The following is a 144,179-nucleotide window of genomic DNA, read 5'->3' on the forward strand; positions in this document are numbered from 1 at the left end:
TCGGGCTGTACCCTGTAGAAGTCTCAAAAATGAAGTTCAAGTGTTTGAGCCAGGCTTTTAATGACATGGACCACCCCACTTTAAGAACCCCTCTCCCACACACACATACACACACAACACCCACACACACTTGTTTCCTACCACGGAAAACCCTGAGCGCGGTGGGCCCCTCAGCTGCGTCTTCATAAAGAGCCCCTCACGACTATGACAAGTGGATGGTGTTTTCACGCCCTGACCCCCACCCTCCAGCACCCCGGCATTGCACAACCGCCTCTCCCGGGCCCCCTGCAGCCGGCCGTGTTCCTCGAATGTTTTCCTGTGAACGGAGTTACTCAATCGCGAGAGGGAAGTGCCCGTGCGGCGCGGCGGAGGGAGAGCTCGAGCGCTAAAGGCGCGGGGGTAGCGCGCGAGCACTCGGAGCGCGGAGGGAGAGCGAGAGCACTCTCAGTCGCGGAGGAAGAGCGCGAGCACTTCCAGGCGCGGAGGGAGAGCGCGCGAGCGTGCCCTCAGTCACACTCACCTGGTACACTCACCCGGCAGAGCCGGGCATCGCAGGCACCTGCCAGAGGCTGCTCGGGGCTCTGTGGGCACTGGGCAGTGACCCCCGGCCCAGGGGGCCCGGACCCCGCTCGCCTGTTCCTTTATTCTGGGGTGTCAGCCGCAGATTATGGTGGCGCCCGAGGGAGGCTTTGGGAAGCATGCGGGCTGTGCTGACGTGCCTCGTCGTCTCCTCCTTGCTGTCGACGTCCAGGGGCCTGCAGGAGTGGCTGTGCCCCAAGCCAGGTACGCTCTGCTTCACTGCTCCCTTAGGGTTAGGTGTGTGCTAAGTGTTAGCTTACGGTTTTTTGGTTAGGTTTGGGGTTTGGGGTCTGTCGAGGTTTGTCCTTACCGTGGGAGTCATGTTATGGTTATTGTTGGTGCTGTGACTGTAGCTATTGTTAGGGTTAAAGGTGACTAAACCTGTAACATTACTTGTGATTGTATATGGTACATACAAATAATAATACAACAATAAAAAAGTTAGGCTGTGTTCATTATTGGGGCAAAGTTGTTTTATGGTTAGGTTTGAAGTTACGGCATTAGGTTGTTAGGTAGGTTTGTATTAATAGCATAGGTTTGTCGTTATGGTCAGAGTCATGTTATGGTTGGGGTTGCCGTTATGAGTGTGGTGATTGACAGAATTTGAGGTTAGGCTGCTGGCTATGGATAAGTTTGAGTTCATGGTCATGTTATGTTATTTTATGATGACGTTTGATGATAAAACATTGTGTTATTAGGTTGGCGTAAACTAAGGGATTATGGCTGGGTTTGCCATCACGATTGAGTAGTGTTAGGTTTAGGTTTGGGGTTTATAACCATGGCTACTGTTATGGTTGGGTTTGAACGTTGTAGTTCGTGATTGTAAAGGTTGTGGGTGTGTTATAAGGTCAATATTAGGTATGTGGTAGTGTTATCGTTAGGTAGGAGGTCATGTCTGTGGTTTAGTCATATATGTGGTTAAGTTATTGTTAGGTTTACGATTATAATTACGTTTTGTTATGGACTTCTGTTGCTATTTAGGTTAAATTGTAGATTTTTGATAGAGATGAGTTGGTATGTGGCTGTTGTAAGATCTATGGCTGTGTTTTAGGCTTATTGATATCTTTGGGGTTATATTAATAGTTATAGGTAGGGTTGAAGCTATAACTCTCGTTCTGTTATTGTATGGCTCGACCTGGGGTTAAAGGTAGGTGGTTGTTGGGTGTGGTTAAATGAATGACTTATTGTTAGGTTTGCGACATGCTACAGTTAAGCTTAGGGTTCATGACTGTGATGATTTTTTGGGGGGATTGTAATAGGACAATGTTGGTATTCTTAAATTAGGGTTATTGAATATGAACAGCAACAAGTTATATTTATGAATTGTGATTTGTCGGAGAATGATCTTCAATGCAATTATGTATATATAATTTCTTGTAAGAGATTATTTTGCTAAAATATCTTACAACAGCCACATACCAACTCAGCTCTATTGATTTTGATAGGTTTGTGGTTGATTGTGGGTTTTGTTGTAAGGTGTGGAGTTGTACTAATGGTTCTACAATACGATTGTGGCTGGCTAGCTCCAAGTCTGGGTTGTACCGGGTTGTGTTATAGCGTCTTTAACGTTCCAGAGCCGCTTCGAGGTGCCTCAGAGCGCTATTTTTTGTTCTCTCTTCCCACATCCTCCTCCTCAGCTCCCGGCTCTCCCCGTGTTCTCTGGAGCTCCTTCCAGGCATTGAGCCCTGTAGACTGAACATTCAATAAAGATGATACTCCCATAATAATAACATTTGGGAAGCAAATATATTGCATTCGAGCGCGTACTGTTTTATGTTGTGGATTCGTTATCGCAATACTCTTCACGGTTGTGATGTAAACCCAAGAAGAGGTATTGTAAAACTGGAACACGTTTCGCGACATAACATAAGCTTTCTCATGTTATCGAACTTGGAAGGTGGGAAGCCTGAGCGGCCCGACGCATGATTTGAACTTGTGACCTAGGACTCGCCCAGTCATATCTGAACTTATGCAGCCATCGGAGGGAGCTTTTAGCCCCCCTCTTCTTACTTTCAGCTGCAGCAGATACATCAACTACTGAGCTTTATGAGTGAGTTTCACCCTTCTTTCCTTCTCACTTTCTGAGGCTGCTGAAACATCACCCACTGAGCCATCTGAGCGACCCTTTTGTCTTCTTACTTTCTGCTCGGATGTAGCGAGTAGTCTAGCGCTCTTTCCCTAACTTAAGACCTTTCACTCTCACTCTGATAACATCTGAGCAGAATAAGTAACTCTAAGCAAACGCCCTCTCCACCTTGAGGTACCATCGATCTCCGCCTCCGTGTGGAATCTTGCCGAGAACCAACAGACATGAAACGTTTCTCTCTTGAAGTGTTCCTTCGGCCCGTCCTCTCTTTTGTTTCCCTTCGCCTCTGCCTTTTCATGCCTCTTTACACCGGGCCCAGCCCTGTGCTGCCTCAGTTAATGGGCGGCGAAGGGGAGGGGACACTTTGTTCTGATAATGATAGGTGGGGTGTTATCCCTCTGCAAACGCTAGAGGCCCACGGGTCAGCCTGTAAACTTTAGTGCCCCCTGCATCCATCTATTAGTTCTTAAACTGTAGGGACCTCTGCCTTCTCCTGTCAGCCTGTAAACAATGGAGGATCCCTGCATCCATCTATTAGTTCTTAAACTGCAGGGACTCTGCGTCCTCCTGTCAGCCTGTAAACATTGGAGGATCCCTGCATTCATCTATAAGTTCTTAAACTGTAGGGACCTCTGCGTCCTCCTGTCAGCATGTAAATATTGGAGGGTCCCTGCATCCTTATATAAGTGTGTAAACTGCAGGGACATCAGCGTCCTCCTGTGAGCCTGTAAAGATTGGAGGATCCCCCCATCCATCTATAAGTTCTTAAACTGTAGGGACCTCTGCATCCTGCTGTCAGCCTGTAAACATTGGAGGGTCCCTGCATCTTTCTCTAAGTGCGTAAACCTCAGGGACTCTGCATCCTCCTGTCAGCCTGTAAACAATGGAGGATCCCTGCATCCATCTATAAGTTCTTAAACTGTAGGGACCTCTTCGTCCTCCTGTCAGCCTGTAAACATGGAGGGTCCCTGCATCCTTCTATAAGTGTGTAAACTGCAGAGACTCTGCGTCCTCCTGTGAGCCTGTAAACATCGGAGGATCCCTCCATCCTTCTATATGTGTAAACTGTAGGGACTCTGTGTCGTTCTGTCAAACTGTAAACATTGGAGGGTCCCTGCATCCTTCTATAAGTGTGTAAACTGTAGGGACTGAATTCTGCTGTCAGCCTGTAAACATTGGAGGGTCCCTGCATCCATCTATTAGTTCTTAAACTGTAGGGACCTTTGCGTCCTCCTTTCAGCCTGTAAACATTGGAGGGTCCCTGCATCCTTCTATAAGTGTGTAAACTGCAGGGACTCTGCGCCCTCCTGTCAGCCTGTAAACATTGGAGGGTCCCTGCATCCGTCTATAAGTTCTTAAACTGTAGGGACCTCTGCACCATCCTGTCAGCCTGTAAACATTGGAGGGTCCCTGCATCCTTCTATAAGTGTGTAAACTGCAGGGACTCTGCATCCTCCTGTCAGCCTGTAAACATTGGAGGATCCCTGCATCCATCTATAAGTTCTTAAACTGTAGGGACCTCTGCGTCCTGCTGTCAGACTGTAAACATTGGAGGGTCCCTACATCCTTCTATAAGTGTGTAAACTGTAGGGACTGCGTTATGCTGTCAGCCTGTAAACATTGGAGGGTCCCTGCATCCATCTATTAGTTCTTAAACTGTAGGGACCTCTGCGTCCTCCTTTCAGCCTGTAAACATTGGAGGGTCCCTGCATCCTTCTATAAGTGAGTAAACTGTAGGGACTCTGCGTCCTCCTGTCAGCATGTAAACATTGGAGGGTCCCTGCATCCATCTATTAGTTCTTAAACTGTATGGACCTCTGCGTCCTGCTGTCAGCCTGTAAACATTGGAGGGTCCCTGCATCCTTCTATAAGTGTGTAAACTGTAGGGACTCTTCGTCCTCCTGTCAGCCTGTAAACATTGGAGGGTCCCTGCATCCTTCTATAAGTCCTTAAACTGTAGGGACTCGGCGTCCTCCTGTCAGCCTGTAAACATTGAATAGTCCCTGCATCCTTCTATAAGTTCTTAAACTGTAGGGACTCTGCATCCTCCTGCTAGCCTGTAAACATCGGAGGGTCCCTGAATCCATCTATTAGTTCTTAAACTGTAGGGACTCTGCATCCTCCTGCCAGCCTGTAAACATTGAAGAGTCCCTGCATCCTTCTATAAGTTCTTAAACTGTAGGGACTTTGCGTCCTCCTGTCAGCCTGTAAACATTGGAGGATCCCTGCATCCATCTATAAGTGTGTAAACTGCAGAGACTCTGCTTCCTCCTGTCAGCCTGTAAACAATGGACGGTCCCTGTATCCTTCTATAAGTTCTTAAACTGTTGGGACTCTGCGTCCTGCTGTCAGTCTGTAAAAATTTGAGGGTTCGTGCATCCATCTATTAGTTCTTAAACTGTAGGGACCTCTGCGTCCTGCTGTCAGCTGTAAACATTGGAGGGTCCCTGCAACCATCGATTAGTTCTTAAACTGTAGGTACTCTGCATCCTATGATCATCCTGTAAACATTGGTTCATCCTGGCATCCTCATATGAGTTGGGTTAACACTATGGGGTCTCTGCATCCTCATGTCTGTTCATAAACTGTAGTGACCCTTGATTACTCATATCAGTCTATCAGCATTGGGGGTCCCTGCATGCTTCTTTCGCTTCATCAACGGTAGGAACCGTCCTTAAGCAGTGCGGGGCCCTGCATCCTCCTGTCAGTCTGTTAATATAGACGTCCATCCATCTTCCTACGAGGCTTTAAACAGTGTGGGACCCTGCATCTGCCCATCAGTGTGTTAAAATGGGCTCCCGTCCATCCTCCTATGAGTCATTAAACAGCTTGGGACCCTGTATCCTCCCATCAATCTGTTAATATGGGCTCCCATCCATCCTCCTATTAATCTTTAAACAGTGTGGGACCCTGCATCTGCCCGTCAGTGTGTTAATATGGGCTCCCGTCCATCCTCCTATGAGTCATTAAACAGCTTGGGACCCTGTATCCTCCCATCATTCTGTTAATATGGGCTCCCATCCATCCTCCTATGAATCTTTAAGCAGTGTGTGACCCTGCATCCTCTCGTCAGTCTGTAAATATGGGCTCCCCTCCATCCTCCTCTGAGTCTTTAAGCTGTGTGGGACCCTGCATCCTCTCATTAGTCTGTTAATAGTGGACATACATTAATCCCTCTATTAGTCTTTATGCACGACTCTGCATCATCCTATTAGTCTGTTAATATAGACACCCATCCATCCTCCCATGAGTCTCAAAAGCGTGGGACCCTGCATCCTGCCGTCAGTCTGTTAATATGGGCTCCCATCTATCCTCCTATGAGGCTTTAAGCAGTTTTGGGACCCTGCATCCTCCCGTTAGTATGTTAATAGTGGACACACATGCATTCTCCTTTGAGTCTTTAAGCAGTGTGGGACCCTGCATCCGCTCGTCAGTCTGTTAATATGGGCTCTTATCCATCTTCCTATGAGCCTTTAAGCAGTGTGGAACCCTGCATCCTCTTGTCAGTCTGTTAATATGGGCTCCTATTCAACCTCCTATGAGCCTTTAAGCAGTGTGGGACCCTGCATCCTCCGGTCAGTCTGTTAATATGGGCTCCAGTCCATCCTCCTGTGAATCTTTAAGCAGTGTGGGACCCTGCATCCGCTCGTCAGTCTGTTAATATGGGCTCTTATCCATCCTCCTATGAGTCTTTAAGCAGTGTGGGACCCTGCATCCGCTCGTCAGTCTGTTAATATGGGCTCTTATCCATCCTCCTATGAGTCTTTAAACAGTGTGGGACCCTGCATCCTCCGGTCATTCTGTTAATATGGGCTCCCATCCATCCTCCTATGAGGCTTTAAGCAGTGTGGGACCCTGCATCCGCTCGTCAGTCTGTTAATATGGGCTCCCGTCCATCCTCCTATGAGGCTTTAAGCAGTGCGGGACCCTGCATCTTCTCGTCAGTCTGTTAATATGGGCTCCCGTCCATCCTCCTATGAGTCTTTAAGCAGTGTGTGACCCTGCATCCTCTTGTCAGTCTGTTAATATGGGCTCGTATCCATCCTCCTATGAGCCTTTAAGCAGTGTGGGACCCTGCATCTTCCGGTCAGTCTGTTAATATGAAATGAAATGAAATGAAATGAAAAATTGCATTTGTATAGCGCATAACCGCCCTGGGGCCTCGCAGCGCTTGAAGATAAAATGGTTTTAGCGCAGGCTCGGGGCAGATCAGAGAGATTTAGCAAACAAATGCGTTTTTAGGGCCTTTCTGAACGAGAGGAGGTTGCTGTTACCCCGGATGGCAAAGGGGAGGGCATTCCAGAAACTGGTCGCCGAATGAGAAAAAGAGCGGCCACCCCAACGGGCTTTGTTAATTTTAGAGGAGGTGGCCAGCTGCAGGGTACCAGACCGAAGGGGGCGTGTTGGAACATAAGGCATAACCAGAGGGTGCAGAATCGCTGGGCCTACACGGTGGAAGGATTTGTGCATAATGCACAGAGCTTTGAACTGCACTCTGGCAGCCATTGGGAGCCAATGAAGGTCCTTCAGAGCCTTCCTCGCCGACTGCCGACGGGACAGATTGAACAATAGGCGGGCCGCACTGTTTTGTGTGACCTGGAGCCTCTGAAGGACCGAAGCTGGTGCTCCCAGGTAGAGAGCGTTCCCGTAATCCAGGCGAGAGAGAATGAGGGCCTGGACCATGATCCTCCTCGCCTGGAAAGGGAGCAAAGGGAGCACCCGCCGGAGCATCCTCATTAGTCCGAAGCAAGTGGCAGCAGTCTTAGTAGCCTGGACAGAGAAATCAAGGGCAGTGTCAAGCCAGATCCCGAGGCTCTTTATCTGGGACTTGGGCGCAGGAGGAGCGCCAAGACATGGTGGCCAGACGGGTGCAAGAGCAGACGGGGAGGGATTTCCAAGGAGAATGATGTCTGTCTTCTCCCCGTTAAGCTTGAGACAGGAAGCTTGCATCCAACTGGCAACAGCCTCTAGACAGGGGCCTAAGGTGTTGGATGATCCATCTGCGTGGTCTAACGAGACCACCAGCTGCGTATCATCCGTGTAGGTGACTATACGCACACCAAATGGATGGACTATCCTGTCCAGAGGTTCCATGTAGGCGTTAAAGAGGGTCGGGCTCAGGGAGGAGCCCTGAGGGACCCCATACCTGAGAGGATGTTTAGGCGAGACTGTCTCACCCTCAAAGACCCGGAAAAAGCGCTCACTCAAAAAGGAGGTGAGCCAGTCCAGAGCTCCGCCCGACACGCCCATGCCCGCCAGTTGGTATACTAGCGTGGCATGGTTCACCGTGTCGAACGCGGCACTAAGGTCTAACAGGATAATGGCCACCTTTCCTCCCCGATCCAAAGTCGTTCTTGCTTCCTCTGTGACCGCCAACATGGCAGTTTCTGTGCCATGTTGAGGGCGAAAACCTGTCTGGGAGGCACGCAATAGACAGTTGGACTCCAGATAGTCTGTTAAGATATTGTTGGTGTGCCTCTCCAGCAGTTTACTCAACCAGGGAAGCAACGAAATGGGGCGGTAGTTGGACAGGTTGTTCTGGTCCAGGGAGGGTTTGAGAAGCGCCCTCACCATGGCACACTTCCAAGCGAGTGGGACCGACCTGGACACAATGGAGGTGTTTAAAGCTTCCAGGATCACAGGACGAATAACGTCCAGTGCCTTGACAAGGATCTGGGGGGGTGCCGGGTCATTGGGGGAGCCAGAAGAAACTTTGGAGATTAATCTATCCAGGCTGGCGGCGTCAAGAAGCGGAATTGTGTCCAGTTTGCAGGGAACCGAGGAGTCAGCTGGCCTAGGAGGGACGGAGGGGGTATTGACTGTAGGATTACTAAAAGATGAATATATGTTCGAGATTTTCTTGGAAAAAAAAGGCAGCTAGCTCATTACAGCGGTCTTGTGCCCCTTCAACAGAAGGACGCTCAGCCGGAGCTGAAATGAGGGACTTAGCTATCCTAAAGATTTCTCTAGGCGCATTTGCTGCAGCACTAATTTTACCTTCATAGAAGGAGGTTTGCGCCATTTTAATCTCTGATTTATAGAGCCTCATTGCGGACCTGTATTCGTCTTTCCTAGACTGAGAATGGTCCTTCCTCCACGCTCTCTCTAGTTTGCGGCAGTCAAGCTTTAATAACCTCAGAGCAGGAGTATACCAGGGTGCAACTTTAGGTCTTCTGATGAGATTACAAGGGCGTTTGGGAAGAACTTGGTCTAAAGTGCTGGAGATCCAGTGATCAAAGTTGCTAGAAGCTGAGGCAGGGTTCAAGGCCTTTCTCGGGGGTCTTGAGTAAGGGCCGTTGTCCAATCGGTGAGGGGAAGTGAGGACCATTTCCTGCCCATGTACTGTATAGAGGCTTCAGGAGGGGGGCAAGAGTTAGAAAGCCAGGTGAACGGTATCAAAAAATGATCAGTCCAAGGCAGAGGAACAGGGGACTCTACATTAAGGTTGATATTACTGTATATGTGATCGAGAAGATGTCCCTTCTTATGGGTCGCCTGATAGCCTCTCTGGCAGAGGTCTAACGCTTGCATGTTGGCCCGCAAGTTATTAGCTGCCGTATCCTGGGGGTCATCTGAATGGATATTAAAATCCCCAAGCAGAGTGAGGTTAGATGAGGTCACGGCTGCGTTAGCGGTGAGATCAGTAATTTGAGTGATAAAATTGTTGAGGGAGCCTGGTGGTCGATAGAGTAGAATACCAGAAAAAGTGGTGGTAGGGGAGAGATCAAGTGCAAAGTGTAAACTCTCACAGGTCAGCAAGGAATTAGAAGTGACCCGACACTTAAAGGTGTCCCTATATATAATAGCTAAGCCCCCGCCTCTCCCCAATTGGCGGTCGAGGTGCTTAAGGGTGTAGCCTGGAGGAGTGGCCCATATTAAGGACGGGTCGTTGTCAATCTGAAGCCAAGTTTCCGTTAAAAATAGGGCATCAGGATTAAGCTCATCAATCAACAGATGCAACTCTGTGGAGTGTTTAGGTAGCGACCGGCAATTAAGGAGATACAATCCACAAAACTCTCCCAACGGGAGGGAGCCGCTACATGGGCGGGAGGTGCTCGATGTACAGTTCTTGCAGTGATGGTCGGTGTTAGCTGGAGAGACGGAATGGCAGCAGGAGGGACTGACAGGGGGGCGTAAGGAGTGTAACCACAAAGAGGTGTAGACAACTTGATTACCGACCATGATGCCGGTCACCACCCCAGACCAGGACCAGCGAGAAGCGTCTGGACGCGGACTGGCGCAGACTGGCTTCTCTTTGGCGCCTCTTCGGCGCGTATACGGCGCTACCGCAGCGCGTCACCGCTACGCGGGATAGGAAGAGGTCATATAGATTAGGCCAGGGTGGAGACTAGCCCGTCAACCTCCCCAAGATGGCTGCCCAGAATGGGACAACCAGGAAGTGGTGTCGCTTAAGCCTCCCTCCACACAATCAGCACAAGCTGTGGTGGACCGGGGAGTAGCGACCAGAAAACAGGTAAGAGGCACAGCAATGTAATTTAAAAACACATATTCTTCAATCAATAGGTTTTTAAATTGTTAAAACGAAGTAGCAGCAATCTAATTTTAAAAACACATATTCTTAGTCAATAGGTCTTTAAAATTATTAAAAACGAAAGTAGCAGCTTGGAGTATGGGCTCCAATCCATCCTCCTATGTATCTTTAAGCAGTGTTGGACCCTGCATCCTCCTGTCAGTCTATTAATATGGGCTCCCATCCATCCTCCTATGTATCTTTAAGCAGTGTGGGACCCTGCATCCTCTCGTCAGTCTGTTAATATGGGCTCCCATCCATCCTCCTCTGAGCCTTTAAGCAGCGTGAGACCCTGCATCCTCCCGTCAGTCTGTAAATATTGAGGTTACCTCTGCACCCCATCAGTCTGGAAATAGTATGATTCATGCACCCGCTTATCTGGGAACCTCATTTGTTCTGTGCAGCACTGATGGCGAGGACATTTGACCTGGTAGTGGTTAGAGATGTCACTGACAGCGAGCAGAGATGTCATGGTAGTGGTCAAAGAATATGACATCTTAAAGATCTCACTGATAGTGGCTAGAGGTGTGACAATAGCGTTTACAGTTGTCACTGATAGTGGTTGGAATGTCACTGATAGTAGAGATGTCACTGATAGAGGACGGAGATGTCACTGATAGTAGAGATGTTACCGATCGAGGTTAGACATGTCACTGACAGCAGTATAGATGTCACTGATAGTGGTTAGAGATGTCACTGACAGCAGCATAGATGTCACTGATAGTGGTTAGATATGTCACTGATAGTAGTAGGAATGTCACTGATAGTAGAGATGTCACTGTTAGAGGATGGAGATGTCACTGATAGTGGTAGAGATGTCACTGATAGTAGTAGGAATGTCGCTGATAGTAGAGATGTCACTGATAGAGGATGGAGATGTCACTGATAGTAGTAGGAATGTCACTGATAGTAGAGATGTTACCGATCGAGGTTAGACATGTCACTGACAGCAGTATAGATGTCACTGATAGTGGTTAGAGATGTCACTGACAGCAGCATAGATGTCACTGATAGTGGTAGAGATGTCACTGATAGTAGTAGGAATGTCACTGATAGTAGAGATGTCACTGATAGAGGATGGAGATGTCACTGGTAGTAGAGATGTCACTGGTAGTAGGAGGAATGTCACTGATAGTAGAGATGTCGCTGATAGAGGATGGAGATGTCACTGATAGTAGTATAGATGTCACTGATGGTCGAGATGGTGAACGCCCAAAATATAAAATTCAAAATATAGGCAGGCCAGAATATCGCCTCCAAAATATAGATAGGACAGAATATCGAATCACCAAAATACAGTTAGTCAGAATATCGAAATTGGGGTAAGAAATATCGATTTCCATAATATTGAGTATGAAATATTGATTTCTATAATATCGAGAAAAAAATAGTATTATGTATGGTAGTATATGTGTTAAAATGATGTATTATTTTTGTAATGTATGTTTAATTTTTTTAAGTAATGAATGTTATGTAATTTCATTTTTGGGTAATTTAATTCCGTAGCGGGTTGTGGGTTTATAGGCGAATAGGGTAGAAAGTAATTTAATTATAGTAAATTAAATATTATTTTTTATTTATATGTATTGATAATAATTGATTGATAATTAATTATTGATTGGTAATTAATTTTGATTAATTGGTCATTAATTGTTATTAATTGATTAGTTTATAATTATGTTAATTGTATTTTTTATTATTTGTAGCGGGTTGGTTTATAGGGGAATAAGGTGGGAAGTAATTTAATTGTAATAAAGTAAATATTTATTTTTATTTATATATATTGATAATTGATAACTAATTATTAATTGGTAAATAATTTATATCAATTGTAATTGTTTATTAATTGGTTAATTGATAGTTATGTTAATTGTATTTTTTATCATTTGGAGCGGGTTGTGGGTTCATAGGGGAATAGGGTGGGAAGTAATTTAATTGTAATAAAGTAAATATTTATTTTCATTTATATGTATTGATAATTAATTGATAAATATTTAATAATTGGTCATTAACTTTTAATAATTGGTATTTAATTGTTTTTTTAACTGGTAATTAATTTTTATTAATTGGTAATTTTTTTTAATACATTTTTTATTGGTATTGATAATTAATTTGATCTTATTTTATCAATAAATCATTACTTTCCCTACTGTTGCACTCTCAGGAGTGGAAATACAAATGTTTACCCCTATGCTATCCAATGCTTTCCCTACTGTTGCACTCTTTGGAGTGGGGATAGTAATTTTTACCCCTACTCTATCCAACGTTTTCCCTTCTGTTGCACTCACTGGAGTGGGAATAGTAATATTTACCCCAACGCTATCCAACGCTTTCCCTACTGTTGCACTCAATGGAGTGGGAATAGTAATTTTTACTCTCCCGCTATCCAACGCTTTCCCTACTGTTGCACTCTTTGGAGTGAGAATAGTAATGTTTACCCCTTTGCTATCCAACTTTTTCCCTACAGTTGCATCTCTACTTTTTTTTACAGTACATTTATTATTTTTACATGTTAAGCTTTTTTACATAATTTTAAGTACGTTTTATTTAATTGTTTTTAATATTTAATTACTTTTATATTATTTTTAATACATTAAAAAAATTCTATATTTTAGTTAACTATGTTTTAACAATCTATATTTTGGATTCGATATTTTAGTACTTACCTGTTTGTAGATAGGGATTCTATATTCTGTACATCGATATTTTGGAGTCGATATTTTGGGCATTTTATATTATGTCTCTCGATATTTAGTCACTGAACCGGTAGAGATGTCACTGATAGTAGTAGGAATATCACTGACAGTAGAGATGTTAGTGATCGAGGTTAGAGATGTCACCGATAGTAGTAGGAATGTCACTAGAGATGTCACTGATAGTAGTAGGAATGTCACTGATAGTAGAGATGTTAGTGATCGAGGTTAGAGATGTCACTGATAGCAGTATAGATGTCACTGATAGCAGTAGAGATGTCACTGATAGCGGTAGAGATGTCACTGATAGCGGTAGAGATGTCACTGATAGCAGTAGAGATGTCACTGATAGTAGTGGAGATGTCACTGATAGTAGAGATGTCACTGAAAGAGGATGGAGATGTCATAAATAGTGGTTAGAGATGTCACTGATAGAGGATGGAGATGTCATGAATAGTTGTTAAAGAAGTCACCATAGAGGTCAGAAATGTCACTGATGGTATTAGTGATGTCACTGATTGTGGGTAGAGATGTCCGCGATAGAGCTTAGAGATGTCACTGATAGAGCTTAGAGATGCCACTGATAGAGCTTAGAGATGCCACTGATAGAGGATGGAGATGTCACTGATAATATTTCGAGATGTCACTGATAGTGGTTAGACATATAACACAGGGGAATGATTTGGTTAAGGAGTGCGGAGGCCAGAATCAATATACTTACATTTCAAAAACAGAATACCTCTGGCACCATTGATCATAATATTTCTTATGCCACAAGAGACCTTTTTTTTACTCTGGGCTTCAATTCTTAATTTTTCTTTTTTCAATTTTTCTTTTTTCAAACCTTATTTTCATTTAAGAATCCCTTCATCAAGTAGATTTCAACATGTCCTCAATATTTAAAAAAAAACATGAAATATTTATATGCAAAACATATACACATTATGTGACTCACTAGAAAACTCAAAACTTGTTACTCAAAAATAGACTCATATATTAACAAATCCTATAAATGTGATATTTCATTTGATTCACACACTGAAATACATGTTCACAATACTTTTGTGTCACTGAAGTACATATTATCAACACTTTGATGACACTTTTTTATCTTGCATGTCCTACTCTTTTATGTACAGGTTGTACTGGGACCTTATTTTTCTTTGTCCTCAGAACACTCTATTTATATGGTCCTGTAAGAGGTAAGAGACTATTCTCAAACTAATGTAGAACAGCAAGACCGCTACAGCTCAACTAGCTGAAGAGAATCAGCGTCTTGTTTTCCTTGTTTGCTCTGAACCTCTGTGTAGTCAAAGCCGACGCGTTTCGACCTTATGTTGGTGGGACCAGAACGCTATATTTATGTAAAGGTCTTCATCAGGGCTAGGCTTGGTTCGGGTAGGACATCTTTTACCTGTGCGAAAAACAATATTGCTAATTTTAGTGTGTGCTTAACTCATTATGGCTGTGAAGATGCTTGAATTAAGTTGCCATACATACTGTTTTTCTGTTACTGCGTTGTAGTGCAGTGGCTTTCTGCCTGTTTGAATAAATTCAAGTTAACATCTCAATTATATAGTGCCTTTTCATATATTTTATATATACATATATATAGTCCGAAATCAAATGAAAGAAGTTCAAACACCTACCAGGACCGTTGTTGTCTATGGCAAAGGATTTCAGAATATTACCACCTCTTGTGCTGTATTTCTTCGTAGGTTATTCAAGTTCTAGTGAAAATAAATGGGCACAGCTTTGTAATATTGCGCTAATATGCCTTAAAGACCCTTCTTCCAGTGCATGCTGGATAAAGCAGGTTATTTCCAACTTGCTTATTGCTGAAAATAGGAGCAGGATGTTCTCATGCTCACATTTTATTGGCGTGTGACGTTCTATACGCTACGCGAAAGTGATTTGGCACATGTTCACCTGTGTCGGCAAGTGATGGTGATTTCGGGTATTTACGGGCTCTAAGTGCATATTAGTACATGGGCGCGCTTCTGCTCATTTCAAAGCATCGTACCTCTTTACAGGGTGACGGGTCCTCGTGTTCGGTTACTTGCTGTGTTATTCCTTCTCTCAGGCATCCATCTGGGAGTCACCAGCGCTCTCGCTTGGCTATCTCCATGCCTAATCATGAGATCCAGGAAATTCCTTTCTGATTTACTAGCATTCAATATATTGGGAAAACCATCCAGCCCATAAAAAACGGATTACACAACATCGGTCTCGCATTCGATGTAAGACCCCAAATGCACCAATTCTCCCATTGCCTAGAAAAGGGACATGGCCCGAATGAAATAAACTGGACAGTGCTAAGACATGTGACTGGAAACAATATTGAGAATCTTCTATCCAAAATAGAAGCAAAAACCATAATGTTTCTGGGTACGACTGAAAATGACATTAATAAAATCTCTGAGCTAACGAACTGTTGATAACCAAAAGGTTTTTCCTATATTAAAAATATTATAGTTCACTTGAGATTTCTCCCATTCATGACTTGTGGTATTCCCCATTTATTTGTCATTTGGAAATCTCTGTATGAAAAACATAGAGTTTTTTAATTCTAGCTTTCTCGATCCCCATGACAACGAGTACCAGGGAAGACCTACAAGCTCAATAAACACATTTTAAAAACACGTAGTAAACAAGGAATGCGTAACCAGGAAGTATCGGAACAGCACTAATTCCGATTCCTGCTTCCCTAATCTTCAAGGTAACGAACACGCATGCAATGCAAACGCAAGTACGTCACATGCAAAACAAGGAAATAAGGAACTCCACATACGCCGCGCCAGGCGAGAGAGCGCTGGTGACCAGATGGACACCTGAGAGGAGGAAGAACACCGCAAGTAACCGAACAAGAAGACCGGTCACCCTGTAAAGAGGTACGATGCTTTGAAATAAGAAAAAGAGCGCCCATGTACTAATAAGCACTTAGAGCCTGTAAATACCCAAAATCACCATCACGTGCCGACACGGGTGAACATATGCCACACCACTTTCGCGTAGCGTATAGAACGTCACACGCCAATAAAATGTGAGCATGAGAACATCCCGCTCCTATTTTTGGCAATAAGCAAGTTGTAAATAACCCGCTTTATCCAGCATGCACTGGAAGAAGGCTTGTTAAGGCATATTAGCGCAATATTACAAAGCTGTACCCATTTATTTTCACTAGAACTTGAATAACCTACCAAGAAATACAGCACAAGAGGCGGCAATATTCTGAAATCCTTTCCCATAGACAACAACTGTCCTGGTAGGTGCTTGGATTTCTTTTATCTGATTTCGGAATATATATATATATATATATATATATATATATATATATATATATATATATATATATATAAAAATATATGAGAAGGCACCATATAATTAAGATGTCAACATGACTTTATTCAAACAGGCAGAAAACCACTGCACTACAACGCAGTAACAGAAAAACGGTACGTACGGCAACTTAATTCAAGTATCTTCACAGCCATAATGAGTTGTAGCACACGCTAAAGTTAGCCATATTGTTATTCGCACCGGTAAAAGATGCCCTACCCGAACCAAGCCCAGCCCTGATGAAGACCGTTACATAAATATAGTGTTCTGGTTCCACCAACATATGGTCGAAACGCGTCGGCTTTGCCTATACAGAGATTCAGAGCAAACAAGGAAAACAAGACGCCGATTCTTTTCGGCTAGTTGAGCTGTAGTGGTCTTGCTCTTCTACATAAGTTTGAGAATAGCCTCTGACCTCCGACAAGACCATATAAATAGAGTGTTCTGAGGACAAAGAGAAATAAGGTCCCAGTACAACCTGTATATAAAAGAGTAGGACATGGAAGACAAAAAAAGGGATACAAAAGTATTGTGAACATGTATTTTAGTGTGTGAATCAAATGAAATATCACATTTATAGGATTTGTTAATTATGAGTCTATTTTTGAGTAACACGTTTTGAGTTTGTCTAGTGAGTAACATAATGTGTATATGTTTTGTATATAAATGTTTCATTTTTTTTACAAATATTGAGGAAATGTGGAAATCTACATGATGAAGGGATTCTTAAATGAAAATAGGTTTAAAAAAAAGAAAAATTAAGAATTGAAGCCCAGAGTCAATAAAAATGACTATTGTGGCAAAATAAATATTGTGATCAATGGTGTCAGAGGTATTCTGTTTATTGAAATGTTACTGATAGTGGTTAGACTAGAGCATTGGCCAATAGACTCCTTAGCCCCTGTGGAGCAGGGGGGAGGGGGGGGGAGCGAGCTCCAGGGGGCCCCTCCGCACTGGGCACGGGCGCCTAACCTGAGAGCAGCTGATTGGTCTGGAGCATGGAGGGGGGTGGGGCTCCATGTACTTTGCAGGGACGGCCGCTCACGTTTTGTTACACCATTGGGTTAGAGATGTCACAACTGTGGTTAGAGATGTCACAACCGTGGTTAAAAGTGTCACTGAAAAAGGTTGTCGTTATCGCTAGTAGAGGCTGGAGATGTTGTGACAAGAGATGCCATTAATAATGATTAGTGCGCAGATGCCTCTGATAGCGATGACGGATGTCACTTATCACCTTCACGGGAGTCCCTGACAGGGTTTAGAGATGCTGCTCTGGCAGTGTAGGGGAATCTTGCCCTGGCAGAGCTGGTGTTCGGGCTCCGCCCCTTTCTCAGCCTCACCCAGGCTGCATTTAGGAGAACCCACCCCATGGGAAAATATCCTGTAGATGTTTATCTCGATGTCTCTGCTATGCCTGCTTGTGCCGGGCCTCTATTAATAAGTATTACCACGCCACTTTACCTCATATGCTCATCTGAGGTTCTCAATGTGTATTTCATAGATGACATTTTGCTATAATGCTAGCATGCATTTGCGCCCGCGCTGCATAGGATGAACCTTGCTAATAGCGCAGATCATGACGAAAGATACGCTGTCTGCTGTCTAAGCAGCCGAACTTTGAACCTGAACGCGTGTTGTAATCCTGGTATCGGCGCTTGACATAACAGACCGCGTAATTCTAGGCAAACTACTTAATCTCCCTGCTTGATAGATTTAATTTTATAGATGTAAAATAAATATTTAAAAAAATGTTTTTGGCAGTACTGCGCCTATTTCGTATTCAGTCCTCTCACGGCACAAGTTCGAGATGCGTCCTACAATAAGTTGTACGCTCTAACATTTTTGCTACCTGAAACGAATAATGGAGCGGAATGAACAACTGCTTTGTTTTTATAGCGCTCTATGCCAAATGTAGGCACTGGTGAGAGTTTAGGAGGCTGCGGATTTTGTTGGGTGCTTATTTCTGGCCTTGGGACGGCCACAACATTTCACCCTTCCTCACTTCAGTGGCGTAGCAAGGCCAGGTGGTACCCGGTGCGGAAAATGTCTTGTCCTCCGGCTTGACAAAATGGCAGAAATATGTGTTTAAAACACATATTTTTGCCACACCCCCTCAGTGATGACACCTGGGGCATCCTGCACCCACCGCAACCCCCTTCCTACGCCACTGCCTCACTTCCTGCCAAATGCATCAAACTTTCGTACAGGTGGTGAGATGGCAAACATGATTTCCTAAAACAAGCATTGACATAGCCAGTGGGTCTGGCCTATTCGAGCTCTATTGGCTTTGTGATGTCACTGGTTTTTCAGCCATGTTGCACAGCAGTGCAACTGTGCAACATGGCTGAAAGTAAAGAAAATAAAAGCACTTGGACTCAGTCGTTGCTGGCTTTGTCATAAAAACAATTTTTCAGCTATGCTGCACAATAGCTGTGCTGATGTGCAACAAGAATAAAAAAACTTCGATAAAGCCCAATAGCTCTTTCATATGCAAGAGTTATTTGGATTTGTCAATGCTTTTTGGTGTGGTGGGGTTAGAGGGGGCAATCAGCAACGCGGCAAGGTGTTGCAGTGCTATTAAAAAAAATAGTAAAGTTAGAAAAACAAAAAAAAGCACTATGATCCAGTCAGGCTGGCGCGTCATGCTGCTTTTCTCTAACTTATTTTGTTTTATTAATGCTGCAGCAGACTGATGTGTTGTTACTTGCCTGTTCCCACCATGTTCTGTGTTATTTGCTCTTCCCGTCACACCACAAAGAAAAACATTGAGAAAGCCAAATAGTTCTCACATATGCGACAGATATTTCGCTTTATCAGTGTTTTTAGCAATGTTGCACAGTAGCGTGGACGCTGTGCAACAAGGTTGCAAGTAAAGACAATCATTTGCAATGCAATAGGTCTCGCATTTACGTGAGTTTAAGCTATTGGCATTGTAAATGGCAATGCCTTTTATTTATGTTTCAAAAACAAAAATAAAAAGCATTGTTATTTGCAATGTCAAAAACTCAAACTCACATAAATGCGAAACCTACTGCATTGCAAATGCTTGTTAGATTAGTGAGTAGAAACGCTCCCTTTCGGCCTTCATGGCAAAATGATTAAACAAACAAGCGCAGCCGCTAAAGTGAAAGCGTACTGCGCTGAAAAAAACATATATATAGTGCTTACTGATTTATGAAGGAGACCGTGTAACGCCACAAGTAAAAGATGCAGTCCAAATTGGAGGTAACAAATGGTGACAGGGCGGTAACAAGGAGGGACTAACATGCCTCTTTATCAATCTGAAGCCAGCATTTACCAAGGACAGTGACACCAGGCAATCGAAAATATGGGCGGAGAGACGGCTAGGCTTCCACAGCATACTGGACTACTGCATGCCTCGCAGAGCGAACAGTGAATGCGCGCTGCCGCTAGGCTCGACCTAAAAAAAGTGATTCAACGCGGACTGCATTGAACGAGTTATAGTGCTTTTAATCTTTTTAGTTTTGTCCATGTAGCACAGAAGCTATACTGTTGTGCAAGATGGCTAAAAACATTGACAAAGCCAATCGAGCTTGCATAGGCGAGATATTTTGGCTTTGCCAATACCTGTTGTCCTTACAGGACGCTCCGCGCCACATCAATGGTACACCAGGCATATCTACTACGTAAAAGCCTTAGAAAAGCAAAGAGCTGACAGGCCTTACGGGCAGGTGGACCAAAAAGGACATTCTCGCGAAATAGCTGAACAAATTCAAGATTCCGTGCACTTTTGTCTTACATGGTCCACAACCCACTAGTATTTAATATAGTGATTTATTGTATTACACAGCACTCAGCACATTGTCCAGTACTGACTGCTTAGAATTATCTCTAGTGAAAGTGAGTGATATTTCTAAGGCAATACAGGTTATGAGGTTTCTAGCATTAAAAAACAAGCAATGGGACGGGAGGGAAGAAAAACAGAACACCTGAATCCGAGCAGTGGAAGGACACTAATAAAGCAATTAATCAGTTCTAGGTCTATGCTGCATGGAATGGACAAACACATGAAGAAGAAGGTTAAACTGGCATGCGCTGACCAATGAAAAGCAAGGAAATGAGAGTGTTGACGAAGCCAACCAATGTTAATTAATGTGCGGGCTCTAAGCTGTGTTTCGATGTTTTTAATGTTTAACCAAAGATCTTCCAAGCGACTGCGCATGCGTTGTTGCAGGCAAGACAAAAAACAAACAGTGCCACTTCTGCAGAAATTCCTGATAGCAGCCTCGATGACCACCACAAGGTGAATAGAAATGTGTTTTTGTTTGAGCTGGACGTCACACTATTTTCAAGAGACTGGCAGAGTTAACCTTAGTCTGTGGCATAACAGGCCCACCCTGAAATCACTCTGACTTGTGAAAGCTGCAGAGCAATAGGCAGTGCTTTAAATGGAAAAATAGAAGTGCAGGTACTCTGTAGCAGAGTACCTGCTTGTTTTTGAGAAGTGCCGGTACTCTCCAATTAAAAGTATAGCATTTCTCTTGAGAAGTGCCGGTACTCCTCCACTTAAAATAAAAAAAGTGCTGGTACTCCGTACCGGAAAGTACCGGCCCATTGAAAGCACTAGCAATAGGTGTGACTCCTAAGTAGGCTGTAGCACAGCAGGAATGACTGCCATCTAAGTAAGCTCATAAGCAGGTATTGCTTCTCCCAAAGCTGATAGGAGGCTATGATATAACTGACATAGCAGTGCTTAATTTGTGCATGTGGTGGGCAACAGCACTCGTTTCTGGGGACCAGGACTTAGTGTTCATCTTTAAGCTTTAACCCAGAGCAAAAGACAGTGATGTAACATAAGCCCCCGCAGCCCGTGAAGGCACAGGGGGGCAAACTCCAGGCGATCCCCCTCAGCAGAAATAATAGGTGGTGGGCTGGGGAGGGGGCCCCTCCGTGTGCTTTGCAGGGGGGGGGGGGGGGGGGGGGGTTCAAGTTTCAGTACAATGGCAAAATAACGACGGGCTGAAATTTTTAAAAGGAGAAGGTAGAGAAATAAAGGAAAACAGCAACAAAGTGAAAAACAACGATGAAAAAAGAATAAGACAGAGAGACAAGAAATACAAAGTGGTGGAAGAAAGAGGTGTGCAGTGAGATCAAGACTAGGCAAACTTAGTATTCGGCAACCCCAGCGCTTGCGGCCATCTCCTAAGAAAAATCTTGGGGCACTGGACTTTTTAATAAAACTATTTCTGCAAAGACTCCTTTAAAAAATACAAGACAAGGTGAATATCCCATTATTCATAAGTAACATACGTTTTATATGGATGCACTCTGAAACGGAGAGCCCAGACCAAACACCGAGCAATAACTAGTTATAACGATCTGGTTGCTTCGTGACACTGCCTTATCTAAGTTCACAATGCATTTACTTGACTGGGAGCCAGATGTACAAAGCATTTTTACGGCCACAAACACTTTGATTTTAATATACTTATCCCAATTTAGTAGTCAGTACTATTTACCGACTCCATTTCTAAGAGCGGGGGAGTGCCCGCCCCACGACTGCAGGCAAGAGCAGTGGGAGGCCGCCCCCCCATGCTACACCACTGTGTAGGGCTCCTTCAAAATACTGAATCGATGTGGCATGTATCTATCTTTTGCCGCTGAAATTCAGTCACAAAATATTGAAAAATGACTGACTCCCTAGTTGTGGTGGTAATCTGTTCACAAAATGGAAGGGTCTCTTAGGACCATTTTCCCTCTGTGAACGTTAAAAATAAAAAATAAAGTTTTCGCGGAAGCAAGTAGTGGTTGTACTACTGCCAATTCTTACACATACACTTAAAAAGTAAACTTTTTTTGATTAAATGCAGCATCACTTGTGTTAAGGAAAATGGGCTGCATTTAAAATTGAAGGGCAATCGCAGACGTGGCGGTTCGTGACACTAGCAGGCCACCATCCTCTTGATGGCCATCAACTGGAGCGGGGCCCAATTTGTGCTCTGTCTTCCTGATAATCATGAGACAGGTCGGATTGCAACCCACTCTGAATTGGAATTTTGGAAACCGGCCTATCAATACATTGATCAAATCATCAAATCTGTCCTGTCATTGTACACGTCACAGACCGCAGAAAAATGAAAGGCTCAAACCTGTCACCGGCAGGCCATACTCGGTTAACCAACTGAGTCCAGTGTGATGTTGGTTAAATCCAAGAGGGAATAAGAGACCCAAGGGGTCGATTGGGCAAATAACCCTGAACAATAATGTTAGTTTCGTGTCTTTGGTGTTTTCTTCTATTGTGTATGTGGCTCTCTCCATCCCCCCCCCCCCCCCTCCCTCCCTCTCATGCGCCCCTCCAGGTTGGGATATGGTCTAGAGTAGATTCAGTTTCCGACCCATCTCCCCCTTCACTGCATTTATGTTTTTTAAACCCAGATTTAAACTCATCACCCTAGTTTTTGTTTGGACAGCGCAGAAACCATAGCAAGGTAACAGACCTTCACTGGTTCTCAGCTGCAGGAAGCAGAGGCCCTTGTACAGGGAAGGGGAAACATGGCGTGAGCTGTCACTCATTCTGTGTGCAGACACTGGGGGGGGGCGGACATAAGGTAGTGATATCAGACATGCTGGCAGCATTCAGTGATCTCAAACACTGCAGCAGTTGGACTGATACACCGACTTGCTGTCATGCAGGTGTCAGTGATATTCGAAAGTCAGAAATGTGCAAACACAGCAGTGGCATGCAGACACTGAGAGATAGCTGTCAGTCTTAAACAGACCAGGTGTGGGAAAGCTGGTGGTGGTAGGTGTACACAGTGAGAGGCAGGTGACAGTTACTCTGCAGACACTGAAAGCTGCAGGTGGTAGGTGTGCACTGCGAGAGACAGGTGGCAGTTACTCTGCAGACACTGAAAGCTGCAGGTGGTAGGTGTGCACTGCGAGAGACAGGTGGCAGTTACTCTGCAGACACTGAAAGCTGCAGCTGGTAGGTGTGCACTGCGAGTAACAGGTGGCAGTTACTCTGCAGACACTGAGGGACAGCTGTCAGTCTTAAACAGACCAGGTGTGGGAAAGCTGCAGCTGGTAGGTGTGCACTGCGAGAGACAGGTGGCAGTTACTCTGCAGACACTGAGGGACAGCTGTCAGTCTTAAACAGACCAGGTGTGGGAAAGCTGCAGCTGGTAGGTGTACACAGTGAGAGGCAGGTGACAGTTACTCTGCAGACACTGAAAGCTGCAGGTGGTAGGTGTGCACTGCGAGAGACAGGTGGCAGTTACTCTGCAGACACTGAAAGCTGCAGGTGGTAGGTGTGCACTGCGAGAGACAGGTGGCAGTTACTCTGCAGACACTGAAAGCTGCAGCTGGTAGGTGTGCACTGCGAGTAACAGGTGGCAGTTACTCTGCAGACACTGAGGGACAGCTGTCAGTCTTAAACAGACCAGGTGTGGGAAAGCTGCAGCTGGTAGGTGTACACAGTGAGAGGCAGGTGACAGTTACTCTGCAGACACTGAAAGCTGCAGGTGGTAGGTGTGCACTGCGAGAGACAGGTGGCAGTTACTCTGCAGACACTGAAAGCTGCAGGTGGTAGGTGTGCACTGCGAGAGACAGGTGGCAGTTACTCTGCAGACACTGAAAGCTGCAGCTGGTAGGTGTGCACTGCGAGTAACAGGTGGCAGTTACTCTGCAGACACTGAGGGACAGCTGTCAGTCTTAAACAGACCAGGTGTGGGAAAGCTGCAGCTGGTAGGTGTGCACTGCGAGAGACAGGTGGCAGTTACTCTGCAGACACTGAAAGCTGCAGGTGGTAGGTGTGCACTGCGAGAGACAGGTGGCAGTTACTCTGCAGACACTGAAAGCTGCAGCTGGTAGGTGTGCACTGCGAGTAACAGGTGGCAGTTACTCTGCAGACACTGAGGGACAGCTGTCAGTCTTAAACAGACCAGGTGTGGGAAAGCTGCAGCTGGTAGGTGTGCACTGCGAGAGACCGGTGGCAGTTACTCTGCAGACACTGAAAGCTGCAGGTGGTAGGTGTGCACTGCGAGAGACAGGTGGCAGTTACTCTGCAGACACTGAAAGCTGCAGGTGGTAGGTGTGCACTGCGAGAGACAGGTGGCAGTTACTCTGCAGACACTGAAAGCTGCAGCTGGTAGGTGTGCACTGCGAGTAACAGGTGGCAGTTACTCTGCAGACACTGAGGGACAGCTGTCAGTCTTAAACAGACCAGGTGTGGGAAAGCTGCAGCTGGTAGGTGTGCACTGCGAGAGACAGGTGGCAGTTACTCTGCAGACACTGAAAGCTGCAGCTGGTAGGTGTGCACTGCGAGAGACAGGTGGCGGTTACTCTGCAGACACTGAGGGACAGCTGTCAGTCTTAAACAGACCAGGTGTGGGAAAGCTGCAGGTTGTAGGTGTGCACTGCGAGAGACAGGGAGCGGTTACTCTGCAGGCACTCGGACAGCTGTCAGTCATGTGCAGGTATTGTGAGACCTCCCGCAGTGGTAGCGGTTTGCAGACACTGGGGGAGCAGTTTTGGGAATTCCTCAATGATGTGGGATAGCTGTCAGTGATCAGTGGGTCTGCGTGGCCAGCTGCCATTGATATGCATAGATTGTGGGACAAGGGTCAGTGATATCGGAAAACAGAGAGACAGACACTGTTGGTATGCAGACACTATGTTTATACTTTGTACGGTTCATTAGTCAGCAATATACAGACTTCTGTGGGATAGCTGTGAGTGACAGACTCTGCGGCCCCTGAAAACTTGCAAACCATATGTGAGACAGTGGCCAGGAAATTCAAGCACCGTGTCATTGCGATGGAGTTCCCTCTCTGCCAAGATATAAATCAGGCCCTTAGTGCCCTTGTTCCAAGGTCATGCTGCATGTTATTGTACCACGGTCGATGCTCAGAATGTGTATTGCTAGAAGGTCACATGGAGAAGTGTGGCTCACTCGTTAGGAGCGGCAGACCCTGAAGCAGAGATCAGGCCCGGGACCAGTGTTCAATTCCCGATGTGGCAGAGTCTTGGGCTTAATGTCCGTGGACTTGATAATTCTCTCGCCTCGGCGCCTACTCTAGTTTAGTTAGTTTAGTTTATGGCATTTGTTAAGCGCTTGGTTGCACAGAGAACAGTGCGTCCCCGCGCTGGCAACCCTACCTACAACTCTTCAGCCGAGCTCAAGAGGCTGGACACAGGGGCAAGGGTACACTATGCTGAGTTTAACCTGGGAAAAAGATGGGTTTTCAGCCTCTGTCTGAACCTGGTTTCACAAGGCTCCATCCTCAGTTCGATAGGAAGGTTATTCCAGTTGTTGCTGGCATGGTGTCTGAAAGAGCGTCCTCCCATCCTTGCTCTATGTATCCGAGGCACCACTAATTGCATGCTACCCATCGACCTCAAAGGACGTGTAGGGCGATATACTGGAAGCAAGTCCTGGAGATATGGAGGTGCTTTTTTGTGAGCTATACGGTGGGTGATGCACATGGTTTTGAAATTGATTCTTTCCTTTATTGGGAGCCAATGAAGGGTGCGTAATGCATGTTTCCCAGAGGCTCTCCTAGGGAGGTTAAGGACCAGCCTCGCTGCAGCGTTCTGGACGCGTTGAAGCTGTGTTAGGCCCTTTTTACTAAGTCCACATAGGAGGGAGTTCCCATAATCTAACTGGGAGGTGACCAAGGCGTGTACCAAGGTTTTTCTGGAGCTAGGGGGCAATAGGTCCAGGATTTTCCTTAGGACCTTCAGAAGTCCGTAGCATTTTCCCGCGACCTTACCCACATGATTGGTGTAGGCAAGATTAGAGTCCAGAAGAAAGCCAAGGTTCTTAACTGTGTCCACTGGGACCGGGACAGAGCCCAGTTCAGTGGGCCACCAGGCAGAGGTCCAAATGGAAGGACGTGGACCTACAATAAGAACTTCCGTCTTATTACCATTAAGGCGGAGACAGTTTTGTTTCATCCAGCCGTCAAGAGCCACAAGGCAAGCCGAGAAATTCTCAGCCTCCACAACTGGATCACGGGACAAATTGATCACCAGTTGTGTGTCATCTGCATAGGAGACTATGGCCACACCATATGACTCCACCAGTTTGGCAAGGGGCTCCATGTACAGATTGAATAATGTAGGGCTCAAAATAGAGCCCTGGGGAACCCCTTGCCTGAGACACCTTACACTGGATTTGCATGGTTGGCAATGCACTTGAAATCTTCTGTTTTTGAGAAAGGATACCAGCCACTCATGAGCAGGTCCGGTTATTCCCTTTTCCCTCAGTCGGTCCAGTAGTACGGGATGTGATACGGTATCAAAAGCCGCACTTAAGTCTAATAGGACTAGTGCGGCCGTGTGACCTTCATCCGCCTTGCTCCGCAGCAATTCTGTTGATAGGAGGAGGGCAGTCTCAGTCGAGTGTTTCGCTCTGAAACCCGATTGAGACGTGTGCAGGAGCAAGTTTTCCTCCATAAAACTTACCAGCTGTCGATTGGCCAGTTTTTCTACTACCTTCGCACAGTAGGGGAGAAGGGAGATAGGCCTTAGGTTGTCGAGTTGTGCTATGCTTAAGTGGGCTTTCTTTTTTATTGGGACGACTTGGGCCAGTTTCCAGCTGTCCGGAACTAGACATTCATTAAAGGAAAGCGCGGCCATATTGCCTATCTGCTTCGCCACCTGGGGAAGATGATTTCGGAGAATTCTCGCTGGTACCGCATCTAGGGGAGAGCCCGAGTGGATGTCCGATAGGATGTTGATAAACTCCTCAGTTTGGGGAACCGCAAATTTCCTGAATTCTTTTTTGACCATATTACCGAGGTTAGGGTCGGGTAAGTTAGTAGCCTCTAAGTTAGTCTGAAATGAAGCATAGATCTTTTCTACCTTCCCTATAAAAAAGTCTGCGATCTCGTTGCATGACTCGGTCGTGGGTGGGACTTCCCCTGAGCTCGCGGGAGTAGTGGAGAGTTCCTTTAGAATCATAAAGAGCTCTTTCGATGTATTCTCTGCACAGCCTATCCTGTTGTTATAGTACTCTCTTTTAGATTTCCGGATCTGGCTGTGGTAGACTCTGAGTTCGCTCTTATAGGCTTCGCGTAGTGAGGGGGCGTAATCCACTCTCCATCTACGCTCCAAGGTTTTGCATTTGGTTTTAGCGGCGCGTAGCTCAGCGGTGAACCACGGAGCGGATTTCGTGCTCCTTGCCATGGGTTTGTGAGTCCAAGGGGCTACATTGTCCAGCGCACCTTGAACCCATTCTTCATACATCTTGTATGCCTCCACCAAATTGTCGCTAAGCTTTGGGGGGTCCTGTTCTAGGACTTGACGGAAGGCCTCATGACTAAATTTCCTCCAATCCCTGCGTCTAATAGCGGGAGGTTTCTGTAAGGGCCCCCTGTTTGGCAGTTTTCTGAATTGAAATGGTAACAGATAATGATCTGACCATAGGATCTTAATCGGAGCAGAGACCCCTATATCGTCCCAGTTAGTAAAAATAGGGTCTAATAGATGTCCTGCTTGATGGGTGGCTCTATTGTCAGCTAACTCAAACATAAGAGCTCTGAGTTCATTGATTAAGAAAACGGCCTCTCTACAGTAGACATCCTCTAAGTGCACGTTGAGGTCTCCTACAATCATGAATTTATTATGGCGTAAGGCCGATTGCGTTAGAACATCCAGGAGGCTTTCAATGAACGCAGTTGCCACACCCGGGGGGCGATATATAAGGTAGCCCTTTATGGTACAGTTGGGGCTGACCGTGATAGAGAAGAGTCCTGATTCACATTTACTAATGGGAGTTGGTTCAAGAGAGACTGGTAGGTCGCTTTTGTGAATGATAGCTATCCCCCCCCCCTCTTTGGTCCCCTCTATTGATGTGAAGAATATCGAAGCCGGGAGGAAGGGCCTCTACTATATCAGGGATGGATTGTTCATCCAGCCATGTCTCGGTCAAGAAGACCAAGTCGGGTTTGTCGTCAGTCAGTAGGTCATAGATATTCAGGCTATGTTTTTTCATTGAGCGGCAGTTCAGTAATACGGCAGATAGTTCCTTACCCTCATTACTCGTTGCTTGGTCTCTGCGGATAGTATGGCCGCAGCCCACACATTTCAGGGGCCATTGTTCCACCTGCAGCTTGTGATAGCATTCCGTCGGCAGCCTCCTGCGCAGCTGAAGTAATGCCTGCCTCGTATATGTTATATTCCCATGTTGGTCTGAGATGGTTTGGACTGGGGGACGGGGCCTGGGCCGCGAATGGACGCGGACGGGCGCAGACGGGCTTGCCTTAGGCGCGCCTTCGGCGCGCAAATGGCGCTCCCGCTGCGCTCGTCCGCTGCGCTTGCGAGGCTGGCACATTTGGGGAGGCAGTGGGCGTGTCCAGAGAGGTGGGCGTGGCCTCGCGGAGCAGCGATGGCGGCCCTTTCCCTGTCTATCCCGCGATGCAGCGCTAGCTCCGCTGCTCGTGGGGTGCCCTGATTAGGCTAAAAGGTGCTGTCAACCTCAGGAGAGGAGAAGTAGGTTTTAAAAAATGTAACACACAAGATGCAAATTTTAAAAAAACACGAGTGCAACTAGCCTCCGGCTTCCGCCTCAGAGGTGTAGGGAGAAGTCACCAGGGCTTTCAGTCAGCGCTTAATTATAGGCGGGGGAGTGGGCGTGTCCAGAGAGGTGGGCGTGGCCTCGCGGAGCAGCGATGGCGGCCCTTTCCCTGTCTATCCCGCGATGCAGCGCTAGCTCCGCTGCTCGTGGGGTGCCCTGATTAGGCTAAAAGGTGCTGTCAACCCATGAACCTCTATTCATGGGTCCCACGCTGCAACTCTGGGCAATAGTTTGCTTAATCTCCACAACGGCCCCTACAACGCTGGGATGCCTGGCTTCACCTTGGGGGTGCCCAGGAGGGGCATCTCACAAGGAGAGCCAGGAAGGGTTCCACAGCGTTATACAGCGCCGGGACGCCCCGTTGCTGGGGCAGCTGTGCGCTTTACAAGTATACTACATTTACATTTACAGTTACATCCGTGCCCACGGGCGAGAGTGTGTATTGTATTTGTTTAAGATTGGGGATGTACATTATTTATGTCTACAATTTAGTTAAGTCCTTCACCAGCCCCCAAGATGAGATTACGTCTTTCCACTTTCTCCATTATGGGTTAAACTAGAAAGTTTGTGGGTTATTTCGACCCCAATGTAGTAGTAGATCACCCTCAGATACAGGGTCACTCAGTGATCACGCACAATGAACTGTTCAGTCTGAGCTGTAATTGTATCAAAGAAGAAACATTGATGATGCATTTGCCCCAAGGCAAAGTTTCTTTGTCCAAGGGTGCAAGGAGGGACAACCCAGAGGCTTTGAGTCTTGGTGGCCATGAATCTGCAAAACTTCCAAAGGGTAAAATGTTTTGAGTTCATCTTGCTGTTACTATTGTTTGAAAATGTTGAGGTACCTCAACGCCTGCACACACATTTTGTGCTTATATCACCACCTGGTTCAGAACACAACATTGCAATCAGCCTTGAATGATGACTTAGCTCCCTAGAAAGAAGCAGTAGGGTGTGCTTAGTTATGGTACATAAATAAGCTCTTGTCCAATTTGCTTTACCCCTGCCTTCAAGGGCAAGAGAGGGACTTTTAGGTGAACAGCCCAAGTGCATGTTCTGAAACATACTCCGGGCATTGACAGATGTCCCACGTGGTGGCTTTTGCTTATTAGGTGATGCCTGAAAGCGATGAGACGGCAATGCCCGCTCGCCCTTATTTACTACGGGTCACTCTGCTTTTTACTCCTTAACCCTTTTTCAGTATTTTTGTATTGGAACCTTTACGCTTGTTACTGTGTCTCAGGTTTGGTGATTATCAAACTGATGATTGGACATCCATATCCAAAGGGCTGTCCTTTGTTGGATCTCTCCTTTCTCCATTTCAGAGATTGAAAGATCTGGGAAGAGGGATACTCGCCGACCATCCATTTTACGCTCTATCTCTAGAGCCGCATCTTTCGGCATTGTCTGTCGTTGGGTTCAAGATGGTGGCCAGCACTGTCCTTTACCTGTAGATACTTGTTTCCCCCATTCTTTTGTCAACTGGGTGCTCTCCTGATCTGTATCAATGCCCCAGTTGTCCATGGACAATACATGTGTATAAAGAGCAACATTCTGACAAACTCGATAAATGTATTATTCGTAGACCCAACACGCTTTTGATATCCCACTTCTCTACATTTGTCCTGGTCAATGGATCCCATATTCAGGAAATGTCTCTTAGGTGCAGTCCTCTCCTCTACCCTCTCTTTCAAGGTATCTGCCCTCCCTCCTAAAGCTGTCAGCGTGGCCTCCGGGCTGAAGGCGCTGGCGCTTTGACCCACCATCTTGGAGTCCTTGGCTGCCATTTTAGAGTCTGGGTTGTTGTTTTTTTGTGTTCAAGTGACCTCACCAATGCCTTTATCTCTTTTTTGCCCGGCATATCACCAATCGCAACAACGCGCCTTCTTTTTATTTATTTATTTATTATTTGCATTTATAAGGCGCAACAGCTACCCAAGAAGGGTTTCCCGGGATCCAACTTGCATATCAGTGGAACAAGTTTTTTAAAAAGCCCTCCTGATTTCTTATTTTGCCCCTACCTTCTCCACAAACATTGTGCTTATATTTAGCAGTGTTGCGTCTTGGGTGGCTTGTTTGCCATTTCCAATAACTTCCTAGCCAGGTGCCATAATCCTGCTTTAGTTTCAGTCTTGTCAAAAGGTATTGTTAGGTCTGGGCCAAAGCAATGCGGGGCCTTCCGGACAACTCTTGTGTTTTTAGCAGGTGTCATAAGCGCCTGTTTCTAAATTTAAATAAAGAGAAAACCTGGCATTTGCTGGCATTTAGTGGTATGGCTATGAAAGCAGCCTCTTATGAAGATGGCTAGCTTGGTTACAGTTAAAACCCTATAAATAACTGCGGAGCCTGGAATGCAGGGGGCCTGGAGCATAAGGCCCCCTCTGCCTTCCCTTGTGGCTGCTCTGGTTAGTTCTCTGCTGCTCATTAAACAGACACAAAACACTTGTTTCCTATTTGGTTGGTGACTTCCTTTTGGTGTTCCTTCTCTTTGGGTTCAGCAATAATATGTCTTTTAGCTTCCTACCTGCATTTTAACCCACAGTGACGTTCAAGGAAGATCTCCCTGCTGCCCACATCCATCTGTCTTTGCTCCAGAGAGCTGCGGCAGCAAGGGGTGGGGATCACCCATGCCAGGAGGGGACGGACAACCACCACCAGCGCGGGTCTCTCTGCAGGGCACGTAAAGCAAGAAACACACAAAAGGCGATGAAAGGAATGAGACAGAAGCCGCCTTATGCAACCTTTTACTTACCTGCCCCCCCTCCTCCTGGGAACAGTTCATATTACTGTCTAGAGTGCAATGGCCAGGGGTTTGGACTATTTACCAGCATTCCTCCTGTCAACATCTTTTGTATGTTTGATGCTCACCTCTAAGAAGCCTGCCAGCTCCCAGGAACCCCAACTTCTGTGCAGGTGAAATAGGGGACTTACCTTGGCTTACCCCTAACTGTAAGTGTGGAGAGCCAACAGAGACCTCCCCCACCCCACTTCTATCATCCATGACCTTGAGGGAGCTGATATAAGCACATATTTGCCCTAAGAGTGACATGGACATTTCTGCCTTCCACCATTTTACTGGAGGAAAGTCAGGTTTGAATCCAACATGATGCTGCTGGGATCTCCAGCCAGCATTCCTCAGACATGCACAGACCCTCAACCAAAGGCCACTGTCAACAACCAGACATTTCTAGATGTGCGCGTGGTTGAGATTTGGCCGAATTAAGAAGTCCAGAGTCTTGCATCTCCTGCTCTCCTGGACTTTGCCTAGAAGTTCATTACATGATTGATCCAGTGTCAGTTCAACATCTTTGGATTCATGGCTGGAGTAGAGATGGGCGTGAATTTGTCATCTCCACCGGGAGCCCATGGGGGTTCTTCAAAGATGGTTTGGAGTGGTTGGGGGTTTGAAGAGTCTGGCAGATTCTGTCTGCCCTGTTCTGCAGTCTTTGGAAGCTTCTCCATGGTAGCTCAGTATGGAGTACTTTGCAGTGATACAGGCATGTCATCACCACAGTGCTGGGCAGTTCCACTCGAAGGATCTTTCCCCCACAAGTGCTAGGATATCAGTTTTGGGAGACATGGCATTGAATTCGCTGGTTCTTCAGTGGTCTCGATGCCATTAGTATACATCAACAAAATTGCAATGAAGCCTAGAGTTGACTGAAGGTTGCCACCTCAACCACACACATCCTCCTCCCACTAATCTACCTACCAATCAATCCTCAATCCGAAGATAAGTCGAACACACCACGCATTGCATCATACCCAGCAGATATGTCTCTAAAATGAACAACTCCAAGCTGAACAAAGAACAACAATGAACCCCAGTAGAATTAAACAAACAACAAAGTCCTTCAGCAAACACATACATACACAATTGTTCTACACAGATCCCAACGGGATATAGCCGGCCCCTATCCAATATGATACACTACCAAATGGTATATTGGCGTATTCACTCATAAACATTACAAAAGACAACCACACACAACAGATCATTATGGCTCCAGTCAGTGGCGTAGCAAGGGGGGCGGTCAGCCCCGGGCGGCACGAGTTTTGGCGGTGGCGGCCTCCCTGCCCCCCACTCTTACCTGCAGCATCACTGTTCACTCAAATTCCAGAAGTGCTTCAGGACCAAACAAATGGTAGAAAGTGTTGTGTAACTGCACAAACCATGACATTTGGGTGTACACCTCAACCCCTTCTAACACCGGCCCTAGTGGATGCGAAAAGATGTTGGACTGCAGGGGTGAGAGGGAGAATCCCAGCGGCAATCCCCTGATCTGGTGGTCGGAGTGGTGATGGCCCCTAGTGCGGCTCCAATGGCGTTTGCCTTTCCCATATGGTTGCACACATTGGACCTTTTTCCAGTGGCAGGGTGTACAATCTCAGGATACATGAAGGCACAGAATGTATCTCACACAAGGTGGACAAATGCTAGGTTTCTCCTCCTTAGTTGAATGTATCTCATCCCACAGTGGTTGATACACATTATATGCCAGACGGCATATAATACGGACTCATAGACTGAAAGCCCTGAGGAAGCCGCGGGTGTCTTGTCCCGAACGACGAAACACGTGTTGGATGAAGTCAGAACAAGAAAAAGAAAAATTAAAGCATGCAACGTGTTACTATATTTGTGTTGAATTTCAAGTCATTAACTTGTTATAATCTGTATTTTGGTGTGCTAGGGCATGAGACAACCTTATATGGCCTCACCCCATGGACCTCATTATGCGTGGCATGGTAATTGGTTTAATATTTATCGCAGTTGATAAAATCCAACTGCACTGAGTCAGAATGTATGAGTTTTTGTAGAATAATATGCAGATATTGATTCTTACTGCTCTAAAAAACCGCTTGTTTGGTAAATTCTGGACATTTCCCTGCTGATAAATATCAGCAGGTTTGACATGCCGACATTTATTACAAAACTCATAATTGCGATATATGTGCAGTAACAGCATGTATTACTCATACGTTGCATTTAACCGGGCCACACCACTTGTAGTGATGGCAATGGACCAGGGAGGAAAATGACACAGTAATCCAGCCACGCCCAGCCGTACTAACACAGTTATGATTCCGCAAGCATCTGTAACTCTGTGACTGGGCCGCCATATTCGGCCCCTCATTGCTCACGCTGGATTTGTAATTTCGATTGGGCCAGTGACTCCTGTCACGAGCCCACTAGTACTGAGTGCAGATGTGTCTTGGCCCTGATAACCTGTACCACATGGCTCTGCCTCCATGTGAATGGTGTGTTAGTACTTAATTTGAGCCGGTGGTTTCCTGTGCTCCACACCAGCGCTAAATTCCCAACACCGGCACTAATAGTACTGTTGATACTGTCATTGGCAGCGCTGACAGGGGAAGTAGTCAGTGCAAGCTGTAGTAGCCTCCTGAGAAGGACCCTGACACTAAGGGGCATATTTACAAGGGGATATCGCTACCAGAATGTCACTTTTAGCGACATTCTGGTGACGATATGCCCTTCTCCATATTTACAAAGCAGCGCTATGCCACTTTTAGTGGCTTAACGCCGCCTTGTAAATAAGGCCACTTTACACGTATCACTTAGCGTGAAAGGGCTTGCAATGGGTTTTGCTGTGTGCATTACACCACAACACCTATTGCTTTTGAACCTGCCCACATTTACAAGGAGGTGTAAATCTGAGGCAGCGCCCAAAACTAGGGACATGCAAAAGCAGGCGTTAGAATGGCGAAATGAGAAATACTTTTATTTCTCCTTGTTTTTGCTTTTTTATGTGTGTTGCATTCTACAGCACACATAGAAAGAGCAAACCGCCATGAATGATCGTTTATGTGCAGGAAGGTGTCCCTTCCTGCACATAAACTATCATTAAATAATGAAGATTTACTACTTCTATGAGTCCGGCAGAATGCAGCACACATAGGAGTTACACGTCGCTATTATTGATTGTTTATGTTCAGAAAGGGATACCTTCTTGCACATAAACAATCATTATCTCTAATTAAAGAGAGGGACCCAGAAACACATATCATAGTATCCCTTTCTATCTTTTAACCATTGTGTTGTTTTTATTCCCACTCTGTGATTATTATCTGCATATATTGTATTAGGATATATTGTTTATCCTTTTTTAATGTAAAAGTTTTTTAGTATAATAAATTGTGTACTTTTTTATGATTTCTGACTATTTTCGCATCATCTTTAGTGTTGCTCAAATTTGAAGGAATGTACTAATTAGTATGGTGATAAATGTAAGTGTGTTTGACTGCTTATAATTGGTCCAAAGGGGACTTTATTCTGTGACATAAACAATCATTCCCTGCAACGCATGCATCCATGGACTATGGCGCTAAGGTGCCTGCATTGGCGCTAGGCAGCTAAATTTACCCTAGTGCAGGGGGAAACGCAGATGGTGTGCCATATTCTTGGGAATATGGTTCATCCCTTCGTTTTGAAAATGTCAAAGTAGCGCTGCCAAATTTGGTGCAACTAAATGCTCCAACATTTTCTTGTAAATATGCAGCTTAATTTGTTTTTTTTACAAATTAAGCTATGGCGTGTGCATTCTAAATATGGGCTCTTTGTGTCTCGTCTTCCTTCCGCCTGATGGTGGTCACTTTCTACCTCTCCCCCAGCTGCTTTGGACTGTTGCCATTGGCTGTTCTATATAATCCCAGGAACCTGGGTGCCCTCTTGGTGTTAGACAGATGCCGAGACCGTGGGGATCCCCAGAGAGGAAGAAGGGCAAACACCATTCAGTGAGAAAGTGCCCATCAGCGAAAAGTAGTCAATCCAGCTAAAAACAAGAACAGGCGACTCAGAAGAGAAGGGAAACTGTGCGTGTGAGAGAGAGAGATGAGCACAACACCGTGGGTAAAGCCAGTCACGTGGCCAGCCACTGGACTGTAAATGTTAATACTGGAGACTCTTATTCCCACCTGAGCACTAGGGTGTAGCCCGGGCCCTAATGCAAGGAAAATGGGCTCCAGTGCCCCCCAGATGGGAAGTCAACAACAATTATATTTGGAGGTTCACATATCTATGCCCCTCACCCTGAGCTTAAAATAATAGGTGCCAGGGCTCTGGTCGGGAGACTTTTGCTGCTTACACCTCACATTGCCTCTGCCATGCTGCTAACAATAGTAACAACAAAAGTACTAACAGCCACACTCCTACAAGTGTGACAATTGGGACTATTTCAGGCCCCCAAATCTATAAGAATGGCTTGGGCGGCAGTTAATAGTCATATTTAATGTTTATTGAATGAATAATTACCTGTTGTTGTGGTCATCTCCAAATTAGCCAGACAGCGTCACCTTGTGGCAGCTGTCACAAGCGCTGGTGTTGAGAATTAAGTGCCGGTGCTGAGCACCGAAAACCACTGGCTCAAATTAAGCACTGCCCTCACCGGGCCACCATCTTTCTTTTCAGTATCTTTCTCTTTCCCATAAATACGTTAGCCTAATTGGATATTTGCGCCTTATAATCACCCTTGCACCCACTCACCCTACCCCAGAGATTGCTGCAAGTGGGAAAAAAAGGTCAACTAGGAACCCACAGATTGAGGAGGGAGCGGGTGGAGTCCTCGGGGAGCCGCCCTCAAGAACAGAGTCAATATTAGTCTGTCAATGAATTACCCCAAAGAAATTGGCAACACCTGATTGTAAGGATGTTCTGGTTTACTAAATTGACCTCAAACACACTAGTGTTGAGTTTTTATTATTAGGCAAGTTTTTAGTTCGCATACATTAACACTTGCAATGTAAAGGTATGCGAACGAAAAACTTGCGTAGTAACGTTATTTGCTAAGTAAAAACATTGCAGTAAAAAGCTGCGAAGTAATGGCATGCGAAATAACGAGTCATATTCAAGCTCAGCAGAGTAAGGCACCGGCTTCAGAGATCAATGTACACCATCAAATTTATATCTTGGTAAGATGACTCAGGGCACTGTTGCATTTACTGCAGAAATCTATATGAATCGTACGGTATAAATCACTATAAAGTACAGCAACGGGTTAGGAATTATTCATCATGAAAGCTATGTGGCATGACCCAACGCATGCCCAAGAATAGGGGTGGACTGGGGTTCAACAGTTGAAATTCCTTTTTCGGACACTCTTCCGTGAGGCATCACAGATCACCCAGTGGTTCTGGAATTAAGATGCACTCACAGGATTGTACTGAGTAGGACGGAAGATGATTGTATGCCCCTAGTCCTGAAATTAATCCAGCAGAAAAAGCAATCTGCATTCTTTTTGTATTGCAGCTCCCGTAGCTAGCATGCCATTTTTCAGTTTGACTTTTTACACTCTTAGTATCTCTGAAGGGATGTTGAAGAAGATGGGTTTGGGTATTCACCTGAAATGCTTAATTGTAGACTTATTATGTGGTCTGAGCAAATGAAAGTGTTTGCATTACGTGTTGACTGTAGCAAAGTCCATCCCTTGTTTATGCCATTTTATTATTTTGTAGTGTTACATTACTTTTGTGTCCGTACAGAAGCCATTTTGAGGTCAGGCAAAGCTATCAAGCAAAAGGAGGCAAACAGAGCAATGCCCACCTGGTTGAAGGAAGCTGGCCTTTTTTCCCCCACGTTTCCTCACTTACGTTTCTTCACAGCAACTGTTTCCAGTCAGACATTATGTGATGACAAAGTCTTCACCCAGTCAGATATTAGCAGCAGCTGCCAAAGAAAGCAGGTTGATGGGAAATGTAGCAATTATTAGATTCTGACACTACTTTGTTTATTATTTTAATATACATCAATATTCCCTTAAGGAGCAGAGTGAAGGCAGAGTGAAACAAAAGCCATAGAAGCACATAGGGCCCGATTCACAGAACTAACTTAAGACAAAATCCTAAACTTACTACTTTTGGTATTCACAGAAGTTAGGACTTTGTCTTAAGACAGACTTAAAACAGACTTAAGACAGACTTAAGTTAGGATTTTGTCTTAAGTCTGTCTTAAGTCTGTCTTAAGACAAACTTAAGACAAAATCCTAATGTCTGTGAATACCAAAAGTAGTAAGTTTAGGATTTTGTCTTAAGTTAGTTCAGTGAATCAGCCCCATAGACAGCCCCTGTTGGAGACGGTCTGAATTTCCGTATGTCAGAGAGAAGGTAGTAGTATCAGGAGGGCAGACTCTAATGCTCCAGGAAGGGACCTCTGATTGGCTGCCGCACTCCCTCCAGGTGGGATCAGGAAGATGTACTGCTGGACATCTGACAGAACGAATGCTAGACCGTCTTAAGAGGGAGGCTTAAAATAAAGAGCGATGGTTACAACCCCAATTAAAATTATAAGTGACTATACCATCCACAACCTGGAAGTAAGTTTAATGAGAGAGAGAAAGTGGCAAGAAGAAGAACAAGCAGTTGGAGGAACAAGCTGAGTGAGGGATGCGATTCTTCAGGAAACTGAAATTATCATCCAATGATCGATAAAACTTGGCAACTTTTCTGGTGGGAGGTCAGTGCCCTGGGATCTCGATTGCCAAAGGAATAGGAATATTCGTAAAGTACATTTTTAAGCAAAGGAGCTTTAAAAGGTTCATAAACTGAAGAGCAGCAGGAGCAGTGATGTAGAAGGATGAAATACAACCGGCCGCGTGAAGGAGAGAGGGTTTTACATTCTGTCTCATCAGACAGACATTCAGGAGAAAAAAACATACAAATAAAAAGACCAAAAGGCTCATTACAGGCAGGCTGATTATTGGAGCGATTTATATTGCACCTGTAATATCAGACTTCGCTGAGTTGGGATTATACCTTATATAAATACCACTCAAACACGGATTTCCCCCCATAAAACGTAATAACATGCAGATTTTGGCCCTTATCGCACCAAATTCCTCATGTTCTATTATTGACAGGGCATTTTCCCCCTATAAATATATGCAGGTTTCACCTGCAAAAATGTCCCTGGGGATGCAATTTTTATCCCAATAATCGCAATTTTGACATGTTTGGCAATAGGAGTTACCACACAGATCAGAATTTAACAGAAAACACGCTGTGGGTTCCAAAATGGAATGGGTCTAATAGATTTTCATTACAGACACAAGTTTATTCCACACATAAATGGAGCTAAAGACTCAAACATAAATAAACACACAAAAAAGGAAATAAATAAAGGGAGAAATAGAGAGTAGTAGAGAGCGAGAAAGAGGGAGCGATGACAGAGAGGGCTAAAAAAGAGAGGGGCTAATTCAGACAGAAAGAGGAAATGAGAGGATGAGAGGAGAAAGAAAGACAGTGACGAGAGGGAGAAGCAATAGGGGTGTAAGAGAGAGAAGGGGAAGATAAAATAGAGAAGGGTTGGGAGAGCAATGTGAGAAAAGGCGAAAGATGAGAGAAGTGGAAGTAGAAGAGAAGAAGTCCTAAAAGTAGATAGATAGATAGATAGATAAAGAATTGTCAGACATTGATAGATAGGCAGATAGACAGATAGATAGATAGATAGATAGATAGAGAGATAGCGAGATAGATAGATAGATAGATAGATAGATAGATAGATAGATAGATAGATAGATAGATAGATAGATAGATAAAGAATTGTCAGACATTGATAGATAGGCAGATAGACAGATAGATAGATAGATAGATAGAGAGATAGCGAGATAGATAGATAGATAGATAGATAGATAGATAGATAGATAGATAGATAGATAGATAGATAGAGAGATAGCGAGATAGATAGATAGATAGATAGATAGATAGATAGATAGATAGATAGATAGATAGATAGATAGATAGATAGATAGATAGATAGATAGATAGATAGATAGATAGATAGATAGATAGATAGATAGATAGCATTGCGGGAGATCCGAGTGAGCAGTATTAACCTTCTTTCCTTGGATAAATATGAACCCTCCCTTGGAGGTTCTGAAGTCTTACATGAATAAGTTAAACTTGCTAGGTTTGTTGAAGAGAGAGATGCTGTGTTAAATGCCTTGTCATGTAAAGGACATCTATTGTTTGTAGTATGTGTGGGGCTGGTTTGATCCGTGCCGGTGCCGTCAAGTAGTAACATCACTGCTACAAGGGCTGACTTCTCTTGATTTCACCTCACACCTCTTTCATCCCCCACCCTACACTTCCTGTCTCTTTAGCTCACTCTCGTGGCTTCTTTTTCATCCTTGCTTCCTCCCTCGGTCACGTTTTGACTATATTATCTTCAGTGGCAGCCACCACAAATAAAGTGTGGTTGGGTGGGAGGGGGTGTGCTGGGGAGGTCGCACGGGTGGGAGAGGGTTGCACGTGGAGGGTAGAAATAATAGATTTAAAAAAAGTACCTTTAGCTGCTGGCCACCTCCAGCGTCACGCCTCTCCTCTTCCTGGTCCCAGCAACCCCTGGGACAGCCTCCCAGCCAATCCCCGTGCTGCAGGACAACGCGGGGATTGGCCTGAACGGCCTCAAAAGACGCCCTACACCAGCGGTCTTCAATCTGTGGGGCGCGACCCCCAGGGGGGTCGTGGAGTCCTGGGAAGGGGGTCGCAGATTCTGCAGAGTGCAGTTCCTGGCATTGGGCTGATCGAGGGTGCTAACGGCGGAGGCCTAATTCACACCGAGGAGTGAAAAACATCAACGCCTCATTAACAAGTAAAAGGTCTTTTAAAGACCTGTCAAGTACTTGGGTGTGACTGTGTGTGTGTGTGTGTGTCCCTGAAGCTGTTACAGCCGGGCTCACATACACGAGCTGGGGGGAGCTGGGGGGGGGGGGCAGGGGGGGAGTGGCTGTAATGTAGTCCTTAGAGTTCAATGGATGTTGTGCACCTGGAGCTGTGTGTCCCGTGACATGTCCCTCGCCCCCAGCAGGGAGGCACAGAGATGCCCTCCCATGAGCAGGAAAGAAGAAGGAAGACGACGCAGAGAGATACTGATCCCCCCATGAGAGAGGCACAGAAAAGGTGGGTGGAGGAATGATGAGTGGATGGATGGATGAAAGGGTGGATGGATGAATGATGGATGTATGGATGGAAGGATGAAAGGGTGGATGGATGAAGGATAGATGGGTAAAGGATAGATGTATGGATGGAAGAATGAAAGGGTGGGCGGATGAAGGATGGATGGATGAATGGGTGGATGGATGAATGATGGATGGATGGATGTGTAAAAAGATGGGTGGATGAATGAAGGGTGAATGGATGGATGAAAGGGTGGATGGATGAAGGATAGATTGGTAAAGGATAGATGTATGGATAGAAGAATGAAATGGTGGACGGATGAAGGATGGATGGATGAAAGGGTGGATGGATGAATGATGGATGGATGGATGTGTAAAAAGATGGGTGGATGAATGATGGGTGAATGGATGGATGAAAGGGTGGATGGATGGATGAATGATGGATGTATGGATGGAAGGATGAAAGGGTGGATGGATGAAGGATGGATGTATGGATGGGAGGATGAAAGGGTGGGTGGATGGATGTATGGATGGATAAAAGGTTGCATGGATGAATGATGGATGGATGTGTGAAAAGGTGGGGGGACGAATGATGGGTGGATGGATGAAAGGGTGGGTGGATGTATGTATGGATGAAAGGGTGGATGGTTGAAGGATGGATGTATGGATGGGAGGATGAAAGGGTGGACGGATGAAGGATGGATGTATGGATGGGAGGATGGATGAAGGATGGATGTATGGATGGGAGGATGAAAGGGTGGATGGATGTATGAATGGATAAAAGGTTGCATGGATGAATGATGGATGGGTGTGTGAAAAGGTGGGTGGATGAATGATGGGTGGGTGGAAGGAAGGGTGGATGGGTAAAGGATGGGTGAATGGATGGATGATGGATGTATGAATGGATGGATGTGTAAAAAGATGGGTGGATGAATGATGGGTGAATGGATGGATGAAAGGGTGGATGGATGAATGATGGATGTATGGATGGAAGGATGAAAGGGTGGATGGATGGATGTATGGATGGAAGGATGAAAGGGTGGATGAATGGATGTGTGAAAGTGTGGGTGGATGAATGATGGAGGGATGTGATGAGGTCTAACAGGCGCATTTATGGTTGTCAAAAGTTGATGATGAGGAGTACCAGTTTCTAGAAACTTTTGTCGGAAGGGGGTCCTAACGCCTAAAAAGGTTTTACAAGGGGGTCTCGGCATCAAAAAGTTTGAAGACCTCTGCCCTACACAGACCAGGGAGTCTGTGGGGTTTCTCCAGCCAGGCTGCTTAATGCAGCTGGGCTAGAAAAACCCTAAGTGCGCGTGAAGGTTTTGGTTGGCCTGAGACGACCGGCCAAACACACATGAGCACTTAGGGAGTGGAGTGCATGTAGCACTCCTCCTCCCCCCTCCCATGCCTCCGCCCTGCCCCTCCCAACAGCGCTGGGGAAGACCTGGCAAATGCAAAATAAAACGATGCGAGAAAATAATTTTATTTTACATTTGCTGGCTCTGAGCCAGGCAATGGAGCGACGCTCCTCCGACGCTGATCATCTTTCTCTCTTTCTTCCTCCTTTTTCTGCCTTTTTTTCTCTTGCTCCAATTTTGTATTTTGTATCTTAATTTTCAGCATTTTCGCATACCATTACTGTAAGCAAAAATTCAGACAATAGCCAAGAGGCAGCAAAAACGAATCAAAAATCTAAAGATTACATTGCGCAATCTGCACATCGTATGTGGGTTGAGACACAGAACTACTGTATATCATCCTAGATTATGCATCAAACTGCAAGTGGGGCATCAGTGATCTGTTTAGTGGGTACAGTGAAATCTGACTTTGTGTTTGACCCCCCCAGTAACAAATCAATGTACATATCACATGTCACAGGACCCAGCAATATTCCTATTATCTAAGGTGACCAGATGTCCCCGTTTTCCCCGGACTGTGCCAGTTTTCGATGGACTGGCCCTGTGTCCAGACACATTTCTTCATTTTGATTTAATGTTCCGGTTTTTTAGATAAAAGTCAGGTAAGGGCAATTTTAAGGAGAATTGGAAGGCATGCTCTCCTTACACGGGCTCCTCAGAAGAATAAAAATATTAGGAACTTCATTTATTTCCGTCAGGAGGCTCAGGAGGAATTCGGCTGCATGCTCCCAGCATCAGAGGAGGGGAGACAGGCTGGGGAGACGGACAGGGGCATAGGATGGAGGTCCTGCCATAGATAATGTTAAGTAAACGCGGCATTGTAAATGTATGAGCGTGCATGTGTATATACACACACACAAATGTATGCATGTGTGTGCACACGTTTAAACGTCTACTATATATGTAGCCTTATACAATATATATATATATATATATATATATATATATATATATATATATATATATATATATATATATATATATATATATATATATATATATATATATAAAATAATGTGTGCATATATATATACACACACATTATTCTACGTATATTCTAAACGGGGTCCATATGTCACTTTCTTCAGGATAGCACATGCCAGGGCAACAGGAATTATGCGTCAGGGAAGCACCAAAATATGATGCAGATTGACTAAATTATGCAAGAAAAGGCAAAAAAATGCATAATTGGGTGCATTTCGTTTTACAGTATTACTTCATAATTTTGAAAAATGTTCACATGGTAATATTGTAGAGCGCTTAGATACCTCGGGGTGATATAGCGCTTTATAAATGAATAATAACATAACATATTGTCTGGGTAAAGATTTCACCTCATTAGTACCAGCTTAACAAGCAAATACATAAAATAAGCAACTGAAAGATGACCACTTAACCTTTGTAAAGGCCCTTCCACTGTGCACAAAGATATGTCGCAAAGATCGTTTTAGTACATTTTGAACCTTTTGAGCTAGAAACAATTGTTTGTTAGCAAAAATCTGCAGATTATGCAGTAGATCATGGATTATCTGGCAAATGTGGCAACTCCATATTTCTGGTACACAAGGCAACAAACAGCCAGAGAATCGTGCAATTCCAATGAGATGGATATACCATAATTGCATATTCTCTGCTCATTCGTGGAAGTGTGACAGATCATGCAATCAAGCTTTGCATTTGGGAGGGAGGGCAGTACCCATTCAGGTCCTCCCCCCCCCCCCCCAGCCTTAGCCAGAAGCTGCAGCCAAGAGTGTTCTGCATTCACCTGGTATCGTTCCGGCATGGCCAAGCAGCTTGAGCAGTGGGGTCTTTGAGGGGCCCTTTCCATGCCACCATCTTGACCAGTTCTTGCATCACTGGCCTACAAAATCCTGTATTTCCATGCAGCCACATGCAAAGTTTGGGAAATTCTTGTCATCTTGCCTGCAGCAGTGGTAGTGGCTTCTCCTTTCCTGGTCAAATTTGTCAATAGTTTGTGGCGTGCGGTAGAGTCTGTGCAAAACTATACGTGTTAATATTTGTGCCAACTCAGCCGTGTAAGGAGAGTTCCCCATCTGGCTACAGCTATATTTAAAGCAGTCTGTTATTGTTTGTCCAGTGTCAACCTCCCAGTGTGCCTTAGCTGAGGACCTTTTGTTCTGCAAGGACCGATCAGCCTCTGAGTACAAGATGGAAATCATGGCCGATGTGGACTAATGCATTTTCCCATAGGCACATAATGGGTTAAACTCTTTGATACATCAGGCCCCATCTTCCTGTCTACTTCCCTGTACAGCATTTTTTGTAAGCAGTTGATATTCATAGGGTGGGTCTTGAAAAGTTATAAATATGGCCCTTCGCAAATGTTTCTGCCTGTAAAGTGGCAATATGCCCAGCGCAGTGTCATCTTTTAGTCATCGACCCTTACAGTACAGTAGGGTCACAAACCTCCCTTCTAAAAACAGGTCTCTGTCCCTACCAAGTTTCTGTGGTCCTTGCGCGACCAACTGGTCCAGTCACATTTTCCCCTTAATTTATTGATTTGTAGTCTTGTTTTCCTCATTATAAAACCAGGACTACAAGTCCCAGAATTCAAATTAAAAATCCTGGACTGGAGCAGCTCATTACGCACTGACCTGGGAAACGGGGCTGCTATGCGTCTCTCTGTGTCACACTTTCAATTCGGTAAATATGCACTTGGCTCTTCCCGCGCACGTTAATGGTATGCATGAGTTGTACACCAGTGGTAGTACTGGTTAGTCCAGCTTGTTAAGACCTGCTGTTTTGGCTAACTAATACCATGCCCATTTAGTGGTCATGACGGTATGTATCCCTTATGCGAATTATGCGTCAGGGAAGCACCAAAATATGATGCAGATTGACTAAATTATGCAAGAAAAGGCAAAAAAATGCATAATTGGGTGCATTTCGTTTTACAGTATTACTTCATAATTTTGAAAAATGTTCACATGGTAATATTGTCTGGGTAAAGATTTCACCTCATTAGTACCAGCTTAACAAGCAAATACATAAAATAAGCAACTGAAAGATGACCAGTTAACCTTTTAAAGGCCCTTCCACTGTGCACAAAGATATGTCGCAAAGATCGTTTTAGTACATTTTGAACCTTTTGAGCTAGAAACAATTGTTTGTTAGCAAAAATCTGCAGATTATGCAGTAGATCATGGATTATCTGGCAAATGTGGCAAATCCATATTTCTGGTACACAAGGCAACAGCCAGAGAATCGTGCAATTCCAATGAGATGAATATACCATAATTGCATATTCTCTGCTCATTCGTGGAAGTGTGACAGACCATGCAATCAAGCTTTGCATTTGAGAGGGAGGGCAGTACACATTCAGGTCCTCCCCACCCCCCCCCCCCGCCTTAGCCAGAAGCTGCAGCCAAGAGTGTTCTGCATTCACCTGGTATCGTTCTGGCATGGCCAAGCAGCTTGAGCAGTGGGGTCTTTGAGGGGCCCTTTCCATGCCACCATCTTGACCAGTTCTTGCATCACTGGCCTACAAAATCCTGTATTTCCATGCAGCCACATGCAAAGTTTGGGAAATTCTTGTTGTCTTGTCTGCAGCAGTGGTAGTGGCTTCTCCTTTCCTGGTCAAATTTGTCAATAGTTTGTGGCGTGCGGTAGAGTCTGTGCAAAACTATACGTGTTAATATTTGTGCCAACTCAGCTGTGTAAGGAGAGCTCCCCATCTGGCTACAGCTATATTTAAAGCAGTCTGTTATTGTTTGTCCAGTGTCAACCTCCCAGTGTGCCTTAGCTGAGGACCTTTTGTTCTGCAAGGACCGAACAGCCTCTGAGTACAAGATGGAAATCATGGCCGATGTGGACTAACGCATTTTCCCATAGACACAGAATGGGTTAAACTCTTTGATACATCAGGCCCCATCTTCCTGTCTACTTCCCTGTACAGCATTTTTGTAAGCAGTTGATATTCATAGGGTGAGTCTTGAAAAGTTATAAATATGGCCCTTCGCAAATGTTTCCGCCTGTAAAGTGGCAATATGCCCAGCGCAGTGTCATCTTTTAGTCATCGACCCTTACAGTACAGTAGGGTCACAAACCTCCCTTCTAAAAACAGGTCTCTGTCCCTACCAAGTTTCTGTGGTCCTTGCGCGACCAACTGGTCCAGTCACATTTTCCCCTTAATTTATTGATTTGTAGTCTTGTTTTCCTCATTATAAAACCAGGACTACAAGTCCCAGAATTCAAATAAAAAATCCTGGACTGGAGCAGCTCATTACGCACTGACCTGGGAAACGGGGCTGCTATGCGTCTCTCTGTGTCACACTTTCAATTCGGTAAATATGCACTTGGCTCTTCCCGTGCACGTTAATGGTATGCATGAGTTGTACACCAGTGGTAGTACTGGTTAGTCCAGCTTGTTAAGACCTGCTGTTTTGGCTAACTAATACCATGCCCATTTAGTGGTCATGACGGTATGTATCCCTTACTTGCACATCCTTGGTCTATGACTAAACCTCATCTTCAGTGTGCCGCTTTCCACCAATCGAGCTCTAACAACTGATGTTTACTTTGTGCCAAGGTACCAATATCTGAAGAATGGCACCAGTGCATAGGACGAGGCACAGTATGGACACCCAAGTCCACTAGTCTAGTCAAGGTGACCATACTATCCTTGCTTGCTTTCCCACCCATACTAGACGACTAAAGATGGATTTGTAAGGACAGGTATAAGAACTTGACTGGCAATATCATCTTGATTAGTGAAATCGTGCCATACATCGCGCGGGGCAACCTTACTCTGGGCCAAAGTTGTGTGAGGAAAAATAAGCTCTGGTCCCCAGTACCTACCACCTGCACCCACCAGCAACCACCAACGCAAATTAAGAATATAGGGGCATATTAGCAAGAACGTAGTTAAAATGATTGCCATTTTAGTGGCAGAAAACTGGCGTTAAAACGACGATAATGGGCTTTGCTAATATGCGTTATAGAATTCCAATAGAAGCCCAGGTTAGATGTCCTGCATATCTAACCCGGGCTTCTATTGGAATTCTATAACGCATATTGGCAAGCCCATTATCGCTGTTTTAGTGGCAGTTTCCTGCCGCTAAAATGGCAATAAATTTAACGAGGTTCTTGCTAATATGCTCCATATTTATTTAAGTATATACATCCTGATTAATAGAAGATGCGAGTAGAAAAGCACAATTTGGCATTTTGCCCTTGAATAATGTAAAGTAGGAATGGTTCACCTCTCATGAGAAGTATAGATATTGTCATAATTGTATGAATCAAATTGAGGATGATTACCACTTTTCAGATCTCGGGCTTTAGGCAGACAGTAGCAACTTTCCTAAACAACTTAATAAAAATATTTATTACAACTCTGACTTTGCCAAGGAATTGGGCTTGTAATATACAATTTTAAAAGTCCAAACATAAATTCTGTAGCTGCTTCCTAAGGGGAGATAGCAAATATTACATTTAAAATTGCAACCCAATGTTTTCCTATTGAACACTGAAAAAGGTTTTTGGACCTTTTCACTGCAAGGACATGTTTAACATTAAACTTTTGCATGTCCCACTCTTAAATATCATGCAACTTGCCTTATGTACATGTACTGCCGTGTTAGCGGTGACTTATTTATATTTAGAAGATTAGTTTTGGCCTATCAAAAGAGGTTATTTTGACAGGTCGAATTTGCATTTAAACCTGCATAGCCAGGATGCTGGTGGCAGGCCTGCAGTTTTGTCTACACTGCCACTATAGTAGATGGCACAATCGCTTGCTACAGTTCACTTGTGCATTTAAATTCCAGGCCACACTTAGGACTTATAGGTAGGTTACATGTGCCAATCAGGGGGATGCAGTTTCATAATGTTGAAAGGAGGAGCAGTAGCACGGTAGCGCTGGTTAGCAGGTCTAAAGTGCACAGAGTTCCATAGTCAGCAAAAACAGTCAAGGTAAAAATCCAGGTTGGGGGGTGGTTACCACATAAAGAATGGCCATCTCCAACAATACACTACAAATTGAATCAACTTACTCCTTAGCCCTTTAGAGGAGGGAAGAGGCTGAAAGATAAATCAGGGTGTGACCTTGAGGAACCAGAGCCCCACCATTATTGTCCACCCAGAGCCTGAGGGTAGCTAAGAGCTGACCGAGAACAATTAAAGTAATATTTAGTTATTTTAATAATTTAGGATGATAACGTTTGCGCACCTCATGCATGTATTTCGGCTCAGTTGTGGATATGGACACTGAATAAACCAATACACATTCTGTGGTGTTGAGTATTAATGTTGGTTATCATTTCTAAAACTCCCAGTCGGCCTATTGTATGTCAAAATGCTTTTCTACAGTCCAGATATGAATTTACATTCTCATTCGATTTTATGTAGGTAGGTGTGTGGTTAATAGAGCAAGTGCATGTGTTTTTGTGAGGGTTTTTGGTGGACGTAGGACCCACCCACTGTCATGCGCATTTCCTCTTTTGTTACGGGTACCCGTTGTCCAGCAAGTGTGTGTGAGTAGCTGACGATAGCAAGTTTGGTTGTGTACCTTGATATCCAGATAACTGCTCAATCTGGCTGTGTTGGGTGTACGCTTTCAGTTCTATCTTAATGGCTGGTTTTGTACGGCAGTGTGTGCAGTTCTTTGGTGGCAGGGCAGGCGACGTGTGCCACCATCGGGCTGCGGGAAGCATACAAAAAAACAGCCAGCTGCATCAGCACACAGAGGCGGCAGGAGGTGTGTGGGTTGCCGTGTTAGCAGGTAAGTGAGCTTCTTGCTGCTCTTTAAGGCAGACCCCCCCCTCCACCCTCCCCTTTTGCGTTCCTGGAACAGTGACACTGGATGCCAGGATTAGCACGCGCCATCCTGCTCTGTGTGTTTATTGTTGTTGACATTTGCTGGACAAAGGTCAGGGTGTTCCGCTGCAGCAGGTGGGCGGGATAATGCTGAACACGGGCCTTTGCTTCGATCAGTGGTAGGGTACGCATAATATTCTCCACTTTACCATTAAACCCCGTTTGTATTGGCGCCGGCAGCGATGTAGCCAATGTGTCATGCGCTTTAGTGCAAGGAAGGAAATGTGGGTCTAGGCTGCTGTTTGAATGGCAAAATACAGAAAAAAATCAGGGGGACAGATTTACAAGCCCCTTGCGCCACCAGTGCGTCACTTTTTGTGAAGCACCGGTGGCGCATTTCACTGCCCCATATTTACAAGGACCGGAAAAGCCACCCTGCATAACTTTCCTGTCCTTGTAAATATGACCCCTTTACATGCAACACTTAGCGTGAAAGGGGCGCTCCGTGGTTATTGCTGTGGGTGTTCCCAAGCAACACCCATGGAACCAGACATATTTACGAGGAATAGTAAACCTGGAAATACGTCGGAATGCTACTCCACCCTACCGGTGACGTAGCGAGGCACAACAAGGAGAAATGTTATAATTTCTTCTCGTTTTATTCCTCTTTCAATGAGTGCTGCATTCTACAGCACGCATTGAAAGAGGAAAATGTCTGTAGTGATTGTTTCAATCTCCCCATGACCCAGGCAGCCTTATACCATGATCCAAGGGTGTCTGCGCCAGTGCATGGCAGCTGTTTGTTCACCAGTGCAGGGGAGACAACAGGAATGCAACATATTATTGTAAATATGTCGCAGTCCTGTGCTTTGTAAGTGCTGCAGCGTTGCGCAGCCAAAGCGCCTGCAGTGCCGCGCTGTGGCACTTTCTTGTAAATCTGCCCCAGGGTTCTTTGGGTCCGTCAGGCCACTGTGTTCCGGTGTCACTGCACCTGCTGTACAAAAGGAAGCTACGTCCACGTAGGTGAACGTTTTTTTGGCGAGTGAAGGAACCGACTGAGGCTCTGTCAAGTCAAAGTGGCCAAGTCACATCGGCCTCCCTCTGCGCAGTGTGACATTGCCATGCCTGTTTTGGTCAAATGTTTGCAAAAATGAAATCCAGGGCCTAAAATGGAGTTGGTTAAGTTTCCACACGAGGCTGTCTCTTAAAGACAAGTAATTGGTCAAATGTCAGATTTTTGCTCACAGTGGCGTAGCAAGGTGGGGACGGGGCCGGTTTTGGGGGATTTTGTAGCTTTGGCGGCAAATGTTTGATTTGTTTTGTCATGGTTTTTTCATAAGGTAATTGTTGGAGAGGCTGCCGGGCCCTCAATTCTATGTCAAATATGATAGGATGCAGTGCACATTGAGCTGCTTGCCAAAAACAAAGTGGCTTTATAGTGCGCGCTGTCTTACGAATACATCAAGAAGTGGTGTTACATTATCAAGTCTTTTCAAACACGCTAGGTAGGGGCTTTACAGTGTGAAACCTCTAACAAGTGATATGGGAGGGGAGTTTACAATGCAAACTCTAACAAAAGCCATTGGACGGGTTTTTGAATTGTGAGCTCACTGACAAATGCAATAGGAAGGGGTTTTATATTGTGAAATCCATACTAAACACCATAAGAAGAGACTTTGAATGTTAAAGTATCTGACAAGTGCAATAGAAATGGGTTTACATTGTGAACTCTCTGACCAATGCAATGGAAAGGAGTTTATACATAATGTTTTTTTTAGGTCTGGCCACAGTAAACGCTTATGGCCATATTATCAAAATGTCACTGGTGTGCCACAACTAACCCCAGGGCGTCGTACTCTGCTCCGCCAGCGGAGGTTGCAGAGTTTTACCAACTCCGCCCTTCACTGGGAACACAAAGTTGGGCAAAACTCTGCATTCGTGGTGGAGCGGAGTACGAGGCCAGCCCCATTTAAAAATAATTTTAAAAAACACCACTAAACTTGTCTTCTGCCTTCCCTCCTCCTCGCCGCAGTGTCTCCCTTCTTCCGGCGTCCTCCTTGCATACCTGTAGGTATTATGTCATACGTGAACTGTGCATGTGCAATTCACGGAGGACGTAATACCTATAGGGACGCAAGGAGGAGGACGCCGGAAGAAGGGAGACACTGCGGTGAGGAGCAGGGCAGGGCGAAGACAAGGTGAAGTGGTGTTTTACATTTTTTTTATAGTGCTTTGTGTGGTCCCGGGGCAAAGCGGAGGTCCGCTTAGTTCCACCTAGTTATTTTTTTTACTCCGTGGAACTACGCGGAGCCCCACTATGCATACTCCGCCCAGGGTTAGCCACAACCGTGTACACCCGCCTTCTGAGTCACAGGGCACTTTGGCATTACAGATGGGGCTGCAGACACTTACGTGGCCCCTTCAGTGATTCAGATTGCACCTGAGGCACCTGTGCAATCTTAGGAAGCGGGTATTCCTTCATATGCATGTGGGGGCTGTTGCTTCTAGTGTATACGTTATAGTTTGCTTCTGTGTTTTATTATAGAGTCGATTGCAGAGGCAAAGGAGTTATTAAGAGGCACGATGATTGTTTGCCACAAAAAAATGGTGCACAAACAACCTGAAAATTGGCGGTCGAACCGTGAAAGAGGAACCCCCAGACATCCCCCAGCAGGCAGGAACATTCACTCACTGCACCTAACCACAGGGGGATCTCTGCCTCAATTAGACTGCTCAGTAAAAGGCAGATTGATGGATTGAAAGGGAGGGTCTGCCCTTCACTATTTGGCTGCTCCCAGGGCAGGTGCAGGTTGGCAGTGCGAAGGGCGAGCACCACATTCATCGTGATAGAGCCCCTGACTGAGTCAGCGCCGTGGTGCACGATCAAAAGTGTCAAACGTGTCAGCGACGCAGAGCTGGGCAGTGCGCTCTCTCTATAATAGAAGGCCTGGTATCTCTGAAAGCAAAGTTAATGTCCATATCACTGTATACTTTGAGTCTGCCAAGCTGTTTGATGAGTCTCTCTAAGCAGGTACAACATGATACTATTTGTGTTCAAGTTAAAGCCAACAGGCTTGCTTTAATGATTATTAAATGAGGTAATAAAGGCATGAGGCATCTCCTGTTACCAAGTGATAAACTTGACACAGCCTATAAACGTAAACCTCATGATTATGAAAAGCCTCATGTATTCTAACAGGCGATTAGAGGGTAAATTCTGTTTTTAACAAGTGGAGCCTGCTGATGCACAGACTATCACTTGATTCCTCAAAGATATCTGGAACAGACCATCTGTACAGGTTAGATAACCCATGTGATATATTTATAGGGTACGTGATTTGCACTCTGGCTAATCTGTGAGGTGTACAATGGAGTGGTTTGATTTGTAATTTAAGCTGAAATCCTGTAAAAAATGTCACCTCGATCATAGCATTTGTTTGTGCATCCATTAATCTATTTTCCCCTTCTTTTCTTTAACCTCTTCGCCGCTAATGACAAGGGTAACTCGTCATGGAGTTTCCATTGATTTCAATGGAAATTACATGGAAGAGCCAGAGGAGCCATAGCATCCAAGTGGTTAATAGAAAAAGCACTGACTGGTCACTGATTTATTTGAGGGTTATTTTTGTTTCTTTTGTTTAGTTCTGAGTTCTGTCATTTGCCAACCCTCTGAGTCACCCTTGAACTGCTCGAGCTCAATTCCATGATAGCCGAGTTCTACACTGTGAACTCTTAGACAAATGCGTGGAGGTGGGGGCAGGGGCAGGGTCGGTGTTGCGAACTTTCTGGTACATGGGAAAGGGTTCAAATTTGTGATCTCTATGACAGCTACACATTGTCAACTCCTTGATGAACACCACAGGAAGGAGCTTTACACTATTAAAATGAAAAAGACTTTCTCACACAGATCTTTAGTTCAGGGCCTGCTAGAGATATCTTATTTTCATTTTGTTCATTTGTAATTTTATGTTTAGCATTTAGTTGCTAGTGAATTAAAGTACTTTTTATTTTTAAAATAAATATAGTTGACATCAATTTATTAAGAATTATTGTTAGATTTGTGGAGTATTTAGCAATTATTTATATAGTCCCTTTAGTTGCTTTATTTCATTCTTTCTTTTGGCTTTACTTTTGGACTACGCTGTTGATATTAAATTCCTGAATCAAGGAAATGGTAGAAAGCTCTAACTTTCCTCTTACACTTTAGAAACATCTTGCTTCAGTTGCATGTTTGATATCTGAATGCAGAAAAAACTCAGGTATTGGTGCTAGGGAATCATCCGTAGACCTGGACAATCATTTGATAGCCGCTGGCTCTTGGCCCAAACCAAAATCCTGCTACTAAGACCAAAAATGTAGCTTCTAGTGTTAATGTGGATCTTACTATCTGCCTTTATTTCAACAATACCATTGATATATACATATACACACACACACACACACACACACACGCACACGCACAAACACACACGCACACACGATGTTGCAGCTCCGGAGGCTGTTCAACCAGCCTAACAGTGCCGGTGCCAGAGATGGTGCAGCTGCCGTCCAATACGACATGCAAATCCGATTCCATTGAACACATTTAGGATTTTGGCACACTGTAAGATAGTCCAATTATTTATTGTGCATACAAACGACTTGCACAATAAATAACTGGGTTATCCTCTGGTGTGCCGAATCCTCAATTTCTTAATTGGAATCGGATTTGTATGTTATATCTAACATCGCAAGAATTGGTTTTGAACCAATCATGGAGTTATAATAAAGGAATTATAATCCACCCATGAGTGCGACCCAATTCTTTATGATCGATTTTTTAAGAGCTTAAGAAAAAGAAAAATCTCCTCTGTTGTTACTGGGTTGTAGAAAGAAGGATCCATACATTGATCCCATCCTGTTTGTATTGTCAGAATGAGTCTTGCTCAGTTTCTCGAAAGATCTTATCTATCACATTCAGACTGGAAAATGCTGCTACCAGATATGCTACTTAATTTACCTCTGCAAAAACAACAGTTGATGGACAGAATGCAGAACAATGTCATACATTCACCCCAGTACAGAGATATGGGCCTAAATCCATCGTTTTTTTGCACTCCACACCACCCCAGTTCAGACATGGCAAATCCGCCTTGATCCTGTGCCTCATGGGAACAGTCCAGCCCGAACTGCCAAGCCATGTCTTTCCTGGACCGGAATCAAGCATCCTAGGACCGGTTTCTGGCTATCAGCCGTTTTCAGCCAGGATAGCTTGACTCCAGGGGTGTGGAGAGCATGAGACTCACGTCTGAGCATACCCATCCCACTCGGGGTGACAAATGCAAAAACAACAGTTGATGGACAGAATGCAGAACAATATCATACATTCACCCCAGTACAGAAATCTGGGCCTAAATCCATAGTTTTTTGCACTCCACACCACCCCAGTTCAGACATGGCCATATGCAAATCAGCCTTGACCCTTTGCCTCATGGGAACAGTCCTGCCCGAACTGCCAAGCCATGTCTTTCCTGGACCAGAATCAAGCATCCTAGGACCGGTTTCTGGCTATCAGCCATCTTCAGCCAGGATAGCTTGATTCCAGTGGTGTGGAGAGCATGGGACTCACATCTGAGCATACCCATCCCACTCGGGGTGACAAATGCAAAAACAACAGTTGATGGACAGAATGCAGAACAATGTCATACATTCACCCCAGTACAGAGATCTGGGCCTAAATCCATCGTTTTTTTGCACTCCACATCACCCCAGTTCAGACATGGCCATATGCAAATCAGCCTTGACCCTGTGCCTCATGGGAACAGTCCAGCCCAAACTGCCAAGCCATGGGCCTCATTTATGAGCCCTTGTGTCACTTTTACGCCGCCTGTGCGTCACTTTTTGTGACGCACCAGTGGCATAAAAGATGCGCCTTGTTGCGCCATATTTACAAAGTGACGCCTCTAGGTAGAGGCGTCACTTTGTAAACCCCTGCGCCACATTATACCTGCGCCAGGTATAATGTATGCCAGGGGGGGGCGTATTGACGTAAGAAAGGGTCGTGGAAGTGACGCAGTGAAATCTATGAGATTTCACTGCGTCATTTCTAGGACGCCGTTGCATCAAAATCTTGCGCCTGCCTCACAGCAAGCGTAAGACTGACGCAGGCCCTTTCAGATGGGGCTTGCCCCATGTGAAAGGATGCATTGCTGGAGTTGCGTCACTTTTGTGACATACTCTAGCAATGCGTCACGTTTGCGCTTACAGATACGTCAGAAATACTGACGTATCTGTAACTCCTTGCGCAATGATGCGTCATAATGTAAATATGACGCATCATTGGTGTCGCAAGGAGGGCGCTATGAAAAGTGACGCATCGCTGTTTTCACGCAGCAATGCGTCACTTTTCATAAATGAAGGCCCCATGTCTTTCCTGGACCGGAATCAAGCATCCTAGGACAGGCTTCTGGCTATCAGCCATCTTCATCCAGGACATTGTTCTGCATTCTGTCCATCAACTGTTGTTTTTGCACTAAATTTACCTCAGCTCATCTCTGTTGAATCCCAGTTGGACTTCCTCCAAACGTTATCAATTAACCCCTCCTATGCTCAGCTCGTCATGAGCCATGGAACGCTCGCACGCTGGGCTAACTCCCCTGCTGTGCTGAGCGTTCCACACAAATGGGTGTGGTCATGACGAACTCAGCTCGTCATGAGCACACGAGAACCGTGGCTCATGACGAGCTGACCTCGTCATGAGCACGGAGGCGCTGTGCGCGCCCCCCTCCCCCCAGCACAGCGGGGGAAACAGCCCCGCAGCCAAGGGGTTAATAAAGTGATCTTCCTAACGATACCTTGTATGGTGCACAAGGCACTTGCTGCCAGTTGTCCTGAGCATCATAACCCTCGGCTTCAGCCCTACATGCCTCACTCATGCTCAGTTCCTTTTTCACATACACTCTTGGTTCTTCCTATGTTCCATTGCACCAGAGCAGACAGAGCTCTTTCTTGGTCCTTGCTTCTACTCCTATCACTGTAAAGGCAAAGAACTCTGTCTATGTGAGTGCATAGTAAGGGGGGGGGTCTGTGAGAGTGCAGGATACAACACTTTCAAGCCAAACCTATTGGCACTACCAGTGCTTGTTTACAGAATGAGCTCCTTAGTAGACACAAATCACATTTATGGCAATAAAAAATCTAGACTTTTCTAAAGAACACACAGATTTCTTAGTTTCCATTTTAGTCAAAGAGCATGTGGGCATTTGGCCTGATGGTCACAATACATAATAGAGCTCTTCTTTTCAATGACTTACCTGCACGTTATATTTCTGTTAACAATTGGTTTGAGGGCTGTCTCAGAGTCAGAATTATATCTTCTCTTTCCCATTGTTACCTTATGTTATAAGATACTTATAACTGTTCTAATGTTTTCTGTGCTCTGGCCTAGTTCTCCCCTCAGAAGTCCAGCACACTCCTGCAGGCGTGGACGTGAACCTGACATGCCCACAAGAGGCCTGGGAGAGCAATGCCACCTTCACCTGGAGGCTGGAGAACCGGACGCTGGGCATGAGGCACCCCAACCGCCTGGTGGCGGGCGCCCTGCTGCTGCTGAAGTCTGTGCGCCACAGGGATTCTGGGAACTACACATGCTACAGGAATGGCCTCAAGATCCGCAGCATCCACCTCATGGTGGGAGGTGAGTTAAATATTACAGAGGAAAGTGGGTTGTGGACTTCTCCAAAGTTCATTATTGGGCCATTGAACTGGGATGTTGAAGGAAATTCTTTAAGTAAGATCCTCACTTTATTATCAACATTCTTTATATAGCTCTCCACCTCTCATTGGTCCAGGTACTTAATGAAGGGGCAATAATGGTAGGATATGAACCTATGAAAAAGGGGACGTTTTCAAACCATTTTATGTGCTCACACCCTATTGGTGAATCATATCTGCTCTGGCAATTCATTCCAGAGCCTGGATGCCCAGGTAGGACCCAAACTCAACATCCTGGTGTTAAAGGGGGCATGGGTCTTTCCAAGCCATTCTGCCATTTTGTGAACTATCTAGTGACACATTGGTTAGTACTCCGAACCCTCATCTCACAATACTGTTAACAAGAAATGTTTTGCCCCTGACCAGTAGTGAACCACGTATGGTCTTAGCTGACAAAGCTAAAGATGTGTAAAGCTTTGGGTGATTTGTTTTTGTGATTCAGGTTCTCCAAATGTATCAATTTTTGCCATTATCAAAGCTGCAGGGTTTCCTTGATATCTTTAGCCATTACCCACTCAAAATTATTTTTCTACGCAGTGAGACAATTGCACTGGCAGCCGGCACAGGTATGAGTGGTGGGTGGTGGGGTGGGGTAGGGTGGGAGCCGGGAAACTCAACATACGACGGGATAAGATAAGTTAAAATAAAAAAGAAATAAAACCACTTACCTTGTGCTCGCCGCATCGCATTATATCCATAATTTCTTAATATGAATGTGGAAACAGGAAAGTCAGAAAGTCCGTCCTAAATTCTATACTACCTGCATCTTGTTGGAATGCTGTAGTAATCTACTTTCTGATATAATGCATCCTCCCCATTTTGGTTCTCTGCCTAGATGCTCAGCCAGTGATGAGTTTATCAGAATGCTGGGAGTGTTGGTGCTTGGACAAGAGTCAGTGGGAGTGTATTGGGCTGAGCAGCAAGGAGGCTGCTCCAGGTGGGGCATTACATGGAACTTATCATCTTCCTGTAACCTATAATAATAATAATCCACATTTGTAAAGCGCACAATCACCCATAAGGGTCTTTATGCGCTGGGGGCCGTTGGGAAGATTAAGCAAGCTATTGCCCAGGGTCACATGGTGCTGGGCTAATCTGCCGCCGGTGCCGGGGATCGAACTGTGATCCCCAGATTCCGGAGTCAGTCGCCCTGGCCATGGCACCACACCTATTCCCCTGAACTGAAGATATAACCTGAAGAATAAACGTATATCCTTTTTCTACATGACCTGACTAGGGGCTATAATTCATTCTCGCAAATACAATTCACTGTACTTCTGGAACCTCATTATCTTTCCAGTAAAATGGGAAACTGGATTTGCAATTTGACGTCAAAACCCCAAGGAGAGAGAGAGAAAGACAGCTAAAGGCTCATTAGGTTCCTTTTTGCACCTTGCACCCTAGTGGGGAGATGTGGGAGATAGGGTGGTAGGTGGGGATAATAGCATCTTACGCGTGTGTCTTTGGCTATCTCCTTTTAATCTTGAAATTCATATTTACACCTTCACAGGAAAAGTATAACTTGTACCATGTCTTTCTATTTGAACCAAAACACCTTCAGTATGGCTCTGATTCCGATGTTTACCCATCAGTCAGATGGGGCCCAAAAATCTGAATGGCTGTTGAAGCGCGTGGACTCTAAGAAGGAGTGCAATGTTAATCCAACATTAGATCACACACTAGTGGTCACAAACCTGTGGTTTCTCTCTTTCCCTAGAGGTCCTCGAGGTGCCCCAAATGTCCTGCACTCGCAAGTTTCCAGTTGGCATCATCCGATGCGAGTATCATCCCTCGCACAGACCCTCGCCCGCCACCAGGGCTGTTCTGTTGGTGCGTAAAGGGTGAGTGTACCCTCCACCTTGATCTCCATTTCGTTCCCTGTGGGACTTTTCTCCATCAATCTTCCATTTCTTCTGCGTCTCTTCCTGATCCAGTTTCTCTTTCCCCCCATTCTGCTTTTCCCATGGTCTATCTTCTTCTTTGTAGAAAAAAAGTACTTTTTTGTCTTATTTTCCAGTGAAAACCAAGGAGTTATGATTTTCCTTGTACTGTTTTGTAGTAAGCCAAGAAGTGGAAGTAAAAATTAAGGGGCATATTTACAATAACTGGCGCATCCCGGCAAATCAGCAGGGATGCGCCGGTTATTGTGCGCCACAGCTCCGCCATCATGGTTGCGCCGCATTTACAATGCGGCGCACCATGGGGCAAAAACGACACAGATGCGTGACGCATCTCTGCTGTAAAAGTGGCGCATTGCTGGAGTTGCGTCGCAAGCGCGACACAACTCCAGCAATGCTCTGGGGGCTCTATCTAGTTAATGCTGCGTCAATCCTTACGTCTGCTTCAGGCAGGTGCAGGATTTTGACGCAGCATGGGCCTAAAAGTGACTGAGTGAAATCTTGTAGATTTCACTCAGCCACTTTTAGGAGGCGTTCCCGCGCCGGGAGACCCCCCCCTGCGCAGGAACGCCTACATGTGGCGCAGGACTTTACAACGTGACGCATCTCCCAGATGCGTCACGTTGTAAGTACCGAACGTGACGCATTCGTTGCCCACGCTGCATCACATTTGCCCACGCTGCATCACATTTGGCGAAGCAGCGTGGGCAACGATTTTTTTTTTCTTCGGTACTTACCTCTAATGGTCCATATCCTGCATTTTACAATACCCCCCCCCCCGCCCTGACCCTCCCCTGCCTGATGTCACCTCCCCAGTATAACGCCCGGCACGGTCCGTGCCTGGAGATAGAAAGAGAACAAGGAGCGGGAAATCAGAGGCCCGCTACCCTATGTTGCCTTATGGGAAGTGTGGCTTCTATTTCATTGGTGGTGTCCATAAAGCTGAGGGTGGGTAGACCAGTAAACTGTGGGTTGTACCTTGAGGGGGCCATCCAGCGCACAGAAAGAAATCAGGTCCTTTTACCCAAGCCTGCATCTTCACCTTCAACACAGATTGTAGAATGTTGCTTTGTTTGATGATTAATTAAATGAGCCCCCCCATAACCACCTACTTAGTCTGTAATTGGAGGCATTTTTATTATATATGCACAAACGTTTTCTGACCATTTCCTGTATTATTATATCAAACTATATTTATTATCATACTCAGATATTCATTAAAATGTCATAATAAAATTAATGTTATTGCTTACCCATATCGATATTCACTCTTCAGTCATTCCTTCATTATTATTATATTCCATCAATATGTTTTTATAAAATAAAGCAAGATCAAGAATGCAATTTTTTATGCACATAGAATATACAATTAATATTCTAATTCAGCAATATAGTGATGGCTAAATGGAGCTCATTTTATTGATTTACTTGATTACATAGTCCCTTATGGCGTCTACAGGAATAGCTCTTGTTCATTGGTTATTCGCTTTGTGTGATGATGTCACCATAGGCCTTGAGTTGTATTGTGACGTCATGCACTTCATGGCCTTATTAAGAAATTATTTGATGGTGGACAGGGACTACTAGGCCCTTTCATTCAGCCCATTTCCTCCTCTTTCTTGACATCATTGACAAGGTTGTCTCCAACTTTATAACTGAGTGATATGTCCTATGACTCTTGGGTCTATTTCAGCCTTTTTGTTTTTTATTCAGTTTCTATCACCTTTGTAGTGAGTCCTTTCCATGCATTCATTGCTGGGTGGTAGATTTTATTCTGTATAAGGAGGACTGAAATAAGAGTCAAGAACTGTTTCTGGAAGGAACCTGGGAGGGTGGGAAACTCTGTATGGATAATTGTAGGTTAATGAAGTGGGCTCCACTTTGCACTAACGTGCTCTCCTCTCTCTTGGTTTCCTGTAGGTTCAACACCGAGCCCAAAACTGAGCCTTGTACCTACTACAATAGTGTACAGCGATATATTTGTCGAATGAAACTTGGAGAAGGGGATCATGCCAGCCGCATGCTGTTCATGTGCATCACCAGCATGGCCGACAGCCAGCTCAGCGTACCTCAACTGATTAGCGGATACAGCGTCCGTACGTAACATCAATATTTATATGTAGTAACCCCATGTCCATTGGAAATCTGTGGTATCCACACCATGTGTGTAAGTCCTACAGTAATGTGTAATCCAACGCATGATATATGTACATAATGTTCAATAGGTTGCGGTGGTCACACTTACAAACAAAAAGCAATCACATAGACATGGGCGCGAATCACAGAAGAGGCATTGTTATTTATTTTAAAAGTTTTGGATAGCGCGAACAAGACCCCGAGGTATGAAGTGCTACCACAACACGTTTCGAAGAGGCATTGCATGAATATCCTATCTGTCAAAACCACCCTTGTGCTTTTTTCGGGAGACATAGAAAGCGGTTGTGCTCTTTGACAACCTCTTTGGAAGTCTCTCATGCTGTGGGAGGCACGGTGGATGTCGCATAAGGGGCATGCTAGGCAGCTACCTGGGGGGTCACTAGCATGGGGCACTTGATTGAGCAATTTATATGATCCCATTGCAGCAGGGGTTGGGTGTCAAAGTATGCCTTAACTTCCCCTTGCCTCCAAGAACCATTGCACCATTCATGATGGGAGGAGCCTTCCTACAAGCAGATCTCTCAGCAAGGTAACTTCAGGCCCAAGGCCAGTGAGTGTAGGCTGCTTAAATACGCTCTATGCATTTCCCAGTACAGTGTTTCTCAAGCAGGTTTAACCCCACCCTCACCTTTTTTATGCACATGCTCAGAGCTACCCAGGCTGAGGTACAAAACGATATAGGCAGTCCACTTGCCACCCCGTGTTGGGAGACAGACTTATGTTCAACATGAAAGGCGTGGGCCCTGAATATCGAATGGGAAATATTGCGGAACCTAACATCGTGTATAGAATATCAAGGTCCACAATATGCAAAGGTATGTATGAATTGTATTCCTACATGTAAGCCATATATCTGCCATGACGATATATATATCACCAAGGTACACAGATGTGAAGTTAAGAAGAGTAATTCTATACTTCTGTATTTGCACTTACCAATACTTGACTACTTGATATTTTGTCCATGATACTAAGGTATCATGCTATTCCCATTCTCGATCTTCAGTAGAACAGCCATCATCAGGGATGTGGAATTCCTATAGCCTGACTCCCAGGACATATTGTTTGGGGTCAAGGGCAACACGTTTTCATGTGTATTTTGTCCTTGGGACAAGTAGGCCCAACCCCCTGCAGCACAAACCCTTTGGTACCGCATTATGGATCAGGGAAGGGACCTGTCTGCAGTTAAGGTAATATTTTTGTCCATATGTTAATGCTGTTCAAACTTGTATTTATAGTTCATTAATTGAAAGCCTTTATTATTAGGGTGAGCGCTCTAAGTAAATGTTGTAAGCTCTGAACGCACTACTGACCGTGGTTACAGTATAAAAATGTGTACGCACGTTTTTAAGGTTTAGCAATATGAGGCTATGTATATGCTCCCAGAATGCTCTGTGATTTCATGCAAATATTTCCAGAAGCTTGAAAGCAAGATTGATGATTCTTTGCTTTCAAAATAAAATGTTCATAAAAAATGAAAGCAGGAAAAAAAACCTTTTGCTAAACTACTGTTACATTTCAGGTACCTTTTCTTTGCAGCATCGTTTAGTAACATGTGTTGACGCATGCCAGTATTTCCCAAAACTATTCATAATGGAAAATCAATGTATCCAGTTTCATTAAGATTATGAGAAACAAAAATAATCAAGCATTGGCAAAGGCAGTAGGTCTGAAATTGGTGGCCAGTTTTTTAGTTTTGTCAATGGGTGACTTGTTTTTGCATGGTTTTTGTAAAACCTTATTGGTGTGGGAGCTGCCGGGCCCTCTCCATTATAACAAACATTGGCAGAAGCAAAAATAGTTTTTGGGTCTCAAAAAGCACACACTTCCACAGTAGTTACTGGCACTGAACAAACTACTTAGTGTGCCGATATGCTCCTTGTGAAAGAGCAGAATGCAGTCACTCGCAGTGAAGCAAGCCGATACAGAGAGAGGACAGAAGTTTAATAAACACAAAAGGTCCGGTCAACGCCAGACCGAATTAAGAGCCCAATTATTAAAGAAAGTCTCAAAAGTAAACCCATGGTATATGTCCTTGCATTAAGTGCAGCAATACGGGTTTTGTGAATTCCCAAGAATTTCCAGATGTAGGACAAAAAATAGTACCTCAGTATGGGAAAAGATTAGAGAAGAGTTGTGGAAAACATTTAAACATGCAAGATAGTAGGTTTGCACAGACTCAAAATTGGAATTCTATCCCTGGAACTATTGCTTACCATTACCTTGAGCCTCAGTATGTAGATATGCGGAAACTTAGCAACATAAGGGGATTGCAGCTATTCAAACGCTACTGTGGTATGCGCCCTGGCATATTCAGAGAGGCTATAGTAGAGCTCTTAGATTGTTGCCATAATTTGTCGCTGCATTATATGGCACCAAAGGGGCAAGTGGATTTTGTTACAGGATAAGTAGATTTATGAAGCAACCTGCCACATGGACACGCAGATATTTCATTAAATTCCACACCTCTGCATCATGAACTCAGAATATACCTTTGTCTTAAATTTTCCGGTAATAAAAATGTGTACAAACCTCCCACATCCCTAGTGATAATAATCAGCCTCGTTAGTCTAAAGCCAAGGACCATTTAAAAATCCAGTTCCACCAAAAAAGAATTGTAAGAGTGACATGAGCACGCCCAAAACTGGATCTTAGAATCCACAGTCAAATGGACGGCTTCCACCGATGCTCACCATGATTGCATCTGACTGTGAAGTAGTCCTGGTGAAATTATGAATACAATTCCATTCAGATCATTTTCACGTATGATAGCCCTCACTTTTTCATCCTCTGAGCCAGAAGTACTTCTGTCATCCTGATGCCTTGTCTTCAGAGGATGTGATCATACTTCTTCACACCACAGCACAACACCCAAATGTTTAGATAATGACACATTTGAACAAGCATTAGCAAAGCCAATAGGCCTGGCAGTGGCTGCCAGCCTTTTAATTAGCTCAAAGCTTGTTTTGATATGACATGGTTTTTGTATTCTTGAAGAAGCTGCTGGGCCTTCATCAATTAAAAAGAAAACACTGACTAAAAGCAACAGACATTTTATGGTCTTTAAAAGTTCACATTGCTATCGTTGTCACAGGCATTAAAAGAGAATTCATTTGTGCGTGGGTGTGCTCCTTAAAAGAGGGCAGAGTGTTGTCATTCATAGTGAAGTTAGCCAATAGACAAAGCGGGTTGGCCCATCCCCTCTTGCTGTATGCTTTAGCACATGAGAGCAAAAATGTGAATGACACAATAGCAGACCAATAGGATGAAGAAGGCATCTGAAAGGTCCAATACATAAGTATTTTAGTAAAATCAAAAAATCTTGGCTGTTGTCAGACCTAAAAATAACAATCAAGCATACCTCTCTGTTTGTTCTCCATTGACCTTCCTGCTCAGCATAGGAGAATTAAAACATTCCAATAAGCCACTGGTATGTGGGTGATACATTGAGGTTCAAGTCACTTTTATGCACAATACTCAATAGTGTGTACTTCGTAAAAAATGCCAGAGACAAATGCAGTTCAGTAGGTGCTAAGTATTTATTTGTACTCCTACCAAAGGAAACTAAACAATCTCCTCATGTTAGATCATTGATAGCTGTTCCTTATGTAACTGCCACAAAGAACTAGTTAAAGTAATTACTAAGTACCAAGCGATGGCGCCCTAGCTGACTTCTACAGCTTTTCCAGAACTGCTTTGTCTTTCTGTTGCTTCCAAGAAGATATCAGTGATGTGAGAAGTATTCAGAGCAACCTGGAACAGTGTCTTTGGCTGTCAGCTGCCAGTTGAGGCTAGATGTACAAGGTATTAAAATGTCTCGGGCCATGCGAGACAAAAATAAACGATTGCAGAATTCTTGCATGCATTTTGCTTACCAAGAACTAAGTATGATCCTGGATCAATGGTATCTTTCTACAGTTTTTGGATATTGACAGTTGTTCAACACTTCCACAATTAATTGTCAAATGCTCGGTATTACAACATGTGTGATAAGAAACAATTAAGTCAATGGCTGTTGGTTCAACACTTGCACCACCCTGTTTCTCTTGACCAACGTTTCTTTGCATTTTGCAACAGAATGTTTGCTTTACTTCAGATAACTTTACTACCCGTACTTACCATTTCCTAGTTAAATATTGAACTCATCTGAGCACTCCCCATCCATATCTGGCTTCTTGCATGGCATTTTGTTAACATTGGGAAGAGGATGTGGCCTACTGGCTAGAACAGTTGACCTTGAAACTGGGACACCGGGTTCGAGCCTCAGCATTGGCTCAACATCCTCTGATTCTGGGCAAATCACGTAATCTCTCTGTGCCTGCCAAAAATGAATGTGTCTGTCTGTAACACAACTGGTGCTCATGTAAAGCGCTCTGATACCGTCGAGTCGAGTTCGCGCCATATAAAACACTCCTAAAAGAAATTGTCATTACCTCTTGACATGCAGCAAATCCTAGAATATTTTCTAACCTGAGCTCCTAGGTTACTTTTCCTCAACATCTGTGTTAGCGATTTTTATCCATTCCTGTTTGGTTAATTGTCTTTAATTAATAATCTGGTCTTGCTTGCCTGCTCATGGAGAGCCTCTTTCATCAGAAGTCTAAGGTCTATAGTGCAATCACTTATTGAACCTTTCTGGTTTGTAGATAATGCTTTATGTTTTTAATTGAGTGATTAGTACTTGAGAAATTACCACACTTATCCTTAACAGTAGTTTCCGCCGTTGGATGCCACATTACCATTCACAAGTTATCCCTCATTGAGACACTGGGATCTGAGATGACAATGCAGTATAGCCAGGGGATTGTGGAATAGCTTCAATTTCTTATTGTGAAATTCAATGAAATGTCACAAAAATGTTATGAATTCATACTTTCATACCGAAATGTGGTTTGTTGGAGTCCCATGTGGACCTCTTATTAAGCATATGCAAGACAATATTTCAACATCTTGTGAGTTACAGCAGGATTCTGATTCTTCAACAAAAATAGTCGTAGTAAGGCATTTTCTATGTAACACGCTCTCTTTCCGGTTTCTTACATGACTTTTTTTAAGGTAAGGAATACTTCCGCTTAATATAAGGTTATGTAAAGTTGGGTAGTGTAATGTTTCGAGAAATGTTGTGAATTTCGCATAATGAGAAATTTTGGAATTTCGCAAACGTCTCCAGCATAATTAAAAGGTAACTGAAGTCTAAGTATAAAATGAAAAGGTAGCACAATTTTCTGGAAATTTACGCATCTAGGATATCATTCTGCCTGTGTCCGCCCATAACAAACTTTCTATTACTTATTCCTTGTAAACCTGAGTCCGGTCATGGTCTCATCTCAACTCTTCGTGGCTCATATATTCAAAGGTTTTTTTAGTCCCTGAAAGAACTTCTGATATTTTCTTGAGGGCTTGCTATTGGATTTTCGTGGAGTTATTAATCTGACTCTAGAATAGACGATGGGTCCTTGCAAGAGCTCGCTTGTTGTGGTGTGAGGTTGGGTAACCATCCACTTTTGCAGAGGTGGCTACAGTAATCAAAGGCAATTGCTAGGTGCTATGCGTTATTGGTGCAGTTGTAGGGTTGGAAACAGGTCATGCTTATCAGCACATGGTATGGTGCCAGAATATCGGGAAACAGCGTTTACAACGCTGTCATAACATCGCAGTGTTTTTACAACGTGGTCGTTACAACAACTACGTTATTAGTACGCGATACCTTTACATCACAAGTCATTAGAACTACTTGCTGTAGGGGGCGCAAAGGTATTGGATATGAAATTCAACACCCTCCCTGCTGTTGCGCACACTGGAGTAGGAATAGTAAATAATACTGTTCCTAAATCCAGCGCGCCCCCCTACAGCGAGTTGTTCTAATGACTTGTGATGTAAAGGTATCGCATACTAACAACGCAGTTGTTGTAATGACTGCTTTGTAAAAGCAGCCGATGTAATAGCATGCGTTATAACATGCTATATTCCAGAATATCAGAGTATTGTAACCAAAATCCCGTCTGCCAGATAAGCCTTGTACAAAATATTGTTTACAAAAATAGTGCCTCATTGGTGTTAATAATTTAAAATCTACACCAAATTGGATGATATTTTTGTAAACAGTATTTCAATATTTTTGCCTCAATGTTTTCAATTACAACCCAATATGCCATATGGTATGTCAGAACTCTTTGCCAAAGAAGATTATCACACATTTTTAGGTAACAAATTGCAATCTTTTTACTACAGTCCAACCAGATCCTCCAGTGAATGTGAAGGTGAGCTCGGTTCAGGGCGCCCCTCGGAAGTTGATCGTCACTTGGCAGTACCCTCCCACCTGGAACCCCTCTTTCTACAAACTCCAGTTCCAAGTGAAATATCGAACAGAGCACCTCTCCTTAGACACCAGGGTGAGTCTAGGTGATGCATGTTTCTGTCACTCAGTCTCGCTTTTTCAGTCTTTCTTTATTCTTTAACTTTTTTTCACAGTTTACCTTCTGTCTTACTTCTACTTCAGTGACCTGGCTTCTATATTTCCATAACTCACTTAGGTGCATATTTACAAACCCCTATTGCTCTGTCGGGTAACTTTTTATAATGCTTCTATGGCGATATCGGCTTCGCCTCAATTACAAGGCAGCGTGGCTTAACGCTGCCTTGTGAATAGGGCCCCCTTTCACACTACACTTAGGGGCCTATTAGCATATCAGCCAGATCACCACCGCCTGGATGGCAGTGGCCACCGCCAGTCAGGCCGTGGCGATCCGCCCGCTAGGTGCTCCCGTATCACCCCTGCAAAACTAGGCGGACAGAAAGACCGTCCACCGCTTTTCCGTCAGTCGGATTTACGGCTGTGTAGAAAAGGCCCTTAATATGTTAGCAGTGCCTTGGAGGCACCGCCATACATATTAGGATGTGCATTTTTAGAAGCCTTTCCATGGCGCACACTCCGCTATGGAAAGGCATGCAGTGATAATTTTGGGGGCCTGTTGCGGGGCTGCACTTTATTGGCATACACAAGGTGGCAGGCACCGCACGGTGCCTGTCACGTTGTGCATGCTAATGCACAACATGCATTTTGCGCATTGTGGCGGGTGCTGCTGACAGCACTGCCCACTGCAATGCATATTATGCAGGATGCGACCACCAGGGTAGCGGGCTCATTCTAATTGGCATAGCGGGACCGCCGCACTTCTGGCGGTCGGTCCCTTTTGCCTTTACGGTGGCAGGCGGACTTTGTAATGGGCCCCTTAGTGTGAAAGGTGCGGGTAGCGGGTTTTGCATTGGACATTTCGCCGCAAGACCCATTGATTTTGACTCTGGCCCATATTTACGAGGGTGGTGACAGTATGGGGCAAAGCCAAAATTAAGACCTGGGAAAACGTGGTCTTAACATGGTGCACCAAGGATAAATGCTTTATTTCTCCTAGTTTTTTCTGTTTTCTGTTTCTATGTGCTCCTCATTGTGCAGCACACATCAAAACAGCAAAACACATCAATGATTGTTTATGTGCAGGAAGGTGTCCCTTCCTGCACATAAACAATCATTACCAAAATGATAAATTGCAACTTCTGTGCGTGCTGCACAATGCAGCATACGCAGCAGTTACAAATCGCCATTCTGGATTGTTTATGTGCAGGAAGGGACACCGTCATGCACATTAACAATCATTCCCTCAACGCAAGCACCTTTGCACTATGGTGCAAGGGTTCCTATGTTGGTGCTTAATTTAGCACCAGCACAGGAAGAAACACAGGGGTGCAGCATATTATTGTAAATACGGCGCATCCCTGCATTACTAAAGTGAAGGAGCACGGCGTTAGCTATTTTGGAGCTAACCCACACTCCACCACTTTCTTGTAAAAATGCCCCTTTGTTTCATTACTTCTCTCTCATCACCTCTCCCACTCATACATTTTCCCTCTCTCCTGTTATCTCTCAGCAGTTGTACTCCGTCCGCATTTATCACTCATCTTTGCTTTACTTTGTACTTCATCCTCCTATCTTACCGCCACATATTTGTTTTCTCACTCTTTTGGCCCCTACTCTCTCATTTCACTCTCTCTCTTTCTATTTATATATGGATTTTATAAGGCAGATTGATGGGATCGGGTGGGAGGATGACATGCTTCTCATCACCTTAGACGTCACAAGCCTATATACCTGTATTGAACATCAGAATGGGATCTCTGCCGTAAAATGGTTCTTGGGCAAGAAGAGTATGCAGTACCATCAGCATAACAAAATGCTAGTAAAAATGATTGAATTCTGCCTCTATAATAACATGTTCTTATTTGCAGGTAACATGTATCACCAACTCAGAGGGACCGCGATGGGCACGTGCTTTGCCCCCAGCTACGCGAACCTTTTCGTGGGCTGGTGGGAGAAGCACGTGGCCTGGGGGGGGGTCCAACGAAAAGTGGCTGGATAACATCATGATCTGGTCGAGATATATAGACGACTTGTTTGTCGTTTGGCTGGGTGACGTCTCCTCGGCTGAGGAGTACGTGGCAAAGCTAAACGACAACGAGTTAAATCTCAAATTTACCAGCACAATGAGCCAGACATCAATCCACTATCTCGACCTAGAGGTCTTTGTCAACGAGAAAACCCTATGTACTAAACTTTACCGCAAGCCTACGGCTGGAAACACTGTACTACACGCGGCCAGCCACCACCCGAAAAGTATGGTAAGGAACATCCCCTTTGGAGAACTATTGCGCATCAAAAGGAATTGTTCAGATTCCAATGATTTCAGACAGGCGCAGGAAGGGGCGGTAAGTAGATTCAGAGAAAGAGGGTACTCCAAAACACTACTCGACGAAACAACCAAGCGAGTAGACAGTATTGAGAGAAAAGACCTCTTACAGGCCACCACCAGTAAGAAAACAGATGATGGTACCACTAGGATGATCACCAGTTACAATATGAGATCGAACGAACTGGTGCACATATTCAATAAGAACTGGCACATCCTAGGCACAGATCCAACGCTTAAGGGACTGATACCAGACAGACCACCTATTACTTATAGACGCTGTCAATCCCTAAGTGACCATCTAGTGAGAAGCCACTACACGGACCCCCCCAAGAGTACGAGAAACAAGCCAATCAATGGTTTCTTTCCTTGCATGCATTGCAAGGCTTGCAAATTCAGCAAGAAGAGAACCAAATATGAAGGGAGGATGAATGACCCTAGGCCAACGAGAGAAATTAAGAAATTTCTGAACTGCAATTCAGAATTTGTAGTTTATTGCCTGGTTTGCCCATGTTCGAAAAGATATATTGGCAGCACCATCAACCAAGCCAAAAAACGTATCCTGGAACATATGCGTGCCATCGCCAATAAGGACAAGAACTACCCGGTGGCACGCCATTTTGAGACCCACCATGACAGTAACAGGGATCTGTTATCCTTCTATCTTATAGACCAACTTGATAGAAAGGAACGTGGTGGGGACAGGATAAGACTCCTTAGGGCAATGGAGTCCAGGTACATCATTGACCTCCAGAGCATGCAGCCGAAAGGGCTCAATAACGACGAGGAACTCTGGGTACACTTAGAATGAATCAACACCCACTCCCAGATTGGTTCAGGAGGAATAAAACTGAATTACAAGTAGAACAAGTAAGATCTGCAATCTGAAACATGTACATATTCTTTGAGTCTGCAGCTCAAAATACTGGTACCAAGAACTTACAAATATGGATTCTGGCCCATACAGGGCTCCATAATATGCGTTGATAAAACAAGGCATACATACACATCGCCCACTTAGCCCATTCAGGGCTATATACAATGCATTAATACAGCACCTAAATAAATACTAAAATAATTTATACTCTTCTGGAAATGATCAGAATGAACTCATGCCAAGTGAGGTGGACAGAAAGACAGAGTTAAATATCTTCTGTATGTGTATAAATGAATGTTCGCTGATAATGTGCCTTAATAATCAACTCAGTGTTTTTATCATTTTTATCATTATATACACTTTTGCACGGGCACTTTTTCTAAAAAGTCACTTTATACCCCTTGTTAACATGATGATACAATGCTACAAACAAATTGTAATATTGCACGTTCAAATATGGCCGCCAAAACCACCAAGGCGAGCAGTAGTCCACTTTCTATGTTTCGGGAAGTGGTAGGGGATTTAATGACTGTGTACACAGAGAATGGCTGACACTGAAGAAGCCAAATCGGTGAAACGCGTATGTCAGGGGGGCAGGGGGGTCTGCCAATAAACCATTGTTGGGAAAAACAACAACTTGGAGTGCCGTCCTTTCTTGACCTTCGCAAAGACCACGGAGGTGTGTGCTAGCATATATATATATATATATATATATATATATATATATATATATATATATATATATATATATATATATATATATACACGCCACAAGTACCTCTCGTACTAGGAAACACTCGGACACCCAGGCTGCTTGCAGTTCAGTTCAGTTTATTCGGCAAGTGTAGAAAACAACGCAATTCCCCATTACGGCTTGATCACGCTCGTAAAAACAATGCACCTCACCATTTTTAAAGCACTTCACAACGTGTCAATTATTCGAACACAATAAAAACATATTACAGAACCAGTATCCCATTTCATTTCATGTAATTTATAGCACTGTTTTTGTAATCAATCTTTGAGCCTAACACATTGAATATCCACAATTTTGATAAAATTGATTAAATCATGTCATAAGACTTAGCTTTGTACCGTAATGTGGCAACAATATAATTAAATTGCTTTATGTTCGCCAGCTACAGCAGAATCGTACTTATACGGACGGCCCGTCCATTAGAACCTTAATTCCTCTCCCGCATTGCTATTCATTGTCCCAGAGCACGCCATCGTAATACATGTTCTGATTGGCTCCCTGGTTTGTGTGTTCGAGCCAACACTTCCAATAAAGTTATGTACAAACAAATTACAATTATGCCCAAGTGGGCCCTATAACGTTCCAATATTGCATGTCATATAATCTCTACGTTGGCTGTGCATAATGCCCAAGTGGGCTATATTAGAAACTAACAACAAGGAGCAAAGAATGTCCATTCATGGCTCAATTCTGAAGTTAAATATCCATTAGTACTTCCATTTCATAAGGGACTTAGCGTAATGTCCATCCATCGATTAGGTCCAATGGTTGTGAAAAAAGAGAGAAGAGAAGAAGTGCGCCATCCTGTAAAAACAAATTGTTAAAATCTATAAAAAAACAGACTACTATACAGAATAACATCAAATTTCATTAGTCATATAAATGAATAGTTAGTTCTTCGCTCAAATGTAACCCTTTAGGGACTAGGGTATTCAGATCAATAATGTATCGGGACTCCAGCTTTCTCAAAGACAACTCCCGGTTTCCTCCTCTTGCACCCAGGGATACAGAGTCAATAACCACCATACGTAAAAGTTTTTTAGCTTGCATGTGATTTTCATAAATGTGGCGAGCTATCGGGTATTGTCTGTTATTGTTGCGAATTGCCCGCAGGTGTTCTAACACCCATTTCTTAGCCTCATGTTTCGTACTGCTCATGTACCACTAAAGGGTTAAATTTGAGCGAAGAACTAGCTATTCATTTATATGATTAATGAAATTTGATGTTATTCGGTATAGTAGTCTGTTTTAATAGATTTTAACAAATTGGTTTTACAGGATGGCGCACTTCTTCTCTTCTCTCTTTTTTTCACAACCATTGGACCTAATTGATGGTTGGACATTACTCTAAGTACTTTATGAAATGGAAGTAATAATGGATATTTAATTTCATAATTGAGCCATGAATGGACATTCTTTGCTCCTAGTTGTTTCTTTCTAATATAGCCCACTTGGGCATTATGCAAAGCCAACATAGAGATTATATGACATGCAATATTGGAACGTTATTGGGGCCCACTTGGGCATAATTGTAATTTGTTTGTACATAACTTTATTGCAAGTGTTGGCTCGAACACACAAATCAGGGAGCCAATCGGAACACGTATTACAATGGAGTGCTCTGGGACAATGAATAGAAATGCGGGAGAGGAATTAAGGATCTAATGGACAGGCCATCCGTATAAGTACGATTCTGCATTAGCTGGCGAACATGAAGCACTTTAATTATATCTTTGCCACATTTCGGTACAAAGTCAAGTCTTATGACATGATATAATCAATTTTATCAAAATTGTGGATTTTCAATGTGTTAGGCTCAAATATTGATTACAAAAACAGTGCTATAAAGTACATGAATTGAAAGGGGATACTGGTTCTGTAATATGTTTTTATTGCGTTCTATTACATTAGGACATGGGGACTTACTGACATTCCAATATGGCCGCCAATGGTGTTTGTTATTCACTGCGTTAGGTGATACACTGTAATTGACACGTTGTGAAGCGCTTTAATGGCGATGTGCTTTGTTTTAACAAGCGTAATGAAGCCGTGATGGCGAAACGCGTAGTTTTCTACACTTGCCGAATAAACTGAACTGAACTGCAAGCAGCCTGGGTGTCCGAGTGTTTCCTAGTACGAGAGGAAGGAGATCCGGAATCCTGACTCGGACCGCCTGTGACAGCCTGTAATTTCCTAAACCGGAATTCGTGGAATATATATATATATATATATATATATATATTTCACAGATCCCGGCTCAACGGAGAGGCTGTCTAGCGAGGCGGTCCGTTTAAGGGGTACCGGAAACCCTAAAATATACAAATCCTCACCCTTCCAGAATCGATGTGTATATATATATATCTCTCCTCCTTGCCTCGGAAGATCGTCGCCGCCTCCAGACCAACGGGTGTCTCGCCTGGCACAGAGACCTCCGGTGCCGGGTCTCTTTAAATTAACAGAAGCAACGAGTAGAAAAACCACACGCTGGCGAGACTGTGTACCAGACAAATTAGTTTATTTGTCAACCCTCGGACGCGTTTCGCCTGTCCCGCAGGCTTGTTCACCAAAGTTTCATTACAAACATTCACCTTTTAAAGTGCAAAAGTGTTGGGTCACGTGATCTGAACTAGGTTACAACAGTAGTAACGGAAGAAAGACTTATGGTTGCTCCCATTACAGATTTAGTAAAATTACTGTTCAACAATTCATTGTTAATACACTCAGCAGCTTAAATATCACTTTAAAGTATTTTAAATTCATTGTTGCATTGTTAAAAAGCCAACGTATGGAGAACAATTTTAACGAGAAGGAGGGCATTCGGACAAGGCGTGTGTATGCCGTCGGTTCAAGCGCTAATGTTTTTTTCTCTCCTGATTTTACTGAAACTTTATTAACCCCAGGTAAAATTGCAAAGTGCTTACAATCCTTGCACAACCTTGCTCGGACTTCAATATATCTGTCCTATTGGCTAACGCCCAAGTGGGCAAATAACCCCACAAATAGTGCAATCAATATATTACAATGCAAAATATTTCAGAATTATACCTTATTTGTGCTGCCCGATATTACAGAGAATACAGCCCAAGTGGGCAATTACATTTCAACTGGTCTGGCTGCTAGGTGTTTTCCCCTCCTGTGCTGGAAACTGCACTTTGGCTTTATTCATGACGAGCTCAGCTCGTCATCAGCACAGCTCAACTGTGCATCATGACGAGCTGAGCTCGTCATGAGCATCGAAAGGGTTAAGCTGCTGAGTGTATTAACAATGAATTGTTGAACAGTAATTTTACTAAATCTGTAATGGGAGTAACCATAAGTCTTTCTTCCGTTACTACTGTTGTAACCTGGTTCCGATCACGTGACCCAACACTTTTGCACTTTAAAAGGTGAATGTTTGTAATGAAACTTTGGTAAACAAGCCTGCGGGACAGGCGAAACGCGTCCGAGGGTTGACAAATAAACTAATTTGTCTGGTACACAGTCTCGCCAGCGTGTGGTTTTTCTACTCGTTGCTTCTGTTAATATATATATATATGTGTATGTGTGTATATATATATTTTTTTCTCTTGAGTTCATTTATTCTATAATGCTTTGTTATTATTCTCAAATTTACCACATTGTGTCCCATAGCCTGTTTTTACAAAGCTGAAGTCAGTCCAAGACAAAGCAGTTCATGACAGACATTGTCAGACTGTAAAGCGCCAGTGGGCGGTGGTGCTACCCAGGACTGGATTGGTCTGTGTTTAGTAGTGTTCGCTGATCTTTCGTGCCAGATAGTGCTTACTGGTCTGTGCACCTCTAACAGTGAGTTTGATCAGCCCGTTTGTGACCGCAAAAAAAGGGTGCAGTCATGTACAAATGCTATTTTGCGAGTCACTGACTATAGCGTTTGCGACTCTCGCTATTAGGAAGGGGCGTCCCTTACTAATAGTGAGTCACAATGCCATGTACTATTGTTTTGCGACTGTATTTGCGGTCGCAAAACACTTGCAGTTTACCACCCACTCAATTATGTGGTAAACCACTTGCAAACAGGAATGGGTCCCCAGGGGACTCCTTCCCCTTTGTGAGTGTGTGGCAAAATATTTTTTAAGAGCAGGCAGTGGTCCCAGGGACCACTGCCTGCCCTTAAATAATGAAACTGAAAAGCTTCATTATTCTTTTTTTAAATGCATCCCGTTTTCCTTTAAAAAAAACGGGATACCTTTTTAAAAAAACTGCTTTATTTCAAAAGCAGTCCCAGACATGGTGGTCTGCTGACCCCAGTAGCCCACCATCCCTGTGAGTGCTAGCCATTCCTAATGGGGTTGCAAATTGCATTTGCCTCATGAATATTGATGAGACATGCAATTTGCGACACCATTGGGAATCGCAAACTGTGTCTGTGAGACTGTTGTACATTCACTTTAGTGAGTCGCAAATTGCGAGTCGCAATTCGGCGCAAATTGTGACTCGCTAAAGTGAATGAATGCTCATACATCTGGCCCTATGTTCCTTACTAATAATATCTTCATTTCTTTCAGATACACTAATAACTGTATCCGTTTAGTTTAACATTTCACAAGCATTTTCCTACTAATTCTACCTTGCAGTTTGTGAAGGCCTTCCTCTTTTGAACTAGAGTAGGGCAAGAAGCACAATGTCCAGATCTCATATTTTATTCTTTTTTTGACTTTCCACTAAGAAGAAAATGGAACATTTCACGTTGATTCTTTGCTGTTGGGGCTGATCTACACAGCTCTCCTTCTCGGATATGAAAGGATGGAAAGATCAACTGATTTGCAAAAATGTACATCTAGGATTATAGATATAGTAAATGTTTATCTGTGTCTCATGAACTCTCCCTTTAAATATAAATATATATATAGTAGCTGTTATATACAGTGTGTGCACCTTCCCTTGTGACAGCTATCCAGTTGTGGTTTGGTGCATGGATGTGTTTTACACTTTGTCCCTTGTGTTTTTGAATGTTTCAGACACCCGTCCAGCTGAGACCTTCCTACCTCATTGCCGATGCCTTGACTGGCCGGAGGCACTTGGTCCAGGTGAGAGCCCAGGAGGAATTTGGACACGGGTCTTGGAGTCACTGGAGCCCGGAGGCCACCGGCGTCCCTTGGACTGGTAGGGCCAGCTATCAAACTCTGCTCATGTTCACGGTGGAAGAGTGGTGTATGTGTCTCATGGTGGCCAACGTTCCCACAGCATAGTAGATCATGTGGTCTGTTTCTCAAAACATTTGGCAAGCATAAAATATACGCATGTTCACAAAAAAAAAGATTTAGGCAGGACCCCCATATCAATCAGATTTACAGGAGTTCCTGACCCTATGTCTACTAGGGTGGATTATCTTCAAGTACGTTTAGGTCCTCAGAAATGGGGGCTTCCATGGCAGGGATAGGAGATAGGCATTAGAAATGGGTGAACACCGACAAAAACATACATTTGTGTTTGTCTGGGCATTTTTGTGGCCCTGGGGAACCCTGGGGCTCCTTGATCTTCAATGGGATGACCACAGTCTTTCACCGCAGGCATCCAGTGGCCCCAGTACTATCAACACCCAAAATTGAAAACCAAGCACCCCCCTTCAGCACTTGACTCTCAAGGTAGCAATGGCATAGCAACCCAAGGCTCCATCAGGGAGGTGATGAGGGTTGGAAACACAGTAATGCACACTGGGCTCGACTGACCATATAGGGCATCGGGTGCTTCCCCGGGAGGCTGGAAGGGTGTGGGCAAGTTGTGAGGAGGTGGAGGCAGGTTTTGCAACAGTGCGGGATAGGTTTTGCAGCGGTGCTGCAATATCAGCCCCCCCAGTAATAAAAGCAGCAAGCAAGCATTTCCAGCCTCCCGGGCCAGGCAGTGCTTCCCCAGGGGCTGGTGTGAGAAACAATTGCCAGGGCTCTTTGGGTTCCCAGTCCGGCCATGAAGGCACAAAATAACACTCAATAAATCACTGCCAGTCGCTGCTTCTCTTTTAAAAAAGTAAAGTATTTTAATGCAAACAAAGCCAAAGAACATGAATAGAATCTAAAAATACACAGTAAAATACTATTCCAAACTAACGAAAATGACAGTGGTAACAGTATTTTTAAATATCCCTTTTAAAGAGGAGTATTCTATGGGAGATCCCGCACGACACAACATGTGGGTGTGCCCTGTACATCATGGACTACCTTGAAAGAATTATACACACATTTTGAAGCCCCACACAGTCATATGGGTTGCTCATTTACCATAAGGGTGTTTACTCTTAACATTATTTTAATTTGGCTGAGCCGTGCCACCTTTTCTTTTTTTCACGTTATTATTCTTTTTAGGTCGAGCCTAGCGCAAAACGACCTCTTGGAATCACTCAGGACTTTTCACACGCTCGTGCTTGTGTTTTTTTCCCGACTTTATTTCTATTGGGCTTTGCGTGCGTCTTTCCAAAAAGACAGGAAAAGACAGCACGCAATTGGGCAAAGGCGGGTGCATGTACCACCATTCCCAGGGAATATATCCGCCCATGGCCTACAGCTTGCGGTTATGAGCAGCGGCGCGCAGTGTGCCATCTGTTATGTGTCAGATTTCACATAAGCACGCGCCCACCACTCGCAGGACGCTGCAGCTGTATTCCAGTTGAACCAAGAGCTGAGCTCCCTTTATGGAAACAAGAGAGCTCAGAGACAGAGATGGTAGAAAACTTCAAAGCGGGTAATGCACGCCTCCGCCAGCGCACCCTCCCTGGTTTGAATTTGAGAGAATCAGAAACAATACAATTAATTTCATGTGTCTTTATTCCGTGGCACTTGTCCAAGTTTTTTTAAAGAAGAAATACGTCAGCACATTTGACCGCTGGGCCCCGCAGACATTTTGGGAGTGGGTGTTCAGCTACTGGGCCTGGCTTCCAAAGACGCGCTAGAATTACAGTTGACCCCTTCCACACACATATGATTAGCATGTGAAATTATGAACTCGCTGAACAGGGCTCGGAGTATAACTCCATATGCAAATATTTAGAGACTCCCTGCCAGTGCTGGCCTTTCGGTGATGGGAACCAGGAGGAGGCCAAACATGTTAGTATTGATGTCTTTGTTTCACGTCTGCTTTCAGGTCCCCAAGACAAGTTTCGAAGAAAAAAAACTTTGTGGTTTCGAAAGACATGTTCCTGGGTGGCAATATGTTAAAAAAAAAGGCAACTGGTGGGAAATGCCAGACATTAATAGCACTGTTTGACGAACGTAAAATGTAAATGACACACAATGATTGCACTCCACTCTCTAGCTCCTCCCCCTCGCGCACGGCATGGCGGGCCCTATGAGGAGAAAACGAACCATATGTGCTGGGAGAAAACTATCATTTCAGGGGCCTTGGTGTACTAATTTTAAAAAACACATATCCCTACTTTGGATAAATCAGCCATGGCGGCTGCCCAAAATGTTCATTTTCTATAAATTTGCCACTGTCATTGCAGCAAAGCACTTTCAGTGAAAAATCTAAGCCGCACTTGAGGCAAATTCTACCTCTGGCTGGTGGGCTTCTGCTGAGGCAGTACCACCGATGCCCTAGTGTCAACAGTGACCACCCATATTCAGGTTTACTTTCTTAATTAAAAAAACTCTATATATTTTTAAATGTTACCATACGTGAGCGCCACAGTTGAGCTCCTCCCAGGTGATCAAGTTCAACTATCTTCAAATACCAGGCGTGCAAGATTACACATTCACCAGACACCAGAACAAACATTGGCATAGCCAATAGGTCTCACCTTTGGGACCTTATAAGTGTTTAGCTATGCAACAGTTGATGTTGCACCAAGGATATTTTGCTGCATAATTAAATACTTATAAGGTCCCAAAGGCGAGACCTATTGGCTATGCCAATGCTTGTTTTTTATGTGCACAGTAGGCCTCCTTGCCCTCCGGGGCACCCACGCACAATTCTGGGAGCCATCCAGAAGGCTCCTCCAGCCCACCCTTGCACACTTCTCCTTGTGCCAGGGCGGGTAGCCCTCTTTTCCTACCTTCCTTGCCCACCTTGCTGTTCCAGCACAAAAGAGCCAACGAATGAGAGTGCTCGGTTCTCCCACAACTAGGACCCCACCTCTTCCCAGTGCCAATAAGCTTCGACTAGGTCAATCACTGAACATTTTGGTTGTTATGGCGCACTATCTCTAATATTTGAGGGTATTTGAAAAAAACATGCTTGTGCCCTAGAGGGCCATCGGGGAACCCATGGCAAAATGAGCTCCCTGAGACATTAAACTAAACCCCACTTCGATATTCTTGCTTCTGTGGGTGCCCCCGTTCTCAAAGCATCTGCAGCGATGTTGATAAAGGCAGCACTTGATTCATGCACTCTTTTGCAAATATGTGTGGCCCAATTGAGCCAAATTTGACAGAGTTGGTTGCCCTTGCTCCTGGAGGTAGGATTTAGTCACCAGTGCCACCCACAAGAACCTGGTTGAGCATTTTTAGGGCTTGCCTATTATATCCCGCAGGGATCAATAGGTGAGTTTATAGCAGTTGAAAAAACTCTTGAAACCAAGGGCTTTGGTAGACGGATTACTGACAGTGCATGTTCCCGTACACGTGCTCTTGCCATTTGCTCCCCCCACTACCCCCCACTACCCCGCAACTGCCTCGCTTCACCGCATCAGACCCGCCGAGAGCTTCAGACTTCAAAGGAATGCTCTGCCCCCCTCTGCCACTTCACGCGCTCCGCAGAATTAGCCCTCCTCCCAGCGCTGCCTGTCCTTCAAAAGCAATTCACAGCAACTTGTTTTGTGAGACATTGAATGTTAAAGCCCTTCGATTTCTTATGACCTCTGCAATTTCATATTTCACCAGATGTTGAATGGGGTGTAGTGCGACATGGTTTCTTTTTAACGAACAGCACCACATTTTCCATGGTTACACCTCGTCTAAGCTTGTTTTATCAAAAGGAGTACATATTATGTCTGTCTGAAACACTCAAAAGGCTCGCATACTGTCAGTGGATGGGAAATTGTTTGCATTTTAGCATACTGTATACTTTGCACAAAATTTGCAAAAGGCTAGTATAATTATGGCATTTTACTCCACATAAAGAAGAACTTGTTGTGCCACTGACGTTGTGCCAGCCCTTTCAGCTTTTCACACGTAATATCATGGTATCTCCTCCATTTGCTAAAGGGCCATTTGGATACTGTGATTTATTTTAAATATATGTTTGTGAAAGTGCTTAGCTGACAGGATTGAGGTTTCTAAATGTATTTATATTGTAGAACTACACATGCCCAACCATTGGAATTTTTATATAAGAAACGATTTTTGGAAATAAACACACACTGCTGATTGCATTTACAGTTTATTTTCAATACATACTTCGGACTGTGCTTAGCTGGCATGATAGTGTGATAGGAATTTATTTATAATTAAGAATAAAACGTACTCCGGCAATGAAATACTCACAGGAGAAACACACCGTTTTTTCCTAGGATTGTTTTTGTTTATTGAGTTAGGACTTGCTGGGCTACTTAACAGTGTCAGCCCTTACAGCTTAAACACATTGGCTAAACCAATAACTCTAGCTAAACACTTTTTAGGCCCCAAACGCGAGACTTATTGGCTTTGCGTGCAGCACCTTTCCGTTGTGTGTCTGTGTAGGTGGGGGCACAGTTTTTAGTCTCTACATTTCTGGCTAAAGCGGACTAAGCAGTTTCTTTCAATCTCTCTTATAAGAGAGTCAGTAATTAGCACATTAAAAGGCACAATGCTTCATCTTGGAGGCAAGGTTATTCAGTGTAAGACACACAACCTTGGCCCCGTGCTCACCGCCCACCTCCTCTTCCCCAGTCACACTTCAGACGTGGTACATTTACCTCGCATGCAGCCGGTCAGTCACAAGAGCTGCACACCAGCTGCCCAGTGTGCACCCTCCTGTGTTCATTGTCCTGTGTGCACTGGCTTGTGTGCAACAGTATGTGTGCAAGTCATGAGTGCATCGTCCTGTGTACCTTCCTGTGTGCATGGTCCTGCATGCACTACCCTGAATGCACCACCTCTGAACACTGTCGCATGTGTACTGCCCTGTGTGCACGTCCCGTGTGCACTGCCCTGGATGCACCACCTCTGTGCACTGTCCTACGTGTCCTGTCCTGTGTGCACTTTCCCCACTGATAACAAAGCCTCGCTATTGTGTTCAATCTCGGGGGTGCTACTGTGGCTGGGCGATGCTCGAGGGCTTCCGTCTGTGATACTCCCTGCCCCCACAGTTGGCAACACTCCACAGGCCCTTAGAATATGTCCAACATACAACCACACACACACAACTGCACACACAACCGCACACACAACCACACATACAACCACACACATACAACCACACACATACAACCACACACTCACAACCACAACCACACACACAACCACACACACACAACCACACACACAACCACAACCACACACCAAACACACACACAACCACACACAACCACACACACAAAACCACACCCACACCACCACAACCACACCCACAACCACACCCACAACCACACACACAGCCACACCCATAAACACACCCACAACCACACATACAACCACACACATACAACCACACACACACAACTACACACACAACCACACACACAACCACACACCCACAACCACACACACACACAAGCACACACACAACCACACACACAACACACACAACCACACACACAACCACACCACCACACCTACACACACCCACACCCACAACCACACATACAACCAGACACATAACCACACAACCACACCGTCAGTGCACAATTTCACCAGACACAGACACCATCAGTCGTCATTGCACTCTTACACCAGGCCCACAGCACCAGACGTCAATGCACGCTTTCACCAGGCACACACACACCACCAGCCGTCAGTGCACGCTTTCACCAGGCACACCCCACCAGCCGTCAGTGCACGCTTTCACCAGGCACACACAACCAGCCGTCAGTGCACACTTCCACCAGGCACACACACCACCAGCTGTCAGTGTACGCTTCCACCAGGCACACACACCACCAGCCATCAGTGCACAATTTCTACAGGCACACACACCTCCAGCCATCAGTGCACACATCAATTGTTAACGCATCCACAATTAACTATGAAGCAATCGCAGTATGACGCATTTTACTTTTAAACATATTCATCTAAAGTGCAGCATGCCACCATTGCTACAAAAATAAATACACTTTTTGTGGCCTACAAATTATAGACTTTTGTTGCAATTGGTGTTGCAATATTTAGCAGTGCCAATTAATTAATTAATTAATTGTGGGTTTCTAACGCACTAGAATCGACTCCCGAAGGAGTATCTCTGCACAGTAGACCGCTGGGGAACCCGTCCTGGCTTTCCCTGTGAGATGGTCCCTACTGGGTATCTCCAAGGTGAAACCAGGCATCCCCGGCGTATGTGGGGGGCCGTTGTGGAGATGAGGCAAGCTAATGCCCAGAGTTGCCGAGTGTGATCCCTGGTTAGAGTAGGCACCGAGGTGAGAATTATCGAGTCCGCTGACCCTGGTCCACGACCCTGCCGCGTCAGGAATTGAACCCTGGTCCCGGGCCGTCCTCTGCTTCCGGGTCTGCCGCCTCTAACCAGTGAGCTACACCACTCCACTTAGCTCAAACTTAATTAATGCGAGACCTATTGCATTGCAAATGCTTGTTCTTTTTCTTTCTTGAAGAGCGGAACCTCTCCTTTCCTAACCTCTATCTACCTGCACGGGGCGCTGTAGCACAGCCCTTTCTCAGCAGCATGTACAGCTTTTAATCTCTAGGCATATCCAGTGTTTCCAGCAGATGTGGCACCCAAGTATGTGCAGGCAGCTGGGCTGATGACTCCACAGGGCAGGCTTCTTGTCTGGGGGATTGTAGTTTCCCAGTTTCTCCAGGAGGCAGCTCCTCCTTTTCTCCAGGCAGTCTGCAGTATTCTTGCATGAAATTTGTGCAGACTGTCCCCACAAGGAAGTAAAAATACGCAGGCTCCTGGCTGCCTGAACTGAGCTTTGCCAGGCTAAGGATTTCACAGCTCTTTGGGCATGACCTCTTCAGCCCTTGAAAAGTGTCTCGAGGCCTCCCCGATGAGGGCGAGCGTCACTTATTGCTTCAGACCTGGACGCTTCAGTTTTAAACCCTGAAGTGCCTAAGGCCGAGTGTCAATCAGTGACACCTCGGCACAGAGCGGGGTGGGGTCAGCAGTCTCACAGACCCCATCCCACTCTGTGACGAGTGGGGGGCTGCTGCCTTCCCTCAGCCGTGACGTGGGGAGGGGGAGGGGCGGGGGGGTAGCAATGTATGGATTACGGACTTTAGCAGGTAAGCAAACATAAAAATAAATACAACGAATTTCGTTGTGTGCACTGCATCACCAAATGCGATGCAGTGCGCGCAACAAAATTCGTTTTATTTATTTTTATGTTTACTTACCTGTTAAAGTCCGTAATCCATACATTACTACCCCCCACCCTGCCCCTCGCCCTCCCCACGTCATCGCCCGGCCGGTACTCCCACTACCGGCCGCGGCTGCCTTCCCTCCTTCCCTCAATGGTTTACCTAAAGTCAGCAAATGAGAGAAGTCATCAGTCCCAACCACCATGGGACCTCTGAGGCTTTCCTCTCCAGGAGCTGCATTGCAGGTAAGTGTTATGTTTTTCAATGTTTGGTGTGTGCGTATATATATAAATGTATGAATTTGTTGTGAGTGAGTATAGTCGATGAGTGTGTGTGATTTTTTTGTGCGCATGCATGTATTTGCGCATTTGTGCATGTGTGGGAGTGAAGCAGTGTATACATGTGTGTGTGGCCCGCCCGCCACCCTCCCTTCTAAAATTCCTAGCTGCTACTGCCCCACTGGGTGATTCCTGTCAGTGGTCCATGAGAACACTAGCACTTTGGCCTAGGTTTAATCCCAGTATCTATCCTAGTCGTTCAGACAACGCAATGTATTCTGCTGGTGCACCTCTGTGAATGGTGTTATGCCGTTAATGCCATTTTGTGTATCCCTCCCAGATTGGTCACACCACAGTCTGTGTCCTCTGGTAAAAACTAGATGAGGGGGTTCGGAATTCCCTGTCAGAGAATCCCCAAAAAAGGGCTCAAAAGATGAAGACTTTCTAACTCAGTTAGCTCTCAGAAAGAGGGAGGTAACAACACCGACTCTTTGTTGTGACACTCCTTTCTGCAAATGTGACAACCAACTAGCCACAAACATGGGCCACCTTTCTGCATTCTATGGTTACAGTACCCCTCTATACAGGTGTCTTTCCTCTTTCAGCATTACTATCTCTATTCATACCCCATGTGGCTATCTCCCCAGTTCTGACACTTTTCCAGTCTAGATGTGTGGCTCTGGTGCACACATCTACAGGTGTGCAATGATCTCTCTGCAGGCTTGGCATTCACATTTGCTACCATAGCACACCTCTCCTGCAGATATACACTTTTTCTGTTTCCCTGCAGGTAGAGTGATCTTTCCTGCAGATAAAGCACTCTTCCTTCCCTTGCTTCTGATGTGGTTCTCTAACACCTGCTCTTGTCTGTGGGCAACTGTGGCTTTCTCTCTGCATATAAGACCCTTTTGCCCGTCCCTCTTCGATTAGAGCATATTTCTACTATACCACTACACATATAGCTCTTCTCAGCTCTCTGTAAAGATAAGGCACACTTGATTTGCTCTCTGCAGATATGACACACTTTCTCCTCTCTCTGCATATGTGGCAATTACCCTCTTTCTGCATATATTACACTCTCTCTGCAGATATGGCTCCCTTCTCTCTCTGCAGATGGGTACTCTTCATTCCTCTCTGTACATTGCGGCACCCCCCTCTCTCTGCATATATAACACTCTGCAGATATGGCTCCCTTCTCTCTGCAGATGAACAGTCTTCATTCTCTCTCCCTACATTTCAGCACTCTCCTCTTGCTGCATATATTACACTCTGCAGATATGGCTCCCTTCTCTCTATGCAGATGAACACTCTTCATTCTCTCTCTGTACATTGTGGCACTCCCCTCTCTCTGCATATATAACACTCTCTCTGCAGATATGGCTCCCTTCTCTCTCTGCAGATGGGCACTCTTCATTCCTCTCTGTACATTGCGGCACTCCCCTCTCTCTGTGTATATATAACGCTGTTTCAGCTATCTCTGCAGATATGGCTGCTGTGTGATATAGCAGATGAGTAACAAGGACCCCCTGTGAAATAAAGAATATAATTCCTAGGACAGTGTAATACACAATGAAAAATAAATTCCTAGGCAATATAATAAAACAACATTCCTCATATAAAGGTTCCTAAAAAATAGACACAGTTTAAGGACCAAATTAAAAAAAATGCTAAATGTAATGATACATATTCAAAGTTATGATCATATCAATACATTAATCAATTAAAAGCCAAGTTTATTAACACAACCATGAGTCTAAACCTATGCTAACATATAATCTCACTAAGTTAAAAATTAAATGTTAAAAACATAATATTGTGACAAATAAATAATGAGTCTTCATTATTTATTTGCCACAATATTATGTTTTTTAACATTGTATTTTTAACTTAGTGAGATATGAGCAATGTTGTTTTATTATATTGCCTAGGAATTTATTTTTCATTGTGATATTGCATATATTATACTTTTTCTTCTGTGTCTCTGCAGATATTACTCTCTTCCCTGTCTATGTACATATGACACACATTCTTCTATCCCTCTTTAGATATTGCTCTGCAGATAGCATCTCTGCTGCCTTTCTCTGCAGAGAGGGCATCTCCTTTCCTCTGTAGATATGGCTCTCTTGATTCTATTTCTCTGACGATTTGGCTCTCTTCTCTGTCTCTGCATATTAGGCACACGACCTCCTCTCTCTTCATATGACAATCTTCCATCATTGTCTCTTTAGATACCCTGTCTGTCTCTGCAGATAAGGTACTCTTCCTTCACTCTCTGCCGATGACAAGCTTCCTTCTGTGTCTCTGCAGATATTGATCCACTGTCTCTCTCTCGCTCTATAGATATGGATCAGCTGTCCCTCCCTAACTCTCACAGTAGAAAATGTTTTCTTCCAACACTCTCTCCCTCTCTCTGTTCTCTCTCTCTCTCTCTCAGTTTTCTCCCTGTCTCTCTGTTTTCTCTCTCTCTCTCTCTGTTTTCTCTCCCCCTCGCTCTTTCTGTGTTCTCTCTCCCTCTCTCTGTTTTCTCTCTCCCTCTCTCTCTCTGTCTCTCTGTTTACTCCCTCTCTCTCTCTGTTTTCTCTCCCCCTCGCTCTTTCTGTGTTCTCTCTCCCTCTCTCTGTTCTCTCTCTCTCTCTCTCTCAGTTTTCTCCCTGTCTCTCTGTTTTCTCTCTCTCTGTTTTCTCTCCCCCTCGCTCTTTCTGTGTTCTCTCTCCCTCTCTCTGTTTTCTCTCTCCCTCTCTCTCTCTGTCTCTCTGTTTACTCCCTCTCTCTCTCTGTTTTCTCTCCCCCTCGCTCTTTCTGTGTTCTCTCTCCCTCTCTCTGTTTTCTCTCTCTGTCTCTCTGTTTACTCCCTCTCTCTCTCTGTTTTCTCTCTCCCTCGCTCTCTCTCTGTTTTCTCTCTCCCTCTGTGTTCTCCCTCTCTCTCTCTGTTTTCTCATTCCCTCTCTCTCCCTGTCTCTCTCTCTTTCTCTCTCTCTCTCTCTCTCTCTCTCTCTCTCTCTCTCTCTCTCTCTCTCTCTCTCTCTCTCTCTCTCTCTCTCTCAGGCATTCTTCCTTTTCTCTCTGCAAATATTTCTGGCTTCCACATCCCTTCAGCTCCTGCAGTCTTCCTGCTCTACCTTTAGATATACTACTTATCTTCCCCAGCCTCGCACAAACTCTGAGCATGTCTTTATCTCTTACCCTTTCAGACCCTGGGATCCCTGGGATGCATGAAGAGGACCTGCAGAGTACTGTGGTGAGTGGCACATGGCAGCAATAAAAGCTCCACCTGCTGGAAGTTCTGTCCGGGCCTTCAAATGTCAGCCCTCTGCTGGGTCGCCTCCAACCTCTTGGACTCTGCTGCTTCTCTCTCCTTGGCTGACCTGGCAGCTTCTCCTTCTTATACCCAGCATCTTTCTCTGTGCCCTTTTCTTTTGTTTTTTTCTCGATTTTTCACTTTTTAGGAGCGTTTAGTTCTCTTTTTACTTCCCTAACTTGGAATGAACAAATGGGCCTGATTATAAGTGGCCCATTGAATCGCAGTCCCTACGCAAACGCCTATTAATTATGGCACGGTAAGCACTAAAATCAGCATGTCAATCCCCAAAAAACTCAGAATTCGCGAACATTCTTGTGCCTGATTAAATCTGGACTCCTCAATGACAGATTTCTATCAGGGCCTATTCCTATTCAGGCCCAAAGTCAGTATAGAGGCAGCGACTGATGAGGAGCGAGCGGAGCAGCTGAGACAGGTGGATACTTTAAAGCGCCTCGCCACACACACCCTCTTATAGGTGAAGACACCTGAGGCCTCTAGTCTAGAACAGAGACATGGTGCCTTCTGCCATTAGCTGGGAACTGAGACCTTCCAGCAGTGACTCACCAATGGACTCTCCTGTCATTAAACGTTGGTTAGCATTAGCAAACACCTGAGGAACAGACACCTGAGACCATCTGTCAGTAAATGATACATGCAACTTTCTGTCATTGCCAGACATCTGAGACCTTGTAGGAATCTTCTGTCAGTAACAGTTGGTTGTAATTAGCAAACACCTGACACATTCTGTTGGTATCAGGCAGCTGAGACCTTCTGTCAGTTTCAGACTTACGGAACCTTGTGTCTGTAACAGGTATTTTGCCAGTAATCGACACCTAAGAATTTCTGTTGGTAACAAACCTTCTGTGAGTGACAGACATCCAGCACGTTCTGTCAGTACAATACACACAAGACTAGCTGTCAGTAACAGACACATGGAATCTTCTGTCACTGACAGACATTCTGTCGGTAACAGGCACCCACGACTTTCTGTCAGTAACAGACACCTAAGACTTTCAATCAGTAACAGACACTGAAGACTTTCTGTCAGTAACAGACAACCAAGACTTTCTGTCAGTAACAGACACCCAAGAATTTCTGTCAGGAACAGACATCTGAGACCTTCTGTCAGTAGAACATGTGTGTAAAAAATACATGTAACCTTCGGTATTTAACCATCCATCGGAAACCTTGTATCAGTAAAAGACACAAGAAAGTTCTGTCACTAACAGTTGCCTCTAATTAGCAAGCACATGAGAACTTTTGCCAGTATCAGACATATGGAACCTTCTGTCAGTAAAAGACATACCGAACCTTCTGTCAGTTACAGACATATGGAGCCTTCTGTCAGTAACAGACAATTAGTCATTTAGCCAAGAATTTCTGTCGCCAACAGACCTTCTGTGAGTAACAGACATCCAAGACTTTCTATCAAAGATATCTGAGACCTTCTATTAGTAACAGGCACATGAAATCTTCTGTCACTGACAGGCACCAAAACCTTTCTGTAAGTACCGGATCGACTGTCAATAACAGACGCACAAGACTTTCTGTCTGTAACAGATGCCTGAATCATTCTATCAGTAACAGGAACGTGAATCTTCTGTCAGTACCAGGCCCCTTATCATTAACAAGTACCTGAGACGTGTTCGTAAAAGACCTTCTGTAAATAAGATATTTTGTGTCAATAACCGACGCCTGAGACATTCTATCCCTAACAGACAAATAGAATGTTCTGTTTAACATTCCATGTTTTATTAGCAGATAGCCGAGACTTTCTAACAGTTATGGACACCTGAGACGTTCTGTCAGTAACAGATACAAGAGACTTTCCGTCAGTAGCAGACACTTGGGACATTGTGTCAGTCACAGTAACAAGGAACCTTGTGTCAGTGTGAGACACATGAAACCTTCTGTCACTAATTATTCAAAACCTAAGATTTTCCGTCAGTAACAGACCCCGGATGACACCTAAAATGTTCTAGCAGTAAAAGACACCATGGCAGTCTGCAGTAACTGACGCCCACGGCGGTCTTTTCGTAAAGAGTGACTGGGGACTTTTGCAATTACAGACCCCTGATGCCAGCTGTCAATACCACACCCTTTGCAAATATCAGAGTCCTATGACCTTCTACCAAGAGCAGGGACCAGTGACCTCTCAGTGGCAGAGATCTGGGTCTTTTTGTCAGGAACAGACTAAACCCCCATGTGAGTAACACAATGACCCCCTAACTGGGATATTCTTTTTATTTTAGCTTCCACCAGACTATTCCACAGAAGATATAAGCCGCTATTCAGCAGAGGACTATAACGACGGAGACCCAGTTTATGGTAAGGACTCGTTGCTATTGTAGACACTCTATAAGAACTGTGCTCTCTCTGGTAAACACTGCCCCTTGTCTGTAGCGCCCAGTCACAGGAGAGCTCCTCTCTCTATGGTAAGTGACAGGTAGAGCACCATCACTGTAGAGTTTCCCTCTACAGTAAAGACTCCCCCTATCGCCAACATGCCACAACTGCAGAAACTATCTCTATGGTAAACAATGGACCTGCCGTGAATGCAGCTTAAATAAAGAGCTATCTATAAGGTAAAGGTGCCCCCTTCTCGTAATACCCCAGAACTGCAGCGATTCCCTGTGTGCTGAACACTGCCCCTATCTTAAGCATATCATAACTGCAGGGATAACGCGCAATCACAACAATTGTTATCTCTTTATGCTAAATACCGCCATATCGCCCCGTAGCTGAACAGATTGCCTCTATGATGTGGGCTCACCTCTTATGTAAGGATCCCATAGTTACAGTGGCACACCCTGGGAATTGACTGTCACTCCTGTAGGCACACTGTAGATGAACTACTTCTCTCTATGCCAGGAGACCCTCTTCAGTGTACAAAATGACTACTTAGATTCACGCAGCATAGTAGCAGACAATCCCTAAGTAATTCTCTCTGGGAAGCACACCATAAAGTAAGAGATTGTCACTTTGGTAATTATTATTATCCAGTATTGGGGTATCTTTCATAGATTCACATGCCTGAATCATTCCCCGTCGTCGAGGCGGGAGTCCCACGGTAAATAAAATAGCAGTGCCAAAGGTAAATACCAGTACTAGGCCCTAAGGAAAAAGGCCTGAGGCCCAAATCCTAATAGCCTACCTACATTATTATGCTAAAAGAACCAAACTTTTGGTACAACCATTCAGATACCAGCACCCTCTAGATTCTTCCCTGCAGAGCCAGTTCTCCTCAGATTTTCACTGCACGTCGTGTGGCAGGGAGTCTCCCTGAGTGCCAACTCAGTTTATTCTTCAAGATGTCTGACAAGAAGGCCTTGTTCAAACCTTGTAGAACCTGCGACAAGAAGAGAGTCCATGTTGATGATCAACTTAAGGACTGCATTTATTGCCTCTACCCTAAACATGAGGCAAACGATTGTAAGATCTGCCGAACCTTCCCTTCAAAAACTCTAGGGATAGGGAGGCAAGAGTCCTGTTGTGGCTTAAATCTTCTTCAGCTGAAGATGATGATAGAGCCTCAACTTCCAACAAGAGAGCAAGATCTCAGGACAGTTCGTCAAGTGAGGGGAGAAAACATCTTAAATCCTCCCACTCTACTTCTGGACCTTCTCAGAGGTCTCCTCCGGCTACAGCTCTCAAGGACTCTAAAAGGGAATCTTCTAAAACTGTGAGTAAAGGCTGTTCTATTCCCTCAGCTTTCCCTTTATCATCGACAATTTCTGTCACATCTTCAGCTCCTTCGTCGACGGCGACTATTTCCACTACTTCTATCAATTCACCTATTCTGTCGACTAGGATTTCTATTGTGACTAAGAAGACCGTCGTCGACGACTTGTCGACGAAGCCCTCGTCGGCAAAGTCATCTAAACACTCATTGATGAAAATACCGTCGACGAAGCCTCCACCGTCCTTGAAAGTTTAGTCGACGAAGCCACAGGTTTCTACTACGCCATTTACGACTGTCCCGTTGACAAAAAAACCAAGCCCGTCGACAACGATCCCGTCGACGCCGAGCCCGTCGACAATGGCCCCGTCGAAGTCGAGTTCGTTGACGATGGTCCCGTCTATGTCGAGTCCGTCGACGTCAAACCCGTTGGTGACTATCCCGTCGACGTCGAGCCCGTCGACGATGATCCCGCCGCCGCCGATTAAAATAAAGAGTCCATTGACTATAGCTCCATTTACAATGATCCCGTCGACTACTGCTCCAGTTACAGTGATGGAACCTACTCCAACTAAGGTTTTGGCGGCAGCAACCTTTTCAACACCTATTTTATCAAAGACTTTTCAGCTTAAATCATATCAAAGACATGACTGTTCATATGTCTCTCCTTTGACTCCATCTCACCTCCTTGAGACATATGTCCAAGAGGAGGATGATGACTATGACAACGATGATGATGAAGGAGCTTTTGGTGTAGCTCGTCATCCTTCCGAATTTAATATTAAATGTCAGGATGAAGAGGAGATGAGGATAACTACCAAGAGCACTACAACCAAGAGAACATTGTGGTACCTCACTACACGGAATACCAGAGACAGTCTAGACTTCCGGATTCTAGCCATCTGCCTCCTAACCTTATTCAGGACTTGCAAGCCATGTTAGCTGATTATAGGCAGCGCTTTCCCCTGCAGCAGGTCATTACACCACCTCAGCCTGTGGTGGCTCCAGATCCTGTTCCTCCACCTGAGGTTCAGACGCCTATGTCTCCAGTTACACAACCTTCTCTGGAGCACCCGCCACCTCAGCCTCCTCAAACTCCAGACACTTCTTGAGATGAGGAAGTGGAAGCCGGTGAGCTGCCAGAAAATCCAGACGTGGATCCATGGGATTCCTACATTATCCCTATGCTTTCTCCACCAACTCCACAACCATCGGACTCTCCACCAGAAGATATAGGTGGATTTCATAACCTCATGCAGCGCGCTGCTGCTAGGTTTCAACTTCCAGTAACTGTGGAACAAACTGAATGTTTCCAACAAACTCCATAGATTTCTTTTTACCTTTGTCTTTTGTCTTTAATCTATTCTGTTCTGTATTTAAGTCATTTAAAAGTTATCTGAGCATGTAGCCGAAAGCCGTGGTCATATTTGGTTTGAATATGTTTATAAGAAAATAAGAGTATCTGAATTCAAATATTTAAAGAAAAGAAAAGGAAAAGAAAAAATATATTTTGTGATACAAGGTTGTCTTGTTGTGGATATACTGAGGTACATGTTAAATACAAGTTGAAACATTGGGATTAGTGCCTATAAAATGTTGTAATCTACTTTGGCCAATTGTTTTTCCCAAAAATTGTATTCCCTGTCCTGGCTAGCTAACCGAGATTCAGGGGCCCCTTTCTTTACAAATTTGATTGACCTCATTCCAGAGGAGAAACGACAGGAAGCTCGGAAAATTCTCCTGGAGGGAGAGCGCGGAGCAGCAGAGACGATTGAGTGCGCCCTGGACATTGTCGATACTAATTTCAGGCAATTAGCTGGGGCTGCAGTTCTCAGACGCCAGGGTTGGTTAAAAGCTACCGCCTTCCGACCAGAAGTCCAAACGAAAATATTAGATATGGCCTACGACGGAGAATTTTGTTTGGCAAACATATTGACGAAGCCTTCCAAGCGATCAAGACTGACACTGATATCACAAGATCTTTAGGTTCCCTGCAGTACAAGCGTGGGACATTCAGAGGCGCTAGAGGACGTGGCTATTCCTCTAGAGGAAGTTACAATACACAACAAAACAGACAATATCAGCCTCAATATCGACAAAATTACCACTCATCATACCGCCAATCAAATACGGCTGTTTTCTCTCGGCACGGAGGCCGAAAAAGCTCCAACAATCAAGGGTGAGACTCTAACAGAAAGTAGTGAGTTCAGCCAGGAACTAATCACATTTCCTTCTCTCCCCATGAGCGCGAAAATGTAATCTCATCTGGAACAGTGGCAAGAAATTACCTACGACCAATGGGTGTTAGACCTAGTGAGAAATGGACACACCCTAGAATTTGTCAACAAGCCACCAACCACTCCGCCCAGGGGACCCCCTCCCCCTCGTCTTCACTTATTGTTCAAATAAGCTTATACAATGCTCCTCAAGAACGGCATAGAAAAGGTCCCAGTACATCTGAAACGGACAGGTTTCTATTCCCGTTTTTTCTTAATCAAAAACAAACCAGGGGAATGACGACCAATCCTGGACCTTCGCAATCTCAACAGATTCCTCAAAAAACAAGGTTTTCGCATGGTCACTCTATCAGAGTTTCTCGGCTGCCTGAACAAGGGATATTTTATGGCTTCTTTAGACATGGAAGACGCTTACTTCCATATCCCAATCCATCCAAAACATCGCAAGTATCTCCGCTTCACTGTGGCTGGCGCCCATTATCAGTTCAAAGTGCTCCCGTTTGGGCTAAAATCGTCTCCAAGGATCTTCACAAACTGCCTGGCCCGGTAACAGCAACGTTGCGTTCTTGGGGAATCCAGGTCTTCCCGTTCATGGACGATTGGTTAATCAAAGGTCCTTCGCAGTACACTGTAACGACTGACATTTCAACATGTCTCAATCTCTGTGCCTCCCTGGGGTTAACTGTGAACAAAAGCAAATCCCAGTTACATCCGAAACAAATCCTGCCTTTCCTTGGAGCACATCTGGACACTATCCAATGCAAGGTGTTCTAATCTCAAGAAAGACAACTTCACCTCCAAAAGCTAGCACTTCGGGTCTCTAAAAGAAAGTCACTTTCTGTTTGCATGTTCGCTTCACTCCTGGGAATGTGCTCTTCAGCCATAAATCTCATTCCCTTGACCCTTACAGGAGGAACTGCATCTTCAATGCAGCTAGCTCTCCACTGGTGGTCACAGTTGACCAATCTGGCACAAGGTCTCACATTCATACAAGATCCCCCAGACTTTATTCTGACAACAGATGCGTCCATGGAGGGATGGGGAGGTCATCTCCAGGATTTGCAAATACAAGGCAAGTGGTCTTAGAAATACAGACAACGACACATCAACAGCCTGGAATTACGAGCAATCTTCCTATCATTGCAAGCTTTCCTTCCAAGGATTACAGGATCATCGGGACTAGTTCGAACCGACAATACCACCAGCATGTTTTACGTGAACAAACAAGGAGGGAGAAGATCGGCAACCTTGTCAAGGGAGGCTCAGGAGTTATGGGAATGGATCACACTCCACAACATAACCCTCAAGGCGGAACATGTCAGAGGCCTCCACAATACCCTGGCGGACACACTCAGCAGATCATTATCCGACTGCCACAGGTGGGAATTAGACCAACTCCAGCTGAACAGAGTGTTCCAGGTCTGGGGCAAACCGACATTGGATTTGTTTGCGACAAAGCAGAATAAAAAATGCCAATATTACGCCAGCAGATATCCTCAACAGGGGTCAAGAGGGAATTCCCTGTCCAAGCGATGGTCCGGGATCTGTGCCTACACTTTTCCCCCAATCCCTTCGATACCAAAGGTGTTACGCAAGATGAAGTAGGAGGGCAGCTGTCTTATCTTAATTGTTCCCCGGTGGCCACATTAATACTTGTTCCAGGAACTTCTCTTGCTATCGCAGGATCAACTGATCCATTTCCATCCCACACCCACACTGCTGTCGAGGAACAAGGGACAGTTGCTTCACCCAGATCCTCAATCTCTCAATTTACACGCATGGCTCTTGATTTCTTAGAATTCAAGGCCCTTGATATCCCTCAGGATTGTCGCGACATTTTAACCACCTCAAGGGCTCAAAGCACAATTAAGACTTATCGTCTTAAATGGAAGAGATTTTACTTTTGGTGTGAAACTAACAAGGTGCATCCGATAGAATCTCCTGCAGAACAGATTCTTCCTTATCTGCTGCATCTGGCTATATCTGGACTCACTTTCTCATGAGTTAAAGTGCATCTAGCCGCTCTCTCCAGATTCAGGAAAGTTGCTAAGATTCCATCACTATGTTCATCATCTCTAATCAAACAGTTCATGAGAGGTCTTTTCAGATCTTTCCCTCCGGTGAGACCTCCTCCTCCCGAGTGGGAACTTAACACGATCCTCACACAGTTGATGAAACACCTGTTCGAACCCATTCACAAAGCCGACCTCAAGTTTCTAACATGGAAGGTTGCTCTGCTTTTGGCTATAACATCCGCTAGGAGAGTAAGTAAAATTCAAGCCTTCACTATAAAGGAGCCATTTCTGCATTTCTCTAAGGATTATGTCACTCTCAGACCTAACCCTACATTCATACCTTAAGTACCGTCCTAATTTCATCTCAATGAGCCGGTAAAGTTATGAACTTTCTTTCCAAACCCGACTACATCGGCGTAAAGAACTTTACATTCTCTGGACATCAAAAGATGTTTAAAATTCTACTTGCAGAGAACAAAATCCTTCAGAAAATCTGATGAACTCTTGGTGGCTTACGGTCAAGCCACACAGGGAACAGCTGTCACAAAAGCCACAATTGCCAGATGGATAGCTTCTACGATCCATTTCTGTCACGACAAAGCTAACAGACTATTGCTGAGAAAGGTTAAAGCTCATTCCACAAGATCTGTGGCAGCGGCTACAGCATTATTTGCTGGAGTAACTATCTGCCGAGCTGCGACATGGAAGAATGTCCACACTTTCACAAGGCATTACTGCCTTCAATCAACATGTCAGGAGGATGCGGCGGTTGGACAAGCTGTCCTCCGCCACCTTTTTTTTGAGAACAGTTCAGGTACCATTCGTTCTCTTCATATTCATACACATATATACGTAAATATATAAAGAGATTTAAAGTTATACATCTATAAAAGTATTTATTTTAATACAAGATGTACAGATTTATATATTCATGACTGTATGTAAAGTCTCCCACCATCTGCAACCGCCTGTATAATTGGCATACTGCTTGCTACCCTGATTCAGGCATGTGAATCTATGAAAGATACCCCAATACTGGATAAGAAAACAAGTTACTTACCTGTAACTACAGTTATCCAGTATTGGTATCTTTCATTGATTCACATGCACCCACCCTCCTCCCCGGAGAGTCAGTTCTCTATTTAGGGATACTTTTTTCCTACTTGTGCTGATGAAAATCTGAGGAGAACTGACTCTGCAGAGAATGTTCTAGAGGGTGCTGGTAGCTGATTGGTTGTACCAAAAGTTTTGTTCTTTTAGCATATTGATGTAGCTAGGCTACTAGGATTTGGGCCTCAGGCCTTTTTCTTTAGGGCCTACTACTGTTATTTACCTTTGGCACTGCTATTTTATTTACGGTGGGACTCCCGCCTCGACGACAGGGAATGATTCAGGCATGTGAATCTATGAAAGATACCAATACTTGACAACTGTAGTTACAGGTAAGTAACTTGTTTTCTTCTGTTCGATCAGGTCTACCATGGTCACCGTGGTTGATGGAATACAGTAATTTTGTGTCTCTTCTTAATGTCTCTAGGGCAACCAGCCATCAGCCAACGGCCTCCAGACCCCACCATAGACAAGACTCACCTGCACATATCCCAGTACACCTTCGTCATTGCAGGGGCCAGCCTGGCCCTCGGGTTCATCCTTTTTGTCGGAATCTTGATCAGGTGAGACGGGAGTATGGCACAGAGACTAGCTGCACATCACAGTGACTTGGTTAATGGTATAGATTAGCATATATAATGACAGCACAAGATCGACTAACACATATCTGCAAGGTGAGCATATACAAGGAAGTACAAATGTATTCTTCATAACTCCATATCTTCTTACTTTGATGATAACCTGATAATCAACTAACTACGTATCATGAACGTAAGCATATATATATATAAGGAACTACAGATTTACTATTCTTTACTCCACCTCTAATTACCTTGATGATAGCCTGGTAATCAACTACCAACTTATCTTGAAGGTGAGCTTATATAAGGAACTACAGATTCTATTGTGCTCAACTCCACATCTACTTAACTTGATGATAGCTTGGTAATCAAATACCTACGTAACGTGAAGTTGAGCATATATGAAGAACTACAGATTTACTATTCGTAACTCCACATCTACTTACCATGATGATAGCCAGGTAATCAACTACCTATGTATCGTGAAGGCAAACATATTTAAGGAACACCAGATTTACTACTCTTAACTCCACGATCTATTTACCTTGGTGATAGCCAAGCAAGTAACTACCTATGTATCGTGAAAGGAAGCATATTGAAGGAACTACAGATTTACTATTCTTAGCTCCACATCTACTTACCTTGATGAGATCTTTTGAATTGGTTTTGTTGAGCTGCTTAAGTGCGAGTTAATAATAACATTTCTGTATTGTGGTACAGCACCTAGGGACCTCACTAACTGTGTCGGGTTTACTTTGCACTCTGGGTTTTTGACGATGTTGCCGCTCCATGAACACCTTAGGGATAGAATAAACCAGATGGTGTTCTAGCCATAGGGGAGCCTTCTGCGTGGGATTGTTTGGTGTGTGAACACATCTTGGATGAAGAACAGCATGTATAGAAAAGGATCCTGGATCTGCCTTGGTTGAAGATCCTGGACACCTGGGACCCAATTCTAAGTTTTAGGTTGTCGAACCCTATGGGGAAACAACTATTACACTGCATGTGTTACAACGCATGCGTTCACCCCGCATGCCGTTGCAACAAAAATTGCTTGCTGTAGGGGGTAGTTTGTGTTGTATTTAACTCCAATACTTTCCCTCCTGTTGCACAGACTGGAGTTGGAATAGTAAATTATTCTATTCCAACATCCAGCGTACCCCCAACAGTAAGTCGAGGTAATAAATTGCCTTGCATCGGCATGCTGGGTAAAAGCGTGCATTGTAATCTCATACAACCGCACTATGTAGTGCAAGAAAAAGCCACCACACTGAATCTGCACCGCTGAGGTTTTGGAATGGCGTAATGCGACACAGTCAAGCCTGCCCAAAAGACCATTGGAGTCCTGTAGGCACAATGGGGAATAATAAAGGGGTGCTCCTATTTCAAGTCACACTACCCAGTGTCCCCTTGCAGCCCAAGCCCGCCCGCAGGAAGAACGGTACAGCCATGTGTGTGACGAGATAGTCTTGCTTGATGCTCTGCTGCTTGTATTGAAATTGTGTTTTCTCAAATATGTGTTGCAGTCCCATGTGCCAAGTTTAAGAATATTCAACAAACTTCATTCCCTTTCCTGGTCTGGAACCCCCTTGAATAATGCAGATCTGTTTAGTTTCACTCCGGATCAAACTCCAACAGAAATTGAGTAATTACTGGGCCAATTTTCCGCAGATTTACGAATTCCGCAGCAATTGCTCATTTTATAAGATGATCATCAGGATCCCACCTGTAATCCCCATTACCTTGCATGCCTCCCACGGAGTTACTGGCACCCTTGATATTGGTAACTTTCTGGGAGTAGTCATTGGGTACACCAACAAGGACTTCTTGATGAGACCATGAGGGAGATGCAAAAGTTATTATATCCCAGGAGCACCTGGCACAGCAATAAATCACATCTACTCGAATAGGTAAGAAATATGCCTAAAAGGGGGGTTTTGTTAATAGTAAAGAAAAGGTAAAAATTGTAAAAAGACACAGAAGCTCCTGCTATGCTTCCTTTCTGCGTCTAGAGCCGCTCTTTACTGATTGTGAAGGGCCACCAGAGAATATGAAATGAATGAACCATCAAAGGGAAGATTGATGCTCCAAGAAGGAAACAAACTATTCTACAATGAGTTAAAATCAACTACTCCTTAAGGCATTGAGTATTGATACTCTACACCACAAAAAGATATATTAGTCTGTAACAAAACAGCAATAAAATCATGGGAAAGAGGACATCCTTCTCAGTGTTTAGCATTTAACATAACCTTTTGTTAAATAGTAACCCTGGTGTAAATACATGTCAATCTGAAATTTAAATAATTGAGTAATTATGATATATTGGATGAAGTAAGAGACAAAAGTGGGATAATACTTGTGTCTGCGTCTTTAATAAATTTAGATCTTTTCATTACAGTAAGTTAGGGAAATCCACACTTTGCGGCACGACCAGTGGCTCCTATTACACTTGCTTAAAGCATATTTATTACACCCATAGAAGCATGATGGATGGGTTATGTCACCAATCAGCTGCTCTGAAAATGTCCTCAAGGTTGACTCCTACTGCTTTGGAGGAGTGGTTCTTATTAGGTCTGGGTGGAGTTTGCTGAGTTCTGCTATGCGGAACTCCTCAAAGTGACCCAAATATCTGGCCCGCTATGTGAAGTTTTGCAAGCGGTGGAGTGCGTTACGTCACGCTGTCTGCGCTGATTTTTAGGGCGGGTGTTTGTCCCACACTGTAAAATCAGTGGGAACTACACCATGTGCAGCGCACGAGGGCACTGCTTCTTTTTGCCTCTCGAGTAGATGTTCTACTCGAATGGAAGCTTCCTCAATGTGAACGAGTTTCTCAAAGCAAGCGGTAGTGACCATCCGTGACCACCCATGTTGAGAAATGACCCCGGAAGTGGTCTGGGGTAAGATTTTCCAAGCTCACGCTCACCAAATTAATGCTGGCACACGCAAGCGAGGAAAAAACTCAGCTCCACAGAGCTTTCCAGAACTCTGCATTCTACACAGAGTGGGAAAAAGTCAGCAAACTATGCGAGGGGAGCTGAATTTCATGCCTAGGTCTAATTCTTGCCCTGGTGTCTGCGGATCCCTTAAGGACTGTATGCCGTCTCATCCACGATTATTAACAAAATTAAATACCATTAGAAGTTTCATAAAGTATATATACATAAAAAACTAAATTTTAAACTTACATTTTGAAAACACTCTCTAAATGGAATTGAAATTGGTGGCTATTAGTGAAGTTGGTATCCTTAGTTTCATTTGTGGGAGCAGCACAAGTACATTATACAGAATCTAGTGTTGACAACTGGTGGCCTCAATTAAAGTACTGGTATGCATGGACATAAAAGAGAGCATGCATTAGAAGCAAAAAAGACAAAGTGCTATGCTAGAGTTTAGCCTAATGCATTAGCTTTTAGAAATAAAAGCACATTCTACAAAACTCCAACCTTCACATTTAATTTTAAACTCGAATGATTTATATTTTTTGTTCATGAATTAAATAAAGTATTTCATAATTTTATATTTATTCGATCTATGCGTGTCTCCCTATTTGCGTATTGTTTTGAGGTTCATATTGTTGGAATTACTTAGGCAGGGGTCCTCAACTCTCAGTACAGATTCAGTGAGGGTCCTCAGAAGTCAGAATGTTAAGAACCTCTAATTTAAAGGCTATAGGCCCTATTGATGAATAAGGATCTTAATGTTCACTGGCCATCCCTAGATTGCTGCTTGGTCGGCTGTACCCCTCGGTCTAATGTGTGTTGGGACGCAATGCAAGAGGACGAGGTTTTCCGAAAAATGATGTTCTCAGACTGCTTGTACTCATTTCACGTATACGTTAACCATACAATTATCATACCTGTTAGAAAAAAAATTGTAATGCTGGATTAACATCACTTAGGGAAAAATACTTTGGTCCTAGAGGTTAAATTATTTGATTACTCCTCAGATGTTCCCCCAGCAGTTACCACTGATACTATTGTGTTTTAATGAAACAGCCGAATGATGGATATTAACCCAGCTGTGCGCTTTGCCTGAGGAGCTTAGATGTATTACGAAATACATTATTTGTGTTCCAATCGTCAAAATGGATTAGAATCGCAATATACTCACTAACGACACCACAAACCGGAACTGGTATTATCACTCCGGGGATACCTAGAGCTCAAGCATGTTTGATGAAAGAGACACAGTCTAACTGACTAAAGTCCTGGTGAAATCTAGACTCAGAAAACTTTTAGAGGCCATGAAATCTAGAGTTCCCGACAACAGAAAGCGCTGAAATTGTTCTTGTTGGTTTATGAACAATTCTGGAAATTGTAGAGAAGAATTCGAATATGCAAAGAGTTCCAGGAGAACCGCAAACCCTGGTTGATGTTCCTCAAATGGAGCTATTATGATGACTGACACCATCTGATTAGAGTCAGACAGCTGTAGGTCCTGGCACAACTGGAGAGGAAGCCTTGTGTAGGTTTTGAGGTGAGTCGTTTAGGCAAACATCTGTAGATTTCACAGTAGGATCTGGTCTGCAGCTGAAACGTGTGGTAGTTGTGTGTGGATCATGAGAAAAAGGACTCTAGACATTGTACATTATTTGCAAGACTGACCGGAGAAGACACCGTGGGCGCAACGGGCATGTGTTTCCCCGGGGCACTTTCACATTACAAAAAAGGCTGCAGTTGCTTATGCGGCCGTTTCTGTAATACAGATACTGCTGGCACACATATAGCGTCAGCGCTTTCACTAGAAAGTGTTACCTCATTTGCATGGTGGTGTGGCTCCATTCGAATGAGGGAATTCGTTTGCCTCTGCGCCTGCGGAGTATTTTAGACACCGCCTCAGAGGATAGCAAAGCTTTAGTGGGGGAAAGGCGCTCCTATGGAACCCCCCCCCCCGGAGACATCCCCTTGCAGGCGGGTCAAGTCACTGACTGCACCCGACTTCAAGGGGATCTCTCTCTCCTCTTAAAAGTGCAGACGGGTTGCAGGCTGCTCCATGAAACAAGGTGCAGCTGCTTCAAAGCCACTCCATATTTCACTTGAATGCCCTAGGGACACTGCATTCAACATAAAACGGTGCACTCTCCTTGTTAGCGCCGAGTGCACTTTTTAAAAGGTGCGCTCAGCGCTATCAAGGAGAGTGCACCGCATTCTATAATACAGACCCACTTACTATATTCCAAACTAATACTGAAGTGTCCATCCACTAGTGTGTTGTGCGTTTCTGGTACGGTGCTCCACCGTGATTGAAATGTGCCGACTTAGACAAAACTCATAAAAATATTTGGTCAAGTCTGCTAAACGTTTGTCCAAGTTCCCCCGGGTTGATTGATGTATCTACCATAAGATTGTTCATGAGGAAGAGGATACAGCAAATTACTTTCTTTTTTTTTTTTTTTTTTTGGAAAACCTTTATTTTTAAATCAAAGTACACTGCTATTTAGCCATACATCCCGGAGGCTAGGCAGCATAATATCATTAGAACGGCTGGTGCACTAAAAACATAGTGTAAAATCGTACAAGGTTTATTTTTAATGTTATAAGAATTAAGAAAAACGAAATTGAACACAAGAAAAAGAGCACCAAACTAGTGCTAGAAGGCAAGGCAGAAGGACATGTATGCGACAATACCCAGGCCAGGGGAAGACTAGGCCGATAATCCTGAAAAAAAAAATACACATATGAACAGTGCCAAATGGATGACCATGGGAGGGAAAGAGTGCAGGATGTGTCTATTAGTAACACTTGGGTTGACGCCATAGGCTACGGAGATAATCGTTAATCCAAGGGGGCAGTGTCAGGCGGGAGACAGATATCACCCATATATTCATTCCAGGCCCCCCAGATCTTATGCCACTTCTTGGGTTTACCCCGGGCCACATATACTGTTTTCTCACGAAACATACACCAATCCATGTTGGTCTTCCACAATGTCACCGAGGGAGGTGACGCCGCGACCCACTTCTGGGCAATGTCACGTTTTGCCACCATATTACCCAAGGTGATCCATTGGGTTTGCGCACTGTTGTAGTCCGTGGGGCCCCATACATTCAGCAGGCAGCGCCGGGCCTCGGCCAGCAAGTCCACTCCAGTCACCTCACTCATCACCATGTGGATACGAGCAAATTACTTTCTTGTTTCTGGAAGTCTGGATGGCAAAAGAGCCAGTAAGCAGTACTACACAATCGCTATGCCTTGTTGACTCTGTCTGAGACTATAAACCACCAGTCCAATACTGGCTGCAAAATGCTCCTCAACCTGACATTCTTGCTTTACACTCTAATAGCAGATCAGGGAAAAGATTGGAAATTGCTCTGCTTTTCCATCCCTAGATGTTTGAGCCACTAGAAAGCCTCTTACATTGTTTTCTAATCTAAAGGAATTATGTCGGGATGTTAAAGGACTTATCTTAAGTGGCAGATTTCCAGTCTCCGGGGAGTTTTGTAATGTAGATCACCTGAAACATTGCTTCTATAGAAGATGCGTAAAGCCCAACTACAGTGGCATATTTGTCTGCGTGAAGCATGAAATATCTGCATAAGGGACAATTGTATCTAAACAGTCCTGAAAAAATGTACTTTAATGTTACTAGGTGAGTAAGTACATGTGCCAACTTTTTTTAAAAAACACGTTGAGTTTGTAGACCCCTCTAATGCTTGGTCTTAAGGCAAAACCTCAAGCGATGTAGATTACATCTATTCAGAATCATGTGTGATGAGTATGAAGAATGACTTGGGGAAACAGGTTTGTCGCCTAGCTGAACATTTAGCCAATGCTTTCTACATCACATTTAGTGACCTGTGGATCTTAGCGCTTTTTGTCTCAGCTTCTTTACCACTGACCGCAGTAGAGTGTACAAGCTTGAGACTGGCCCACAGTAAATTGGCTGGGGTTAAGGAAGTGTGGGGACTAGAAAATTAGATTTGTTTTTAAATATTGAAATCCTTTAGCACATTATGCTAAAGCAATTTCTCTATAATCTTGTACAGTTCACTTGTTTTGTAAGATGGCAAATCTTGCAATTAGGAGGAAATTCATGAGGATGGGACAATGCTTTATGGAATGCCCTAGGTTGAGTAGTCACTGTATATGACCATCACACAGAGGCTTCTGCAGCACACTTCTTGGAGGATTGCTTTGAAGAGGAAATCCCTATGGGAAGGAGCACTTGGTTGGACGGATCTTGCAGAAGTTTGGAGGCATTTTGTATTACGAAAAGTGTTTTTATTTTTTTAGAGTCCTCCATACTAATCTGTTTGGTTTTAGGGGAATTCTGCACACTCTCATTCATGTGGGAGTCCTAAAAAATTATCTGTGTACACTTTTTTGACTTTTCTTTTGAAAAATAAGGCAATTGTGGTTTGGGGGTAAGCACCAAAGAATGTTAATTCTAGTCTATTTCTCAATTAATGAGAATTTCTTTTTTGTTGTAGGTACAAGAAAAAATGGCTGAAGGATTCCCCAAAAGGAGGAAAGCTCCACTCTGTTTTCCCCTTCTGTCCACTGAGTAAGATGACCCCAGAAGATCTTCAGCCTTCGCCAAACAGCATCCCGCTGGTGTCTCCTCCATCGTCTCCCGTCAGTGATGGCCCTGCAGATGCCAGTGGAGACTCTATCTCGCCGGGTAGTTATGATGTCACAAATCTGAACTACTTCTTTTTCTCCAGGTAGCAGTGGCATCATTGTGAAGCTGGGAGTTTCGTGGCAGACATGTGTTCAGCTCTCAGAGACAATGTTGTGCAAATTGATTGTATCCATTGATGAGTATTTCTTGCAAGACAAAGACCTTTGGCATTCTTTGGATTAAGGGAGCTTTAGCGTACAGATCCTCCCAGTTAGGATTTGAGGTTAAGATTATACGCAGTTGTTGTGAGGCTCCGACGAGAAACCCCCACTGCACGATTCTCATCCATAAGCATCTTGGACAATTTGGAACCCTTGTTTACAGTCTCCTTTGTTAAGACTGGTCATCAAATAACTAAGCAAGCTCTGCCACTAGAGAAATATCAACAAGAAAAACAAGTCACTTTTCATAAGGTTTATACAGTGATGCCATGATGGACTGATTGGCCAGCTATAAGCCTAACGAGTCAATGGAAATTGTTGACATTGTGTTTTCATCTCGTTGATGTCCTTGGATGTCGCTGGATAAGGAACAATCGTGTCAGTACTTCCGGGTTATGAAGTATTTTAGAAACAGGCTAATGTACATTCTGTATAGCCTCTTCATGCACACCTAGATTATGTGTAGGTGTGGTCTTGTGGTACAGATGATGGATGTTTTGTGATCTTTGGAAAATCGCTTAATTCCCTATGGGCCCATTTACCTTACCTGTGAAAACCAGGCAGCACTTCCAAATGGAGAGAATGCCGGCTTCGGTGTAAATATCTGGACTTATACATTAGGAGAAAGAATCTCTCTCCATGACTGTGAGCAGTTTCAGGCAATTCTGATTTTGTCTTGAGGGTTTGGAATGTTCCTCCTTGCTAAATGGAAATTGATACTACAGAAATTCCCTCTTTTCAACAGTTCCTATCATTATTTGACTTGAAATTCTAAGATCGTTGCTGATGTAGGAATTGGTTTTCGGAGCCTGGTCTAACCGTGTGCCCCTAACTAGCAGACGATTTTTGCATCTTTTTAATTATCCACCACTCTCAACCACAAGTATTATTACAGAGGCATCTCACCAAGCCCAACATCTTTGACGTCACTCCATGACCTCCCAGATTCATATTGATGACAGCAAGAAACAAACAATTCTTTGATAGAGAATTTGCTAATTTCATAACATACTTTGAGGTGAGCAAAATGTCACTTCAGTTTTGCAACGAGATGCCTTCCATCACATCTCACTTCATTTATGTAGGAATTACAGAGGACAGGTCTCAAGGAGATACAAACATTAACTTTATCCCTACTCACAAACTGCCTACCACACGATTTGTGTTTTCAGTGTTTCATAAGTGGAAGGGTTTAACGAAGGATTGATGCCAGATCGTCATTGAAGTTGTGAGATTACTTCTTTTCCACCCAGGATTATCTCCCAGTAAAGTAATCGAGAAGTCAAGTTGTAAAGTTAATTCTCCTTTCCTGTAGTTTGCACCTCTTCTCCTTGCTTCCCTTCTGCTGCTGGCTCATCTCCCACCCTCTGCCACCCATATTGAAGGTTAGTCCCTTCCCTGATCTTTTCTCTTATCCATGGTCCTTGTCCTTCATGTTTCCCTCTTTCTTTGTCTTCTTTCCTTCCTTTTCCTAATGCAAAGCGCTTTCTCAGTGCATCTTTATCCATGCTTTGTCTTCTTCCAATTGCACCTCACATGTTTCTTTCTTCCTTTGACCTTATTATTCTTTTTCTCTTGATTGTGTTTCAATTTTGGCAAGTTGGGTTGTGGCTCCAGTCAATCAATCAATTAGTGTTCTTGTAAAGTTCAACTACTCACCCGTAAGGGTCTCAATGTGCTGAGAGGGGGGATCTGCTGTTCACTCAAAGAGCCAGGTCTGGAGGTCCTTCCTGAATTGAGGCAGAGATGGAGAATGCCTGAGATGCAGAGGTAGGGAGTTCCAGATCCTTGCAGTGATGTAGGAAAAGGTTTCTCCAGTGAGGGATAAAGCGCTCTTAATCTATACGGCATGTTTAAAAAAATTAACTTTCTCGTCCTCCTTTACTCTACTGACCATTTGTTCAAACTCTGCTGCTATCCACTTCCGGTGTTTGAACCGCTCACTCCGTCACTTCTCTTACATGTATCACTCATTGTAAATATTGTTCATATTTTGAAACTGTAAATATGTCAATAAATGTATTCACGGTGATGACACAAGTTGGTATTTCTCATCTGACTGAAAATGCTGTGGTATGACACTTGTATTTGCACTGATTGAGTAATGAAGCCCCTAGAACAGATGTGCTGTACAATGTAACACGTCTGTACATAAAACCTTACAATTGGGCAGTCGTGGCCTGTGCAGGTAAGAGCTGGAGGGCCAGGTTGGTGGTGATTTTGACAGACGGTGAGGAGGGAAAATTATTTATTTATTTAATTTTCCCTTATGGTTGTATGTCGAACCCCCCTCCCCCCAACCCAGCCCCACAGATTTTACCTGCACGGGCCACAGCTGCAATTGGGTGAAGACACATGGATTAGTCAAGAATGCAGGAGCTTGAGTCATAGGAATTCAGTCATCCCTAAATATTGCTCTTGTCTGGTTTTGTGGAAATTCCCAATATTCGTCAATTGATCTAATGAACACATTTGTTTAAAGTGTGCCTAAAGTGTTCTGAATGTGAGATGGAAAACTTTTCTTACAATTATCTATATCTTATACTGGTCCTGAGACAACATGCTTCAGGTTAGGGGGAAAATCTGTCTTGTAGAGTCCCATATCATACATAGATCTGAAGAAACGTTGCTCTGGTGAGAGGGGACGCTCTTCTTTAAGGGAACTATTGGATATGCAGATCTGACAAAAGCTTTTTTCAGGTGAGAGAGAACCCCTGTTTCATATTCAGATCAGAAGAGTGCTTGCTGCAGGTGAGAGGAACACTGGTCCTGTAGGACACTGCAGCATATAAAGACCTGGCGAAAGCTTTCCTCAGGTGAGTGGGAGCACTTGCTTTATAAGAAACAATATCAAAAGCCTAACTGAAGAAATCAATGAATTGAGGAGCAAGACCAATATGACATCCTTTCAGAGAGAGCTTTGAACCTATCCCTCTTGTCATCTTGAATGATTTTCTCTAAAACTGTACACAAATTGTTTGACTTTTTCCTAGCGCCTTAAAACCCTACTGGGAAAGCGATGCTTATTAGGAGATAACATACAACAGATGAGGATCAGCAGAAAGTTTGGTCAAATCGAGTTTAAAGAGTCAGTAGGGAGCTTTGGGGCGGGAACTGTAGGTTGAGAATTGATTTCAGGTAAAAGAGAAAGATCTTGAGTCTCTCGCTGAAAGCCGGATGGGCGCTACTCCACGGCTATGCACCGGTACACTGTCACATAGTTTGGGGTATTGCACTACAAAGTAGTTGCCCCTGCGGCTGAAGGGTAATAGTAGGAGGAGGAAGAGCTAGGCCAGTGACGCTGGCTCGGATGAGGCACCATCTTTTATCTTGAGATCACAGTGAGCGGTGCCTAAGCTGCATTTATTAGTAAGACACATTATCTGGAAATGGGGGTGCCTTCCTTGCCAGCAGCCACTATGGGTTGCAAAGGGCAGGGTGACCCAGTCTCCTTTCCTTAGTCACACAGCCAGATGTGCATCTATATATTGTATTATGTAGACTGTGCCTGTATGGTGTTTGGGAAAAATGGTCTGCAGGACACGGCATAACCTCACTTAGCATTTGTTATGGTGCCTAAAATGGCGCAGTTGCGGCCAAGATGCATGAGAGATTTGTTGCACCCTTCTTAACTGGTAGTTTGTTCTCTTGGCTCACTCGAGTATTTAGGCTGAAGGCCCTGTAGAGGTGACCATCTAGGTTTCTGGCAAAGGGGTGAGGGAGCCAGAATGATTGAAGAAGGTCATGAGATATAGGTTAAGTAGTTTGGACCACGCAGAACTATCTTGGTTTAGAGCCGTTCACTTTGCGAACACCGCAGTCCGCCCACTCTTCCAGGATGTTCAGACCTCTGCTCCTTTCCTCGAAGAAACTAAGTGGACACTTCACTTGCTGTAAACTGGTGGCATTTATGCAGAAGTGTGAGGGTAGGTTTGGTGTATAAGTGGGACAACATGTGGAAGAGGATATGAATTGAGAGATGTGAGGGATTAGGGGACTCAAAAAGTCAAATTTGTAAAAAAAAAAAAGTGACCTTCTCTGACCTGTGGACTTGAGCCACTAAAGTTCCTTCAAGAGGTTTTGAGAGCCAATGGAATCAGGCATAGTTACGGAGCCTGGTTGGCTCAAGTGACACTGTTTTGGTGAAGGTGGATGAGGAATGCCTGTTTGAAAGCTGTGGTAACTGTGAACGTCAAATTGATCTCTGAGCAAGGTGGAGTGAACTAGGGGAAGGTAACAAATTCCTTTTTTCATGCGGTAGAGATGGCATGACCTGGAGCTTGTAAAAGCCTCTGGGTCTCAATGAGCTCTTCCGTGCAGGTTGTGTCAATGCTGTTAAAGCGGAACTTGATGCTAGTGGCTGGTTGGCTGTTGGCTTGAGTGAAAGTTTAGGGAGACAGGTTTGCTCACGTGAGAATGGTTGATGTCGTAGGCCCACATCAAAGGGGCAGACTGCCACCAGGTCAGTGGACACCAGTGCTTAATTTGAGCCAGTGGTTTCGGGTGCTCGGCACCTGCACTTAATTGTCAACACTGGCGCTTATGACAGTCTGCCACATGGTGATTTAGAAAAGGGGGTGGTGATGAACAGAGTGTCTGAGTTAAACAGACCACTCTTACCCAGTCCAAAGATCAGGGCTTGATCCATCACCTTTATTTATCTCACTGCCCCATCCCAGCTCAGAACCTGGCTATATGCAAATCAGTCTGTCCCTGGCCCAGTGCATCATGGGAACAGGGCAGACTAAACTACCAAGCCAATTCTTCACCAGAAAGGAGACAAGCTACCGGGGACCGGTTTCTGGCATTTCAGCCTTCTTCGGCCCGGCTTGCTTGAATCCTGATGGAGCAGTGGGAAAGGGACTCATGTCTGAGTATACCCTGCCACACCTATAGTGGCCAAAAATGATTTAGAAAAGGGGGTGGTGATGAACAGAGTGTCTGAGTTAAACAGACCACTCTTACCCAGTCCAAAGATCAGGGCTTGATCCATCACCGTTATTTATCTCACTGCCCCATCCCAGCTCAGAACCTGGCTATATGCAAATCAGTCTGTCCCTGGCCCAGTGCATCATGGGAACAGGGCAGACTAAACTACCAAGCCAATTCTTCACCAGAAAGGAGACAAGCTACCGGGGACCGGTTTCTGGCATTTCAGCCTTCTTCGGCCCGGCTTGCTTGAATCCTGATGGAGCAGTGAGAAAGGGACTCATGTCTGAGTATACCCTGCCACACCTATAGTGGCCAAAAATGATTTAGAAAAGGGGGTGGTGATGAACAGAGTGTCTGAGTTAAACAGACCACTCTTACCCAGTCTGCCACATGGTGGCACTGTCCGCCTAATTTAGATAAGAGCACAACAACAACTGTTTATTAATTCAATGTACATTAACAATGATTAATACTTGCCAACAAGCCATACTTGTAGCTTTGGGGGCCTGGAATAGTATGGGTTGTCACAAATGTAAGGGTGTGATGGTTAGTAGTTGTGTTCATAGTGTGATTGGCAGTGCTGGCAGGAACAATATAAGGTGCAATGGTGCTTGCCTTTCGCCCTTTTAGACCAACCACTGGTTGTGGCGGTTGCTCTGAAGACTGCTGAGCGGGCACCATGTTTGCTGGAGCCAACTTAGCAAGCATTTTTGTTTTTCAAGAATGAACTCCCAAAGGATGAGTTTGTTCTTGAAAAACAAAAAAAGTCAATAGTTCTGATGCACAAGGAGATTGCGTCCTGCATTGTGCGGCCATTTTGCCAGCCTGGGATGGGCCATGGCTTGCATGGTGGTCTCCTATAGTGAACTCTCCTGATGCCGGTCTGCTCTTAATAGGGCAGGTCGACCATAGTTTAGACCTTTGGCCCAGTGCTGCATGAGTAATCCGGTCAAGGGTTTCTGATGCCAACGCCAGCTGAGCTGCTGCCATTAGAAACCCTGCGGTTCCACCACCTCTAAATGGAGGGTGGGAAGCACACGTTTGGAGGAATTGGCGAACCAACAATCTATGTTGGTTCACCTGCTAAATGACATCCTTAGACTTTTTCAACAAAAAGGCTGTTAAAGTTGGAGTGTCGGTCTTGGGAGGGTTTGGGCAGTCAGGGCAGCTTGGTGGTAGTGCGCGGAGTGATTACAGTCTGGAAGAGTGTGCTTTTCTGTTGGCAGAGTCAAGGAAGGATTTCCCAGGTGAAAATAAAATCCAGATCAATTATGTAGGCCAAAAGTTCAGTTTAATATGATGGGAAACACCTGGCCTACAAGGCTAAGAATGCTTTGCTACGGTGCTTAATTTGTGCCGGTGCTTAGCTTGCCTGTTCTCGGCGCAGGTACTTATTTTAAAACACCAGCAGTTTTTTTTTACCAAAGTGAAGTCTACCACATGGTGGCGCTGTCTGCCCCCTTTTTTAACGGGACAAATCAGCATAGGGGTATATAAAAAATTTACTTTACAAATATGATAAAACTAGAAAAATCAGGCCTTCCATACATCTTGAGTTGACCTGGAATAGTCCAAAATGTAACCATTGTATGAGTGTGGCGGCGGCTAGAAAGGTAAAGGTGGCACCAGCATTTGGCAGCAGTGGCAGGAACTGTGGTTGGTGCTGCTTGACGTACAATCCTGAGAAATACCTCAAGCCCTGGCACACATTCTTTTAAGAATTAAACACGCCTGTGTTCCATGAAAGTGGGTACTCTCCAAAATGAGGCCTTTATTGTATAGACTTGCCTAACACATGCTTGACTCAACCTCAAACTACCAAAGATAGATCTTCAGATGAATGAACTTATTGCAAAAATCTGATTGACCGTTGCTCCTCACAAGTTCGAATCCTGTGGCCAGCTTTTATCCTTATAAAAAAGAAGTGCCCCTTATTTGGGGAACTAAACCAACAATTATTTGGCAACCTTAACCGGTGGCAGCAAACTTTAGGTTTATCAAAGTTTACAGCATTCAGCTTTTTATTATTTTTATTTTTAAATAATTTTAGGGACTGGCCCGTTGGTCTAGGCGAGAAGGGGTGGGATTATGTCTGTGGTAAAAATCACACCGTGTTTAGAGACTTCTCTTTCGCAATCTTTCGGAGGAGGACAGAAGTGTTGGTGGCTTGTAGCACGTGCAAACGTTTCTCAGAGTCAACATGTGGTGTCACAAAAAACTCGGGCCTTCTGCTGTACCCATCCTTTGTCTGTCTATCAGCCCACCACAGGAAACCACAGACCATTCTGAAGCAACTGCTCCGGCCAGTTCCTCTTTTGGAAAGAGGATTTCGTTCATGAAAATCTGCATAGGAAGCAGATGTCCCACACAGGGCTGATGACTCAGGAGGCGAGGTGGAGTGTAGTCGGTCTTAGGGTTGGTAGGGGTGCGAAGTGGAGAGGGAGCACCACACTGAGTCCATCAACAATCGACATAACATACAAGCTAGAACTCTGCCCATCTCAAATAAGTGAAAGCGCCCAGGTGTTAGAAAGTCACATTTTCGAGATCAGTAGTTGTATTGTATTGTACTTGCATTTATATAGCGCATATTACCCCCGATGAGGTCAAAGTTTTTTACGGCGAGTAGCACGCTACTCCGGAACCCATAAAAGATTAGTGGTGAATTAGTATAGGGAGATATTAAAATGTAATTTTATAGGGAGATATTAAAATGTAATTTGACTGGTGGTTATGTTAGTCAGTTATTTGGATTCAGAAGGATATTGCAGGGATAGAAGACGGAAAAGGTTTGCATTTATATAGCGCTTGATACCCCTGATGAGGAGTTGAAGTGTATTTTTTGGCGAATAGCACGCTACTTAGGAACCCATAAAGGAATAGTGGTGAATTAGTATAGTGAAATATGAAAGAAATTTGAAGGGTGAATCTGCTAGTCAGTTATTTGAATTGAGAAGGATAGTTGAGGGATAGAAGAGGGAATTGTTTTCAGTTAGATAGCGCTTGCTACCCCTGATGAGGTGTTGAAGCGCTTTTTCGGCGAGTAGCATGCTAGTCCTGATCCTATAAAGGATTAATGGTGAATTTGTATAGGGAAATATGAAAGTAATTTGAGGGTGGATATCTTAGCCTGTTATTTAGATTGAGAAGTTTAGTGGAGGGATGGAAAAGTATCATCCAGCACATCCATCGACTATCAATACATCCTCATGGGAAACATCCATAGCGAGGTATAGATTTACTATTCTCAATTTCACATCTACTCACTTTAATGACATGTTGGTTGTGAAGACCTTATAACGGGAGGTCAGTCATAAAAAATTACTCTTGTTCGATCACACTACCAAAGGATAACAACAGTCCTACTAATTCAACCTCTCCCTCACTTTAGCGTCAGCCCCTTCGGTGCAGGCGTCACATGAGAAATGAGTCTCACGCAGCAACTGGCGTTCAACGAAGCAGGGCGCAACTATCGTACCTGCCATCAAAGAGACCTGGCCTGTCTTCTGCTCTGCGGATCCTTGCGGAATACAGCACCACACCAGTACCTTATTGTGATTAATATGAACCATTAGTTTGGCCATCCCCTAAGTGGTATATGCTGAGCTATTAGCTGCTGCTGCTCACCAGAATGCACAGAACCCTCTATGGAGTCCACCACAAATCTATCAACAGTAGTCAGCCGACACTTGTTGTACCTCTGCCACTACAGACCGTCTGCACAGGAATGAGACTGACGCGCCCACATGTCAATGTTTTAGGACTCAGCAGTGAGAATGTAGAGTAAGGTTTCTTTTTAGCTCTAAGCTGCAGTATCAGTACTTCTCAGCAGTCCAGCAATACTTTTTACAGAACAGTATCTTCACCTGTCAGTGGAGGTTCTGAAACACACAAAGGTAATGGACTTGGTATATTACAGGAGGAAGGGTGTGGGAGCCTTCATTCTTCTATTTAAAAATAGAAGACAGCATAAAGCTGTAGGGATCTCAGATCCCCAGGGTGGAAACAGAGCCGGCCCTAGCAAAGTGCTCCCCCCCCCCACCATTTGCAGCTATGCTGCAAAAACGGCCCTGTAACAAAACCGTCCCCCACCCGTTTGGCGCACCGGGGGATTGCCCGGTGCCCGCTATGGCCAGTCCGGCCCTGGGTGGAAAGCCTCTTTCGGAGGCGGAGCCACCTCACAATTTAGGACGGGGACAAGGAGAATTCCGAATCGGGGTAATAAAGATTACTAGTAATTAAGAGGGCCATTAATGATAATTGACTCAATGGCATTCTTTTTACAGACCTGAGAGACCTTATAAGATCCATTGTTGATGTCAGGAACCAGATGTGTGTGTGTTTGTTGCATTTTATAGTTCAATGCACTACATTCAAGTGGTTATTTATTTAATAGGTTCTTGAATTGGAAGTGAGGGCGCGGGTGAGGCAGTACACATATGAAATCTTCTTGTCTGGGCAGATTGGGTCTCAGGAGAGAGGAAAGGAAAAACGGAAGCACAAGAAGGAAATGAAAATATGTTGTGAAACACAAAAAATCCCCCATCGGTCTAAAAAAACAAAAAACAAAAAAACCAATGGAGTCAGAAGTCAAAGATTTAAAAACTTGTAACTGTTGTGCCTGCATCGTTAGTATAAAGAAAATGTTCCATTAAAGAATTGTACAGTCAGCACTTAAATTGTAAAATAAAAATAAAAAAATCTATAAACTAAGGGTAGTTGTTCTTAGAAGGGAAGTGCTGCCACGTACTGCTTTTGTTGGGAGGCAGGGCTAGTCTTGATTCCGCTTCATGGCCGTCTCTTCCACCACCCTACACTTCCTGTTTATTTATCTCTTGCAGGTTATTTTCTATTCCTTCTCCCTCCACTTGCCACTTTTGTCCTATCTGTTTCTTCTCCTTTTACCATTTTCTGCCAGCAAGTGCTGGTGCCCACCACCTGCAACCACCGGCACAAATTAAGCACTGTAGTGCAGTGGGAAAAAGTGGGAGGTGGGGCTGGGAGGGTCCCACCAGGATTATAGAAGACCCACTGTGGGGGCCTGGATTAGGAATGAGAGAGGGAGGTACTAGTATTCCATTACATGCCGTGATCAGGTTTCACACATGGGTGAGATGCTAAGAGCAAGGCCTTGCCATCTTTTCTGTCTCCACCAGGAATTTGGATTTAGCACTTTATAAGAACCGACCACCAAAGGCAAGGCACGTGGCAGGGCCTGCAGTCGTGGGCAGCATTTTTCGCAGGTGGGGGGGGGGGGGCAGTGGTTTTGCGAGGGGGTTAGTCTAATAATAAAGAAAACAATTACCTGTCTGCCGGCCGGGTCCCACATTTTCACGGCGCCTGCTCCTGCTCGTCTGCCTCCGGCAGAAAGAGGGGGCCGGCCGACAGCCTCCCTCCCCTCCCCTAAGCCAATCACAATGCTGCAATGACAGCGTTGTGATTGGTGGAGACGCCACCAGGCCAGGGGCTTACGGGGAGGCCATTTTCTCCATGTAGGCTTCATTGCAGCCTGCATGGAGAAAGGGCAGATTGTACATGACTGGTTTGGGCGTCCCCAGAGGGTTGACCAAACAGTCATTGCATCCTCAGGAATGGGCACACCACTCCTCCCCTTCTAGCAGAGCAACCCCGCCCCGCCCGCCCGCAACTAAATAGAAAATGGTAATAATGGGAAGTTTATTTATATTTATTTATTTTGAAGGTTTTATATAGCGCGAACAAGACTCTTTCGAGTAACGGAGCGCTTTACAGGTCATACGTGGAAAGAACTTCTTGCACTATGAGAAAGCAGTGGGGTGATGCTCCTCTGCCCTAGTAGAGGAGCCCCCCCTGAGGGCTTGGTCTTCAGTGGTGGGTAGAGGGTACCTTTTCCTCTCACCCTGTTGCCTCTGCCCCCCAAGAGGATGAGCAGCTAGCTAAATAGTAGGGGGGGCTAGCAGCCTGCCACTTCAGCTCCCTTATCAGAAGTTGGCACACTGGTAAATGTATCATATCACATATGAAAGAGGCAGCATGCTCGTGAAAGCTATGGGACAGATTTATCAAGATTTTGCAGCAGTGCAGTGTCAACAAAAGTGACGAATATCAGCACGAAGGCATGATTTGGGATTTACTTTCGAGCATTCAGCATAGCCTATCCAAAATGGTATTCTCCAACAATTAATTCATTTGTTTCTTGCATAAGTTTATTGGGAACTCCTTTTGGCAGAACTTCCCAGCTCTCTTTTAAAACGGTTTCCAGTGTCCTCTGCGTTCACACTATCAGACCTCGTTCAATAACAAACAGGGCTGCGGAGCAGTGGCCTACATTTTATATAGGTCATGTGATTGTCTCACTATGAGGCATTTTTCCATTCAAAACAGAATTTAAAAAGAGATGCAGAAAGTTTCAGTTTCTTCTAATCTCTCAATGACCTCTTGAATTGACAGCCGCTTTAAGAACAGAATGCCATATTATCAAGAAAGGGCGATACATTATCGCCGCTTTTATCAGCAGTAAACTGCTGCTAAAGTGGCGATAATGGGCTTGATAATATGCCCTTGTGAATTCCCATAGAAGCCCACGTTAACCCCAGAACCTGGGCTTCTATGGGAATTCACAAGGGCATATTATGAAGCCCATTATCGCCGCTTTAGCCGCAGTCTCCTGCCGATAAAAGCGTTGATAATGTATCGCCCTTTCTTGATAATATGGCCCTTTGTTCGTACTTGAACCCTGCAAATCTCAATATAGAGGAATGATGTGGAAAATGTGGCGGATCCGTGATTACGGAGGGAGAGCGCAGAAAACTGAGGGGCATATTATCAAGCCTGTGCGCTAAAATTATCGCCGCTTTATCGGCCGTTTTCGGCCGATAAAGCGGCGATAATGGGCTTGATAATATGCTCTATGGCATTCCCATCGAAGCACATGTTAGATGTCTTCACATCTAACATGTGCTTCGATTGGAAATCAATAGAGCATATTATCAAGCCCATTATCGCCGCTTTATCGGCCGTTTTCGGCCGATAAAGCGGCGATAATTTTAGCGCACAGGCTTGATAATATGCCCCTGAATATCTTAATTTCAGCGGCCCGGGACGTGTATAATAATCTCTCGTGTTTATGTAAGTAGCCGCTGCTTTTCATAAATCCAGGAAGTTGAAGAATTTTCAGGGCAGTGGAAACCTCTCTGAGCAAAGGAGGGAAATTCCCTTCCTACAACTATGAAAAGCCTTCTGTTGTGAGCCTTGGTGTTTAGGCTCAGTCAGGTTCTTAAAATATATCAGGAGTCTTTTTTTAAACGTTTGTGAACTGTGGGGTAAAGAATGCGAGGTGGAAAGAGAGGATAAAGTTATATTTATGATGACTGTTACTATTTGTCTGCGGGCTCTCTCCCATTCTCAGCATATGGCACGAACGCCACCTTCTGGCTGGACAGGAAACTGGTTTCCAGCCGTTTAATCCGTTTATCGCTTGCACCATCCTCCCCTCAGACATAAATGTGTGTCACAGGTAGGCTTGTCAGAGGTTGCTGTGAGGCCGAGGACAACAATAATGGGCAGGCTACTCAATGATGATCCGTATTGGGCAGGTGCAATAACTACCCATTTCAAAGTATTAACAGAGAGAAAACATGGCATCTGGCGCCTTCTAGTGGGAAGGATATATGTACGCTCCTTAATTAATAATGAAGCTAGGTTTGCTTACAATTAGAAATCTAGGCAGGGCCATTGGAAGCAGGGGACCTGGGGAATAATGTCCCCCCTGCCCTGACCCCTATTGGGCGTCAGACACACAAGCTCTTATCTATTAAAAGGAGCAAATATTGTTTGATTTTGCTCAATGCCGGGAATTGGTGGGACGATATTTATAATGTAAGAGATCCCTCGGAGTACAAGTAACGAAGACTACATAAATATATATTGTTTTTCCTGTGCTCTGACTCTCCTAGCATGTGGGTAGATTCAAGAGCACGATTACATATGAAACGAGCATTTGCATGCAACAGGTCTCGCATTAGGAAAGTTTGAGCTATTGGTCTTGTAAATTACACTTGGAGGGTGGAGTTGGGGTTGGAGGGTGGAGTTGGAGGGTGGAGGGTAGAGCTGGAGGGTGGAGCTGGAGGGTGGAGTTGCTGGGTGGAGTTGGAGGGTGGAGTTGGAGGGTGGAGTTGTAGTTGGAGGGTGGAGTTGGAGGGTGGAGTTGGAGGGTGGAGCTGGAGCGTGGAGTTGGAGGGTGGAGTTGGAGTTGGAGGGTGAAGTTGGAGGGTGGATTTGGAGGGTGGAGGGTGGAGTTGGAGGGTGGAGTTGGAGGGTGGAGTTGGAGGGTGGAGTTGGAGGGTGGATTTGGAGCGTGGAGTTGGACGGTGGAGTTGGAGTTGGAGGGTGGAGTTGGAGGGTGGATTTGGAGGGTGGAGGGTGGAGTTGGAGGGTGGAGTTGGAGTTGGAGGGTGGAGTTGGAGTTGGAGGGTGCAGTTGGAGTTGGAGGGTGGAGTTGGAGGGTGGAGTTGGAGGGTGGAGTTGGAGGGTGGAGTTGGAGGGTGGAGTTGGAGTGTGGAGTTGGAGTTGGAGGGTGGAGTTGGAGGGTGGAGTTGGAGGGTGGAGTTGGACGGTGGAGTTGGAGGGAAGAGTTGGAGTTGGAGGGTGGAGTTGGAGTTGGAGGGTGGAGTTGGAGGGTGGAGTTGGAGTTGGAGGGTGGAGTTGGAGTTGGAGGGTGGAGTTGGAGTTGGAGGGTGGAGTTGGAGGGTGGAGGGTGGAGTTGGAGGGTGGAGTTGGAGTTGGAGGGTGGAGGGTGGAGTTGGAGGGTGGAGCTGGAGGGTGGGCAGTGTGTGAAATCAGACTGGGGTTGAAAGTGTGAAAGAAAGGTTAATTGATAGAAACATCCGAAAAGAAAACATTTTCACAGATAACATTAAAAAAAGTATTAGAAGGCCTGACTGAATTGTACGTGTGCAGCTGAAAGAAGATGTGTTTCAATTGCAAGCGCATCAACAGATAAACCTTACACTTATGGTATGTGTAAAGTGCATTCACAGTTGGAGGTGCACATCAGCCACACGATCTGTGAAGGTGCAAAAAGCTTAAAAACTTGTTGGTATTAGGCGCTATAAAAATAAGCTGCACGCTTACATCATGCTCAGGGGTTAAATCTATAGAGCGAGGCTCCTTTCTCACCAAACAAAATACATTTAAATAGAAATTGGATTACCCTGCCAGGACATCACAAAACTGAAAATGATCAAACCAAAATACTACATATGTAAGGTGCTATTAAAACACATTACCAGGTCCCTTTTAATTTTGATGAGGCAGTAACAGAAGCTACAGACCGAACGACAATTAGGAGACGTGCTGGGCAACCCCGGATCAGGTTTGTTTCACCCAGAGATGTTAGTTCCCAAAAGCAGCTGATAGTTCTGAAAAGCAGCTGAAATCTCTGCGTGAAACTACTGGGGGGATTCGGAATTGCCAATTCCCATGGTAACTTTTTTTTTTAGTGCAAGATCAGGTGTTAACCTGTGACCCCATTAACTCTGTGACAGTAATCCTATTTATTATCTGCACTTCACGAAACTTGGGGAGGGAGTGAACAGAATTAGCAGGAGGATTACCCGGGCACTGAATATAACTTGGCTCTATACATGTGGTACCCGTATAGCGCAAACCTGATGAAAGACTTCGGGGCGCTGTACAGAGGCACCAGGTAAACACACTGTTAGTGACTGGAGGGACAGCAGTGTTTTGAGAGTGGAAGTGGAGTGCTACTGCGCCATGATAAGAGTGTTTGATCGCGCTGCGAAATAGTGTTCTTTAAAAGGGTTCTAAGAGGTATGCATCCTGTTTTACAGGTTTAAAAAGAACGGTCTCCATGATGAAAAACAGTGTGACTGTGTATGAAAGCAGCAGTAGCCCTTTAATAGACTAACCACAGAAAGATGAAAAGACGGCCCACTTCCTGTCACTGCCCTCGCTTTAGATAGAGTCCGTAAGATGCTAACCCAGGCAGTGATTATCTCCCAATCCCTCACACCCGTCAATTCCTCCTTTTGCGGCTGCTTCTGCGAGATTCCAAACTTTACATTCACAGATGCAGATTGCTTGACGTATGTTTGCAGATGGGGTCAGTGACCAACTTAAGCACATGGCCCTTCTCCTGAAAGCGTCTCACACAAGATGGTCGGGCAATGGTTTCCATCACACGTACTTACAGGAGTGATGTGCTCAAAACCGGATCACTGCACAAGCTTACATCAATGTGCACTACAACATGGTGCACAATATTGACACAATGTAGTGGTGCACAACCTGCAGCTTCACACACCCGGGCAGGCTGAACTTGTACATAGAGATGTAAAAGCAGACGGACAAGAGATAGCAACACGGATCAGGAAGGGGGAGAGAAGCACAGGAGGGACACAGATGGGAAACATGCACACACTCTTGGATTGCTTACGGATTTGCAAGAGTTACAGCTATCAAGATGTTAAACATAAAATCCGGAGCCACAATGAAACAAAGCGCGGCACCTGTCTATATAAATGTTATGGGCATGGCGTGCGATAAGCAGGCGCCATGGTGATAAAAAAAATAAACATGAAAGTGGGTGCTGGCGTACTATAACATGAAGCATGACGTCCGTGTATAAAAAAAGTTATGCGCGCAGCGCACACATTAGTAGGAAATAAAACAAGCAACGTTTTAGAACATGAAAATGGGATAAAAAAAAACGGGAACTGTATTTTCTCCATTGATTTATTTAAAAGCGGAGGCAATTTTGGACTGGGGACAGCTGAAATAAAGCAGTTTTGGCTTGAAAAATCGTCAGCCACACTATCAAGAAACCTAAATAACAAGTGATTACAGTATAAGCAGGAGAAGGAAGGGCAGGGGGTTGGGAATAAAGCCAACAGCGAGTGTAGGTGTAGGCGAGGGACTGCAGAAACATAAGTGCAGGTTGAAAAGTAAACAAGCCCAGAACAAGCTCTTGGCATTGCTGTGGGGAGGGGGAGGGAGGGAGGGGGAAAAGTGAGACACGGACTGGTGGCCGGGAAAAGTATGAAGCAGGGGGCGGGGAGCAGATGCCTTTGAAGTGAAGCTGCTAGCGGCACCACACTGGGGAAGCAACAGATGGCCGTGAAGTGTGAAGCAGTGGGCGGGGAGGCAGGAGCAAATGATAAGGGGAGCCTTTGAAGAGCAAGGCAGGGGGATCGTAGCGCGCTCACGAGCACGTGCACTTCTACAAATCCTCAGCTTTCTGGTTTGACTGCAATAGGTCTCTCTACGAGACCTAAAGAGAGAAGGAAGGGGCAGCCTATGAAGTTACGAGCTGACCAATGAGATTATTCGTAGCATTGTGCCTCCATTGCGCATTGGTGGAGGAGCAAGCTTCAGCGGCTCAAAAATGCTTGTGGAGTGGTCCACATGGATGCCCCGCCCCATAGCTCTTTGACAGACATTTGCCTGGTGAAAGCCAATCACATTACATTACCTGGGGTCAAGAACTCAGACTGCAGATGGTGGGCTTGTCCCATACAAGGAATGATTATGAGACTTGAGCACCCTGAATTTCGAACCCAGAACATCGATCCATGGGACTATCGAGGACAAAATATCAAACTCAGAATATCGAAAGGTAAGTATAGATTTTCTATGCATACCTCTATATTAATGTACCTTGGTGATAGACAGATAGATAGATAGATAGAATAATTCTATACTTAACCATATGCACTTACCTTTCGGTACTTTGTCCCTCAATACTCTAAAGGGTATTCATGGAAGTCAATATTCTTGGCCTTGATATACAGTAGTACAAGCCCGCGGGAGGCAGCTTCTCACTGTTTAGACTGGAAAGGGGAAATTCCAGGAGTAGGTTGCTTCTACGCAGCTCAAACATTCTTCATTGAAGCACTTGTACCTGGTTTGTATGCCCCACGTTTGCAATAGGGTGACCAGATCTTGAGAACCAAAACAACTGGGACATTTTGCAAAAAACGAAGGACTAAAATTTTACATCAACGGAGCGGCACAGAATAACGGCTCTCATCAACACAGGAACACAGAAGAGGCACTGAGAAAATAAATTGAATGTAATTTCCAAAACCAGCATCACACCTTTTAATTAAATTCCGTCCTTTTAACAGCTGCTAACTAGCGTGGCTTCAGGACACCTAAAAGGTGCCTCTCACTGTTTTTGGTTGACCCCCCTCTAAAAACCAGGACAGGAGCCAAAATTTGCTAAATCTGCCGGGGCAGCTAGTGAAAACCCTTGACTATCCCCACAAATCCGGGAATCCTGGTCACCACAGTGTGCAACTTTACCCCACCACACACCCTCTTCTTGCTGCCATCCTTCAGAAACAGGGCTAAAACAACTGTTTCTCAGCTAACCTTTTCCTCCCTCCTCTCTAATGCACCACCACTGCCACTAAATCTCATCCATGTACAATCATTTGTGGATGGAACCCCAATTCTCTACCTATACTGTGCTGCTTAGTCTGCATCTTTAAGATAAGCTGTGCCTCCACAAACCTTTGTGAGAAAGTGGCTCTATATATACTGGACTTGAATGAAGTACAGTGTGTATAGAGTCCACCAACCCCAGAGGTATACCAGAGGTTAAAGTCAGAACTGACCTTACTCTCCAAAGTGGTAGCTTGGTCGAGCAGTAAGGCAGTACCAGAGGACAGTGTAAAGCATTTGTTGTACACACTCAGTCAGCAAAAGGTTTCACACACTCAAAGACTGAACTCCAGGCCAATTGTTTTTATATCCACAGATATAGGTGTTTTCTTTTTAGAACCAATAGTTATAAAAGTATACTTTTCTTGTTATGAGTTCTCTCGTGTAATTACTTTGCAAAGGAGCAATAAAGTTTGTGCACACAATTAATACAGTATTGACAGTAAGCAACACAATCCTAAAACACACTATAGCATTGAGCTCAATGGGTTTTCCACAGGTAAGTACAGTTGATTACTATATACATTACTTTAGTAGTCCCAGGACTAGATCCTAGATTCAGTCCTGGGGTCTAAGCTGAAACCAGATTAGCAAAAACGTTTTAGTTACTGTAGTGAATTTTCATGAATATAAAGCTGTTTTAAAAGTTCACACTTAGAAACGTTTCAAGGGAAATCTGACAACGTTATTCAATGGGAGAAAATTCAGGTTGCAGGTAAAGTACGATCGCGTTACTTTTGTAACCCAGCACTGGTCTCTTAGGGCCAGTACTGGGGTCTTAACTCAAAACAGGTAGGTAATTGCGTTTCAGTATTTCTTGTGATTTTTAAAGAATATTTTCAAGTTTTCAAAAGTAGACACTTGGAAGAAATTTCTTAGAAAAGTAGACAATGGGTTCCTATGGAGAAAAATACAGATTACTAGTGACCCCGCTAGGGATTACTTTTGCGGTTCAGTACTGGGCTGAAAAGTACAGTACTGGCTTCTCCCCTGATCACAGGTGAGTACTTCGGAATTCGGACTTTGGCTGATTTTATGTGACTATTTTTAGTTTTCAAAACTTTACAATTAGAAAATGTTCGAGTCAAAATGGATCAATGTTATCCAATGGCAGGTAAGTAAATTACTGGTTTCCAGGTAAGTACTTGGTTGGTGAAGTTAAGGTTCTGGGCATAGACTCAGGGGCCCCCCAGGGTCAGGTAAGTACAGATAGTTCACTCCCAGAGGCACAGGGGCGGCCAGGTGCAGAGGTAGGTAGGACCAATGATATCCAATGGGGGAAGGGGGGCCTTCGGTTGGTGGTTGCTGGCTAGCAGGCCACGCGGCTGTGGAAGCTGGGCTCCTGGTCACTTGGTCAGGGCAAGGGGGGAAGTAGGATAGGACACAGGGGTCACAGCCAGCGGCACTCGCGCGGCTGGGTGCAGGGTGCTTTTGAGCCCTCAGGCGCTCAATGTTATCCAATGGGAAAGGTCAAAAAGGAACAAAGGCTGCAGGCTCGGGACGGAGACTCTCCAGGGGTGACCAGCACTTCGAGAGGTAAGTTGGGATCTTGGAACACAGGTAGGTACCCCAAAAGGAGGCACAGGGGGCTGTAGGGCGCCGGGTGCAGGGGTGTCTTTGGGTGTCGGAAAAGCTTACCCTCGGCAAGTCGCGGTTGGGGTGGCCCCTGATTCTGAGTCTGCAGGCGTCGGCTGGTTCGTTGAGGAGGGTCTTTGGGCACTGGACTTCGGGTTCCAGTCGCCGGAGGGACGTCCTAGTGGCCTTGGTTTGGTTGGGCCCAGCCCGGGCTCGGCGGGTGCAGAGTGGGCTGGTCCGGAGCTTCCTGGTTGGCACCAGGTGGGTTATTGCAGCAGAGCCTCTGCGGATGGTAGTCCCAGTCTTCAAGAGGGTCAAGGCAGGCAGGTCCTCTGGGTGTCCCAAGGTTGCTGTCCGCAGGAGTTGCCAGGATTAAGCAGGAGCAGGTTCCAGGATCGACAGGCCGGTAGGGCTGGGGCAACGTCAGTTGTTGTCGTCCTGTTGTTAGCAGCTGCACAACGGGTCTTCTTCTTCTTGATCTTCTTTCTTCTTTTCCTATCGGGATCTGAGGAAGGAAGGTTCAGGGAGCCCCTAAATACTAAATTTAGGGGCGTTACAGGTAGGGCAAGGACAGGGACCAATGTGTCCCTGCCTTGGGGTGAGTACACCCACTAGCCTGCTCTTCTCCTATGGGAGGGGGGCAGGAGCCTAGCTGTGATTGGGCAGGTCTCCCCATCTTCAAGATGGCCGGAGCCCGGGGTCGTGATTCACCTCGTCTTCCTCACCGGAGGGCTGGGGTTGGCACAGGCTGGCACACCCCCCTTCCTGACGCAGTTTTTCCCGCCAGTCTTCCTGCCAGAGTGGGGGGCAGGACTGGTGGGGGCTGGTCGCTGGGTACAGCAAATGGTCTGTAGAAGCTCACAGAGGCGGCATACCTTTGAAGATTCCCTCTGCCCATCCTGGGTGGGGGGGGGGGGGGGGGGGGGGGGGGACCTAGCACCTCGCCCAGGTTGTGCATTGTTGCAGGCCCAGGAGAATGGGGGATCTCCTACCCAGGGGTCCAGCAACATGTTTGCTGTGTGGCAGCCTCTGCAGCCACTCAGCCCAGACGTGGATTGTAGGTTCAGGTTTTGCAGGGTATCTCTAAGATGCCCTCTGGTGCATTTTACATTAAATCTCACACTGGCATCAGTGCGGGTTTAATGTGCTGAGAAGTTTGGTACCAAACTTGTCAGTCTTCAGTGTAGCCATTATGGTGCTGGAGAGTTCGTAAACACAACCTCCCAGCACCATATACTCTTAATGGCATCACTGCACTTACAGTTCCCAGGAATGGCCCTGGGTACTGTAGGGCACAGGGCTCATGCACCTGTGCCCTCACCTCTGGCATAGGGCACCCAGCTAGAGGGGTGACTGAAGTATGCCAGGGCAGTGGGTTATGTGGGCATGGCACACAGGTGTGTGCCATGTTGACTCTTGTTTTAGTTCTGTACTTAGGCTCTCAGCCTGTGAGGGTGCCTGGGTACAGGGCCCCTGAGGGTGGCACAATAAGTGCTGCAGCCCTCAGGGGTCTTCTCTGGTCACCATGCCCTGGGTACCTAGGGTACCATTTACTAGGGGCTGACAGGTGGCCAGAGATGCTAAATGGGTCTTTTGTTTCAGCATAGTTTTAGGGAAGGAACACAGGCCCTGGGTACCTGGTTGGCAGGAACCCAGGGCACACTCAGTCAAAGCACATCAGCAGTTCAGAAAAAAGTGGGGGCATGCCAATGCAAGAAATGTAGCACTTCCTCACAACCTTCAGGTCAGGGAACAGTTTTGTTACATCTGAGGCTTTGATGTTGTGCACCTCAGGGAACACTGTCACAAGTCCACCAAATATTCAGCATAGGGTTCTTTGAGCCGGCACTATGTGTAGGTTTTAGTTCTGACTTTACACGCATATTTATGACTGAAATATTGTGTATTCCCATTATTCGGGTATATAATACCATTGAATCCATTGGTTTCTAATTCTATCAATCAACACTTTTTGCCCTGCTGATTTGTGAAATGCTGCTATTCCATAGCCTTATCAATCAATCAATCAGGAGAATTGTCAGCGCACTACTCACCCGTGAGGGTCTCAAGGCGCTGGGAGGGGGGAGCAGCTCCGGTCAGTTGGAGAGCAGTCGTGAGGGTCTTCTTGAAGGTGTGCAGGGTGGGGCGCGACATATGTAGATTGTCAGCTCGTTCCAGGTCTTGGCCAGTATGTAGGAGAGGGTTCTTCCAACTGTTCTTGCTCTGCGATTAAGCAGGGGTTCGCCGAAGGTGAGGTTCGCAATTGGCGGTTCCGCTTGGGTATGTGGAAGGAGATACTGTCGTTGAGGTATTGAGGTCCTGTGTTGTGGAGGCATTTGTAGGCGTGGGTGATTATCTTGAAAGTTACTCTTTTCTCGACGGGGAGCCAGTGGAGGTCGCACAGGTGTTGGGTGATGTGTTCGTGTTGAGGGATGCCGAGGACGAGTCTGGCTTCGGTGTTCTGTATGGTCTGGAGTTTGTGGAGCAGAGACTTGTTGATCCCAGCGTAGAGGGCGTTTCTGTAGTCCAGCCTGCTGGTTATGAGTGTGTGGTTGACGGTCTTCCTTGATTGGGGGGGTTCCCTTTGAAGGTTTTCCGGAGGATGCGTAGGGTGTTGAAGCAGGTGGAGGCTTTCGGGTCATGGAGAGGGAGGAGTTGAGTATGATGCTGAGGTTTCGGGCGTGGTTAGTGGGGCGCTGCCGAGTGCGGTGAGCCACCAGGTGTTTTCCCATGCCGAGAGGGAGGGTCCAAGGATGAGGACCTCTATATTCTCTGAGTTGAATTTCAGACAGCTGCTGCTGATCTAGGATGCAACGTCTTTCATTCCTTCCTGGAAGTTGAGTCTGGTGGTGATAATGTCCTTGGTGAGGGAGAGGATGAACCAGGTGTCGTCGGCGTAGGATACTATGCTGAGTCCGTGCTGTCTGACGATGGCGGTGATGGGGGCCATGTAGATGTTGAAGAGCAAGGGGCTGAGCAACGATCCTAGGGGTCCTCCGCAGTTGCTTTCCCTGGGCCCGGATAGAAAGTGTGAAAGTCTGATTCTCTGGGTTCTGCTGGCGAGGAAGGAGCGGAGCCAGTCGGGGGTGGATTCCTGATACCAGCTTTGTGGAGTCTGGTGGTGAGAGACGGTGTCAAAGTCTGCAGGGAGGTCAAGTAGGATCAGGGCTGCAGTGTGCCCTTGGTTGAAGAGGGATACATCAAGAAGGACAAGGGGAACCCATTTAATCACTCGGGACCATGGGCGGCAAGTATTTTCAAAACAACAAGTGGTCCTGAGCATACAAGAATAAGGAATACTGATATATATAGATCACAATGGAATTCTATATAGTTCAAGATTCCATGGTTGAAGAGGGTGCAGATATTGTTCTTTGATGGATTTCGTTAGCTGGACGTTGACAGTCTTCTCGGTGACATTGGCTGTGAAAAGGAGGAGGGAGATGGGTTGGATAGTTCTTGAGGTCCGTGGGGTCTGCTGATGGCTTCTTGAGTAGGGGTCTGACTTGTGCGCATTTCCAGTCAACGGGAAAGATGCTGGTTTCGAAGGTGACGTTGATGGTCAGTAGTAGTTCCGGAGCAATGGCGGCAGCTCTGTGGAAGATGTACGGGGCCTGGGGTCTGTTGGGGCTGCTGAGTGGATGCCCTTCATGGTCGATGCGGTATCGTCAGTGGTGACTGGGGTCCAGAAGGAGATGGCGGGCTGGCTGGCGTTGCTGGATGATGGTGTAGTTTCGGAGTTAGATGGATGGCCGTTGAAATTGTTGATGAGGCCCTTGATCTTCATATTCCCATAGTGGGCTATACCGGCCGCTAAAGGCCCACTCCAGCATTAAAGGGCCGAGCTGAAGGCGAGGGCCTTTAACAAAGGGGCAGGACTTTAATGGCCGGTATAGCCCAGCTACAGAGGGCTATAAGGCTATTAAAAAATTCTGCGCAAGAGGGCAGAATGTTCTAAGAAAAAACACAAAGGCCTCACGGAGCCAGTGGGGATTGAAATCCCCTGGGGCTCCGTAAGGCATTTGTTCACATCAACAGCTGTGAACTACAACATTAGAATGTTGTAGCTCGGGCTTCTACCTGCCATTAGAAGCTTGGAGCACTCTATTGTTTTCAATGGAGCTCCCAACATTCTAATGTTCAAGTAAGTTTTATACTCAATTACTTCTAAAGCACAGCATAAGCTGAAGCTTCTAGGCAATTGATTAAAAGCACAAGATACTGCCGGCCAAGATTAATTAGGAAATTATCAGTTCGATATGAAAAAGCAGGAGGTTATTTTCAATAAGGGATTCTGCATAAGAGTTCCAGTATAAAAGTACCAGGCAGACACAAAGGAAAAATCATTAACAATAAATAAAATAAAAAATTGTAAGTATTGACTAAAACACAGAAAGATCAGATTCAGCACAAAGATGTATAGTTAGAGATTTTTTTATTCAAGAAATTGAGGGGATTGGTAATAAAGCGCCCTGTTTGATAACTATATATTCAGTCCTCTATATTCTTCTATCCATATATTCTGAGGGCTGATATTCAGTAGTACAATTGTTTAAATAGTCTGAAAAGCAGGTTGGGGGTGGTGGCAGCTAAAAGATGGCATAAACAGAGACATGTTGACAATTGGAGAGAACGGGAACACAGGCATGAACATTATTGTATACAGGACTTGCTTAAGTAGGTACTACTGCAGGCAATGATGTCTTTCTTGAATGCTTAAAAAAGCCTCACTGAATACACAAACTTGCATGTACTTTCTCACTTCCTAAAATGCTTATAAAAGCAATGAAAAATACAATGATCATGCTGTCTCCAACCTACGCAAATGATATACATTTGCACATGCCTATACAAGAGATGTTCTCATCTATCCAGCACTCTCCTTAGGGAAGGCCCTGAAGCAGACCCTCCTAATCAGTTTATAGAATGGAGAAACATATGTATCAAACAGCTTCTCGAAGTGAAATGGGAATTCTCTTTTTAAGAGGATCATTGCCTCACTCCAGGTCATTACACTGCCGCCAGTCCTGACTTTTTCACCAACAAGTGAATGGTTTCAGGTGCCTGTCTAATTAATTCAATGGATGAAAAATAAGCCTATAACACTCAGAATGCATCAGGCCATCACGCAAATCCAGAACTGAAAACAGTCTCTTTATTGAATTAGTCACCATTTTTGCTAAGGGAGAAGAAAACCAACCTTGTGCCATGATTAAAATCCAGCAACTATGGTAAGAGCGCCTGAACATCCAACCTACGTCATTAACTATGGCTCACAAACCTTTGTCAAATTCTGATTCCATGCAAAAACAACAGTTGATGGACAGAATGCAGAACAATGTCATACATTCACCCCAGTACAGAGATCTGGGCCTACATCCATCGTTTTTTTGCTCACCACAACACCCCAGTTCAGACATGGCCATATGCAAATCAGCCTTGTCCCAGTGCCTCATGGGAACAGTCGAGCCTGAACTGCCAAGCCATGTCTTCCCTGGACCGGAATCAAGCATCCTAGGACCGGTTTCTGGCTATCAACCGTATTCAGCCAGGATAGCTTGACTCCAGTGGCGTGGAGAGCACGGAACTCACGTCTGAGCATACCCGTCCCACTCGGGGTGACAAATACAAAAACAACAGTTGATGGATAGAATGCAAAACAATGTCATACATTCACCCCAGTACAGAGATCTGGGCCTAAATCCATCGTTTTTTTGCTCACCATACCACCCCATTCCAGACATGGCCATATGCAAATCAGCCTTGACCCTGTGCCTCATGGGAACAGTCCAGTCCGAACTGCCAAGCAGGCGTATATATAGATTTTCTTTCAATCAGATGGGGTATTGCATGAATACCAATGTGTCCTGATTGGTGAAAATTCTTGTGGAGTTTTGACATTGTCGTAATAGGTGAAAACTCTGCCTTTTCTTCCTCCTCTCACGAGGCTTTATCTTCCTGGTCAGGTCTAGCAAGACCATTCCATCTCTTGTGAACAATGGTCTTATTACCACCACCCCCAACATTCGTTTTGTTCCATCCACAAACATGTTTCCCATCTAGAAATGTTTAGTACCTCATCCGGAATTATTAAAGGGTGTCCAACATAGGCCCAGGAGAGCCAAATGCACGTAAATCCACACTTGATAAATGAGCACGCAGTGAGTTTAAATAGGACCAATTTAGTCATGTAAATCAATTCTGCAATTAAATCTGGTTACTGATTTAGAATAACAGGTTCGCAGAAGTCAAGCTCTGACGCACGACTTCCAAGGGCTGTGCTATGTGAGAAAAAGGCACAGGAACGCCCACCATGTGTTTAACGTCTCAACAGTGACGTAACGAAACTGGAGGGGCCCCTCTGCAAAGTACATGGAGGGGCCCCTGTGCACTGGACCCATTCAGGAGCTCTCAGGGCAGGGGCCAGCCACTCATGCACCGTGCTGGAGGGGGCCCTCTGGAGATTGGGCCTCCCTGCACTGCTGGGTGTGCCAGGGCTATTGTTATGTCACTGGTGAAAGGATAATTGAATGAGTGGGTCTGGTGGCTCATTGGACTAATGTGTCAACTGTAGGGGATTGTGTTTGACCTCATAGTCTCAGATTCAAATCCCGGCGGGTCCACTCAGCCGTTCACACTTCTTGAGGTCGATAAAATGAATACCATTGAGTTGGGCAACAATAAACATATGTTATTGAACGCCAAGATATGTGTGCTTTACAAATACATATGGTATGCTATGTGAGAGGATAAGTAAGTGAGAGGATAGATACATGGGTTGATGAAAGGATGATAGAGTAAAGGGAAATTTCAGAGGATGGATGGATGGCAGAGTAAATGAAAATCTGAGAAAGGGTGAAAGGATGGTAGAGTAAATGAAAATCTTAGAGGATGGATAAAATGGCCAATGGATGGAATGGTGAACGATTGAAAGTTGTATGAAATAATGAATGGATAACAAAATGTAAACGTGAAATGATTGATAGCAGAAAGTGGATGGGAGGTTGAAAGGATGAATGAATCGATGATTGGATGGAAGAGACAGAGGAGCACTTCTAGGGTGTTTTGGACTCACTTGCTGCGCTTGCTTGGTGTCATCAGAGCTTTGATTCGAAGTGGTAGGATATTCAAATGTTGTGGCTACTCCGTTACACACAGGTATGTCTCTCACTTTGCATTCACCCAGCCCCTCCTCTTCCCATGCATTCAGACAGACGTGCCTCTCACCCTGCTTTCACACAGTCACACACTCCCCCTGAACTCATATGACTCACCCTCTACTTAAGTGAGCATACCTCCCACTTGGCACTCATGTGGGCACACCACTCACCCAGTACTCACACAGGCACTCCACTCACCCTGCATACACCCACTGATATCACTCACTCTCTGCTCACATAGGCACCCCTTTCACCCTGCACTCACATGGGTAGAGCGCTACTCACTCACAAAGGTACACCCCTCCTTGTGCACTCACATGGGAACATCCTCCCCCATGCACTCACCAAGGTTTATCTCTCATTGTGCATTTACAAGGGCTCAATTATCCCCATGCATTCTCCTTGGCTCCCATGCATTTACAAGAGCTCAGATCTCACCATGCACTCACATAGGCTCATCTCTCCCCATGCACTGTCGCACACTCACCTTTCACCATGCACTAACATAGGTACGCCTCTCACCCTTCATCCACACAGACTCCTCTCTCACATAGGCATACCAATCACCGTGCATGAACATCAGCGCGCGTCTTAACCGGCACTCACAGAGGCACACCCTGCATTCACAAGGTCTGAAGTGCATTCGCACTGCATTCACATGGCTCAGCTGTCACTCTGCACTCACATGGGCTCAAGCTTCACTCGGCGCTTGAACAGGTGCATCATTCACTCTCCGCTCAGACTGGCTCACCTCTAAGGCTGGAGTCACAACTTCAGCTCTCACTGTACACTCACAGCGCCACATATCTCAATCTGCACTCTCAGTCACACCTCTCACACTGTATCCACAGTCACACCTCTCATACGGCATTCACAGCCAGACCCCTCACACTGCATTCACAGCCAGACCTCTCACACTGCATTCACAGCCAGACCTCTCACACTACATTCACAGCCAGACCTCTCACACTGCATTCACAGCCAGGCCCCTCACACTGCATTCACAGCCAGATCCCTCACACTGCATTCACAGCCAGGCCCCTCACACTGCATTCACAGCCAGACCCCTCACACTGCATTCACAGCCAGACCTCTCACACTGCATTCACAGCCAGACCCCTCACACGGCATTCACAGCCAGGCCCCTCACACTGCATTCACAGCCAGACCCCTCACACGGCATTCACAGCCAGACCTCTCGCACTGCATTCACAGCCAGGCCCCTCACACTGCATTCACAGCCAGGCCCCTCACACTGCATTCACAGCCAGACCTCTCACACTGCATTCACAGCCAGACCCCTCACACGGCATTCACAGCCAGGCCCCTCACACTGCATTCACAGCCAGACCCCTCACACTGCATTCACAGCCAGACCCCTCACACTGCTTTCAAAGCCAGGCCCCTCACACTGCATTCACAGCCAGACCCCTCACACTGCATTCACAGCCAGACCCCTCACACTGCATTCACAGCCAGACCCCTCACGCATCATTCACAGCCAGACCCCTTGCACTGTCTCGCACTGCATTTACAGCCTGACCTCTCGCACTGCATTTACAGCCAGGCCCCTTGCACTGCATTTACAGCCAGACCTCTCGCACTGCATTCACAGCCAGGCCCCTTGCACTGCATTCACAGCCAGGCCTCTCGCACTGCATTCACAGCCAGGCCCCTCGCACTGCATTCACAGCCAGGCCCCCGCACTGGATTCACAGCCAGGCCTCTCAAACTGCATTAAAAAGCCAGACCCCTCGCACTGCCTCCACAGCCAGGCCCCCGCACTGCATTCACAGCCTGGCCTCTCATACAGCTTTCACAGCCTGGCCTCTCACACTGCATTCACAGCCGCATCTCTCTGAGCGCTCACGCGCGCACACATGCCTCCACAGACGCTCTTCTGCCAGGTGGAAGAAAGGGTTCGGACCCTTGGTGGAGGGGAGTATCCTCTAACAGGATTCATAGCCTGGGATTTCTTCAGGCAGCGCAGCCTTTGAGACAGCTGCTGGCCCGATGCTGCTCAGATAAAAAGCATTCTTGAGACTGGCACTTTTTATTCTCAATCACTGCCTGCACATACAAAGCAATGGGCACGTCTGTAATGAGGGTGAACATTTTCCTACTAGGGTGATATTACAATCTCTAAGAAACACTGGAGGAAAATGAAAGATGTGCGGAAGGGTGCCCGGATATCAGTAGGGGCTGAGGGGGCCCCCCTCGAGGACGGGTAAGCCTGGGGCCCCCCGCACCCCATGGGCCTTTGTTACGGCCCTGCGTCTTAACAGGATTTTTGTCAAAAGTGAACACATGCAAAGGACAGCGTGCACTATTTCTACGCCCCCTGCTGTAGGAACGCATCCTAGCTACGGCCTATCACACCCCAGCACCAAATTAATGGCCGCATGTTCTTCTAGTGCTGGACTGGGACAGGAAATGCTGTGAAAGACTCCCCTATAATCAGGGCAACCGATATTATGCAGCAGGAGAGGAACAAATTATGTGGCAGAGTTGACTCAATTGCGCTTCAAGAAAATGGAAATGATGTGGCTTTTGTGACAGGTGACATTATTACTTCATTATTTTATCGTTTTTAGGTCGAGGACTCCGTCGCACTGCTGTAAGCAGTGTGGGCGGAGCCCGAAGATTTAATGTTTCTTAGAGGGGGCTTGGAACCCGCCCCTCTTCTCCATTGGCTGGCCTAGTAAATGCTGGCCAGCCATTGGAGGAGAGGGGCATCACTCCCTTTAAGCCCCGTCTTTTTCGGATTCGGGGGCGTGTTTTTTGCGTTCTTTCTATCTGTGACGTCATCCGTCACTCAGCAAACAGTTGGGTATAGGTGCTATCAGTCGGAGTTGGCGAGGTGTCTGTCAGATTTCACAAGGAATTTTTACTTAAACACGCAAAAACACACACTTTCTCCCTTTCTGCTTTGAAAGTCTTCAAAAGTGTTGGTTATTTTACAAACTATTGTTTTATATTACTTAACACCCCTACCAATCCTCATTCATCTCCCTTTCCACTGCCCCTTTAGCCCCTGGCATGCTCCCTGCTTTTCGTTTAATGTATTTTAACATTGTGGGCCACACTGCCAGGGTGATTGTTTAAAAATCTAAAGCTCAAACCCCCTCCCCAGTCTTACTGGCCAAGCTACGCCCCTGCTCAGATATAGCACCTCAAGTATATGAGACACAGAAAAGGGGTGCTGTGTTTAATTATCAATGGGTCTTAACTTCTGGGGGTGCTACTGCAGAGTGCTATGAACTGGTCTTAAGATATCAAGGACGCATGCTGTGATCCTTCAGTGCCAGACTGGGCTGCATAGCAGAATCTACCTATAGCTTCATGCGCCTGCAGCAGAGCTCTGTGCAGGACCTGAAGGGCATAGGTCAGGACCTCAGCAGGACTGGCTTAGTCTTTCACTGGAGTAAAAGGCAAAGGTAACATCTCTTGTTACAGTGCTACAATGATTGACGAGTGCTGCAGCAGGCGTTGCACCACTGATGTCATTAGTGCTTGTTGGCGAAGGCCTATTGTCAGTGCCACTGGAATTATGCTGCAGGAGAGGGCCAAATTATGCAGCAGTGCAGAGTACATTATGTAGCAAAACCAGGCAAATTATGCGGCCTAATGCGGCCCATTTTGTAATGGTATTACTTCATTAGTTTGTCATTTTATAACTTGGTAATACTCTCTGGGCATTGGTTGCACTTCACTAGTACCAGTTTAACACCCAAACATCGCAATAAGCAACAGAAAGGTGACCCGTCCAGGTTTGAAAGGGCCTTCCAGTGCGCAGCAACACTTGTCCTCGCATTTTTAGTAACTTTTGAACAGTTCAAGTTAGGAACAAATTATTTTTCTAATCTGTGGATTAAGCGTCGGATGATGGATTATGTGGCAAACGCAGCAAATCCATAATTATGCGAAAAAAGATGCAGCCGCACAATCGCATACTTCCATTAGCCTAGCCTATTGTATACAATACCAACACCTGAAACCCAAGTTTTTTGATGTCTACAGACCCAGAATTATTGGGTCCTCAAACTCTGAGGAGCTGCGGGGGCTGCAGGTAGCTGCGGTGGCCATCCACCACCCGCACTTAAGCTGCGGGGAGCAGAAATCTTCTATTCAAAGGAACTCTGGCCACCAGAACACCCTACGTGGCTGAGAAAAAAACCTCCAAAATTTACCACCTGCACCTGGCCGGTAGTCAAAGTTTGCAGATTTGAGTCTGGTATTTCCCCAAGAAGAGATGAAAACATGCAGAATGGGGACTGGTATTATCATGTATGCATGCCATTCCCTACTCCAGGGGTTCAGGGAGAAGAAACTTGTAATCTTCGTTATCTAGTTAGTATAGTTAAATCCCACCTAGAATCTCGCCCTCTGAGATAAGATGGAACTCGGAATGAGCCTTTAAATGGCCTTTGGGTCAGTACCATTGCTTTACATTTGTTGCATTTCTTCTTTGCTGCTTGCTGCTCATTGAATGGCTTACATTCTTCTTCTGGTGTTTGGCCCTTCCCGGCGCACAGCATCTTTGGCCATCCTTTGGATGACTTCTTTCCTTGTACGGTTTACACCAGGGAACTGAGTTTTTAGGTCGAGGACCGTAGGCTGCGCTTGCGCAGTCTCTGTCAGAGAATTAATGTCTCCTAGAGTGGGGCATTAACCCGCCCCTCTTCTCCATTGGCTGGCTTCCTAAACGGAGGCCAGCCATTGGAGGAGAGGGGCTTCACTCCCTTTAAGCCCCGTCTTTTCACGATTCGGGCGTGTTTTTTGCATTCTTTCTACCTGTGACCTCATCCGTCACTCAACAAAAAACACGCCCCCGAATCGCGAAAATGTCGGAGCTTTGCAGCAGCCATTTTTTTTTCTTGTTTCCTGGTTCGCGTGTCCTCTTTCCTTCCCTGCTATTACATGCCAGAACCTATGGTGCCCACCGCCTTACCACCCTCTGCTGGCTGTCTCAACGCCACCCACCGACAACGGAGACATGGGGGCGAAATTGGCTAATAGGTATGGAGGGGTGCGGGGCGCAATGCTTGTTACTGCAATATGATTTGCCTTTCACTCTGACCTGTATTTCCGCTGGATTCTGCAGTATTTCTTTTATGTTCATGCCGACCGGCGCGCTGTCTGATTGGCTGTGTGACGGGCTGTGTTGGCTTATAGGTACTTTCAGGCAGGTACTAACGATCAAGGGGCGGCAGCTCCTCGCAAGGTGCGCCTGTATGCTCCGACGTGTCACCAGCCAGAGATGGGTACTGTCACAGGGCGCCCCTTGGATTATGGCCCGTCAAACTGTCAGGTGGCGGTAGGGTGCTCCTCGCAGGCCCTGCCCTGTCATTAGCAGCCCACACCAGTGAACAGCTTTTGTTGTGGGATTATTTTTAGCGCAGTGCATGACGGGAACGCCTCCCTACCAACTGTCCCTCTGACAGTTGGAGAAGCTACCGGAGTCTACCTGGGCTGGTTTGAATCACAGACAGTGGCAGTCGTTGCTGTCAAAGCCGCAGAGGAGGACCGAACTTCACTGCTGCCTTTCTCCATTCAGCAGAGCAGTGTGAGGGGCTGGGACAAGACGAGCTGCGCCGGGGCAGCGGGACTCCCTTCCTCCTTGCCCGGGCTGCCGGGCTCTATTCCGCCTCCCTCGGGGCTGCCGCTCGCTGACCATGGGATAAGGGTCAGCCAGCCAATCGTTCTTTCACGCAGGGTGTTAGCTGTGACTATTTGGTGTTGCTGTGTGGGCCTGAACAGCCACCGCCCGCAGCAATGGGCTCGGCTACCACTGACTCTGCTCAGTGGCTGTCGGTGAAGGAGGAGACCATATTCCTGCATGACGGGCTTATCCAGGTCACCGATCTAGCCGAGCTCCCCAGCGAGATCGGGGTGTCCGAGTCTGGCGACACAGAGCTGGAGGTGAGTCTGTGCCCGGGCAGGGGACTATCCCCTCCCTGCTGATACCGGTCCACTGTGTGTACAAGAGGGCGGGGTGAGTGCATGGCTCATACTTGGGAAGTAATGTGGTCTGACGCAGAGTACATGGCCTTTGTACAGAAATGGGGCTTTGGCGACGGACAGCCTGACCCCAGACCTGGGTTATGTGCGCATTTGTGGGGGAGATGGGGGAGGGAGAACCTTATTCTACAACTGAAGGTAGTAGTGTGCGTGGCTCTGTCTGTGTGTGTGTGTGTGTGTGTGTGTGGCTCTGTGTGTGTGCGTGACTCTGTGTGTGTGTGTGTGTGTGCGTGGCTCTGTGTGTGTGTGTGTGCGTGGCTCTGTGTGTGTGCGTGGCTCTGTCTGTGTGTGTGTGTGTGTGTGCATGGCTCTGTTTGTGTGTGTGTGTGTGTGTGTGTGCGCGCGGCTCTGTCCATGTGTGTGTGTGTGCGCGGCTCTGTCTGTGTGTGTGTGTGCGCGCGGCTCTGTCTGTGTGTGTGTGCTCGCGGCTCTATCTGTGTGTGTGTGTGTGCGCGGCTCTGTCTTTGTGTGTGTGGCTCTGTCTTTGTGTGTGTGGCTCTGTGTCCGCGAATACTCTCTACTACTCTCTAATGCTCACCTATTGCCATTGTAAATGACAATACCATTTATTTATGTTTAAAAAAAAAACAATGAAAAAAAATGTCATGAGCAATGCCAATAGCTCTACCTTTAATAATGCCAAGACCATTGCACTGTAAATGTTTGTTTACACCTGTTAACACGGTCTTTGCACAGGGTTCATCTCATTAGTACCAGTTTTACCTTTCAAATACAGCAATAAGACACTGAAAAGTAACCAGTCAAACACCCACTGCACAGCAAGACATCACAGCCTTTTTGTAACTTTGATCCGCTTGAGCTAGAACAATATCTAGCTAAAAATCTTTTTAAATGTTTTAAAAAATTAACATTTGCAAATTATGCAGCAAATGGTGGGTTATGTGGCAAATCCTTATTTATGCGAAAAAAAGCAGCAGATTCACAATTGCATAATTCCAGTAGCCCTGTCTATAATCATGAAACTCTCATGGCTGGCATACTTATACTTCCAGCAGCAGAGGAGTGCACATGTGCTTGGTTTAAATGTTTCCCCTTATGGGCACTATTTTCCGATGTGCACATAAGAAGTGAAAAAGAAAATTTAAATGTAAACCTTAGTGCATCAAGACATCTACTATAACCCCAAAATCTGCAAACCAATCAAAAGTGATCGGGGTGTACATTATCAACAAGTTTGTGAGTGTTCGCCTGGCCGCTTATATGATCGCACGTATGACCGCTTCCATGACATGACCGCGTCAAAACCTTCCCTCTTTTCCCCTACAAATTCATGAAAGACGGAGCGAAGACTCTGGGCCTCTCTCTCAGCGCTCGAACTGCCCATGCAGGACGTATGCCAGACACACTCTTCCATCCGTAGCATTCCAACAGACTAGCGTAGTATGCACCGGCAAAAGTGCTCCAGCGCTTCGTAGCGGTAACAAGCGCTATAGAAACTGAATTACAACATATCATGCAATGGTGGTATGCATTATTATAATAAGCAACTCTGACACTCCTCGACCCTCACATGCGCTCTACGGTGTAGTGCCACACTAGGGCTCACATGTCACCAATGCTCTCTTCCCATAGGCTGCAACACACACATACCCTCTTTCAAGCAGGCGTAATACCAACCTGTTCACAGGAATATTTTGGGCCTTGCCATGGCTTTAGTTTTAGGACCCATACAAATGCACGGAAATACAGTTCATACCTGTTCCTTTTGTTTGTACTGCTGGGGAGGGAGGGGGGTACAGGGAATAATTGGCCTTTCCATTTGGCATTCTGGTTATTCCCACTTGTGTGTGAAATGGCGGTCATCAGAATATGCTGCCCCCAAAGCTCTGCAGTGGAGACACAACGCTATGGCCCTGGGATGGACTGGAAGTGAATGGGGTGTCGTCAGTAGTAGCCATTGTGTCATGGATCCTAGTGCAAGGAAGCAAAGGGGCCCCACTACAATAATCAGGGTTCAGTAGGCCATTTCGGCCTCTGGTACCACTGCACCTGCTGTAACCAATGGAGTGTTGCCTATATTTTCTTTTCTCTTGAAGCTCACCTGCAAAGCTGAGACACGTCTATATGCGTAACGTTTCAAACTGTTGAGTTATACTTTAAAATGTATGTTTGTTTCTTAACCCTTGCCACTGCCTATTATGCATTCTTATTACATATTTTAGTCTCTCTGTAACACTTTAGCGCCCCCTTCTGGACCTGGTAGGCAGACATTCAAGAAAGCTACGCAAATAAAGTACACGATGTTCAGCAGCAGTGTGTGACGTTGCTATGTGCTCTAGAAATCGTGATTGCACATCGCACAGGCACCGAGCCTGCAGCAGACAAGAATTGTGACAGCTGGGAAATGAAGGAAGGGGGGTTTCTGCTGCGAGATCCTACAGCCGAATTGAGCTGCAATTTTCATTTTTCTCTCGAAAGACTTGTAATAGGAGAGCAAACTCTGCAGGAAGGCAGAGATCTCTTCGTTTTAATTGATGTAATGAACGAAATTGAGTTGCTAACTCTGCTCCCCTTTACTGCTTATTAATTCTGAAGAAGGCAACAATATTGTTAATAGTCTTGTACATTCCCTCACGATAATTTTGTACTTTTTTCAAGAAAGAAATGTTGATATTGTGTGTGTATATATATATATATATATATATATATATATATATATATATATATATATATATATATATATATATATATATATCCACACAAAAGAGTTACCCCCTAGGATGAGCCACAAACAGGTAGGTAAAGTTCATCGTTTTATTTCTGGAAGCTGCAACGTGGAAGGCAGGCACCTCGCAACAATTTACTTGCCTGACGCGTTTCGTGATAAAGCTCACTTTTTCAAAGGCATGATGATTAAACAAACGCAAAGCATGACGGGCACTGTTCTTATGTTCGTGGTACCCGCCCAGTGGCTGCTGGCTAAGCCTCTTTGAAAAAGTGAGCTTTATCACGAAACGCGTCAGGCAAGTGAATTGTTGCGAGGTGCCTGCCTTCCACGTTGCAGCTTCCAGAAATAAAACGATGAACTGAACCTACCTGTTTGTGGCTCGTCCTAGGGGGTAACTCTTTTGTGTGGAAATAAGTACGGCTGACCCAGCCGTGGATTGAGCCCTGCCGCTTAGAGCGGTCCGAAGGTGACGCCAGATGGTGTTCAGCAGGATAGGAGGCCGTGCTGGGAGTTCTACGTTGCAGCCTGGTCGAGCGGGACCCACCGCAAACCCACTGGGGTGTTATTGACTTATTGGTTACAGCGCACAGCACCTTACTAAGGAATACTTCACGGCACTACAGGTACCAAGAGGCTTAGCCAGCAGCCACTGGGCGGGTACCACGAACATAAGAACAGTGCCCGTCATGCTTTGCGTTTGTTTAATCATCATGCCTTTGAAAAAGTAAGCTTTATCACGAAACGCTTCAGGCAAGTGAATTGTTGCGAGGTGCCTGCCTTCCACGTTGCAGCTTCCAGAAATAAAACGATGAACTGAACCTACCTGTTTGTGGCTCGTCCTAGGGGGTAACTCTTTTGTGTGGGTGTGGAGATATATATATATATATATATATATATATATATATATATATATATATATATTCACACATACATAGTTACACGAACACAGACGCACACACACGTCTCAGTTTGTATAAACGTGATAAATGTATTAATTGAACATAATATAGCTATGCAAGTCCTAACATTTCTAAACGCAAAGGATTGTCTTTTGGTGGAAAAAGAGAGAACGAGCTAGTCGTCCACTGGCTATACTGCCCAAAATAACCTGGAAAGCTTGCCCCAAATCCCGGCTTCCTCACTGGGCCAAATTGTGAGATCCTGAGTAAATCAGTTTACAGCCCCGTGCCACCTTGTCAGTAAGAACTTTGAGAGTACGTTTAGTAATTTCGTTTATAATGTGCACAGTGTAAAACCCTCACGTGTGATTGGTGTAATAAAGAAGACTTTGCTCCACATATAATTAGCATTTCGAGTCTACGTAAACGGTAGACATGACAACTGAATGCCCCTTTGTTCACTCTACTGTATTCAGGGCATTGGCGGTGGAGAACTTATAAATATTTTTAAGTTCATGGTTTAATACTATAACTCTCAACAGATATCAATGCAGCGATTTCCTCTAATTTAGTAAAGTGAAACATTGTCTTGAGAAGTGACATATCTTCAATCTAAAAAGCTTTTCATACTTTTCCATGACATTTGCAAATATTGTGCGGTAGAGAGCCCCTACTCCACTAGCACCTGCTTTACCCTATGTACTTGTTGCACGCACAGCAAGCTGGACAATACCACCGGCACCTGCAGTGCAAGGGGGGTGGGCAACCCTTCAGTGATTTTCCATTCAGCCCAACCAATGGATATCTGTGAGATATGGGATTCTCGGGGGCCCCTCTTCACATTCTACAGGGGCCCCATCCCTGTGAGCTGCGCCACTGACGTACAGCGCCACAACTCACGGCCGCCCTGTCTCGCAGAGCAGCTGTCCCCCCCACGCGTCGCCGAGAGGAAGTCGAACCACAAATCAGCGCCGTTTCCTCCCTCTGTGGCAGCCCCGCTGCAGATAAGCAAACACCGGAAGAGGCGGAGCCTGCTCGAGGGTTATTTCCAGCCCTGCTTCCTCACAGCTGCTGATAAATAACCGCCAGGTCAAAGGGCACGGTGTATTTGTGCGGCCAGGATGGGAGTGGCGGTTTGGAGCTGTTCCCAGTGCACCCTGGGAGGCCTTTCCCAGGCGGGGCGGGGCGGGGGGCGGCTTCGGTGCCAGTACCGGAGTACGGTGGCCGCGTGGGTGACAGTCTCGCAGTAGTGGATGGGGGTTGAAGGATTGCATCAGGCCCATAGGTGCGATGACAGGATTGTCTTCAATAGTGGCGGCTTCTTGCATGTCCCCAGTTTAAATACCGTGGGAGCCACGCCATGCCTGGACAGCGTGTTAAAGTGGTGGTGACATGTTCATAGCACCCCATAAGACCATGGCGGCGTGTATAACTGCAAACAAGGTTGCTTAATGAGGTTGAAGTCCTTAATTGGGGATCCCAATAATGTAAATGAAGCATAGCCCATTTTAAGAGAGTGGTGCAGGTTTAGGAAGAGACTAACTTTATTGCGGGCTTCAGCTATTTAGGAGAAGAAATAAGATTGAAAAGACGGCCAAAGGAGGATGATTTGGCAGTTGTCCAAGCGCTAGGCTGCCTTCTGCAGCGCTTTGTGCTTTTTATTAGGGAAGTATCAGGGTGAGATAAGGCTGGCCTCTCTCTGGCCGTGTTGTCGTGTCTGTGCTTCTCTTGCAGTTAGGGTGAAGAGGCCTCATTTTTGCCATTGTGGAATTCGGAGTGTGCAACATTCTACTGGCTCCAATTCGTTGAAGTTCAACGATGGACTTGGTCATTGGGGTCTACAGATACCTAGTGTGTCTCTGTGTTTTTAACACAATAGATTTTCCTTATTCTCCCAGCTGGAAATACATACTCCAGTGTCTGGAAACGCACCAGCCAGCGGTTAGGCTGGAAGGCCTGACTGTAAAAAGCTGTGACTAGGCAAATCCTGTGAGAGGTATGCATTTTTCTGGCTGTGAGAGTTAAAGGTGACTTTGTGTGTGTGTGTGTGTGTGTGGGGGGGGGGGGGGGAGATATGCCTTTCTCTTGATGTGAAGGTTCTAGGTGACACGTAGGAGGTGTGCCTTTCTTTTCTCCAGTCCTTAGGGTTCTTGGCAGTAAACCCAGGATTGTGTCAAAATGGCTCGCCTGCCACAGAATGGCGTAAAAAGAGAAATATGTTTGTTCCTCTGTGGTACTTCCTTTTTCTATGCATGACTCATTCTGTATCACACATAGAAAGAGGAAATTGCCTCTTAAGATTGTTTTTTTTGTGCTGGAAGGTGTCTCTGCCTGCATAAACACAATCCAGCCTGTAACACAGGCACCCTTGCAGCATGGTGCAAAGGTGTATGCGTTGCCGCTAGGTAGCCTCAAGTGCGCCAGTGCAGGTAGCTAGCTGAAGAGCGCCCTATCTTAGTAGATATGGCACTGTTCAGTACTCACCTGTTCACGCATGAACTTGCTTGCTACCCTGCATGAACTATTAATCCATATACCCATTTGCATCCCACTCATGACTTTGAATGATCCTTCTTACACACCTCACCAGAGACTCATTCAGTGCACTCTTTGCTGACATAGACACTTTAAAAGACTTTGTTTTAAGGCAAGCTCATAGACGTCACCAAAATCCTACTTGTGGTGGAAACAGGTGAACTATACACTTCAATAGAATCTTGCTGCCTGTCAGGATAATTTATCCCATAGACTTCAGAGGGACCTTATTTAGGACCCCTAAAGACTCAGATCTAATCTCCCATAGCCTGCATGAGTGAGCCCATAGACCTCAACGCAATGGCACTCGTAGTCTGGTGTCCGCACCTCTCCTAGTCCCAGGGGAGGCGTCCTCCTCCCTACAATGGATATATGACCTGCTTTTGTACTCCCGATACACCCCTCACCAGTGGTTGAAGAGGGTAAAAAAAAAGTAGGGGAACTATGGGTGGAGAATCAGGGGGCAGGAATAATGAAGATTGGAACAGTGGGCGGAGACAGGGGTGTGGCTAGAAATCGCAAAACATACCAATTTTTAGAACGTTTAGCATTTCACTGACCAGTTACAGCTTATAACGTTATTTAATTCAAACAATGGATAAACATGTGTATTTGAGGTTTAATTCAGGAAAAAGCAAATACTCATAGGGAATAAAGGTTTATGTAAACCGTGCAAAATATAAGCAAGAACAATGGCATGGGCGCAAATTCAGGATGGTGAGTAAAAATTCAGGACACGGGGTCAAAATTCAGGACAAAAATTCAGGACAGGAGGTCAAAATTCAGGACAAAAATTTGGGGCAACAGGTATGCTTTGCAGACACATCAGTGGATGTCATACAATAGTATATAACTAAATAGGCAAGGAACATAAGTACAAGTCACTTATCCTGCCCGGTCACTTCTCCTACCCAGTCACCGCTCCTTCCCTGTCATTTCCTCTGCCCCGTCACTGCTCCTGCCCATTCACTGCTCCTGCCCCGTTTACTGTTCCTGCTCCGTTCACTGCTCCTGCCCCGTTCACTGCTCCTGCCCCGTTCACCGCTCCAACCCGGTTACGGCTCATGCCTAATCACCACTCCTGCCCCGTCACTTCTCCTGCCCCGTCACTTCTCCTGCCCCGTCAATTTTCCTGCTCCGCCACCTCTCGTGCCCCATCACTTCTCCTGCCCGATCACTTCTCCTGACCAGTCACCTCTCCTTTCCTGTTGCCTCTCCTGCCTCGTCACTGCTCCTGCCCCATCACTTCTGCTGCCCAGTCACCTCTCCTTTCCTGTCGCCTCTCCTGTCCCGTCACTGTTCCTGACCCGTCACCTCTCCTGCCCCGTCACTTCTCTTGCCTGTCACTTCCCCTCGCCCGGTCACCTCTCCTGCCCAGTCTTGCTGCCCTGCATGAACTATTAATCCATATACCCATTTGCATCCCACTCATGACTTTGAATGATCCTTCTTACACACCTCACCAGAGGCTCATTCAGTGCACTCTTTGCTG

The 144,179-nt window shown here is 45.2% G+C and overlaps 1 protein-coding gene across 2 annotated transcripts; it reads left to right on the forward strand.

The window, feature by feature from the left end:
- The first annotated feature begins 340 nt into the window (after positions 1 to 340).
- Positions 341 to 106,472, forward strand: IL6R (interleukin 6 receptor). Of its 2 annotated transcripts, XM_086947591.1 has the most exons (10): positions 341 to 783; positions 56,297 to 56,545; positions 58,340 to 58,463; positions 60,441 to 60,616; positions 66,909 to 67,069; positions 76,029 to 76,173; positions 86,917 to 86,963; positions 89,279 to 89,354; positions 96,495 to 96,630; positions 104,081 to 106,472. In XM_086947591.1, exons 1-10 carry the CDS (start codon positions 699 to 701, stop codon positions 104,316 to 104,318), a joined length of 1,437 nt encoding a protein of 478 aa, XP_086803717.1. In that variant the 5' UTR covers positions 341 to 698; the 3' UTR covers positions 104,319 to 106,472. The 2 variants fall into 2 exon arrangements, with proteins under 2 accessions (XP_086803717.1, XP_086803718.1); XM_086947592.1 differs by lacking the exon at positions 58,340 to 58,463 and having other exon boundaries at positions 441 to 783.
- Positions 106,473 to 144,179: the final 37,707 nt, after the last annotated feature.

Source organism: Lissotriton vulgaris, chromosome 12 (genome assembly GCF_964263255.1).
Source record: "Lissotriton vulgaris chromosome 12, aLisVul1.2, whole genome shotgun sequence".
Taxonomy (NCBI): Eukaryota; Metazoa; Chordata; class Amphibia; order Caudata; family Salamandridae; genus Lissotriton; species Lissotriton vulgaris.

Coding starts and splice junctions, on each gene's coding strand:
- IL6R (XM_086947591.1), top strand. CDS start 699: ATGCGGGCTGTGCTGACGTGCCTCGTCGTCTCCTCCTTGCTGTCGACG. Junction 86,964..89,278: donor AGGACCTGCAGAGTACTGTG/GTGAGTGGCACA, acceptor TTTTTATTTTAG/CTTCCACCAGACTATTCCAC. Junction 96,631..104,080: donor TTTGTCGGAATCTTGATCAG/GTGAGACGGGAG, acceptor TTTTTGTTGTAG/GTACAAGAAAAAATGGCTGA.